The 141562-nt window shown below is 34.6% G+C and overlaps 17 protein-coding genes and 1 non-coding gene across 25 annotated transcripts in view; 10 read left to right on the top strand and 8 right to left on the bottom strand.

The window, feature by feature from the left end:
- The first annotated feature begins 21354 nt into the window (after window positions 1–21354).
- LOC110673394 (probable tetraacyldisaccharide 4'-kinase, mitochondrial) lies at window positions 21355–25118 on the top strand. 2 transcript variants are annotated; one of them, XM_021836522.2, is made up of 8 exons: window positions 21359–21605; window positions 22064–22187; window positions 22462–22686; window positions 23060–23209; window positions 23383–23592; window positions 23775–23834; window positions 24203–24283; window positions 24689–25118. In XM_021836522.2, the coding sequence occupies exons 1-8, from the start codon at window positions 21433–21435 to the stop codon at window positions 24851–24853; spliced, it is 1188 nt and encodes a 395-aa protein (XP_021692214.2). In that variant the 5' UTR covers window positions 21359–21432; the 3' UTR covers window positions 24854–25118. The 2 variants fall into 2 exon arrangements, with proteins under 2 accessions (XP_057992686.1, XP_021692214.2); XM_058136703.1 differs by lacking the exon at window positions 24203–24283 and having other exon boundaries at window positions 21355–21605.
- Window positions 25119–28327: 3209 nt separating this feature from the next.
- Window positions 28328–31269, top strand: LOC110673410 (GDSL esterase/lipase At5g55050). The gene is made up of 5 exons (XM_021836545.2): window positions 28328–28644; window positions 29578–29708; window positions 29951–30181; window positions 30279–30528; window positions 30688–31269. The coding sequence occupies exons 1-5, from the start codon at window positions 28392–28394 to the stop codon at window positions 30906–30908; spliced, it is 1086 nt and encodes a 361-aa protein (XP_021692237.2). The 5' UTR covers window positions 28328–28391; the 3' UTR covers window positions 30909–31269.
- On the bottom strand, window positions 29802–29874 carry TRNAF-GAA (transfer RNA phenylalanine (anticodon GAA)). The gene has a single exon. It is a non-coding gene; the product is annotated as a tRNA-Phe (tRNA).
- A 2085-nt stretch (window positions 31270–33354) lies between the features above and the next one.
- Window positions 33355–39240, top strand: LOC110673432 (uncharacterized). The gene is made up of 14 exons (XM_021836576.2): window positions 33355–33664; window positions 33800–33876; window positions 34284–34487; window positions 34671–34768; window positions 34979–35175; window positions 35306–35475; window positions 35947–36291; window positions 36376–36440; window positions 36833–36881; window positions 36980–37130; window positions 37541–37625; window positions 37743–37812; window positions 38149–38289; window positions 38759–39240. Exons 1-14 carry the CDS (start codon window positions 33553–33555, stop codon window positions 39089–39091), a joined length of 2097 nt encoding a protein of 698 aa, XP_021692268.2. The 5' UTR covers window positions 33355–33552; the 3' UTR covers window positions 39092–39240.
- Window positions 39241–40432: 1192 nt separating this feature from the next.
- Window positions 40433–42758, top strand: LOC110673407 (uncharacterized). Its single transcript, XM_021836542.2, has 3 exons — window positions 40433–40685; window positions 41918–42376; window positions 42509–42758. Exons 2-3 carry the CDS (start codon window positions 41933–41935, stop codon window positions 42662–42664), a joined length of 600 nt encoding a protein of 199 aa, XP_021692234.2. The 5' UTR covers window positions 40433–40685; window positions 41918–41932; the 3' UTR covers window positions 42665–42758.
- A 1985-nt stretch (window positions 42759–44743) lies between these two features.
- LOC110673413 (glycine-rich protein 5) lies at window positions 44744–47552 on the top strand. Of its 2 annotated transcripts, none has more exons than XM_058136959.1 (2): window positions 44744–45305; window positions 47047–47552. In XM_058136959.1, exons 1-2 carry the CDS (start codon window positions 44846–44848, stop codon window positions 47364–47366), a joined length of 780 nt encoding a protein of 259 aa, XP_057992942.1. In that variant the 5' UTR covers window positions 44744–44845; the 3' UTR covers window positions 47367–47552. The 2 variants fall into 2 exon arrangements, with proteins under 2 accessions (XP_057992942.1, XP_057992941.1); XM_058136958.1 differs by having other exon boundaries at window positions 44751–45239; window positions 47251–47552.
- Window positions 47553–49574: 2022 nt separating this feature from the next.
- LOC110673438 (dihydrolipoyllysine-residue succinyltransferase component of 2-oxoglutarate dehydrogenase complex 2, mitochondrial) lies at window positions 49575–56066 on the top strand. 4 transcript variants are annotated; one of them, XM_021836587.2, is made up of 15 exons: window positions 49575–49827; window positions 49936–50000; window positions 50104–50166; window positions 50807–50867; window positions 50963–50990; window positions 51713–51780; window positions 52923–52997; window positions 53131–53186; window positions 53280–53324; window positions 53455–53724; window positions 53850–53944; window positions 54387–54477; window positions 54582–54692; window positions 55173–55367; window positions 55619–56066. In XM_021836587.2, the coding sequence occupies exons 2-15, from the start codon at window positions 49947–49949 to the stop codon at window positions 55808–55810; spliced, it is 1404 nt and encodes a 467-aa protein (XP_021692279.2). In that variant the 5' UTR covers window positions 49575–49827; window positions 49936–49946; the 3' UTR covers window positions 55811–56066. The 4 variants fall into 4 exon arrangements, with proteins under 4 accessions (XP_021692279.2, XP_021692277.2, XP_021692280.2 ...); XM_021836585.2 differs by having other exon boundaries at window positions 49595–49827; window positions 50092–50166; XM_021836588.2 differs by having other exon boundaries at window positions 49595–49766.
- Window positions 56067–57263: 1197 nt separating this feature from the next.
- Window positions 57264–65555, bottom strand: LOC110673472 (imidazole glycerol phosphate synthase hisHF, chloroplastic). Its single transcript, XM_058136602.1, has 19 exons — window positions 65299–65555; window positions 65121–65203; window positions 64926–65020; window positions 64605–64708; window positions 63948–64117; window positions 63721–63835; window positions 63227–63282; window positions 63093–63131; window positions 62795–62893; window positions 61583–61645; window positions 61449–61511; window positions 61256–61338; window positions 60974–61082; window positions 60820–60873; window positions 59793–59880; window positions 59103–59140; window positions 58662–58767; window positions 57901–58067; window positions 57264–57553 (listed from the first exon to the last, which is right to left on the bottom strand). The coding sequence occupies exons 1-19, from the start codon at window positions 65483–65485 to the stop codon at window positions 57494–57496; spliced, it is 1779 nt and encodes a 592-aa protein (XP_057992585.1). The 5' UTR covers window positions 65486–65555; the 3' UTR covers window positions 57264–57493.
- A 674-nt stretch (window positions 65556–66229) lies between these two features.
- On the top strand, window positions 66230–67476 carry LOC110673473 (uncharacterized). The gene is made up of 2 exons (XM_021836621.2): window positions 66230–66611; window positions 67015–67476. The coding sequence occupies exons 1-2, from the start codon at window positions 66329–66331 to the stop codon at window positions 67227–67229; spliced, it is 498 nt and encodes a 165-aa protein (XP_021692313.2). The 5' UTR covers window positions 66230–66328; the 3' UTR covers window positions 67230–67476.
- Window positions 67477–68556: 1080 nt separating this feature from the next.
- Window positions 68557–70728, bottom strand: LOC110673412 (mitogen-activated protein kinase kinase kinase 18-like). The gene has a single exon (XM_021836548.2). It carries the CDS (start codon window positions 70530–70532, stop codon window positions 69177–69179), a length of 1356 nt encoding a protein of 451 aa, XP_021692240.2. The 5' UTR covers window positions 70533–70728; the 3' UTR covers window positions 68557–69176.
- Window positions 70729–83563: 12835 nt separating this feature from the next.
- LOC110673427 (aspartic proteinase) lies at window positions 83564–88769 on the bottom strand. The gene is given in 14 exon segments (XM_021836568.2): window positions 83564–83910; window positions 84034–84122; window positions 84383–84502; window positions 84577–84733; window positions 84840–84904; window positions 85009–85122; window positions 85800–85864; window positions 85978–86017; window positions 86110–86278; window positions 86401–86513; window positions 86610–86704; window positions 87535–87595; window positions 87785–88164; window positions 88422–88769. Coding segments are annotated over 13 exon segments (1545 nt in total). The 5' UTR covers window positions 88157–88164; window positions 88422–88769; the 3' UTR covers window positions 83564–83825.
- A 3155-nt stretch (window positions 88770–91924) lies between these two features.
- On the bottom strand, window positions 91925–94702 carry LOC110673409 (probable WRKY transcription factor 31). The gene is made up of 6 exons (XM_021836544.2): window positions 94251–94702; window positions 94008–94112; window positions 93759–93917; window positions 93212–93637; window positions 92707–92820; window positions 91925–92614 (listed from the first exon to the last, which is right to left on the bottom strand). The coding sequence occupies exons 1-6, from the start codon at window positions 94449–94451 to the stop codon at window positions 92012–92014; spliced, it is 1608 nt and encodes a 535-aa protein (XP_021692236.1). The 5' UTR covers window positions 94452–94702; the 3' UTR covers window positions 91925–92011.
- A 16522-nt stretch (window positions 94703–111224) lies between these two features.
- Window positions 111225–126446, bottom strand: LOC110673428 (uncharacterized). Of its 3 annotated transcripts, XM_021836569.2 has the most exons (23): window positions 126229–126446; window positions 125844–126077; window positions 125690–125720; window positions 124555–124739; window positions 123929–124088; window positions 123262–123358; window positions 122013–122182; window positions 121745–121911; window positions 121197–121385; window positions 120908–120997; window positions 120339–120419; window positions 119175–119318; window positions 118902–118984; window positions 117418–117559; window positions 117215–117298; window positions 115910–116071; window positions 115746–115833; window positions 114858–114935; window positions 114240–114306; window positions 114051–114156; window positions 113445–113561; window positions 113299–113355; window positions 111225–111719 (listed from the first exon to the last, which is right to left on the bottom strand). In XM_021836569.2, exons 1-23 carry the CDS (start codon window positions 126343–126345, stop codon window positions 111570–111572), a joined length of 2799 nt encoding a protein of 932 aa, XP_021692261.2. In that variant the 5' UTR covers window positions 126346–126446; the 3' UTR covers window positions 111225–111569. The 3 variants fall into 3 exon arrangements, with proteins under 3 accessions (XP_021692261.2, XP_021692263.2, XP_057991901.1); XM_021836571.2 differs by lacking the exon at window positions 113299–113355; XM_058135918.1 differs by lacking the exons at window positions 125690–125720; window positions 126229–126446 and having other exon boundaries at window positions 125844–125978.
- Window positions 126447–128758: 2312 nt separating this feature from the next.
- LOC110645850 (stigma-specific STIG1-like protein 1) lies at window positions 128759–129281 on the top strand. The gene has a single exon (XM_021799116.2). The coding sequence runs from the start codon at window positions 128759–128761 to the stop codon at window positions 129233–129235; it is 477 nt and encodes a 158-aa protein (XP_021654808.2). The 3' UTR covers window positions 129236–129281.
- A 1329-nt stretch (window positions 129282–130610) lies between these two features.
- Window positions 130611–131078, bottom strand: LOC110645851 (stigma-specific STIG1-like protein 3). The gene has a single exon (XM_021799117.2). The coding sequence runs from the start codon at window positions 131076–131078 to the stop codon at window positions 130611–130613; it is 468 nt and encodes a 155-aa protein (XP_021654809.2).
- Window positions 131079–133081: 2003 nt separating this feature from the next.
- LOC110645853 (stigma-specific STIG1-like protein 1) lies at window positions 133082–133552 on the bottom strand. Its single transcript, XM_021799120.2, has one exon. The coding sequence runs from the start codon at window positions 133550–133552 to the stop codon at window positions 133082–133084; it is 471 nt and encodes a 156-aa protein (XP_021654812.2).
- A 3091-nt stretch (window positions 133553–136643) lies between these two features.
- On the top strand, window positions 136644–138412 carry LOC110645865 (cytochrome b561 and DOMON domain-containing protein At3g25290-like). Its single transcript, XM_021799131.2, has 3 exons — window positions 136644–137319; window positions 137405–137662; window positions 137759–138412. Exons 1-3 carry the CDS (start codon window positions 136654–136656, stop codon window positions 138065–138067), a joined length of 1233 nt encoding a protein of 410 aa, XP_021654823.2. The 5' UTR covers window positions 136644–136653; the 3' UTR covers window positions 138068–138412.
- A 923-nt stretch (window positions 138413–139335) lies between these two features.
- LOC110645854 (uncharacterized) overlaps window positions 139336–141562 on the top strand; it is a 3870-nt gene continuing 1643 nt past the window's right edge. The window contains 4 exon segments of the mRNA XM_058136934.1: window positions 139336–139557; window positions 140202–140268; window positions 141024–141064; window positions 141387–141474. Coding sequence (XP_057992917.1) covers window positions 139336–139557; window positions 140202–140268; window positions 141024–141064; window positions 141387–141474 — 418 coding nt within the window.

The raw sequence follows: 141562 nt of genomic DNA on the forward strand, positions 1-141562 counted from the left end.
GAAAAAATTTATAAATTTTAAAACGAATTAAATTAATTTTGAGAATAATTATCATACTTACAAAATTTATATTTTTTAGCTCATTGAATCAAAGTTTGTGAGAGTGAGTTTCTTGATTAATTAATGGATGCAATTAGTAATGGGATTTTACGAGGAGATATTAATTATTGAAATAATAAATGTGTAGAATGCTAACGAATAGAAAAAGAGAAAGCTTCTAGATTTTTTGATTTCAAAGTTGACTCTAGAAGACGTTACACCCACGCATTAGGGGCAATGAGGCATGCAAGAGCAGTTGGAATGAAAAATAAATAAATAAGAAAGAAAAAGACTTGAAGATTTTTTTTTTTAACAATAAAAGAAATTAAGAAATCATATTATATAAGGAGATTGATTATATTTCATAATAAAATAATTAATTATTTATTGAATGAATTTATGCACTCTAAGATAGATAAAATGAGTGTGCAATTTCAATTTAAGGTTTGTTTAAAAATCAAAATAAAATTAAAATTTTTATATAATTTTAGTTCGATTCTTCTTTACTTTAATTTCAATTTGATTCTTAATTTTTTTATTTTAATTCAATTTTTAGTTTTTAAAATAATTTTATATAATTATTTTCTTAAAAAGTTATATTTAAATTCATATTTAAGTTTTAAATTAGATTATTAATATGTAATATATAATATAATATATTTTTTTTTATCATTTCTAAATATATAATATTTAATTATAAAGTACATATATAATTTATGATTAAATATATTATATATAATATATATTTTAATTATTAATAATTATGTAATATTTAACTATAAAATATCAATATAATTATGAATTAATATATATAGTATAATAGTATATTTATAGTTAAAAAGTATAAGGTAATTTAATGTATTTATAACTAAAATTATTTAAAAAATATAAAAAAATAAAATAAAATATTTTTTATATTTAGTTTATATATATATTAAAAATATATAATACATCTAAAAAATATAAAAAAATATATTTATAAATTCAGTTATCAGTTGGATATAGGTCTGATTCAGTTCTCAATGAATGACTATAATTGAACTAAAATATTAAAATAATTTCAGATTCATATAATTTTTATCGATTCAATACAGCTTTTTAATTCGATTCTGAACTCTAAGAACTGTGTATAGCCCTATAAAAAAGTATTCAAAACTAAAAATAAAAAATAATGCAATTAGAATTAAGAAAATGATGTTTATGTTTTAAATAGTGAAAAAAAAATATAATGAAATACATTAGAAATTATATAAAATAAATTAAATATATTTTTTCTTTTTTTTTTCATTTATTGGTGAGGATCGGAGTTCAATGGTCATTTTTAAAAAAAAATAAAAAAAAAAAAGAATTCTAATTGAAAAGTCTCAATTTTCAAAGGTTAAAATTAAGACAGATGGTGCCTGGTTCATCCTCAAGGCGATAAGTTTGCTTGCGATCTAATACATATCTAAAAATCATAATAATTAACAAAAAAATAATTTACAAAATAAGAGAACCTCTTATTTACTCCACCTATAACATATTTATTAAGTATTATTTATTTTGTCACTTCTTTTGATAACTAAAATCAGGAGACTCAAATCAACTAAACTAAACTTTTATTCAAAAAATTTGAGGTCGGTTATATGGATATCTTTTTCCACTCTAAATAATTTTGAATTAAATCATTGGAAATGTGTAATGCTTCTAGGTCATGTTGTGTTACTCTCCTCTAAGTCAATTTATGCTTATCCCTTATTTTCTTTCTATCCTCTAATCTAATGTATTCTATTTGTCTAATTGAAGCCTTTGTATGTGTATGCTTCACATACTAAACCACTTCAATCTTTCTTCTATCAACTTATCTTCAATTGGTACAATTTCTACATTTTTTCTAATACTCTCATTACGAGCTTTGTCTAATCTAGTATGGCCACTCATCCACTTTAACATTCTCATCTCCACAACTCTTATCTTAGACACATATAACTCATTTAGTGCCTAACACTCACTACCATATAACATGACCGGTCATATTGCTGTACGGTAAAATTTTCCTTTTAACTTTATTGGGAATCTTGAGATCACATCCTCCATCTACTTGAAGGAGTGAGCCGAGATATTTAAAGTAATTACTTTATAACAGTACCACTCCATCCAAGTCCGAATAAAGGAGGGGGTTGCGGTAGGTGACAATCAGCGTAAAAATTTCGTCACACCTTTTGATATGGGTTCAAATAATATAAACATCAAGAAAATCATTATAAAAAAAAATAAAATAAAATGATTGTTAACGAGAGAAACGTGGATGGCATATTGATTTATTATGAAGCAATTGAATCAAAAATTTTCAAAAATATAATTGAGAATTAGCCTTATAACTTATTATTAAGCATAATATAAAATTTAAATCGCGACATATTTACAATTTTAATCTTATTTATAAAGATACAATAATGTTATTTAGCCTTGATATAAATATTAATATATAATGATATTTTTCTTAATGTGTATATTTGAATAAGTAGGAATTTGAATAAAATGATATTATATGAAACGTCCACATGACCAATGTTGGGGAATTTTCCAAAAGGACCTAAAATACAAGGTTAAAAAAAAAAAAAAAATCAACAGGCGACCCCGAGATTGTGTCCGCTGTGCCGTCTTCATATATTTATTGCTTAACCATAAAATGTGTGGTGTTCAGGTTAGACACCAAAGCCCTGTTTTGTATGCGTTCCTAGAAAGCTAACGAGTAATTAATAATTAATTGATAAAATTAGTCGTAGCCCACCAGCCAACCTTGACCTTTTATTAATGGCTTGTGCCTGCAGCCTGCCATCTATAAATAAACCGGCATTTGGCAACAAGTTTAATCACAAGAGAATAGTTGGGATAATTGGGATGGCATTGCTCCGTAATATCTGGGGCTGCTTTGCAGAATCCAGTCCATCGTCAGCTCCATCCAAGAGGTATGTGTGTGAAGGGGATGTTTGTATTCTCAGAAACGACGGGAAATTTGGCAAGAAAGGATCAAGATCATCATCATCCAAGGCCAAGCGAAAGCATATCAATTGGATTTCTTCCTTTTCTCCTCTTTCTATGAGAAGGGTACAAGTTTCTCACTAGCTTTTAATTTCTTCAAGAACTTGGAAATCAAATTAAAAGCTATGGAGCTCTTGCTCTTTTTCTTCAAGAACTTATTAGATATATTTGATACATATGTAATACCTCTTAGGATCTATTCTCAATATGATAGATAGAGTTTTTTTTTTTTTTTGTAAAAGAAAAAGTATTACTTTCATACAAAAAATCTATTTTTATGTGAAAGAATATTATTATTTTCAGTATATCTAATAATTAATCTTTTTTCTTCTTCTCCCTTTTAGATTTGTAATTAATAGTCTATTGTGATGTATATATATATATGACTGATTAGATTTTTTCTTATCATTTTCTTTATTTTTACGAGATTAAATCATTATATCTGAAAGTTAACGAAAGTAGTTAAATGGGTAATATCCAAAATCAAATTATTTTTCTAGAATTTAAATTCCATTTTAATGAAATAATCGATTCTAACAGTTTAAATTTATTAGTTTAAATTTATTAGGTTTAAATTTTTTATTTAATTTTAAAATATTTAAAAAATCAAATTTGTTTGTCTACCCCTATTTAGTAAAAAATTTCGTGTGAATATAAATGAAGAGTGCCCTATAAATTGGGGACTATTCCTTAATTAAGGATTAACTATCCATATTTGGAAAATGCAATTTATATTTTACTCAATGCAAAATTTTGTAAGAAACGTGAATGTGTAAGGTATCATAGATTTTATTAATTCTATTCTTTGAAAAATAAATAGAACGAGTGTTTATGTTTTATTTTTAATAAATTTACATATTTAATTATTTTTTTAATTAAATATTATATATGCAAATAAAAATGAAACGAGCTTAGTCAATTTGATCGGCAATTTAATATTCCAATCAACTGATGTGACCAAATTTCTGAAAGAATGGCGTGAAAGCAAATTGGTCACCTGAGGTATGAACTTGGAAGTCAAACAAAAAAAAGGCCGCTTTCTCTTAACAATTTCTCATCGTTGAATCGGATAATCTACTTGTGCATTTCGATTGTTAGTCCACATTTCCCATCTACGATTACAATCTTCAAAGGTACGAATTTTGACAAAATTTTTTTACCACATTATAATTAAATTAAAAAAAATTACAAATACAAATAATTTAGGTTTCTATGGGAAGGGGAAAGAAAAGGGCCAAAATTAACCTAAAAATGGCAAAGAGAAAAAATATCTAACAATTTGTAACTATTTTTTTAATATAACTCTAGCCAATAAGAGTTCTTGATAGATCCCTTACCTTTAAAACATTTTCTGAGTCTAATTATACCATCATGTACTAATAATGTATGTTATTGAGAAAAAATATCAAATTCAAGTTTCACCGAAATCAATTAAAGTTTGTAAAGAGAAACAATGGAAAAATCAAATGGGATCAGCCATTATAATTATACACTTTCATAATAATTTCATTAAAAATTTTATTTATTTATTAGCACGTATCATAAAGGTCCCTGTCACGACGCAACCTATGAGCCGGATCGGCACTAGTACCTAGGCCAGCCTAAAGCCCCCGAGACTCGTAATAAGCCTAATTATTCCTCAACCCAACTCTAAAGCCCATTTGGGCTCAATTTCAAGAATTCAACCGGACAGAGTCCAACCATAAAATGGACCATTCAACGGGGAGTTTTTAACTCGTCCGATCTATAAACACAATATATAATAAATTTGTGAGCTCAGCTCACCCTCCACATAATCAAAATATCATAACTCAAATAGGAGCTTAGCTCCCTTATCCAATCCCATCATGCATACAGTTAATAATTTTACAGTTCCAATATAACTTTTATAATATAGGCCCAAAATAAAAATAAGTGCTTCTAACACATGCAAAGTCTAAAATTTAACTCAATTATACAAAATACATTAAATACTATTAATGGACCTGTGAAAAAGAAGAGCAGGTTAGCCACAACAAATAATCCTTCTGTAGCCTGGAAAAATAGATGAACAGGAGTGAGCGTTCAACTCAGAGAGTAAAATACCAATTTTAATCATAATCTCTATAACTATCTAAAGCTAATGCACCATGTGGAGTGAAATGCAACATCGTCATAATTTTCTTATCACAACAGCAAAAAGGCAATTTGGAGCACTTACACACCCAACACTATCAAGCAATACATATATGGGAGCTGATTCCCTATACAGCCCTCTTAATCCAACCTCTGCCAGTGAGTGTCTCTCAAGCCGGACTTTCGCTTAATAAATCAAATGCGGGGCCCAGTGAGTGTCTCTCAGGCCGTGTCTACCCGTCCTGTCCATATCCAATACTATACCACACGCACGCCACGCACACACACTGCTCTAAATTACCACAAACAACATCCATGGTACTTCAACAATTATGAATACAATATAAAACGTGCCTAGTATTTAACTGCATAGATACATATTTATAAGTGATGCATGGACATGCTTGAACATATAATAATATCAAAATTATAATTAAAATTAATATTTTACTCACAAACTTGAACCGACGTTACTGCGGCGGCTGGGTGGAGGAGGAAGGTTGTCCCGACTCACCTGACAATTTTATTACAATTATTTAATAGATTTGACTCAATACAAGTTTAGAAAAGACTAAAGACACCCTAAGTTGTGCTACAAATCTGGCAAAATCTCCCCTATACCTATGACCTACCCAACCTGTAAAATGGTTCAAATAACACTTATAAACTCAACCCATATCTCATCATCATTATATGGCCCCTCTTGGGCCCTCCAAACCAAGCAATAATCACAACATCAGACAACTCAATTATGAGACTTCAAAACTAATATTTTTCAAAAACTATCCAAACTAACTTTACAAATTCTATAAACTTGCCCCGCGGTCCTTAACAATATTATAAGGCTATTACAATAGGAATCATAATTTTCTTATCATCCACGAATATTTTATAAATTTTATTATAACTCAGTACAAGACAAAAATTGATTAATGTAGAGTTCGAGTTTACCTATGTCAAATATGACAACTAGAAAGCGTCCAGAACGTTTGAAAACGGTGAGGTAGCCCATAATCTTGACCCGGTTTTGAAATGATTCCAGCAGCTTATCTGCTCGGCCCGAAATTACAGATCCAGGCGATGATCGAATTTCTACGAAATGAAAGTATATATGCGAAGTCCACAATACTAGGATTAAAATAATATATATATATGTATATATATGTATATATATATATATATATATATACATGTATATATATATATATATATATACATATATATATATATATATATACATATATATATATATATATATACATATATATATATAAAATTATTTGAAAATTAGGGATGTTACATTCTTCCCCCTTATAGAAAATTCGTCCTCGAATTTTACACAAGGTGCAGAACAATGACACATAATTATATATCAAACTTATGAGTACTTGCTACGCATATCCCGCTTTAACTTCCAAGTGCATTCCTCCATAGATTAACTCTTCATCAGGACTAATCATAGGGATTTGCCTTAACTAAAGTTGTCTCATCTGATAGTCTACTATAGCTACTAGTTGTTCCTCAAAGATCAAATTCTCATTTAACTCCACTGTGTTTGGTCGCAGCACATGAGAAAGATCGGGAACATACTTTCTAAGCATGAAAATGTGGAATACTGGGTAGACATGAGAAAGGTTTGGTGGCAACTCTAATTGATAGCTCCCACTCTGTCCATAATCTTAAAGGTCCTATATAACGGAGTGCCAATTTGCTTTTTCTTTCCAAATCTCATAACCCTTTTCATAGGAGAAACCTTCAAGAACACGGTCACCAAATTTTACATCTTTCCGCCTTAGATCTGCATGGATGGTTAAAAATTTTATGTCTATCTGCCCCTGTCGTAGCATGCCAGCTACCATCCTCCTTCTGAGTCTAAACCATCACATCTGACTACTCGTTTACCCCTCTTTTTTTTTTGTCATCTCTAGTACTCATTATAACTCCACTACTCTCGACTTGATATCTGATAACTTTAATCAACTTTGGCGCTTACCTCACTTTTATTACGCCCTAACGTGTCTCTTTATGACTTCAGTCCTCATTTCTTTGTTTCAATAATCTCTATTCCCCAAACACATGACTTATGTTCCTTACCCTATAATATCCTATGCTGTAGCACCTATCATATACATCTCGTTCGAAACCTTTACTTGTCCTATGACCTCAATGGTCAATACCTATAAATCTTCTCACTCCCATGATACTTCGAATTTTCAATCTCTTTTATGTCATTACTAAGGTCCTTAGACCAGCTCCTGTCCATCTTATGTAACTAGTTATGTAGAGCTCCATCCAAGTGTCAAGCGTACCCTACACCACTTATCAATATTGGAAAGTGAACTGAGTCTCTTCTCTTATAGGACAAATGTATTTGTATTCCCTGATAACCCAGTTAATGCAACTTTATCGTTTCCCACTCCTTCTCTGGAATGGAAATATCTAGACTTCTTCCTAAAGCTTCTTAGTATGTGGCCTACTTCTGACACATTGGCACTTAGATTGAGGCTCTACTACTCCTTTAATCAATCATCTCATAATAACTTATTTCAAACATCTCTTAGTGTGTTCCTAGCATACCTATTCCTTCTTATCCTCATCATTATAACTAGCTCTACCGAGCTTTCTTCCTGTCATTTGGATCTTATCCACTTTCTTTTCCTATTTCTGCTATCGTTGATATCTTTTCAACATGTTGTACTTATTTCTTAATCTCAGTCCTATCTCACCCTTACACCTTTTCCTTCAAGGATATCCATCCCATCATCAACTTTAACTTTTTTTTTTCTTAGTCTTATCTTAATTACTAGTTCCATTACTTCGAGAATTCTAATTTTACGATTGACTCCTACCAGCACATTCTTCACATTACGTAACACTTGTAATTAATCATAGAAAATTATTTTTGTATCCCCTTTCCCAACTTATCTATCAGAATATTATTATTCCCTACCAGCCTTAGTAGGAAATTGCTCATCCTGGATGGATAGGAACCCCAGAAATTATAAGTTCCATATGAACTAACACGGCTGTGAAAAATATGTGCCATGCTTTAATTCTGAATAAGATACTTCACATGTTCATTCTCCTTAATATAATCACATATACTGCCCATAACTTTCCAAACTTCAACCTCAACTTTTCTCATTAGCAATAATTTCATTCGTTGTAACTCATTAGCACATAGCACTTCCTCCAGCTTATAGTTCAAAAGGGTTGTAAGCCCTAGTAACTAGCTCAATTTAACTCCTTTCACCTCTCTGATCATTCTTTCATACTTAACATTAGGTACACCATTATCGTCATTTTCCCCTCAAAATATTGGATATGTACTAACGCCCATCAAATTTTCAATTAATTGGGTCACTTTGTCACGACCTCTCTTCTTAACATAATCTCCTAGAATCGAAACACGAGCCAATTTGAAAAGAAGGAAAAATGTTCTCCCGCCATTTATAGTGTACCATTGTTTCATAAACAAGATTTAGCTCATACCCCTTAGTCTTCCTTTTTAGTTTCATTATTTCTTTGTAATTATTGTGCGTTATTACAAAATATGAGTTGTATCTACCATTTGTTATACTGTTGTCCTATCTGACATATTATCTTAGAATTTACTATTTCCTTTTTACTCTTCATTTATCTTCCATACTTATAATTATTTGTCCAATGCTCCTTATACTTAGTTATATTATAGAAGATAAAAGAACCACAGATTCTTTCAGATCTACTCCAATCTTACCAATAATCACTCCTTTAATCCATGTACTTCTCAATATCTTATAATTATACCTATACCTATCTTGTCCTATTCTGACCGTTATTAGCGTTCTGCTACATATTATCATACTATTATTTATTTATTTATTTATTATTACTCTTTTTTTTTACATAATTATTCTATCGATCACACTGAAAATATATGTCTAACTCTAATTTTTGACTCTAGGTCTCACTACTCTAAATTTTAATATCAAGCCTCTGTGATATTATCCCTCATCTTGCATATTTATATCCCTTATATTGACTTTTATCCAGCTTACTCCTACTGATCTTGCTTCTTTATTTGACAATACAATTCAAGTTACCACAGTGCGCTCAATAGTTACTACCTTCTTTGGTCACACACCTCACCTAATTTCCATTATACTGTCAACAACCAAAAGGATTCTTATGTCATTGCCCCATTATCCTACCTTGGGGGTAGAAAATAGATAAGGTATAATCCAGATCCTATAACTCTAAGCTTTAGGCTCAGGCTCCTAACACTATATTAATTATGACCTGCTCTAAGTCCTGTACTTCTGGGTTCCATAACTTAACAATGTTCTTCCTAATGCCATCCCTTTCTACGCTCTCTATCCTTTTTTTTTTTTGTTTATCTCGTTTACCCTTCTTAAAACCACATTCACCTCCTCGGTATTTTGGCTCTATTCTTCCTAATCTTATCCTAATATGTTTTTCAGTTTATTCTTTAGCCAACTCTTTTTATCTTACCCAAATTCGAACTTTCACTCTTCCATCCTTTAACTCTATTTTCTTTTTGAACCTGATTGTCATATCAGAAACTTATACCTTTTCACTATCCCTACCACGTCATCTATACCTCAATGTTACTCAGAATTGATCCTCTAACTACCCTAGCTAGACTTTTACTAGCATTCAGGCTATCTCTCCTACTGCATTTGAACCGCACTCCATCTCTCTCTCTCTCTCTCTCTCTCTCTCTCTCTCTCTCTCTCTCTCTCTCTCTCTCTCTCTCTATATATATATATATATATATATATATATATATATATATATATATATATATACATATTCTATGATTTATCGATGCTAACTTTTGTCATTTTTCTTTTACTTTATTTGGAGTATACTTTAGTCTTAAACATTAAGAAGCTAAGGATGAACTTAGGGAATAACAGTCATAATTCTCCTGCGTGATCTCTATTCTTACCCTTTGGGACTACATACTACCCCCTACTACTTTAGGGAGGGGATTTGTAGCAACTCTAATTTTTCATATCCATTTAATTAGCTGAAACTTAAAATACTAGGTATCCAAACCCATCATTCAATTTAAAAGGCTTACATACATCTTGATCTTACATCTTATAATTCCTACATAGAACTTGTACCCTCTCCAAAACACCTGAGCTAACAACTCTCTATCTCACGCTACAATCCCGTCTGGGACACTACTCCATAAGTCATCATTATTAGTAATAACTTTCGATCCCTTCTGAAAAGATAGGACTATACCCTAACTTACTGCAACAAAGGTATTACATTCACCACCTTGCCAAAACCATGTCAAATTAATGACTCTCTTATCATATCATAGCTCTGTAAATCATCAATTCATAGTTTCGACCTTCTCTAGGTAGTAGGGTTGTACTTTACACCTTGCTGATACACACAAGGTATACTATTCTCACTAAGCTCTAAGCAAAACGTCCGTTGTACTGCAAAAACCATTCAAAATTCCATACCGAAGACCAGATAGTCTCACTCTATAGATGTCACATTTACTTTGCAACTAATTCGCACCCTCTGGTCTGATGGCAACTCTTGATGTAACTCGAGCTTATGCTGGGTAACTGAGTTACTAACTCTAGTTACCACCCAACTGTGACCTTTCGATATTCTAGCTCTAGATCCCTAACCAGTAGTTCACAACTCCTCTACAGATATAGAACTCTGTTCTGGCATAATTGTACCAAAATAGAGGCCATCCGCAAACACCCTCATTATGGAGCACCACGGGGATGCACACAGCTCTACACAATAATCTCATGTCGGAACTGTAATCTATAGCTTATAGAGCAGACATCGAGAATATTGTATAGTTACTACGATACGTCCTGACAGACTAGGTCTCCTAGTCTCTTATCTCTCTTGAATCTACTATTATCATAAACTTACTCTGACTGGGTCATCCACTGACGACTGCCAGCAGTGGTATCCTCACCCTTATCTAGTGCAATTATACTATCAAAACTCACCTTTATGTACTCATGCCTAGCACCAAATAGGCACAACACTTAAACCCATACTGATAGGCATATAGTGTTTCTTGGAGAACGTATTTCCATGGCAGACCTCAATATGTCTGCCAACTCTATTTCACACTTTTATGTATTTCACAAAACTGAGGTGCTAAACTGAAGCACTCTTATATTAATTGAGGAATAACGTAAAATCTAGAAACGAAGAATTACAGAAAAAAGACGAAACAAAATCCTATACTCTGCATGTGACAACTCTAGGTGCACACTTTCCTATGAATCTAAAGCCTAAGCTCTGATACCACTTTTGTCACGACCCAACCTATGGGCCGCACCGACACTAGGACCTGGGCCAGCCTAAAGCCCCCGAGGCCCGTAGTAAGCCTAACTATTCCTCAACCCAACTCTAAGGCCCATTTGGGCCCAATTTCAAGAATTCAACCAGACATAGTCTGACTATAAAATAGACCATTCAACAGAGAGTTTTTGACTCGCCCGACCTGTAAACACAATATATAATAAATTAGGGAGCTTAGCTCACCCTCCACATAATCAAAATGTCATAACTCAAATAGGAGCTCAGCTTTCTCATCCAATCTCATCATGCATACTGTTAATAATTTTACAGGTCCAACATAACTTTTATAATACAGGCCCAAAATAAAAATAAGTGCTTCTAACACATGCAGAGTCTAAAATTTAACTCAATTGTACGAAATACATTAAATACTATTAATGGACTTGCGAAGAAGAATAGCAGGTTAGCCACAATAAATAATCCTCCTGTAGCATGGAAAAATAGATGAACAAGAGTAAGCGTTCAACTCAAAGAGTAAAATACCAATTTTAATCATAATCTCTATAACTATCTAAAGCTAATGCACCCTATGGAGTGAAATGCAATATCGTCATAATTTTCATATCATAACAGCAAAAAGGCAATTTGGAGTACTCACACACCCAACACTGTCAAGTAATACATATATGGGAGCTGATCCCCTATATAGCCCTCTTAATCCAACCTTTGCCAGCGAATGTCTCTCAAGCTATGTCTATCCCGAAGGACCGGGTCCCAGCAAGTGTCTCTCAAGCCGTGTTTACCCATCCTGTCCATATCTAATACTATACCACACGCACGCCACACACACACACACTGCTCCAAATTACCACAAACAACATCCATGGTACTTCAACAATTATGAATACAATATAAAACGTGCCTAGTATTTAACTACATAGATATATATTTATAAGTGATGCATGGATATGCTTGAACATATAATAATATCGAAATTATAATTAAAATTAATATTTTACTCACAAACTTGAACCGAGGTAACTGTGGCGGCTGGGTGGAGGAGGAAGGTTGTTTCGGCTCACCTGATAATTTTATTGCAATTATTTAATAGATTTGACTCAATACAAGTTTAGAAAAGACCGAAGACACCCTAAGTTGTGCTGAAAATCCGGCAGAGTCTCCCCTATACCTATGACCTTTCCAACCTGCAAAATGGTTCAAATAACACTTCTAAACTAAACCCATATCTCATCATAATTATATGGCTCCTTCTAAGCCCTCTAAACCAAGCAATAATCACAACATTAGACAACTCAATTATAAGACTTCAAAACTAGTATTTTTCAAAAACTATCTAAACTAACTTTAAAAATTCTATAAACTTGCCTCGCGGTCCTTAACAATATTATAAGGCTATTGCAATAGCAATCGTAATTTTTTTATAATTCACGAATATTTTATAAATTTTATTCTAATCCAGTACAAGGCAAAAATTGAGTAATGTAGAGTTCGAATTTACCTATGCCAAATCTGACAACTGGAACACCTCCAGAACGTATGAAAACGGTGGAGTAGCCTATAATCTTGACTCGGTTCTGAAATAATTCCAGCAATTTATCTGTTAGGCACGAAATTACGGATCCGAGCAACAATCGAATTTCCATGAAATGAAAGTACACATGCGAAGTCTACAATATCAGAATTAGAATAAAAAATATATATATATATATAATAATTATTTGAAAATTAAGGATGTTACAGTTCCGTTGATTGTTTATATAAATTTTAGAATTTTAATTTTTTTCTTTATTTTTTTTTTGTCTAAATTTAAACCTATCTTAAACCGCTAAAAATCATATCACAATGCTCATCAAAATGATCGAATGGCAGTCAACTAATCACGTAGCTAACTTGACGTTGATCCCAAATTGATTGGACAGTGATTATTGACAATTCTTTTATGAATTTGAATGGAAAATATCAGGGAGTGAAGCGAGTCATAAAATTAAAGCTAGCAAAATATTTTTTTTATTGCGTAAGTGTGACTTGTAAAATTCAGTTCTCACTTTTTCATTAGATCATAAATATAATGGTGAAATTCAATACGCATATATCTTCTTTTTAAATATGTAAATTACACCTTTTTAAAATTAGTTAAAAAAAACTAATTTTCTTGTATTTGAAAAAGCACTTTATAGTGCTATTAGTGTATACAATAATTTTCCCTACAAATATAGCATCCCATTCCCAATCTGGGACCCGAGATGTTGATATATTTGATTTAAAAGTCAGCATGAATCGTGTTTGAAAGGAATAGATATCATATCAGCCTTGTAATATTATTAAAATTGCTTAAAAATACAAAATTGCTTAAGAAATTGTTTGATGGATTAGGCTGTAGCAGCAAAAGTTGCTTGAAAATTTTTTTTCACTCATTTTTCTTATAATCAGGCCATTATTAAAAAATTTAAAATACAAATTTGCTATTATTCTATAATTTAGTTTAACATATATTTTTTAGTAACTTTTATAAAATAATTTGTTTAATCACTAAATTTGTAAAATATTTAATGTTTCAAATGAGAGAAAAAAAAATATATATTATTTTGGGCATTTGGAATATATAAAATACATTATAAGCTGGGAGCCCTTACCATACATATAATGTACTCATGCTATGCCTCTTCCTTCTCCATAGATACTCTCTGGCTGTGCCCTTTTGTACATTATACACATGATAATGGGATTGTCGCACCTAATATCAAAAACAAAGATATTTCTGTTACATAAGATTCTCTATTGAGGCAAGTGTAGAGCATACGTATCTCTGATCATGAAAGTATGATACACGTTCTAAGGTTTTCAGGAGAAGAAGGAAAAATTTAGAAAGCCATGGAAGGAAATCTCACAATATTATTTCAAAGGAAACTTGAGTCTGCTTACAATTGGATAGAACGTCACCTTATATAGGCATGGAGACTCTAGCTTTTACAAGCAACCGGCAAGAGACTAGTTACCGACACTCTAAAGTAAACAAAGGAATAAAGCAAAATAAAGCACACTTATTACATAATTGATCAACAGACTCTAACTTTTATCATGGCGTTGTTGACAGGTTAAATGTGTTATAATCAGTATTGTCTGAGTCATCAACTCCAAAAAAGTCCTTTGGCCACTATCGGTGCTCAGGTGATGGTGGGTCAGCATTCTCAATGGTTGCTTGTATTTCATTGTCTATTGGATCTTGAGAATCTTACCAGACCGAATGGGACCAATCTATGGGCTCATCAGTAAGGGACCGGATGGGTCCGAGAGATGTACAATTCACATGGGGAAGAGTCAGAGGTTGGTAACCATTGATTTCGCAGAGATGCTCTGCTAGTTGTCTCCTCAGTGGTCCCACAGTGTTCTTTTCCATGATAGAGCCTTCGTAAGTCCTCCATTCATACTCAGTGAGAGATCCTTATCTCAGCACAGCTCTAAAGTTCAAGTTCAACTCACAGGCGTAGCACAAGTGACATCATCCATGATGGCCGCCTTACATCATCATATTATTTACAGGCTGCAAGATCATGCAGTAGATCTATCACAACCATCCGTCTCCAATGATGCTTTACTTGTCTTAGCTGATACTGAGACTACCCCGACTATAGTCCAAATACTAGGCAACTGCCTAGGAGTGAGCTTGAGCAGCTCATTCCAAATGATTGATTAACTAATTATGAAAGGCTTCATTCAACCTCTCAGCCAATCCAGATCACAGAATCTTCTTTCATAAGAAATGCTGATGGCACAGTGCAGACTACCTTTTAGCCACCTTGACATTCCACAGGATCTTTATCTGTGTTCCAGACCATGAAGGTCCAGCCATTAGAAAAGGAGCAGAAAGATTTTCCCATCAAAACACTGACTCCAGACAACCATTATGTCTATCCTCAGAAGATAGATGGTCACTATCCCTGGGATCTCCCAGGATCTGGAATGTGTGATGAAGATTGTGATTGTTACGATAATTACTGGGAAAACGAGTATGATCATCCTTTGTCTGATAAGAACTAGAAGAAGTTTACCAAGAGAACTGAGAAGGCCTCTTGCAAACCTCAAGAAGTTCTCAGAAGAGATTATCCAGATAATAGCCCATGGATTGGCATCCATGAAGAAACCAAACAAAAGAAACCTCTTCCCATCTATGAACTTGCGCTGGAAATTATCAGGAAAGAATAAGGAAGGCAGCCTCCTCCTCCTGAACCAACATCTTCTCTTCCCCCTGCACTACCCTTGGTGCAGCCTTGCATGATATTCACCCCTGCCTCTTATGAAGCAGATTTTCCCCTTTTGGCTCAACAGACAGATCAGCAAACCAAAATCTCTACCAGACCTTTCATTCATTCAACTAAGGTTGACACAGAAGGTCAAATGACCCCAATCACCCAAGCTGAAGAAGTTCTGAATTGGCAGACAAAGAATGCAGCTGTCCAGAACAAGACACTACAGAGGATTGATTCTAAAATTGATCAAGTCCTTATGAGGACTCAGAATATTGATCAAAAGGTCGATTCTTTCATTGCATTCGCTCAGAACATGTACAGAGACTTACAAGGGAAGATTATACAGCTTGACAAGGATTTAAAATCCTTTATCCAACAATGGAGATTTGGCATGGAGTTCAACCAGAAGGAAGCTAAGATCAGAAGGCTAAAGAAACAATTAGCCCAGGTTGAAGCAGACCTACATAAACCAACAGAAGCCCCTGTTTCTTACAGCCCATTTTCCACACAAATGTCTCATAACCCTTTTCTTCCTACTCCTGAACCTGCTTACTCTCCTTTCGGCCCTTTTAACTATTCCTATGAACCACCTCCAGTAACTTATAACCCATCTCCCTTATTTAGACCAGCACCAGCACCTACCAGATGTGAACCAAGAAGTTCATCTTCTTCGAAAGAATCTCAACCTGCAAAAAGAAAGATTGACAAGGGCAAGGATAAGATGTATCCTGATCCTCCTCCTCGGCACATGATATCAATACATTCTGAGCCAGAAGATGACTCTTCATCAGAAGAATTGTCCAGTGATGATAGTGAAGCCGGACAGATGGACATTACGACGTTATTGATGGCTGATCCTCTGCCAACTTCATCACAAATCAGTCCTTCACCAACCATGGATTCTACCAGAGGCACTACAGGTCCTACTACTGGGCCTCCTCAAGCCCAAGACCCGCATGTAGAAATACCTGAGGATGATCCAATCCTGGACTTCAATTTTCAAGGGGCTCAACAACAACAATCCAGGCCCAACTCAGGCCCATGGTTCTCTTTAGATGATGTCCCCCCATCAAAGTGGAGAGATCGCCTTGCGGAATTCAAAGCTTAGCTCGATGTCCAAATGCTTCGAGATGGTGCTGATTCTCATGCTATTCTTAGAGAATTCATATCTCGAACTGTTGGTACATTGCAAGAATGGTTTGCCTCCATTGGAGAATATCCTAAAGCCTAGTTTTGTCATCTAAATACTGTACAAGCTGTCAACGCTATCTTTATTGAATTCCTTGGAGACGCTTCACTGTATAGCAAGCAGTTGCGCCAAGAGTATTTTGACATGCGTTGCTGTTCTTTGAAAAGAACAGATATTAAAAGACATTATCAGCGCCTGGTTAGCGCTACTATTTGCTGAATGGTTACAATGATGTCAATCTCAGGTATACATACATTGCCTCTCACATTGCCTCTCTCCCATAGGCATTGCAACCAGAACTCCACAGAAGCATTGCTTCTACCCGAAGAGCAATGAATGTCATCACCATCGGATAGATACACCAGATGACTTTGGCTTGCCTGGAGAAGATGTGTGAGCAGCAAAAGTTGTTCAAGGATATTATTGATAACAGTAAGGCCTTGAAGAACGTTTGCCAGAAGTCCCACCTTGCTATCAACTGTAAGGAGAAGAATTGTGAGTGCAGACCTAAAAAGAAGGGAAACTACAAGAAGTATTCTAGTTATTCAGGATCCAAACCTCCTTTCAAACAGATAAAAGGGAAGAAACCAGTTAGATACTTTCGAAAGAAGAGAACGGGCATAAGGAAGTCTGATTGATGCTACATTGGCGGCAATCGGGGCCACTATGCAAAGAATTGCCCTAGGAATCCTAACAAAACTGTCAAGCTCTTACAACATATTCAGCAGGCTTCTCACATTTCCCAGGAGCATGATGATGTTGAATCCTTATTTTTTGAGCAAGATGAACCAGATGAAGAGACTGTTTTCGCCCTTGGAGCGGATGCTGATCTCGACCAAGACTATTCCCTGTCTTCTGAGGAATCAGGATCAAAAACTGAGGCCCATTACCCTTCTTACCTAGCCCAACATATCAAATCCTCTCATCCAACTCACAGCCCAGACACTATTCCAATCCCACTAGTACCGCTTCACATCCTTCCTAGCAAGTATGATCAGCCCATCAGTGTTATTGGTTTCCTTGATACTGGAGCCCATAAAAGCATGATGAACCCAACCATTTTACCTCTGAAATACTGGGTCCCTCATACAGAATATTTCAAGGCAGCAAATGGGAATGTTTTCAAAACCAGCCTCATTACTAAACAACCCATTGAGATACAATTCTTTCCCACCTGTATTCTTTGGACCAAGGTCATCGGGTCGGACCTTCCTAATAAAGACTTGCTGATTAGTTTTGACTTATACCAGCAAGCGAAACATCTGAAGATCCTTCCAATAGGATTGAATTACAAGAGGAGTTTTCAGCCATTCACCTCTGTCCCAAGGCTGTACTCTTTGACTGATGCCTCAGTTGAATTTCAAGAACACAAGGAACTTCTTCTGAGATGTTGTGCTGACTCTCATGCACAGTTCCATCATCACCACCCTTTGTGGAAAAATCCAGAGTTCTTTGTCAGCCTCCCATTCAAGCTCAATGAGGATATAAATCCAATCAGAACATCACACCCAGGGATGAACCCCACAGACCTAGCTTTGGCCCAAGATGAGTGCAAACAATCACTCCAACAGGGTCTTATAGAACCCATATCCTCTTAGTGGGCTTGCCAGGCCTTTTATGTGGAAAAGAGATCTGAACGACTAAGGGGAAAAAAGAGACTTGTCATTGACTACAAACCTCTCAACCATTTCCTCAAGGATGATAAGTTCCCTTTACCAAAACCTGAAACCTTGTTCACCCAACTCCATGAGGCCCATATCTTCTCAAAGTTCGATCTCAAAGCCGGATTTTGGCAATTGGGTATCAACCCCTCTAACAGGCCCAAAACGCTTTCTGTATCCCTACAACCCAATACTAGTGGACTGTTCTCCCATTTGACCTCAAAACAGCCCCATCTGTTTTCTAAAAGGCCATGACAAAAATATTCGAGCCCATACTCCACAGTGCTCTCGTCTATAAAGATGACATCCTCCTATTTTCTAAAGATGTTGTGGCCCACAAGGAACTCTTATCCACTTTCCAAACCTTAGTGGATTCCCATGGGATCATGTTGTCCAAAAGGAAAAGCTCTTTGGCCCAGACTGATATCGACTTCCATGGAATGAAGTTCAAAGACGGGAAATACCAACCAGGACCTCATATTGCAGAAGAACTGTTAAAGTTTCCTGACAATAACTTATCAGTAAAACAGATACAACAGTTCCTTAGTATTGTTAATTACATCAGAAAATTTATTCCTCATGTTGCCACTCACACTAGCCAGCTGTCAAAGATGCTTAGAAAGACTGCACCACCTTGGAAGAAGGAACAAACAGAAGCAGTTAAGGCACCAAAAGAAGTGGCTTCAAATCTGCCACCTCTAAAGATTCCTAGCATGGGACACCGAACCCTCCAGACTGATGCTAGTGACACCCACTGGGGTGCTGTCCTTATTGAAAAAATATAAGGAGAAAAATATATCTGTGGACATACTAGTGGAGAATTCCCAGAGCCACAAAAGCACTACCATTCAGTGTATAAGGAGATATTGGCTGTCAAAAACGGGATAAAGAGATTTGAGTTCCACCTCATTGGCTATCACTTTACTGAGGTTATGGACAGCTCATCCTTCCCGAAGATCTTAGACTTTAGAAACAAGTCTGTCCCTAACCACAGCTACTGATACTAAAGGACTGGTTTGCCAAGTATAAATTCACAGTCCAGCACATAAAGGGGAAACATAACTTAGTTCCAGATCTACTATACAGACCTAAGGAACTACACCTCATAAAAAGTCATTTCACATTCCCCCTGATCTTCATGGCATCTTCATCTTCTCCATACACTCCTACTTTCCTTATTCCCCCACCAGACAGTTTTCCACCGGGCTGTTCTCCTAACCAGCCTATTCTAAAAATAGCTCAGTTTGCAAAGGACCACCTGTTTCACTACCTGAGCGCCAGGAATACCCTAAGGGGACTTCTCCCCTCCTTATCCATCTTTATTTTTGACAACCCCTTCCTCACATGTTTTAGTATTCATCCTGATAGAGATCTCATCCTTGAAGAGTTATGGCTCCTATGGTGCATGGTTACTCTATATTCCATAGGAATAGAGTTCCCACTGATGACTTTATACCAACACACTCTGGACAGAGCAAACAGGACTCTCCTGTTTAGATTCTTAGAATGGTTCAAAGCCATTTCAGCATGGCAATATGGTCTTAGGCGTCTCATAGGCACCCATGGGATCGAAGATAGGTCCATCAGAACTCAGCCCAACATCAGAACCATGTTCATCATGCATAGGCCTTTCTCAAGAAGGCCCGATGGACTTCTCTGGACCCAAAATACTGAGAATGAATGGAGGACCTACGAAGGCTTTATCACGGAAAAGAACACTATGGGACCACTGAGGAGACAACTAGCAGAGCATCTCTGCGAAATCAATAGTTACCAACCTCTGACTCTTCCCCATGTAATTGTATATCTCTCGGACCCATTCGGTCCCTTACTGATGAGCCCATAGATTAGTCCCATCCGATCTGGCAAGATTTTCAAGATCCAATGGATAGTGAAATACAAGCAACCATTGAGAATGTTGACCCACCATCACCTGAGCACTGACAGTGGCCAAAGGACTTTTTTGGAGTTGATGACTCAGACAATTCTGATTATGACACATTTAACCTGTCTGTCGCTATGTTAAAAGTTAGAGTATGTCGGTTAGTTATGTAATAAGTGTGCTTTATTTTGCTTTATTCCTTTGTTTACTTTAGAGTGTCTGTAACCAGTCTTTTGCCGGTTGCCTGTAAAAGCTAGAGTCTCCATGCCTATATAAGGAGACATTCTATCCAGTTGTAAGCAGACTCAAGTTTCCTTTGAAATAATATTGTGAGATTTCCTTCTATGGCTTTCTAAATTTCTCCTTCTTTCTCCTGGAAACCTTAGAACATATATTATACTTTCATGATCAGAGATACGTATGCTTTACACTTGCCTCAATAGAGGATCCTGTGTAACAGAAAGATCTTTGTTTTTGATATTAGGTGCGACGGTCCCGTTATCATGTGTATAATGTATAAAAGGACACAGCCAAAGAGTATCTATGGAGAGGGAAGATGCATAGCATGAGTACATTATATGTATGATAAGGGCTCTGACTTATCTTGGTATCACAAACTGAAATAAGAGGCATGAGAATTAATCATCATGCGGCTCTCACCATCTGCATATTTCTTTTTGTAATTTTATATTTTTTAATCAACTTATATTGATATTTAGATTTAAATTCTCATAAATAATTTTAGTAATTATTGTAATTTTATTTTATTCTATATAAAAAATAAAAAAATGCTCATGTAATTTTACTTTTTTTTTTAAATGAAATTACCAACTAGGCATCCACGTTGGAAAATCCTGCAATCAATGCAGTGGATCCAATCTTCTTTGTCTCTTGCATTTCCAATTTCCCCTCCTCCCTTTTTCGCTAGGTTCTTCTCCGTCAACTCCGATCATGGAGAAGCTGAGGAGAGTGGTGAATGAGATTGCCTACACGCAAGACTGCGCCAAGCTCTCTACCCTGAACCGCTCGTTACTTCCTGTACTCAAAGTCGTGTCCTCTCTCTACAGAGTCGCACTCTATCTGCGCCTGTATCTCTATCATTTTGGCCTCTTGTCTAAGCACCGGTACGTTCCGCACAGATTTCCCCTGTTTGGTAGCTGCGAAACTGCGAGAAAAGGAAAGAAACTGAAATTTCTTTTTGTCGGTTCTATATTTGTTTCTGGTTTCTCAAATGCGGAAGTTTACTGCTATATCGCGTAATCATGGAAAATGGCTATTTTTGGATTCTAAAATCTTAATTTTTGATATGTAGTTGGCTTCTGTTTTTTCTGCAACCAAACTGAATCTAGCTTTTTTTTTTTTTTCCTTAATTCAATTTTGTATTTGAACAAGAGTGTTAATGTCTTTGAATTTTGGTGCTTTATTTGTTTACATCCTAAGAAATCTTAATCTCACTGTAAATTGACCTAATTGAATGGACTTTAGCTTTTGTTTTTTAGTTTTTAAATATTTGGAGTATAATAGAAGCTTATGCAGGCTTTGAATGCTAGTTTAGTTACTTCGTTATAATTTTATTTTGAAGGTTGCCAGTGCCAGTGATAAGTGTTGGCAATTTAACGTGGGGAGGCAATGGGAAGACGCCAATGGTTGAGTTTATTGCCGAATGGTTAGCCGATTCTGAAATTTCACCTCTTATTCTTACCAGGGTAGTTACTTTTTCTCACAAAGTTGTTCTTTTTCTTTGATACTTTAATGTTCAATACAAATGGATGACTGGTATGGAAATGGCATCTATTTATTGTGTACAAATTGATGGAGCGAGAAATGGCAAGTCCATGTTCTTGATTTTGTTTCATCCACAAGTTAAAATGGGTGAGAGGAGAGCTATTATTATACTCTGTAGTCAATAGTGAATAGTTGCAATTGCCGATTATTTGTTCTAAGGGATGAATTAGGATATTAACATTGGTTATCTGGCAGGGTTATGCTGGAGGAGATGAAGCTAGGATGCTTACAAGGCATCTTCTTGGGACACCAGCAAAGATTGGTATGGGAGCAAATCGAGCTGCCACTGCTGCTTGTTTTCTCAAACAGTATGGATACATAGATCCTAAAAGTTATTTATTTGAGGGAGTAAATCAGAAAGTTCAAAGTCCACTTAACCTGGGACAAATTGGTGTCGTTGTTCTAGATGATGGAATGCAGGTATTGAATATGTAATCGCTCCATTCTTGTGATGGAGACTTCATTTTGTTGCATGTATAATAATATATGGGCAAATGGCTGGGCTACATATGGGATATCTCCCCCTGACTCTGGCAGCTGGTTCTTTTCTGGTGAACTACTGTCCTTTAATTTTTTAGAAGGAAGTGTATACCAACAAACTGACTTTGTTTTGTGGTAAGACCTACTGATAATATTATACTCACTGTTGGAAACAGAAGTCATTTACTGTCCATCAATCAAATTTTAGTTGTTTTTAGGGATAATTTTATGACTGAAGTACTGAAACCATGTCGCAAATATTATTTTGATATAAAGGTAACCTGATAATTATATTCTTTTGCATGGAAGATAGCATTGGAGCTTGCACCGTGACCTTGAGATTGTAATGGTTAATGGGCTATCACCATGGGGAAACCATCAATTAATCCCACTCGGACCTTTAAGGGAACCCTTGACAGCCCTTAGAAGAGCAGATGTTGCTGTAGTTCATCATGCAAACTTGGTATATGAAACCTTTTTTTTTTTCCTTTATGTGTTTCACTAGAAATTATGCAGTTCATGCATGCTTTTAATTATATAATTTTATCTTGTCATGCCATTTCTTTTCGTTGTTTGTGTATTTGGGAGTGATCAGACACATTAAGATGAATGCATTGATTTAAAAGTTTCACGCAGGTTCCAGAACAAAGCCTCAAAGATATTGAGCTAATGATGCAAGAACTTAAAGAATCTCTTTCTATTTTTTTCACTAGAATGTCTCCATTGCACTTCTTTGAAGTAGGAAATATCAACTTCAGAATACCACTGGATGTCATACAGGATGCCATTGTGCTATGTGTTTCTGCAATTGGTTCAGCAAATGCTTTTGTGCAAGGCATTGAGAAGGTACTTCCCCTTTTACCATCCTGATTTCTGATTTTATTTTTTGAATTTCTCAAATATTGTGAGAATCTTTGTGCACATTAGATAAGTCCATCAAAACATTAGGGCAGACATTGAACGGGTACCATATCATTCTCTCTTCCCTCCCTCTTTAAAGTGTTTAAATGATATGTATCTTGCTGCAGATGGGAGCATTTTATGTTGATCGAATTGATTTCACTGACCATCACTCATTTCAAACCAAGGTACAATCTTCTTACTGTAGTGTCTTAATTTTACTTTGCATTATATGAACAGTCCAATTTTGTATAAACTAAAGGTGCCAATGCTTCTCACTTAAGTATGGATTTGATTTTGAAGTTCACTCAGTGACTATCACTTATTCTCCTTTCTCTTACTAATTTTGCATATCATGAATTCAACTTTTATCTAATACAAAGATTCTCATGCTTGTCATTCAAGCATGGATATAATATGATGTTAGTTAGACTCAACTTGCACTATTTGGAGTTTGTGGCAGATAAGCTCGAGGGGAACATATTTGTTTATCCCTACCCACTTGATATTAAATCTGGCACTGATCTGATATGATGTCCTCTATCAATTAATCTAGGATATTGAGATGATTATGATGAAACTCAGAGATCTAGAGGGCAAGTTTGGTTTCAAGCCGGTAGTTGTTGTAACAGAGAAGGTTAGTACAAAATTTCATTATAATGCTGGCATATTTTATTTTTCTTTAGCTTATCTCAGTAGTCAGTACCATTAATGAGAAATCTCTGTTTGCATCTATTTTAGATGTGTAGCTTCTTTATGCATTATGGCATAGATTTAGTGGTTCATTTGGTTGACGTCTATATCTTCCTTTTTGTGACATGAGTATGTCAATGTAATTGGTTTCCTTTACCTAGGACAACACTTGCACAATTATATTGAAGCATGTTCTGAGAATTTAATAGACTATCAAATTCTGGACCATTGAAACCTTTGAATAAAATTTTTTACTTGTTTGCATGATTTCATCATCATCATCATCATCATAATTATTATCTTGACTTTTGGGAATTGAGTTCATTAGTTTCAAATATTGCAATCCCAGGATTATGACAGAGACCCAGAGATTCTTAATCATTTGAGTCCTTTCAAAGTTATGGCACTCCGCTCAGAATTACAAATCATTCCACGTAGACAGCACACTAAGGATGATTTCAGAGAGTTGTTGAAGGAGCTGCTGGAGGTAAAATGGTCAGGTGCAAAGCACTAAGCTTTCATTTACTAACCATATATGGTGCAATTTTGAAGTTATGGACCTGAGAATAGTTGCTGATCCACCAGCTCGAGTTATCCCATATTTTCTGTCCTTTTCCAGGCAAAGAAATGCATCGAGAAATTCATTTATGCATTTTTTAAGGCCACGACTTTTATTTGATAATGTTGCAACCTTATTCTTTTGCTTAATTTGTCAACAAACAGCAAAAAGAAAGATTTCTTTTTGGGAAAAATATAATTGTTTGGAATTAAAACACTAATCTTAATAGTTAGAACAAGCTGCAAAACGGTAAATAACTCTTGACTGCTTGTCCCTCCTTTCAAAATTAATAAAAGAGTGGTACCAACTACCACTGTCTACCTCAGCAGAAAGCCCAAGCGACTGATGAACATCCATAACAAAATCTTCCTCTCAAGCATTCTTTATTAACCCATTTTTACGTATTTGAAATGTGGGTCTTATGCCGAAGTCCACCACCTGTACAAAAATTAAATTGAAGAGTAATGTTGGTGTCTGTCAATCATATTTATGAAATTCAATAATGTTGCTGTACTTACATTAGTCATTGGAGCAGGGCATATGGCCTTTGATCGAATATGCCACACTAACTGGCAGGGAGTTAAGGTTATTAACTATTAAGCACTATGTTTCCTGACAATGAGGAGTCTTAATGACTGATAACGAGAAGGGGCTTTTCTCTTCCCATGAAGAGACCAAGAATGCTGCAGAGTCTAAAAGGTCAGTCCGTTAAGCAGGGCCCTGAAGGGTCTCTGAGCCTGAATCACTGGGCAAAGTAAAAGTCTGTCTCCGGGGACAATGTCTAAAGTTCCGAACTTCTGTTCTTCAGGTAGACTTCCTCCTTTGTGGAATGGAAGCGGAATCCTTGGCCAATGTCGAAGGACATTTGGAACTTCCTTATAACAATGAATACAGAAGTCAATTCCTTGCACGTTGCACTTGCAACGATAAATATCAATTGTTTATGAACCATGTATTTGCAATGCTTTGCATTATGGGGTCTATTAGATACTACATTTGAAATTACTCTTAGACCCTCAGAAGCTTGAGTTTTTAGATTGGATGGTTTTATGAGATCAAGTATTTTTATGAGAGGACGATGTGGCTTGGCTGATGGCTTTCCTGAGTGCTCTACAATGATGAATCGAATAGGTTCCATGTTTGGTTAGTGTTACTAAGTAGCTAGTGGGTGCCATCCTGGACACTGATACAGGGAATTATTGAATGGAGTAGATAAGATGGTAGTGCATGTATCTGGCATCAACCACCTTAATAGTATTTTCGCATAGTTTCAGGAAATCCTCTTGAAATTTCGATTTTCTATAGTTTGTAAAATTGGGATTCCTCTGAGGTATCTCTTAACTATTTTGCTGCGTAAAAGAGCATTATTGATTTGTTGTAGTCACATCTTTCTTGTTTCACTTCTTTTTTTCCCTAATTCATACAAAAGGAGAACTCCAAATCTTGATCCTTAGATCCTTGCCCTCACCTTTTTCTTTGAACTACTGAGCTATAGCCTAGTTTGTTTTTGGAAGAGAATTTACTCCAGGTGTTGGTGTCCATTCCTTGAAAGAAACTGGTGCATTTGTCAACTTTTGTTGCCAAATGAAATGGGCTGGACTGAACTTGAGCAGGTCGGTATATGACACCCTCCACAGGATTCTATTGCTCTCCAGTCAAAGTCGTCCAAGATTTGAAAATTTTTAGCGTCGCTATTGTTGAAGTTCGTGGATGAAGTAGAGGGACAAGCTGATCTTTTTCACACTTGAAGGGGACTCTGAAGAAGCAATGGAAATCATTTTCTGTCTAGGATACAAAACATGTCAATTTCTCGCAATGAGACAGGATGGGCCATTTCTTCATTGTCAAGAGCAAGGATACAAAACCAACATGTCATTATGAGCATGATTTGGGACATGAAATATCGTAATTAGAGAGAAAAATCGGACAACAGGCTGGTCCAATTACGAATTGGAATTGTCGAGTCAAATACAACATCAACTTCTGGAAAGTGACAATTTTCTTACCAGTAGGTACGTCTCAACCCGCAGGAAATTGCACTATATCGCTAATTATAATAGATTTGAATCATTTTCCTCATAGTTGAATTTCAAAGCACAAAAAGAATTAATAAAGCATAAATAAAAACAAGCCTAGCTATCAAATCAAGGCATACCCATAACAGGAAGGTTGATTTGCAGCCAAGATTGATCCTTTTCACACCAAAATGATAAGAAGTGATGGGCACCATTGGCTGTGCCAATCTGTCTTTGGTGCACCCTGTCCCTTCCCACCTGCTAGGCGAGGGTCAACCCCAGGATAAATTAATTAACCCAAAATTTGTGTTGAGACCAGAACGTGTTAGATGTGTTAGGCTAAAAATGAAAAATAGTCCGTAATCTTCAATTCAATGGGCAAGATACTGTTTCTTTCTCATTTGGACATTTACCAGAATCAGCGGTGAGTTTACTTTGACGAAGAAATACAAAACATTCAAAACCTGTCATCCATCATAGCACAAATTTAAATTAAAAATTTTGACATGCATGTTTGATTAGTCATTAATAATGGCGAGTAACCATTAATTTGTTTTGTTTAAGAATACTAATCTGATTTTCAAGAACATGGTTTCAAAGCAAAATTCCATGACCCAAGAAGCGAATCAAATGAATTGTTGCGTACTCCATCCAAGTATTTTATCCTTTTGGCCAATACTCCAATGATCCCAAAAAAAGCAAAGAAAAGTTGATAGCAATACTTGTAAATGAGAAAGACTGCAAAAACGGTCCATCATTCTGTTTCTGTACCAATTAAAAATGTGTTAGTGTTGCAAAAACTATTTCCATGGAAACCACGCTTCATATGTCATATGGAAGTGGGTTGAGAATGGGACGGTACCACTGATGATGCTGATCTCAAAACTCCAACTTCTTGGGCTAGGACTATGAGGTGGTGTTAGTGCGTCCAAATGTTGTTTTTGATATGATTTTATGCCTATCTAATTGATGAATTCATTTAGAATCAATTATTTAACTTTTAAAGAATCATAAATCCTATTAAAATTGGTGTAGTGGTAAGCTTTATCATGCTTTTTAAAAGAAAACTCAGGTTTAATATTTAAAAAAGATATTATTAAGAGAAACAATTACAAAACTTATAACAATAAATGTTCTGTAAATCAAATATTAATATTCATAAATGAAATATTGAACTTCATTCAAAGACTGCAAAATGAAAAAGCAAGAATCCAAACATTAAACATAAAAAATGAATTCCAAACCTAGTTTACAAAAGATTAAGGTTGTGTTCTTCTCTATTACCAAAATCCCACCCAATTATTCCTTTTTTTTTTTTTTAATTCTTTAATTTAATTTTATTTCTTTAAAAGAAAGTTCTTCCCTTTCACACTTATAAAAGCGTGGACTTTCATTCCATCGACTCATCAGCTTCCTCTATATAAGCACCTTCTCAGTTTCTACTTTCTAGCTAGGGAGCTTCTGTTACACTTCCATTAATGGCTTCCAAAACCTTTCTGCTGAGTTCCTTCTTCTTTGCCACTATTCTATTGACCTTGTGCTTCAAGCTCTCAACGGCTCAAATGGTGCCGGCGATGTTCATTTTCGGCGACTCACTTGTCGACGTCGGCAACAACAATCATCTTCCTGTTTCTATTGCCAAAGCAAACTTTCCTCACAATGGTATCGATTTTCCTACCAAGAAAGCCACCGGAAGGTTTAGCAATGGCAAGAACGCTGCAGATTTTCTCGGTCGGTAATATTATTAGCTACTATATAAGCTTCCTGCTTCTGTTTCTCTCTTACCTCTAAAGTCTCATAACGCTCCAAATCATTCCACCATTTCGGACCATTGATCTCATCATTTTTTCCCCATTAATTGTCTCATTATTTCTTCTTCTTCTTCTCCGGTACTACTAATATAAATAACATTTCCGCATTTTCTTTTATTTTGTTTGTTTATAAATAATTTTATGGCTAAAAATAATTCCATCTGCTACACCTTGAATCACATGGAAATTATATCATATTTATTATAAAAAAAATAAATATATAGATTCACTTACTTTACAGGTAAGTCTCATCATACGTGCATGACTCTTTTATAAAAGCTTGCTAACATGAAATTAAGTTGTACCTTTGAAGTCATGTGCATTGATTGAGTAAAAGTCTGGTTAATTAAGAGATTCTGATTTCCAGCTTTAATGCTACACAAGCAGACGTGATGGGCTCCCTTTCTAATTAATGTTAAAGTTACGTATATCACTTTCATTACCCTTTTCTTCATTTACAACACACTCCATAACCCTACCAGTTATAGCAATGCCCATGCCTATTTATATTATTTAATTTTACATATCCTCCACTTCTATCTTCTTGCCTTTTCTTTGCTAACAAACACAATAGATAAATGAAAAAGCCAATCCACTAGATCAATTTCTCTTTCTTTCTTTTTTTTTTTAATATTAAAGGTGGCGAATCGTTATTATTAACATTAAAATTCTAGCATTTGCTTTTGGTGTTTTAGATAATTGTACTTTATCAAAGGAGAGATTAATGAATTATAATATTATGGTTTCAGTTGTCAGTTTTAATTAGCAGATGTGCATCAGTGTCGTTGCATTTTCTTTCTTTGAGAATTAATAGCTTAATGTTTGCTTTAACGGTGGATTATTATTTGCGCAGCTGAGAAAGTGGGCTTGCCTAGTTCACCCCCATATCTATCCCTGTCATCGAAGAATGCCTCTGCCTTCATGACTGGCGTCAGCTTCGCATCCGGTGGTGCTGGAATCTTCAATGGCACAGATCAAACTCTGGTAAATGCAGCAAAAATTAAAAATCTTCTTAATTCCCACTTGTTTTTTGCAATCTGCTAAATCCATGAGCTCAAACATTGTAAAAAAATCACATGCGGTGAGCGTGGATCGAACACGCGACCTTCAGATCTTCAGTCTGACGCTCTCCCAACTGAGCTATCCCCGCTCGATGTTTGGTTTTCTTCCTCAATCAATAAAGATTTTGAGTTTTACAATTTTTTTTTTTTGGGTCTTTTCATCAGCGACAATCCATGCCCTTGACACAGCAAGTAGGTGACTATGAATCGGTGTATGGAGTGTTGGTGCAAAAGCTGGGATCCTCTCCTGCACAAAAATTGTTATCTAAATCCCTATTTGCTATAGTCATCGGTAGCAATGACATCTTTGGTTACTCAAACTCATCCGATCGCAACAAGAGCACCCCTCAAGAATATGTGGATTTGATGATTCTCACATTGAAACAACTAGTACAGGTAAGTTAGCCCATTCTAAACTTAATACACTGCTACTTTTTTTTTTTTTTTTTAACAATCAAATTATATTCATTTTTTTTTTTTTTTTTTTTTACAGAGAATATACGCTTATGGTGGACGCAAGTTTTTTATTTCTGGAGTTGCGCCAATTGGATGTACTCCGTCACGAAGGGTCAGGATCCAATCAGAAGCTTGCAATGAAGAAATTAATTCAATGGCTGTTACGTATAATGAAAGGCTAAAGTCAATGTTGCAAAAACTGAATTCAGAGCTCAAGGGTGTTTCTTACTCCTATTTTGATGCCTATGCCATGTTGGAAAACATCATTCAAAAACCAGCCACATATGGTATCCTAGCCAATTACCAAAACTAATTAGACATTAATCATCATTATTTGCTATAACAATTAATTGGGAAATTCTTCCTAAAGAAGTTGATTTTGAATTTAATCGATATCAGAGGTTCTTCAATCTAATTAATGGTGCTATATTTGGTTTTCGTTTCAGGGTTTACAGAGGTGAAAGCTGCCTGTTGTGGACTTGGGACCCTAAAAGCCAAGGTGCCGTGTTTACCCATAGCTAAGTATTGTTCCAACAGAAAAGATCATGTGTTCTGGGATCTTTTTCATCCAACAGAGGCAGCTGCTCGGATACTTGTGGATACTGTTTTCGATGGTCCATCACAGTATACATATCCCATGAATGTGAGGCAGCTGATTACAGTTTAATTAAGCTTTAGAAACACACACATAACAATATCACTTGTGGAAGAAGGTGTGAGTTAATTGCACCAAAAGAAACGACAAATAGGATGGATATATATATATATATATATATAGGAGGAAGGCATGCAGTGGTGTTGTAGCCATTTAGCTAGGTCGATTTATTCAATTATTCTCTTCCTCTGTCTTTATTTATTCAACAATATCAGTTATGGTCGATTTACGATAGTGTTCTAACACTGAAACAAAACAAGTGTAGCAATAAATTAAGATGCATATGATAAAAGAATTCATGCTGTTTAATTTCTTGAATGCAGAAATATAAATAGCTAAATATCATAAGCAATTTGGTTGCTTTTGCTTTTCATTAGCTTTCGGTATCATACTGCATTTTAAGTTTTATCATATTAAATAATAAAGATTATTTTTTGAATAAATTTTAATTACAATTCAATTAAAATAAATTATATGATTATAATTGATTTAAATTAAATACTAAGTGACTTATGTTTATATTAAAATAGGATTAGGAAACTGTTCCAAAACCAAATTGGAATTGATTGAGCCGGACACGTGGCGGTACTTGAGTAGGCCCTGATCGCCCTCTAACTGAAACTGATGGCGTGCCATTGGTTACCTCCGGTTTGGGCTTAATGTCTTGAAGCAATCAATTAAATTGGGCATGTTCCAGGTTAGATTAAGGAAAAGTTTTTTCTGGTCCCACAAAAAAAATTATTTTAAAATAAAAATTGAAAAATTTACTGCAACTTCAGTGATATTCCTTTTAAGGATTAGAAGAGTGGGATTCAAACTTGCATAGGGATGTGCCTTCAATCAAATTTTCGTTCACATTCTTGAGCTAGGATTCCCTCCCTGGTTTCACTTGCCTAGGGTTCTTTGGTTTTAGGCTAAGCCAATGTTGTTTCTTAATTGTTTAATTTTGGGCTGGGACTTAATATTTGGTTCTGGGCTGAGATCCTAATGGAAGTAGCCAGGTTTGTTTTTCTTTTAGTTATCTATTTTTTTAGTGAAAAAAAGGAGAGTATTCAAATGAGTTAGATACAGTAGATGAATTGTACAGTGAGAGGTAATCTCTTCTTTTCTCACTATAAAAGTGAAGATTTTCTAACACAAATCATTAATTAATTAATTTATTATTGTAAGATTTTCAATATATATGATGTACATATACTAAAAAATTACATTTATATCAGTTTTCTAAATTTTCAAACGATTGAAATTGTCATATTGATGGAGTCCACCTTGCAGATTGCGGATATTATTTGTAACAAATGGATGATGCGTGCAACTACGGCTATTAGACTAATATATTTTATGAAGATAGGTTTCGTTCAAGTAATTGCTATTAACATCATTCTCAGTAATAATAATAATAATAATAACCAATAATTCCAATTAATTGTCATCATTAATATAGAAATACATGATCGATATAGGAAATATAAGTTGTACACTTAATTTGTGTTCGCACTTCATAAGCCCTCCAGAAATGGGCGGCACCTCTGTATTGTAGATAAGTTGAAGCCGTCAAATGGTGATGATATTTGAAAAGATCTCAAGCCTTATCAGTGTTATAGATCGAGCGATGTGTGACTTCAATTTTATTTTATTATTTTAAATTATACTTGCATTTAAATATATATTTTTTATGGAGTATAACAAATTTACTGAATCAAATTACGACCTGATCTTATAGTAAAAAAAAAAAAAAGAGATTCATTCATATTGATCATAGGCACTAATATATTGTATTTGTTAATTTGGATATATTTGAACTTTTTTTTATCTGGTGATCTTGTTTGCCTTTTAATTTGCTCTGTCTTTGCATTCATATTTGTATAATTTATTTTCATTTATGTGCTTAATTTTAATTAATTTATCATTTCATCGGTGATTATTTTTCTTGAAATCATTATTAAATAATATAATTTCTCATATCATTGGAAGGAGAGATAAAAATAAGAATGGAGTTATAAACGAGGAGAGATAAAGATACATAAAAGAGAAATAATAAAAAAAATAAAAAAAATAAGTGTATTATAAAAAAAAATAAAAAATGGCTCTCATTAAATAATTCTGCACTCTTATTAATAATACTTCTCTTCCCTAAAAAAAATAAATATTAAGAAAAAACCATTTTATTAAGGGAATAGCTAATATTATTATCTCCCAAAAAATTATTATTATTATTATTATTATTATTATTATTATATACAATAACTCTCTAATAGATAATTTATAGTAATTCAACCTATTTTACATGAAAAATTATTAAATATTTTTAATATATTTAAAAAAAATATTTAAAAATATATGTAAAAAATCACTAAATCTTAATTTTTTTACACTCGTGAAAGCATTGATAGATAGAATATACAAAGGGCCTTAAAAGAGTAATCGGAAGGATTTAAAAGGTTTTTATTTATTTATTTATTTTTTATTTGAAGTCAAAAAAATTCAAAAAGTGGAGCAAGTTTATTCGAATCCCTCGATTCTCTTCTCCTGAGATGTCACCTTCCCAAATCTGCTATCTCCTTAAGACATGCCTGCATTTTCGTCTTTCATTTTCATTCATCTCTAGCAATCAGCAATTTCTTCAATCTTAACCTACTCACACTCTGTGAAGGATATGGAGGCGCCTTCTTTTGTCTCGAAAGCAAGGACCGCCTTCCATTCTGCTGCTGCTAAAGCGGAGCGAGTTTTCACTGATATCAAATCCGACTTTGTATCCGATCGAGCAGGTTCTTAGATTTTTGCTTTTTTTTATTTATTTATGTTTTCCCCTTTTATTTTTTCTCGCTATTTTATTTTATTTTTTTTACTATTTTCATTCATTTATTTGATTGGCCTTTTTTTTCCCTGCTCGATCGGAGAAGATTCGGATAAGCAACCGCCGAATGAAAAGAGGAAGCAATTAGAAGATGAGTCTCTTAAAAATGAAATTGAGTCAAAGGTATGCAGTTCTTTAGCTGGAAATTAGAATTTCATTGCTGAAATCGATTTTGATTCCGATTGGAAATGCAGGCTTATATACTGGAATTATAATTATTGAGGATGTTTTCCTCCTTTTTGTGTAAAAAGAAAATTTCCTTTTGGTTGTAAGGAAAGCTAAAGAGGAGTAGAAAGAATAGAAGAGTTTCATCTTTTGACTTTAAAAGTATGGATTAAGTTGAATTTAGCTAAGTTGTTTTTATCAGAGAGAGGTTTTATTTGATTTTCCTTTATTTTTCCTGGCAATCGTTAATCAAACTGATTAGTATCATATCAAATAAAGGGTACTTGTACTTTGCATACGAATTATTTTCTCCTTTTATTTATATTTATTCGGTTTTAACAAAATATAGTATTGTGACGGTGCAGAGTAATAATGAAGGGAAGCATTTGAGGTGGAGACCTGCACATATAGGGACAAAACAGGAGTGGCAAGATAGGTTCAAGAACATAAGAATTGGAAAGAAAGGAGCTGAAAATCATGCAGAGAAAGTTGAAAATCCAACCACAGCTGTTCCATTTTATGATGAAAATTCCTGCATACTGAACGTGAAAAATGATGTAGAGGTAAAGGTAATGAAATTCACATATATATTTTTATGTTTCTACATGCCAATTGTGATTGCCTTCTTATATCTTTGGTAGATGAACTAGAATTGTGTGGACGAATTAGTACTTATATTCTTATTTCTCTCATTTTTGGCTCAAACAAATGGTGGAATTCTCTTTGTTCTTGACGAGTTAAGAATTTTATAGGGTTTACAAGTGTCTGCGATAGTAGAAAGGCTATATTCTACCAACCCAGATACCATTCCTCCAACATCTGTCTTGAAACAGTTGGCTATAGCTATTGAGTAAGTATTTTTTTTTACTAACTTTTTCCTTAGCTTTTCTGTTCCATACTGTTTCCTTAAAAATGCTTAATTCTTTCATGGATGGATTCCTTCTGTGGAATATGCTTACTCTAATGGGATAGTTCTGTATGAGTTAATCATTTTCCAGTTTGTATATTGGGTTCTTAATTTCTTTTTTATTTTTTACCATTCTTGGGATCCTTTTTCCAGTGCTGGAAAGAAGTACAAGTCAATGAAAGATATTTTGGCATCGTCTGGAGGCTCTTCACCTATCATGGAGAGAGCAAGCTTGAGCCTTGCTGCAGTGAAGTCATTAGTGCTTCGTGAGAAGGAGGATAAGCTTGCATCTGAGTTTGGTGGTGATGATGAAAAGGTTTTGTCCTTGATACGTTCACTGTTTGATGTAGGTAGGTTAATGATTAGTTTTAGTTGATGTTAAGAGAGTGCTTCCTTGTAGCATAATTTTCATATTGAATACTGTGCACTATCCTGTGATGATCTTTCACTTCTGTTGTAATATTTGCAAGATATTCGCAGAGGGAGAGTTTCTCAGAAGAAACATCAGCTCTGGTTTGGAAGCATTATCTTTGCCCAAAGACATTCATGGTGCTCCTCCTGAGAGCTTGCTTGTCAAGCTATCCGAAGTAATTGGAAGCTTTAAAACCTTGCGGAAAATGGCATTCATATGGTGCAAAATTGTGGCTGAAGTAAGTAGGTTCTGTGGAACTTCTATAATCTGAACTAATGCAAAAATTTAGCATGATTGAAAAGGCTTGCTTATGATGTTGTGTTGCTTGTGCTAAATTTTGAATAGATGGTTATATCTCTTGTTGAAATTTGAAGTTCTTTTTGTGAAAAATTATTTGACAACAAACTGCAAGTAGTTTTTTTTTTCCTTCCTAAAATTAACATTGGCACCACATTATAGGCAACTTTCATGGTCAGTTACTTTACTAGTCACTGTATATTACAAATGATTCCCTTTTCTCAAATAATATTTCTCAGCACTTAGTTTTCCTTTTTGTTATTTTTTTTCTTTTTAAAGTTTTTGGGTAATGTAAAATAGAAAACTTTTGAATTTAATTCCTTTTTATGCATTGAAATTGAAGTATTAATGATACTTCGTGCATTTTATCTTTGCCTGACAAAGTATGTTTTGAATCCATTAACACGTGCAGATGAGAAGACTCTGGTCTGAAGAACTACATATGCCTGGAATCCCTTTGGATGATCTTCCAGATCTAAATTCCTGTCTTTTATACCAGAAATTTCAGGTTATCAATTGCTGTGTTTCCAGGAAAAGGCGTCACATTCTTGCCACTGAATCACTAGAATTGGTAATGAGGGATGCCAGTTTACCTGCTGAACAGTCATCTATTTCTAACGGGACAGTCAGCTCAAGCCATATCTTGTATGCTAGATTGAGCAATGGGGAAAATGTCCTTCGGTTGGGCACTGATCGGCCAGCTGACAATTTAACCATTTTGGAAACAGGTGAACCAGTATACTCTCCCATAACACAGGTATGATAGTGAATTTTGCTAGAAGATAACTATGCATTTAAACTTACTCCTGTTATTTTGATCTATGTGCATTTATATATGTAGGAAGGGCCTTTGCTTACTGAAGATCTTATTAGAGAAAATGAGGAGTTTGTGCTTCGAACTGGGAGGTTAGTTTATTTTGTATTTCATACTTGACTCAATTAATTATTTTTAGATTTTGACCTGTTTCCTTTAAAATATTTTATGAAGTTTCCTTCTTTTTGCACCTTTTCATGATGTCCTGACTCCGGATTCTAGACATCTTTATTATTATTTTTTTTGTTTTTAAGATTTGGTGCCTTTTCATATTCTTCAATAATCATGAAGTGGATTATTGTAATATTGCTGATTAAATTTCTTGGCCATGTATGCATGTGGTTGGCTATAGATCAAATAGTTTACGCAGAATCAGCCATATTATCATAAGTATCTTTTTTGCTCAATATGCTCTAAATTGTTGACACAGGAAAGTAATTAAGTTAGGGCATGCTTTGATAATTTGCTTATTTCTTTTCATCAGTGTTGGTGCTGGATGTTCACAACTCCTCTCTGACATGCAGGCCTTCAAGGTAGATTTTTTGAATTTGTCAGTTTGTCTACATTATGGATAATCATTAAGATTCTTAGGAATTTAACTGGATTTTGTGTGTTTTAATGAATGAATTAGGCTGCAAATCCTGGTTGTATCTTGGAAGATTTTGTAAGATGGCACTCTCCTCCAGACTGGACAGATATTCCTGATGAGGCTAATGAGTTTTCTGAGGGAGGTGATGCATCTTCTACAAGAGGTCAACTAAGTAGGCGAATGCAAAAGGAAGGTGTGGTCTTTTACTATTGTTTGTTTCTTAATAAATTGCTGAATTGCAATTAATCATCAGAATTCTATGAATTAAAGGGTTGCTATGATAGCAATTGTTGTGAAATTACTGACTGATTATATTTTTTGTGCACAAATCGCTTAATGAGATATCTACTAGTGACTGATTCAGTGTTTTTATTGCATGTTCCACATGGGAAATATTATACCTGGTGTGTGAGGCAAAAGATAAAATATTATCTTACAGAATCAGAGTTTTTTGTCATTTTACTTTTTATATTATATACGTATCTTTTATATAAATTTGTTTACAAAAAGTACTTAAAATATCATGAAGCCTTTAAATACTTGCTATTTTATCTGGAGGGTTATTATGGATTTGTGCTGATAAATGATGTTCTTTGATGGTAGGTAACTTGTGGCGTGAACTGTGGGAAACAGCCAAAGCAGTACCAGCTATTAAACAGGCTCCCCTGTTTGATGAGGATTTGGCAGCGTAAGATGGAGTTGTTATTTTGATTTGTTACATAATATTTTTTTTTTTCTCTTTTCCAAGTTACAATTAGTGAGCCTAGTATACCTGAATTAAAGAAGCAGTTCTTCGATTCTGCAGGGAGGATATTCTGCACGACTTAGAGGAACTCTCACCTTCTGAGCTGTTTGAACAATTGTTTATTTCTTTGGTAAGTTAGTAAGTTACCAAATTTTACTGTGCAGGTTTGTCATTCTATGGTATGATGAATATCTTATATTTCTTAAGATCCAGTATGGGTCATTTACTATTATTCTATCAAAAAAAGAGGGAAAATTTATGTCCAGAGAAACTTAGTTCTTTTCAGGTGTGTTTGTTTTGTTGGATCAGGTTGTTAAGCATGTTATTATGGCTTGCCATCATAATTTTTATCAGCTTGCCTTCAGTTTCCAGTGAAAATCATCATTTATTGATTCTTTGCAAATTCTCAATCAGTCAACTTACATGTTTATGGTGCTAATGACGTCCAACATTCTGAAAATTTCAGCTTGGATTAGGATTTGTAATGGCCGAGTCTAAACTCTCCAGCAACAATGATTTGTCAAAGCTATTTAACGGGTGCAAAGACTATATTATTTTCACTAAGCAAGGAAGCAGCTGGAGTGAAAAAGTGGATGATCTCTGCCAGGTAGGTTATCTTAATCTAGAGGTGATCAATAATTACATGCATATTTAGCTTTTATCTAGTCATTCGAGCAAAGCTGAGCCCTTCTTCAATGAAGCCAAAAGCGGAAGTCGAGAGCTAAGTGATTTATTGAATGAAAGGCAATTTCAAATGCTATTCAAAATGCAATGGCATTATTATCGACTCCTGAGGATATCTGCTTGCCATATGCAAGCAGCACATGTTGAGCATATATATGTGCATGCACAAAAACCATCTGCACCATTTTTCTGCTTTCTCTCATTAAATTTCTTATTTTAGTATACACACTGATATTAGCATTGCCAAGGTTTTCTTATTCATATTTTATTATACAAAATAGTTTGCAATTGTACTCTTTTTGTACTTGATCTTTACATATTCTGACAAGAAAATCATGCATGATGGTTTTCATAACTATAGCTTTTTCTAATATTATCATTTTCTTATTTAGGTGTATGAAACAGTGGAGAAAATACTACTCAATCCAGAGGAAGTCCTCAAGGCGGTAAAGCATACAGAAGAAACCACCAGCACCACTGCAGGTGAACTCAAAAGTAGGTTTAAGAGGCTTGGCCTGAACTTTGGCAGCAAGGATAGAAACCTAAGAAAACCATCAATAAAAGATGAGAAAAATTCAGAGATCTCAACTCGTCAACCATTCTCTACTTTCTTTGATGGCAAGTCATCCTTGTTTTCAAAGAAACCTCCAAAGCCTGAGAGTGCATCTGCAGGTGACAAATCGCATTGTCCAGATGAAAATGGATGGACAATTGTGAATCCGTAATGCATTTTGACCACCTCTTTTATTTTTTATTTTTTACTTTTGCCTTTTATGGGTTAAGCTGTATGTTGGGAAATTGTAAATTATTTTAGAATCTCTTTTCCCAGTCCAAAGGAAATGGAGAAATGAAATATAAATTTTCTTTTTGTTCATGAATTGGACTTCATGAATCATGGTGTTGCATATTGCTTTTATCGTTGGTCAGAACCCTGAAGTCATAACTCTTTTTCTTTTTTTTTTTTTTTTTTTTTTAAATCTCTTTTTCTAGTGTTGCAAGTAAATTAAAAATAATAATCAGTTAATTGTAAACCGTTTGCTACGAAATGTTTATAGTGGCAAATCAATCAATCAATAATAATAATACAATGAAGAAAATAGTGATCTCCAATACGTGTAATCATGCTCTAGTGCCTTGCAAGTATGCCTGGCCGCAGGATGGATCAACGGGACGGTTATAAGACCTACAGTCTTGTAATTATGATTTGCGCGAGGCTTAGTTGGGAGCCTCGTTTTATTATTAGTGATTTTGGCCCGGGGGTGCCTGCCTCCATCTTTGGAACCATCATCATCAGGCACTGAATCTTCTTCAGTTTCCTCATCAAATTCATGTTGTTTAGATTTTAGACATGAAAACCGGCACCACTAAAGTTGGCTAACCCATATACAAACATAAGCAAGCCGCTGCGAAATAATAATAATAATAAAAAAAAATGAGTCCAATTCCATTGAGAAATTGGAGAGATTTTTATCTACAAAATTGAGTCGCCCATTTTGAAGGAAGACGGATATATCTCCTTTAGGTGGGGAAGTGTCAGCAAGAATGAGAGGGTTAATCATAGCCCTTGTCCTTGCTGGTATTCTTTGGCTATATAAGAGCATAGCAATTTCTGTGTCTTCAGTCGCTGCTGCATAGGCTTGGGATGTGGATGTAAGGAAGGAAATGAAGAGTGAAATTGGACGCACTTCATGCTACAAGTTGTTTCAGTTCAGATTAGTGAAGCAGAGTGCTTTCTTTGTTTCAATTCCTTGGCATTTCATTGTCATTGTGGACGAGGGTTTTTTTTTTTTTGTCTTGGGTATCTAATTTTTGTGCCTCGTGAGTATGGGCTCCGACGGAATCTATTTTAGAGCTTGGGCTGGATCGACCCACGATTTGAAGTTTTGATTCAATTCCGAGGATGGCGGGACGGGGCATTCTAAACAAATTTTTTTTTTTATAATTTAAAATTTATATTATATTATTATAGTAAAAAATAATATAATATTTTTATTCAATATTCATTTTATAACATCGGAAAACTGATTCTTGAAATAAATCCAAATTGCTTTTTTGTTTAATAAAAAATAACCTAGCATGTGAATTTATTATTATTATTATTTTCCTCTCAAATTGGCCGTCGACGAGACAGAAAAAAGAAATAGAGCCCTGTTTTTTCCCATTCCGCTGATTTTGCCCATATACGTCACGTCTGTTTGGCTACCCAGTTACGTTACGCCTGTTTGGCTACCGAGAACCAGAGTTTACCAATTCCTTTTCTCTCTATAAGCCGTTTCATTTCAGTCGCGCAACAGAGGTTTTCTCTTCGTCGCAGAGAATGTATGACTCCTAATCCTTTCTTTTCTTTTCTTTTCTTTTCTTTTCTTTTTTGAGCAATCTTTTCTTTTCTTTTCCACTGTGTTATTTCGCTCCATCATTCCAATTTTATTTCTGGACTAGTTAGATTGTTTGTTGTTAATGATTGTTATGCATTCCCTATAGTGTTGCAAGGTTCTGCATCTGATCTGTGCACTCTTGCTGTTTGTAAGATCATTAACAAATTCTCAATTTCTCTCCTCTCCTATATCTTTCTCTCATTCTTCACTGATTCTCCACATTCCTAGTAAATCCCCTTATATCAATTGATAATTGATTGAGCTTTTTTTTTTATTATTATTATCTATTTGTGAGGTGTATTCGTGGTTTTGGATGTTCGATTTTTATTTGATGTCCAAACTTTTCTTTGGATTGAGGAAATGGAGAGAGAAGAAAAAAAAAAGAAATGTCTTAAATTTTCTTTGTTTGCATAAAAGAGTAAGGGGAAAGAATTAGATATTTTTTGATATTAAAATTACTTATATACCCTTGGCATCATATAATAATAACATCATAACTCATGTCAATGGATTAAATTAATTGCATTGTAGGAGTGATGGCTTTCTATGACTGTGCACAATCTTTTCAAACTTGATAATTAATGCTACAAAAACACATTGGCTTTTGGGTAGTGATTACTTGTGAGTAACTATATTTAGGCTTTTGTTTTCTAGTATCACTGCAATGCCCGTTTGAATTCCTGCAACTATTATGCGCCCTTTCAGATTTTTTTAACCAGTTTTTTCTTTCTTGGTTTTGGTTTATGGGTTTGAAATTTGGGAAAAAAATTGGTCCACTTAATGAAAATGTTAGTATATCTGTGCATATAGCAGCATCTAGATATTTTTGAAGTTCACTTGTTTAATATAGTGGAATTGCATTTGTTTGTTTAAACGTTAATCAAGGGATAGGTCTAAATCATGGCAAGATAGCCTGCAGTGATGTGGTTCTTGGTTTGCTTATGGTCTACTTTAAGATCTTGAAGCTGGGTTAATATTGATATTGGTAAATCCATTTAGCTTTATCATAAAATATTTTTAAATATGCAAGTTTTTGGTTTCGATGCCACCTGGTTATTAATTTGACATAGTGGATATGATGTGTAATGATTGGCTAGACGTAATGATAAAATATAATTATGGATTAAAAAACCTATAATTGATACTTTGTCTTTCTATGTTTTTGGCTTTACTTAGAGTGTGCACTATAACATGGAGTCTACAGCTGAAGCAAAGTATGCTGCTTTTGAAGAGAAAGTGAAGCGGACAATTTTTGTTGACAACCTCTCACCACAAGTAACCGAAACTGTCTTAGCAAAAGCTCTAAATCAGTTTGGAACTGTCGTGAGCGCGAGTTTAATTCCAAACTATTTGGAAACTGGGAACATCCTTTGTGCTTTGGTAGAGATGGAAGACTCTGAGAAAGCCAACAAAGTCATCTCATCCATAACTGAATTTCCTTTCTTGATTGCTGGGATGCCAAGGCCTGTAAGGGCTCGTTTTGCTGAAGTTGAAATGTTCGATGATCGCCCAGTGAAGCCTGGTAGAAGGGTACGTTGCAGTTGGTTAGACCCAAGTGACCCTGATTTTGAGGTAGCAAAGAAACTGAAGCGCCTCACTCGAAAGCATGCCGCTGAAGCTTCTTTCTTGCTCAAGGTAAGTTTTTGCATTCTGATAATATCTGTTGAATTTTCTGGCTAATTCTTGTATACTTTTCCCCACACGAATCCAGTTTTCTGTAATGTTGCTGACTAGTTATGTTGTTCTAAATGGTGATTCACCCTCCAGCAACAACTGGACAGAGAAGAGAAGCTACATAAGCAACAGGTGGAGAACCTAAAAGCTAATTTTAAGAAGTATGAGATGATAGTTGGTGTCTTGAGTGACAAAACTGTTCAAAGTTTGGCAGGCCATTATGGCATGAGAGTTTCAGATGATTTGTAGGTTCTGTTTTCTCCTTGCCTGTTTAAGTGACATCTTAACAACATATTTCAGTATTTTGAAAGGTGAATTTGGATAGTCTAAATATTTTTGTTAACATTGCATCCATTTTAATCGGTTGGATCAATGAGTTTGGCGCATAAATGTGAAATTTAATAGAATTAAATCTGCATAATTTGATGACCCTAGCTATGCATGTGGCTGTTAAGTTGTTGAGGTCTACCAAAATTATGTATGGATGTAGGGATATGATATGGCTTTGGGTTTGAGAGGATTAAATGCGAACAGAAATTAATGGTTGTTTATTATACTACTTTATTTGCGATTGCAAATTATTCTTTTTATCTCATTTAATTACTTATTATATAAATATTGATTTTATTTAATAAAAATAAAGAATAAAATTAAAAAAATAATTAATATTTCTTATTTTTTAAATACGACAAATAATTTTTAACAAAACAAAAATTAAAATGCAGACAGGGTAATAGTCTTTATCATTAGGCTTGCTGTGAACTTTATAGTAGGTTTAATTAGATTTAATTACTTGTCATAAGCTACATTTTTATTTCTTTTATTTTTACTAAATATAATAAATATTTATATAAAGAGTGATTAGATGAGATAAAGGAGATTGAGAGAATAATAAAAATTTTATATTATCTTTCTTAAAAATAGACAGAGAGAGTAATTATTTTGGAGCATTTATAAAGAAGAAGTTAATTAAAAAGCTTATCTAAACAAAATTATAAGTGCAAATAATATAAGTTTGACTTTATATGAGAACTGATTTAATAACCACGTATAATTAATTAAAGTGTATATAATAAATATATAAATCTCGATATAAATATTTAATTTAATAATTATTAAACTCTTATATAATTTATAAAATTGCAAAAAAATAGACTATAATAACAAATAGAGTCAAATAAGGTTTGATTTTTTCCCCCGCATCAACCCTTTATTTATTGACCTAACGAGCTATGAATTATGTATACTATAAATATTGTCTAGATTCTATTAGAATATGGTTGTATTTTTTTTTATTTATCGTTTTTTTTTTAAATTTATTAATATTTAATGCATTTAATAACCGTTACTTTTAGTATTGTTAAATAAGAATTATTTAAAGATTAATCATGTTATGCCTAATCAATGAGCTTTTAACTCAATGCTAATGGTACTAAAATTATTTTTAATTGGAATAGATTATGAAAAAACAAATGTATGGTCCCGTCATTAAATATCAAGTAATGTATAATAACAATAGTAAGGCTTTTGCTGCTGGGCTAAATTGTTGGGGTTAACTAGTTGCGCTCACAATCTTAAATTCTGCATATTAACATATTTTCAACAATTTTATGGAATATTGTATCATTAGCCTCACAATGATACACTTCAGCCTTGACGTCCGCAGGAGCCTAAAAACAAAAACAAAGCAGGTTAATTTGCAGTAGTTTTGTTAATATTTATCAGTTCTTGTGGCTACAGATCCCATGGGCCATGCCCCTCACCATTGCAGCGACTTAATGGGCGTATTGTGTGCGTGGCGCAGTGTACCCTTTGTCGGTGGTCGCAGAGAATGCCAGCCTAAAGCAGGACGCATGACTAATTAATTCCCCATCTACTAATGGACATCAAGCACTACAAACAAAAGCATGCATCTCACCTCAGTTTAATTACCAGTTATGATCAGGTCTAATATTAGACGTTCTATCAAAATGTTCAAAATGGAATTCCATAAATAAGATCTGTTTTAATAGTGATATTTATGTGCTATTTCATGCACGCAGTGTGGAAAGTGGACATCAATAACCCTAAAAAGATTATCAAGATGCAACTCAAAAGTACATGCAGAAGTAGAACTAAAGCACTCCATGCAAATAATTATCAGGAAAAAATAAAGAAAATAATTATTCCATATATAAAGCAAACTAAAGCTTTACTTGAATTGATCATGCGGTGTAGGGCATGGTTAGGGTTTTCTTTTTCAACAGCGATAGTTATGTGCATTAACTGATCTGTACGGTTTTTAGATGAGAAGATAAACAAAATTTAAGAGGCTCAACTGTGTCTTTCTAACCTCTCCATCTTAGCTTCCGCATCTCTCTATATAACCCTCTTCTTCGATCCTCCATTTCTTACCAAATCCATCTTAGTCATCATAAAAACTTAGAAAAGATGACTCGTAATAACTTGTTTCTTGTTTTGCTTTTTGGTGCTCTAGTTTGCACTAGTAGTGCTAGGAAGCTTGTGACCGAAAAGAGTTCTTTTGAGGATGAGAAGAATTTGTTTCACCATGGGGGCGGCCTAGGTGGTGGTGCTGGAGGTGGTGGTGGTGCTGGAGGTGGTGGCGGCTTAGGCGGTGGAGGTGGACTTGGTGGTGGTGCTGGATTTGGAGGAGGAGCTGGAGGTGGTCTAGGTGGAGGCGCTGGTGGTGGTGGAGGATTTGGAGGTGGTGGTGGTGGAGGATTGGGTGGAGGAGCCGGTTTTGGTGGTGGATTTGGAGGAGGTGCTGGAGGTGGGCTTGGTGGTGGAGCTGGAGGTGGAGGAGGATTAGGAGGTGGTGGTGGGGGTGGACTTGGCGGTGGAGCTGGAGGAGGGTTTGGTGCAGGTGGAGGCGCTGGCGGTGGACTTGGAGGTGGATTGCCTTGAAGACACAATTATCTCAGATCATTATTAATTATTCTCAGAATGTAGTTGAAACTCCATGTTAAGTGTTGGTTTTAAAGCGTTGTTTTTCATATTTAGTGTTTGATCTTTGATTGTTGGTATCATGGTTGATCAATGAAGAAAAGAAAATAACTTTCTACTTCACCTTGAATGAAGCTTCTTCTCTATCTCTTTCTCTCTCCATCCAACGTCCCATGCATCATGCAATTATAAAAATGTATAAGCGTCAGAATAAATGCAAGAGGCGTTCTATTCCCAAATTTTGTTGTAAAAAAAAAAAAAAAAGGAGATTAAATACAAGGAGATATATATATTTATATATCATTTTTAAAACTTGCATCTACGGCTAGGACAAATTCTTGTTTCCTAGCTATTACCTGATCTACACGGCAACCCCATGTTTCAACTAAATTCTTTTATGTCAATTCCAGTTTCAACAGATTTAATTTTTCACATGTAGATGGTACTGGGAACTAAATTGAAATTGTTTTAAAAATGCCAGTTAATTAGGTTTATTCCACCAGCTTTGATCATCACAACTTATAAAGTGAGATATTATTATGAAGTACATTCGGTGTATATATATTTTTTTTCTTTAAAAATATATAATTTTTATGTTTTTAAAATTAAAAATTAAATTAAATTTTTTATATATAAAACATTATTTTTTATTGATCTCAGTATATAAAATTAATTTTCATTAATTAATTATTGGCAGGAATTCAAAAAACATGTTTTTACCTATCCTTTTTTTTTTTCTAAAAAGGAAAACCATAGTAGAACTAGAAATTCATATATCTTGCAAATTTCAAGTTTTAATCAGCAAGAACAAGCACTAAAGTGAAATTTCGAATGTGTTGTTACTTTTCTTTGTACTTACCACAGAATTATATATCTAACAATAGAATGGTTACAAACTTTACATAATAGTAATTAAAATAGTACTTTTATTACTTTTTTTATTATTTTTTTTATATTGGCTGTACAATTGAAGGTAATTAATCCCAACTGTTTCCGAATCTTAAACCTACAGAGAGATTTAAAAAACCAAACAAGTAATAACATCAATTCGAAAATATAAAAATAAATTATACACAAGTCATTAATTATCTGACACATACAGTGATGCACATAAATTGGACGTTTGATTATTGCGGTCAAACGCCGAAAAGCAACATGCAAGCTCAACAAAGATGAAGTATTTTCCTACTTTAATTAATACACACATCTAATCCTTCAACTAAAAAGCAATCTCAACTAGCTACATCAGCAAAGTCTGAAGTCCTTTCTTCTTAATTTACATGCATAAATCAAAGCAAAAGCTCTCGATCCTTCTCTTTCAATGGATACAGCTGGGTGCATTAAATGCCTCAACACGGTTTTGGACAGAAGATGAGCCAAATTATGCAAACTTCTCAACTGTGCTCTCTTTATGTCGTAATCTTGACCTTCCCATTCTCTATATATTCCCTCTCTCGAATCCTCACTTCTTCACCAAAGTCATCTCAGCTATATTTAAAACGATTAGCTACAGCATCAGATGACTTCGAAATTGTTCCTTGTTTTGCTTCTTGGTGCTCTTGTTTGCACTGCTACTGTTGCTAGGAAGCTTGTGGACGAGAAGGGTAATTCTTTTCAAGATGAAAAGAACTTATTTCACCACCGCCCTAGACTTGGTGGTGGAGGTGGTGGCGGGTTTGGAGGTGGAGGTGGTGGTGGGTTAGGTGGTGGTGCTGGAGGTGGAGCAGGATTTGGTGGTGGTGCTGGGGGTGGAGTTGGTGGTGGACTTGGAGGAGGTGCTGGTGGTGGTGGAGGGTTTGGAGGTGGGGGTGGTGGAGTGGGTGGTGGAGGTGCTGGTTTTGGAGGGGGAGCTGGGTTTGGTGGCGGAGCTGGTGCTGGTGGTGGTGCTGGAGGTGGAGGTGGAGGTGGCTTTGGAGGAGGTGGTGGCGGTGGACTTGGTGGTGGGGCTGGAGGTGGGTTTGGTGCCGGTGGTGGCGCTGGTGGTGGGCTGGGAGGTGGATTGCCTTGAAGTAACAAAGAGCGCAATTGTCTGTTTATTTCCATACGAACTAGAGTTCAATCATTTGATGTTTATTTGATCTTTTTTTTCCCATGAATTGATTATGAAATGAATAATTAAGCTCTTTACAGTAAGATTATGTAATTAGCGGCACTTTTGAAAGCTATTGGCTCCCCATGATGAGCATCGTGTTTCTATTGCTTTCACTGACAACATGTTAACTTATCAATAATAATAATAATAATAATTATTATTATTATTATTATTATTATTGCATTTGAAATAATTCTAGCTTTAGCATTTTCTTTGATTAAAGTCCGGATATATATGTATTTCACCTCATATTTTCTTTCCACTAAATAAATAGAGATGCATGGAATGATAAATTATTTCACTCATTTATTATATTAACTACACGATTGAGGTGGTTTGGTTAAATGAAGCGTAGACATATAGATATTTCAGTTAGACAAGTAGAACACATTAGGTTAGAGGATATAAAGAAAAAAGGGAGTAGACCTAAATTGACTTTGAGGATAGTAGTACAATATGACCTAGAAATAATACACATTTTTTAAGATTTAATAAAAAATCATTTAAAGTAGAGAAAATGAATCCATATAGCTTACCTTAAATTTTTGGGATAAAGGCTTCGTTGAGTTGAATTGAGTTTATGTATATATAGAAAGTATTATTTTTTAATACTTCAGTGCATGATATAACTTTCTCAAATTCACCAATATATATTGAAGGAAAATAATTTAAGCTATTATAAAATGTCAGTTGGTCTCCAATTATGATAAATAGGCCTAAATTCTCGATATTTAGTAGAAGATTTTTTAAGTTGTTTAAATACTATAGTGATATATGACCAACCTATTAATTGTTGCAACTCTCTCTCTATGTATATATTCTCTCTAATGCATAATTATGCATGTCATCCATAATTAGTTAATTAGCATTCTCGTCTCTATATATAGTTAGTTTCGCTTTCAAGCCCTTAACTAATTTTAAACCAATAACTTCTCTTAGCTATCAAAACTTAGAGCAAAGACTATGAGTTCCAAGTTGTTCTTATTTCACTTAGCTATCAGGAGATGATAGTCTAATAGTTACCGTTCATTGTTATTCCACATTAGTTTGAGATAAAAAATTTGAACAATATATATAATTTGGGCAAATCTCCTAACTAACTTTTATGATAGAGGTAGGTCCGTCTATTTTCTCTACATGATATTAGAGTCAACCCTACTTCAATGTTAAGCCACCCACATATATATTTATCTGTAAACTTCATGTTTCAAATTTTTATGTTTAAGCCAAATATTTGGTCCATTTTCTGAAACATGATCATAGACGTTTTATATGATATACTTTGTCTTTGATAAGCCATATTGCAAGCAACAATCTGGAAATTTGCCATACTATAGTTCGAATTTAACAAGAATTTGTGGGGATAATTTAGATGCTGCCGAATATCATTGCTGTTGGTGCCATTTTTTATCACTGCATTCTTTCTTGTCCTTTATTTTTCTTGGCTCTCAGCATCTCCTAAGTTCCATGAAGGTAAAAAATAAAATACAGGTAAAAGGAACATTATGAAATCTTTATGGAAAATTATATTTCATTTTCTTTCAAGTATTAAAAGATAATAAAGAAATAGAAAATCTAAAAACAATGAGTCCATAATGCACCGAGGTTACTCTTACCCAGCCAGCCAAGCAAATGGCTTTTATTATTATTATTATTATTATTATTATTATTATTTAATCAAAAGCCAAGCACATGGTCAACGTATGGCTGCGCAGAATTTTCTCCCATTATTGGAGAAGTCGCTACATTGCAATTTTTAGCCCATTTCAATTCCCAATCTGAACGATCTTTTTGTTTGCTAACTGATTTTGTTATTTGTTTTTTTTTTCAAATAATTAAAAGAAAAATTTAGAAGTGTAGTTATTGTCTATTTAAATTTATAAAATATTATTAAAGTTAAATTTCAATTAAAATTCACAATCTTTAGAGATGATTTTAACCCTAACCATTTTTCTTTAAATAGTCCATTTATCAAGTAAGGGCAAGCTCTGTCCAAAAAATAAAAAAAAAAATTAATGGAAAACGACAGCGTTTTATTCAGGGCTACCATGCTGCTGCTTTCCTCTTTCCTTCGAAGTATAATTTAAAAAAAAAATGGAAAACGAACGCATGCGGAGCAATTTTTGTTTTAGAACCAATCAAACTGCGCCACGCAACCAAATCGTAAATTTGCTACAGCGAGATCGCACAACTTGCTCAAAATCCAGCTTCGCAGCCTCTCTCTCTCTTCTCACAAAGGGGAAACCCTACTACTTCTTCTTCTTCTGCTTGTTCTATTGATTCGCTGAGTTCAAACTCTCCGTTAGCTCCAATCAGGTTAAACCTAAACTCTGCATTTCCAAATCTCTCATTCATTTGCATCACACAGACGACGCTTGTATGTATTGTATAATACATGGATTGATCGCTTGATGTTCCTTGTTTTACTGATTGTTCTGAGTATTTGTTGAGTAATTTTGTTCTTTTGTTTTGATCATCGAAGCAGAGATCCAAGCGATGATGTTGGGGGTTTTAAGAAGAAGTGTTGCCAGTGGAGGCTCGTCTTCTTCTGTCAGAATTTTTCTTCCTTCTTTATTTTTTAATGGTTATATATACATATACTATGTAGATTGGCATGCTTACTAGAATCTGTGGGTATTAGATTTTGAGGCAGTCCTTGCTGAGCATTCGACCTGCGGCATCTACTCCTAGAGTTTCCTCTCTTCCTGAGAAGGAGGTACTTCGTTAGTTCCCTCTCCTTCCCCAACCCCACACCCCACCCCCCCCCCCCCCCCCCCCCCCAAAACATTTTTATATAAATTCAAATTTCTTTACAGAAGAAGTTTAGCGATATTGATGGAAGAAATTTTTTTTTGTCTTTTTCATTTATAGTTTTGCGTCACATTTTTGGCACGTTTGTTAAATTTAGACAGAAAGTGTTGTTTAAATTACATTTTAATTCATTATTAATTCGAGTTTATATAAATGATTAACTTCCTTCACACATCAATCTTGCAACCCAATCACTTGTATTTATCCTCAATCTTATATTTTTCCAATGGAATAAGCAATCGGCCTGAAATGCACGCACCCAAATAGGGTTCTCATACCATATTAATATGAAGGAAGGATTGCTAGTTAAATTATATGAGTTTATTAAATGACTAGCCATCTCAATATTGCAACCCAGCCATTTGTATCTGCCCTTTCAATCTTATATTTTCCACTTTGGTATAACATTCCCAACAATGTTAACCCTTTTTTTACTGGTAGACAAAGTGGATATGCTTTGTCTTGATTGGTTTGTATTGAAAGATTATATTACGAGCAAGCTTTTTTTTTTTCTTTAAAAAAAACCTTAATTACCGTATGAACAGATTTTGCTCCATCCAAGAGGTTTTGGGCATGTCCGCAACTTCAGCCACTTCATTTCACCAGGTAATTATGACTAATTTTTATTGTTTTGTGGATAATGATTATTTTGTTTGCTGTGATGAGTCTTGACTTTGAGCAAATCTATTTTTTAATTGTAGGTTGTTCTGTTAGTTCAGTGCCCAGGAGGTTAGTGACACCATTCTATTTCTATGATTTTGATGGAATTTCTTTTAATTAGTGCTTTTAGAATCATGATTTAGGATGCAAATTGGTGGGACTGGGACTAGAATAATGCTTTTAGAGCGAACGAGTAAAGAAACTACTACATATTAAGCCTTGCTGCCACAGAGGTCACCAAGGTTTTGGTGAATTTTCTACGCTGGTCATTTAAGTTTACTGGTTTTGTAAGTCTATAATCAATCCACTGTATCATAAGGAGTGGACCAGAAGATGTCTCTGTCAAAAGAGTCTCCTGGCTAAAGCTGGCTGATTGAAGGAGAGATAATGTAGACAAAGGAGGCCTTTTTGGTATTTATTGAAGCTTGGATATGATGTTGACAGATTGAAAAGCTGTTTTGAACAGATTGTTTTCTCCCACTTAAAGTATTGTAACAAGTTTACTTTGTTTTTCCTTTTCTGCTTCCAGCCTAAACAGTTTCAGCAACCTTTTTTTACCCTAGTCATTTTACCTTTCTTAACGGGGTGAGGGCTAAATTAGATGCAATGCATTAACTAATTAAGCTGCTCAGTATTTTTTTAGCCATACAATATCTAGCTTTTATCTCTAAGTGAACTATTAAATTAGTGATTTCTATTTAATTTTTAGTTATCCAGAAAGGAAATGAATCAGATAGCTGAAAAAAGTTTTATGCAAATAGAGTTATTGACTTGGCCTTATTTTCGTGCAGGGATTTTGCCAGTTTTGAGCTTATGGCTCCCAAGCAAATGTGGAGCAGGCCATTTTCTTCAGATAGTGGTATGGCATTGGCTAGTTGTAGTGAATTTTCTTTGTGTATTCACACATATGTATGCGAGTTGTTGTATTTGTCTTAGTACCTCACTCCTGTGTATGCGTGTGGGGAGGATGCTGGCATGAACCTTGGCTGTTGTTTTTGTTTTTGAATCCTTATGTACTTTGTGATTCTCCAGTTAGACAAGTAGAGCACATTAGGTTAGAGGATAGAAAGAAAAAAAGGGGTAGACCTAAATTGACTTGGAGGAGAGTATTACAACATGACCTAGAAGCATTACACATTTCCGAGGATTTAACCCAAAATCGTTCAGAGTGGAGAAAGCGAATCCATATAGCCGACCCCAAATTTTTGGGATAAAGGCTTAGTTGAGTTGAGTTGAGTTTTGTACTTTGTGATTGTAAATCCATTACTTTTATATGATATCAACTCTATAGTACTTGTTGGGCCACTTCTATGTAGTGTAGTACTTCCTTGATGAAGCTAGTTCCATCTAGTTCCAACATAAGCTATTCTTTATGCAGCTTTTGGGAAGTTTGATCACAGGGTGTTGCATCTATTATGGTTTGAGTCAAGAGGATCAATTGTAGTACTGAGTTTTCATTGTATCTTGTAGTGTTCCATTGACAATTTACTTCATGATTCATAAATTCTTTACTTCGTTATCTAGGATATGATTGTAGCACTTCACTGAGTCGTTGCAAAGTAGCCTACTAGAACTTCCTTGGTGAGGCTATTTCGTATTAATTCTAACATGTGCAATTCTTTAAGAAGCTTTTTTGGGAAGAGTATTTTAACAATAAGGGCATTGTTTATGGTAAGGTTTCAATCAAGTGGATGAATCATCTTTTGGTATTGATTTTTACCATTATTATGGTTGAATACTTGGTTAACTGCACTCTTACAAGTTGCAACATCCTGGATATGGTTGGGGTGGATGGTTTACTGCCACTTTGTCAATACATCATTGAAGAAGCAATTAGCTTTTTTAGTTCTTTGAGGGAATAGTCTGGGTGTTGAACCTAATGACTTCCAGTTGCTTGAAAAGGAAGCTATTGGCTTTCGAAGGACCCTGCTACTATTTCATCTTGCGGTTTTATTTTATTTCAAAATTTGATGATGTTTTCATATTGTGTATCTGGTGCAGGGGATGCGGTTGATGTTGTTGTCCCTTTTATGGGTGAATCCATCACTGATGGCACTTTGGCAAAATTCTTGAAGAGTATGCTTTACCAGTTGTTTCTCTCTCTCTCTCTCTCTCTCTCTCTCTCTCTCTCTCTCTCTCCCCTATTGCTGGCTAGCGTGTTTGTTAATTCCAAGTTATTGACCGTGTGAATATGATATCTTGAGAGCAGATCCTGGTGATAGGGTAGAAGTTGATGAGCCAATTGCCCAAATTGAGACAGATAAGGTGTTTTTCTCTTACCATTCCCTCTTTTTTCCCTCATTGGATTGAAATCAGCTGTATGTATTGAATGCTTATGATGAATAATTTTTCTTTCAGGTGACAATTGATGTGGCTAGTCCAGAAGCAGGTGTGATAAAAGAGGTAATACTTCTCTTGACATTTTGTGTTATTTGTCTTATTACTTGTTTGTTTTGGGTTGGGTATGGGTTTCTGGGGTTTAATGATTTGAATTTTAAATGTTGATTCTAGGTTCTGTGTGTATTGTTGGCAGTTTGTAGCCAAGGAAGGGGAGACTGTTGAACCGGGAACTAAGGTTGCTGTTGTTTCAAAGTCTGGTGAAGGTGTAGCTCATGTTGCTCCCTCTGAGAAAATAACAGAGAAACCTCCCCCTAAGAAGGAATCTGCTCCTCAAGGAAAGAAAGAGGAAAAGCCTAAAGTTGAAACTGCTCCTGAAACAGAGAAGCCTAAAGCATCAGCACCAGCACCACCTAAACTCTCTGCAAGAGAACCTCAGCTTCCTCCTAAGGAAAGGGAAAGACGAGTAAGTCTCGTGGCTTATTGTTATATATACAATGTTCCTGGAAAGATGTTCATTTATTTGAAGCAAGTACAATCAGGTCTGTAAACAGCATTGATGGTGTGGCCTCAATACTTTCATGACCACAGGTTCCTATGACAAGGCTCCGGAAAAGGGTTGCAACCCGATTGAAGGACTCTCAAAACACATTTGCAATGTTAACTACATTCAATGAAGTTGACATGTGAGTTCAGTTCAATTTTAGTGCATCTGGTTACTTGTATCACTTTCCTCATACTTGTTTTGATAATAGATGTTAAGCCATTTATAGTTTTATACTGTTCTGGATGCACATAACACAAGGCCACAAAAGCATTGATTCGGCCTCTTTCTGTGGAAATAAATATCATCCTCTCTACTTGCCTTATATATGCATGTGTTTAAATGATCAGTTCCCCCAGGGTTTGTGATGCTCTATATTTTAAATGTCAATGTCATTTCCATTATTTTTGGATGCCTGGGGAACACCTTCTCTCTCTCTCTCTCTCTCTCTCTCTCTCTCTCTCTCTCTCTAGTGGGGAGTTATGTTGTTGCTTCAAACCAGATTTTGTTATGTTAATGGCATTTATGCAGTTCTCATGATGATTTTCCTATGTGTGTCTCACTATTGGTTTGCTGATTTGCAGGACTAACTTGATGAAGCTCCGTTCTGACTATAAGGATGCTTTTGTTGAAAAGCATGGAGTTAAGTTGGGCCTTATGTCAGGATTTGTAAAGGTATGCAACATGTCATTAAGGATGTAGAAAAACAGTTTGCTAATAAAATTTGTATTCTAACATATATAATTCCTTATCTTTTTCCTTGTTTGTAAAATGCTCAGGCTGCTGTAAGTGGGCTCCAGAATCAACCTATTATAAATGCAGTTATTGATGGGGATGATATAATATATAGAGATTATGTAGACATCAGTATTGCTGTTGGCACTCCGAAGGTTTGCCTTCATCTTTCTCAACTCATTAGCTTCTTATGCTTATAAACACGGACAGAATTTGCTGCATTTGGTACTTGAGTGTCTGGAAATTTAATTTCTATTTTTTAAAATAATAACTTAATGGTTTAAAATGCCCTTTTTTTGTTTTCATTTTGAGTCATGAAAATTCTGAATTCAAAAAAAAAAAGAAAGAAAAAAGAGAAAATAACTACTATGATTGTATTAAAGGTTCTCTGGCCCCACATATGAAAAAGGGAAAACAACTACTGTTCTTCACTGCTTCTTTCTATTTAGCTGAAGTTGCATGTGAAATTTTGAGAAAAAGATTCCCTATTTAATCATAAAGCATGAGGAATGAAAATATTTGTATGAATCGGATTCTATTCATATGGTACTTGATGTTTTCATCTTATTCATATGGTACTTGATGTTTTCATCTTATTCATATGATACTTGATGTTTTCAACCTATTCAATCCAGGGCCTTGTTGTCCCAGTTATTCGTAATGCGGATAAGATGAATTTTGCTGAGATAGAGAAGGAGATCAACACCCTTGCAAAGAAAGCGAATGATGGAACTATATCAATTGATGAGATGGCTGGAGGTTCATTTACAATATCTAATGGAGGAGTTTATGGAAGTCTTTTGAGTACACCTATCATTAACCCTCCTCAGGTTTGATTCTGCTGGGATAAATATAATTTGCTTTTCTGTTTAGGGCTTTAAGCTTAATTCCATAAATCTACTACTGCACTGAAATGTTTGTCAAATCTTTTTGAAAAATGTGTGCATGATTCCTGAGACTCTGTCCAGCTTTGTGTAATTGAGTTATTATCTTTTGAAAACCATATGTTGCTCATTTGATGTTCATATTACGGCTTTGATGATGAGATCAAGAGTCTTATAATCAAATATTTTATTTGCAGTCCGCTATTTTGGGCATGCATTCAATAGTGACCCGTCCAATGGTGGTTGGAGGCAATATTGTCCCTAGGCCAATGATGTATATTGCTCTAACATATGACCATAGGCTGATTGATGGAAGAGAGGCAGTTTTCTTCTTGCGTCGTATCAAAGATGTGGTGGAGGACCCACGCAGGCTGCTTCTTGACATTTGAAGATCAAGCTAGTTATTGGTGGTCAATTTCATGAAATTTTTGCTACACCTGGGATAATACTTTGTCGGACAGCAATATTACTTTGGTATCAAAGTTTTGTAGGGCGTTGTTATTGATTCACTGCCGTAATGAGTTCTTCAATTGCGGCTTGCCTCATTTAATTGAAATCGAGATGGTATATGCTCTTATTTTATACTGAGAAGAAATTTTCTGTCTCTGTACGCTTTATTTATTTAAAAATTTTACATTTTGGTCATGGGCATGTATCATTACGTATTTTTTTTAATTACATTTTCTTTTTGATGTCTGGCAGGATGTATTGATTTGATTATGAAGGTTTTAAATTTCAAATGTTACTAGGATTAAAGTTAGACAAGAGGAACTTTGCATCGTCTTATTGTGTTAATTCTCTTGAAGCTTCTCTTTGCTATTAAAAAAAAAAAAAAAAAACTCTCAAAGCTTCTCTCTCTGGGGGAGCCAATCAGTCTGGCTGATTTAAGGGGTATTTGCATAAGAGGATATTTGGTAGAGGTTGGTTTTATACTCTAATTACTTCAAACCCATTTAGTAAAAGTAGTGAATAATTGTTGTTCAATTGATTTCAAAAAGTTACGAAATTGAAGTTGTTCTTCATTAATTATTTCAGGAAAAAAAAATCTTTTAATTTGTACATATTTTTATATTATTTAAATAATAAAATAAATATAATATAATAAATAAAAATTATATATTTGTTTTAATAGTAAAATAAATTATATAATATATATTTTTATTAGTTATTTTATCTCTATTAGCCACTAAAAATTTAACATAAATTAATTATCATTAGCGAATACTTATAATTATCAATTATAACTACACTAAATTAACAGGTTATTGAAGATCCCGGGTTCTTTTCCCACAAGAGGTCCTTGGTTCAAAAAGTTCCACCGTTTTCTAATCAATTCATGTTAAATTTATTATCTTATGTAGTCAATTCATGTTGAATTTATAGGGGCCTCGCTCGCATCTTACTCATTTGCAATGTTCGAGCCTTTTGTCAACAGGTAAGGGTAAATTGCACCCCCTTCTTAGGTCACAATGGTGTAACACTAGTAAACTAGATATATTCACATTAGATTCAGGTCTTCATGTTTTTAAGTGCCTGCCGATGGATTCCATCTCTCTTTCTTCGCACAACAAATAAAAGTGTTGATAACAATTTTCTTCAATCGGTTATGATGTTTGGTGCTTCAGCCACTGTGGTCGGTGCCAAGAAGCATAGCGGGCAAGATGGGATGACGTTTGAGAAGTGTGAAGCTCTGCCGCATTCTTTAAGCTGATTGAAGATACTATAGAATCACAGGTGAACGGTTGAGATGGCAGAAAAAATGGGTAAATTGTTTGAACTTTGAAGTGAACCTTCGTATAAAACAAAGTTACCGCAGCTTGGAAGGAATTTATCAGGATATGATAATCACATAATGGCTTGATATTCTATTAACTGACAAGCTCCAGATAGTTGTAACTAAAATAATATCATACAAAACCATTTCAAAATGAAACACAGCTCCAAAAATGATTCAAAGCTATATCAAATTTTTAATAAAAATAGTAAAAAATAAAGAAAAAAAATTTAAGTTTACCGGTAGCTAAGTAAGGACTCTAGTGGCAACATTTCTATATTTCTGCAGCAAAATCCATTTAGATTCTGACTTCTATTCCTTCCTTCAACAAGTGCTCTTTTACAGACTGAATGGGTACCTGCAAGCCACAAAATTTAGAATACATAAGCAAAACACTGAAAATCACATGATAAAAGAATAATCATGCCGAAGCTATTTTTGATCAGTGCAAAGAGTAATAATAGAAACTCTGCGACAAAGTGGATGTGGCAATTTTAAGTTTTAAGCAAACGGATGAGCTGAGTTTGTTGGATAACCATTAATTCAGTATTATCAGTGAAAGTCAGAATGGCTCTTACATACGAAAATTTTAATGTATTCAGTAAAATCATGAGAAACAACATGATAATAAGTTAAATGATAATTGTAATTAACTCCATCAGCAAATAGATAATAATAGTGAACTCAAAAGATACATGGCTATACCTCCTTCCTATGGAAAATGCCAGCAGCAAGAGCAGCAGATGCATTTGTTTTTGTGAACACCTCGGAGAAGTGTTCAACAGCACCTGCACCACTACTTGCAATCACAGGGATACTCACAGCATCAGAGATCAACTTTATTAAATCTATATCAAATCCTTTCCCTTGACCTGAAAAGGTATTAATCATGAGAAATGACAATACAAACAACAAAACAGTTTAATGCATGAATGAATCAAAAGATTTGGAGGACACCCCTATTTTGCAGATAAAACAGACAAACTACAGATTTTGCAGTTTCAAAGAAGCAATGTTGGAAACATGCATCAGTAATCACACATCAATTTTAAGGCTATCCATTTTAGTGAGATAGAACCATTATAATCATTATGTTAAAATCAGCATGTTTTTGCTACCTATTTATTAAAAATGACTTAAAAGTTTCCTAGGATGCACTTCAAAGTTGCAATCAATATATGATTTGCACTTCATAGCTTCAAAGAAGCAGTCTTCAAAACACACATTTGTAGATAGTTGAAGACCATCCATTTTTGGAAAACAAAGAACCAGTCAGGCTAATCAATATGTTTTTGCTTCTATTTTCTAAAGAAATACATCAAAGTTTCTTGAGATGCACTTGAATCAATATGTTTTTGCTACTATTTTCTAAAGAAATACATCAAAGTTTCTTAAGATGCACCTGAAAGTCAAATGAACAAAAGACAATCACTAATTAAATAATACTGGAAAAGAAAAGTCCTCACCATCACAATCAATGCAGTTCAGCAATATTTCTCCCGCTCCCAGCTCTTCAACTGCTTTTGCCAGTTCATAGGCTCCAATTAGTCGACCTTCTCGGCCACCACTAACCTTCAGAAACAGGAAAAACAAAGTGCAAACAGTGTTTTAGTGTACAATGATGAGGTGAAAGATTTTTTTTCTAGGTTGATCAGGCTTGAGGTTTCAAAAAAATAAATGGGCTTGAGCTTGCACAAAGTGTTTTGGATGCACAAGCTCAGCCAGGCTGGCGTTGAGGCCAGTCAAATGAAAATCAGCCTGAATTGGGCCCAAACTAACCCTCATGTGAACAGATATCACTTGACAAGAAACAAATCCAAACAAAATAAAATTAGCACATCTCTTTGCTGCAGAATATGGCTTAGACTAAACTGCATGGAGAACAATAGAAGGAAAATAAGGCTTACCGTGCACTGATACCATGCATATTCTTCTCCATTTGGACCTGAAACCAATAATGAAAGCCTTATAAACATTGAAACCAATAATGAAATCCTTAAAAACATGCCTTTCACCATCTGAGCAGATAAGATAATTTCTCCTCCTCCTCCTCCTCCTCCTCCTCTCTCTCTCTCTCTCTCTCTCTCTCTCTCTCTCTCTCTCTCTCTCTCTCTCTCTCTCTCTCTCTCTCTCTCTCTCTCTCTCTCTCTCTCTCTCTCTCTCTCTCTCTCTCTCTCTCTCTCTCTCTCTCTCTCTCTCTCAGAGAAGTGCATGTATGGCAAATGAAACTCATTGGTACTTGATGAAAACGAGAAAAGACTAAATGAAAGAAAACAAAATAATGATTGCAAACTTCAGTTTAGAAAAACCCAATGAATAACAAGTAAACTTAGCATGTTGCCATTATTAGCATTGATGTTACTTATGCTTTCTATGGTTCAGGCATACTCCATCTCATATGTATCTAACCATATGAATAACAAGTAAGCTTAGGATATTGCCATTATTAGCATTGGTGTTAATTATGCTTGCTAAGGTTCAGGCATAGTCCATCTCATATGTATCTAAACATAGGTTATGGCATGAAGTGAAAAGGGTGGAAAAAAAGCAGATTCCACAAGTACATAAAAAAGCTAGCATAACTAAATTATGTTTACCTGGGTCGGTAACCCTTACAGCTTTGAGCTCCACATCACTAGGATTCTTGAGGTAGACTCTCCGAGGATCAATACTTACAACCACTGCCTGCAATCCAAGTATTAATTGAAGTTACCAAACACATTGATCTTTGTTTTCTAACAGCAATCACTACTGACAACATTATCTAAGCACATTTTTCAATAATATGTGATCCTGCTGAGGGAGCATAAACTTCACATCAGTTAAATCATTATGACTATTATTGCAATGAAAACAAATGAAGTGAAAAACCAGCTGGAAAGTTATTAATGGTACCATCTCTCCTTGGTTAGAAGAATGGTGAGAAAACAGTCCACTTGAATACCTAGGTTACAGTTGCATATTGTACAGTGAAAAATTGCAACCAATTCTTGAAGGGCAGCTGGAAAGTTATTAATGGTACCATCTCTCCTTGGCTAGAAGAATGGTGAGAAAACAGTCATGGTGAGAAAACGGTCCACGTGAATACCTAGGTTACAGTTGCATATTTTACAGTGAAAAATTACAACCAATTCTTGAAGGGGACAACACATAACAGTTAAAATTTCTTGTTTTGATACTATTTTTTGATTATTCAGAGAAAACACAATATGAGGGGCTTTTTTAGAAAGTTGACTTAGAACCTTTGGTTATAGGTAAACATTACAGGTTTTTTACATGCCTACTGCTGTAGATTTTATGCATTTTCCATATCGTAGATTATTTTTTTCGTTGATATATTTGGGTTGCACTTGCACCTGCCTGCTGCCTCTACTATCCTATACAGTTATCTGTTTTCTCAGCCTAAAAAGGGACGAAGAAAGAGAGAGAGAAACCAAACTGAAAAGTCAATTTTACATTATTAGGTATAGTGCAGAAACTACGTCAATTTGGCAGGATTCAGACAAATCAAATGCACTGACATTTATCATTGAAAAAAACAACAGAACATCTTCTTTCAAAAATAAAAAATATAGAAATGAGTATGGGAATGCATATATTTCAAACTAGCTAGCAAGAAATTACCTGATTTCCATAAACTCTAGATATCTGTTCTATGCTGCTCTTTCCAGTCTTTACCTACACGGCCAAAAGCCATTAGAGGTATACAAAAGAAAGAGCATGAGCATAGCCATTAACAAAAATGTTTAAGTAAATTGATGATGACTACAGTGGATACTTTTGTTCTTATGTATTCTTCTGCAGCATAGACAGCATCACTTCCAATGGAAATTTTGTCTGCACCTGACCTAAAATATTCTGAAGCAACTTCCAAACTAGAATAGTACCTGAGAACAAAATAGACTTATGATAATATAACTACATAACTTACTAATCCTTAAAGAAATCTAAAGATTGATCAAACAATATAGAATAGGGGAATTTATGGAGATCAATTGCAGAAATTGTTGTAAATTAAAGAAACAAAACATATATCTATCACATAAACACTAATTCATACCTGCCATTAGCATCTGTAAAATCTCTAATTCCACCTCCAACAGTCAGTGGTACAAAAACATTTTCTGAAGTGCACCTCAAAACCTTCATAGGATTACAAGCAGAAGAAGATTTAGAGAAAAAAATGAGACATCTCAGCCGAAGTTGAAAAGATATTTAAAAAAAAAAAATTATTTGGCATCTACAAAACCAACCTGCAACATTGGTAAATCACCTAAAGGGAAGTCTCGGAAACCAGTAATATTCAGAAAACTAACCTGAAATTCAACGTTAAGATGTTAAGACATAATGTTGTTGCTCCGTAACAGATAAGTATTAAAATATATACCTCATCAGCCCCATCTTTGTAATATTGTCCAGCAAGCTCCACTGGCTTACCAAGATTTCTAACCTGCAAAAATTTTCACCAATGTGAACAATTGCCAGATGCAAATTCAGACCATCTGCCATCAGTAGTTACAAATCAGATACTCTGACTCTTCATTTTTCACCGCTGTACCCGTGTCTACACGACATGACACGGGACACAACATGGAATATGTGTCTGACACATATTCATGCAGTTGGACACTCGACTCGAGTGACAGAGATCTCTCAAGATGAAAAGCATATTGAATTAAATGATAAGTAAACACAAGTTAAAAAGAGAAAGCACCTTGGAATTAAAGGATAGGTACAAAACAAGTTAAAAAAGTATTAAATATTTCGAGAATCCAATGGTTGCATATCACAATTTTAAAGTGGCTGGCCCCTTTTGGATAGATTACTTCAACCCTTTCAGCCTACATAACGCATCCGAGCACCCGTGTCTAAATTTAGATTCATATCCTCGTATTTTCTATTTAGAAAGTTCACAAGTCTTACAATCAGGGATAACAATTAGACAAATTGGCAGCAATATCATTAAGAAAGAATCCAACTAGAGTAGCTAAATTCAACTTTTACTCTCAAGCAAAGATGCTAGTCCATCAGCATAAAGAAATGTCACCACAAGGAAAGTAGTTCTCACATCACAACAAATAAATTATTCCAACTATTACAGCTCTCATTTTTGTGCAAGAACAACAATCCATCAAAGTTGAGTCAAGGCTACCTTAAGCAATGAAGTTGCGTTCCTTGTCCAAGAAGGAAAATCTCACATAGAAGCAGTTAAAGCATTTAACAAGGTGAACAGAAAGGCACAAGGAGCATTCAGTATAGCACATCATGTGTGTGCACCTCCACCACCTTCTTTTATTTAGTTTTTGGTGGTGTGGGGGGTATCATGAACAAATTTGGTGTTTTTTCCAGTTATGAAGATTCATAATGTTTATGGCCACTATTTTTTCCACCTAACCAAACCATAAGATCTGCAATAGATCAAACACTACTCAACTCAACTCAACTAAGCCTTTATCCCAAATATGTGGAGTCCGCTATGTGGATTCGCTTTCTCCACTTTAAACAATTTTGGGTTAAACCCTCAGAAATGTGCAATAGATCAAACACTAAAACCACAAAATTCTGTAACAACTCAAACTAATAATTTTTTTAGCCATACCTCATTTTCTTTTGTGTGTTCTCTTACATCATACTGGTCTCCTTTGGTTACAACAAGATCTCCTTTATCATTTGTCCTCACATCAAGACAAGCAATTACCTGAACAGAAGCAATATCACTAAGTGTAGAACCTCTTTAACAAGCATATCAAATTCAATGATAATAGTTAAAATTTAAAACCACAAAAAGACACTTCAGCTCAATTGAATGTATGTGACGAAGAAAACTTTAAAAAAATTATCAAAAAGGAAAGATATTTAAAACAACTTATATAAAATTTAAATTTAACAAGTATTACCCTCTTTGCAAGTTTTGATGCCTTTCCAGCTGTAGGCTTCTGTCTTCAAATGAAGTTTTCATTTCATTAGATGGTCTAATAAAGAAGTCAAAGAGACATATAAAGAACAAAGATTTCAATGCTGCACAGGCTACCTTTGTCAGAGATGACTTTGGAAGCAAAAACCTTCTCAGTACTGAAAGACCAACATCTGTAATATTCATTTCAGGCACTCACAATGTCAGGAATAGGTTAATCTTAACAACAACATAATGCAGTGCACTCCCATTTGAATAACTTTCCCGCTAACCCTCACAGAAAGCAAAAGAAGAGGGGGTGGGGGGCAGGGGTTGTAGGTGGGTGGGTTATATAGAGATAGGGAGGGGAAAAGCAAAACTTTAGAAATCTTGCACACCTTTTCTGTATTCACATATGTTGCACATTAACAAAAGATTCAAACATTATAAAGGAAGAAAGTTTCTGGCAGTAAAGACTCAAGGAGAAGAAATTTTCCCTTATACAACCTCCCCAAAGAAAAAGGAGGACAAATACAATTTTCCTGATTATCTATAGTGCATCAATGAAAAATTTTAACATTTTGGAAAACTTTATGAGAACAGAAAAAAGAAAAAAAAAAGCATCTACTTGCCTCCACTCTTCTCTGGATGGAACTGAACTGCATTTACATTCCCCCTTCTAACTGATGCTATGAAGTCCTCACCATAATTGCAGGTAGAAGAAATCCACTCTTTATTTTCATGAGACTGCAAAAGAATATAGAAGGCTTTAGATCTCCAGATCTGTGCAAATTCAATGTGCGCATATGTAATAGCCTCATTCACAAAAATTGGAAGGATAAGGAAAGGAAGAACACACTGGCATGGCACGGTAAGAGTGAACAAAGTAAACATGGCGATTTCCAATATCATCCAAAATTTCAGTTTCTTTTGCAATTTGCAAAGCGTTCCAGCCGATATGGGGTACTCTGAAACCCTTAGATGAGTCAAAACGCCCCACCACACCAGGTATCAAGCCAAGACCATTCACTGAGACACATATACAACTAAAATTTCAGACATCAAAAAACTAAAAGGAAAAGTAGAGAAAAGAATGGACTCTTATCAACATATGATTTTTGACAGTCTGCTGTACCAATTCAGTGACAATTTGACGTTAGACCCTCTATATATTTAGCAAAAACTATTTGATTAATTTTTCTTCACCAAATCTCCATCCCTTAACCTTTGAACAGGCATCTTTCTAAAATATCTTATCTATTCTAATAAGATGCAGAAGAAGATGATTATGATGATGACATACCAGCATTGTGACTAAGTATGATAACAAAATAAGAGATCAACCTTAACTTAAAAAGATGAAAGCACTAAATTAATTCCTATCTTTTCATGACAAATTGAAGATAATTTGGTCATCTGAGTGACAAAAGAATATACAACAAGAGAAGTGTTAGCATCATCCTACACTTCCGCAACAACATCATGCAGGTTAATTAAGGAGACATGAAACACTTGCCTGGACCATTCTCCTCACTAGACTCGAAAAGTAGTTGAAGTCCTAGACAAATGCCTAAAAATGGGCGATCCTTCTCAATATAGGTACAAAGTGCTTCGGCCATCCTGCAAGAATCAAGGGCAAAACAACAAAAGTAACCGAAAAGTTTCTTCAACACGTCAAAATCTAATTTTATATTGCCATATGGAAAAATAATGAAGATACATTCTCCAATAATTACCCCTGGAGAAAGTGCAAAGTTTAGAATCGCCACCAAAAATTGACTTAAACTCAAAAGTTTAATGCACAACAATTGTACAGAGAACATCATCTAGCACATACCCGGTCTTGTTAAGGACATCCATGGCAGCCGCAAAAGCCCCTACACCAGGAAAAATAAGACAGTTTGCATTCAGAATGTCCGCCGGAGTTTGCACCTGCGTCGAGTTACTCATTGAAATGACACTATCAAGATGCATAATTGAAGAGCTGAAACTTATGGTTAAATAGCTATTCAAACAATTGAAGAAAGCGTACGTCTTTGATTTCAAAGCCGAGATGGCGAATGGCATTTCTCACGCTACGGACATTTCCGGCGCCATAGTCGAGCAGAGTCACTGCTGCAAAAAGAGAAAACAAGCAATGATCGTAATCACATGTAAAAAGAAAAGAGTATACGAAGATGAATGTGTAGATAGCTATAAAGAAATGGGACCAGAATCGGCGGTAGAAGAGGCCTGGACTGAGAGATTTCTTGGAGGCTTGAACTTTGATCGGCGGAAGTCAATATTATAGAAACTTTTGGACAGTGAAATGAGAGAAGACGAGGACAAAGATGAAATTCTGGAAGGTTTCCAAGAAGAACAAGGAGGAGGCAGAGAAGCAAATGACGCCGCCTCCATTGCAGCTAAACTGCCGTCTCTGTTCCAACTGGTGTACAGTATCAAACTAGCAATTTAGCACTAGTATTTCAAAGAATCGAGCTGAAACCAAAACGACATCGTTTAGGTGTAACGAGTACCTCGCGAGAAAGAGATATATATATATATATATATATATATATATATATTATTTTTTTTTAATTTAAAAAGAAATAAAGATTTGTCAAACTTTTTTTTTTCTTTTAATCAGAAGGATTTGTCGCCTTTTCTCTTACTTTCTTCCTTCCTTTTTTTCTTTCCTCTTACTTTATTTGGTTAATCATAGAGCATATTTTCTGAAGTTTGGAGAAGTTACGGAGAGTGTGCATTAAGATGGAAGTTTCACTGTTATAATTTCCTCTTCCTATCCTTTATAAAATTAAAAATATTATAAACTTAAAATATAAATATATGAGTTATTTTATATGGGTGTTTCATATTGTATCTTAAACAGATTGAATTTTCAAACAGTCAGGGAAAAGCCAAAAAAGTCTGGTTCCCTTGTGCGGGCTTTCGTATGCAAATCTAAGTTCTTCAACACTGAACTAAACATTTGAAACTGAACTTGCAGGTTATTCGAATTGTCAATTCTTAGTAAACGTGCACCAGTTGATTTCCCACAGTTGAAGATATTCTTTGCTACCTTAGGTCATGGAAAGTATAATATTCTTTAACTAAATTTTAAGTATTGAAAACTACATACCACGGAACCATCCTCTACTTTAGGCTTACTTTTTTTATCTCCTTTTTCATTCCATTAAGATCTCTGTAAATTCTCTGAAAGGGAAAATTAAAAAAAAAGAAAATTGTTGGCAGGTTTCAGACATGATTAGTGTTTTGTTTTCGCTTTTGTTTGTTGAAATGGCACTGATTCTAGCCCTTTTGTTTAGAACCCCTCTAAGAAATCTATTGGTAGTAGGGATAGATAAGTTGAAGCGAGGAAGAGGTCCATTGGTGGCAAAAACTGTCGCAGCGACCTTGCTTGTGGTGTTTAGTGCTATCTTGTATAGTGTAATGGAAATTCGGAAACGTGCTCTGGAGGCTGGTGTGGTTAATTCAACTGATGAGGTTCTCATGGCAGAAAGACTTTTAGAAGCATCTCTAATGGGTAATTAACATTTCTAATCAATAGTACATCTTAATGAGGATTGGTGCTTAATGTATTTGTTTTGAGTTTCTAAATTTACCGATAAAAAAAACTTCAAGCTTGAGAATAGCTTTTTAGAATATGAGTCAATCCTGTACTGTTTTATTGCTCAGTGGTCATGTGTGAAAAGAATTGCTAATTGCACATTTCTTTAGCTGTTGTTTACAAATAATGTTCTGGAATATTGAAGGCTATAACATTTTAAGGAATTTTCTTTTATCCAACAGGTGATTTTTTCTTGTAAATATCTTATGTTGAGCAAACTCTCTCTCAACATTTTTAATGCAGAGATCAAATCTTTTCTTTTCTTTGTTTTCCCCCCATTAAGAAGTTACAACAACTGATATTCTTGATTACTTGGCAGGGTTCTCTCTATTTCTTGCAATGATGGCAGATAGATTGCACTACCATATGAAAGAACTTTATCGCTTAAGGGAGGAGCTGGAACAGGTGAAAAAATCAAAACAGGAATATGGAAGTAAGGAAAGTTGGAGAATGGGGGAGAATGAAGGGGGAAAAGTGAAAGAGCCAGAAACTGTCTCCAAAAGAAAGGCAAGGACACCATTGAATGCTGGATGAGAAATCATAGTGGCTTAAAAGAATCAAGAAATGAGGCCTCTGTGTGTGTGTGTGTGTGTGTGTGTGACTGTCCTAATTGCAGGAAATATGTATATTTACATTTGATGCATAGAAATTGTACCTAAGAACGTGACAATGCCAGATATCATAATAACACGAATAATTCCCAATCGTATAAATCTACTTTCTTTCTAATTCGTGATTGGAATCCTACTGCATTTATGTGTTGGTGAAATTGCACCATTGTCTGAATTTAAGTATAGAAGTTGGTAGACAATGTTTTCACCATTTAAATGATCTTTTTCTATACACTCAATCATTTTATTACGAGTCCAATATTGACTTCATTTTATTGACAAATCGTTTAATAGTCCAAGAGGGCAGCACAAACTGAAAGGAGAACGACCCATGCACGGGTCAAATTAAGAAAAATTTGACAGTCATGGAAGTTTACATGAATGGAACCTGTCAAAAGTTGCAAAACAACAATTCTTTTAACTAGAAAACTTGATGCGTTTGAAGTAACTTGTGTAATTGCAAGAAATGGTAGAAAATCAAGCTCCATCATAGAACAAGTTGAGCATAAAATATAATCACAGTCAACCAGAGATAATTGTTTCAAGGGATAGATTCCGTTCTCATGTTCTGGATTTGCAGAGCACATTCCAAATTTGTTCTTCTCATTTGCCTTTCAGATATAGTCAACTAGAAGTAATCTTTCTGATCATTAAAGGCTACTAGTTCTTGGTCGTAATTCATTGATGTCTCCTCCACTTGCCTCAACTAAAGTAGTTGACTTTCCCTCTTGCCTAAACAAAGTCTCTTCTTTTCACATTGGATGTTTTATCATCTTAATAGCCATCGGCTTATTAAATAACTTAAGACTTTATTTAAAGTCAAAGCCTGCTAGATCAGAACATTAAAGAGGCTTTTTTTTAATCCTTCCATCCAAAGATTAGGAAATTCTTGCAACTCATGCCAAAAGAGCAGTAGTTGAGACGAAATGATTTATAAAAAAGAACGTTCAATAGCCTCGTAAGGTCGAGATTTCTTGATAGGGAAACACAGTTGCCTTTTATCAGTAAGCCAGTGAGAAAGAATTCCTTATGTGAAGATGAAACCTTCTTCAGAGTTCCAATATTATTTATAGTAATTAGGATTTTGAGCCCATCTACTAATGCCACTCAATTTTTATCCCAATATAAATGTGAATGAAGTTATTCAAGATCTATGTAAAGCGATGAGTGCAATAATTATTGCCAAAAATGATGAATAGTATATCTCTCTTATATTTTTCAAAATAAATAATGTGGGATTTAATCCATTTTGGGTGATAAATAGGACCAACATATATTGATTCTTTCACATTACATGCATATAATTATGTACCCATCTTTTTAAAAGTGGCGAGTCCTATCTAATAGGGATCATATCCTATGAGGAGACAAGCCAACCTTTCTTTTTTTGTTGCACTGGAAAGAAGGGAGACAAACCAACTAATCGCCTTTCTTATAGTTCTCCAGTGGGAAACCAAGTCCTACATCTTCACCTGACAAAGAAAAAGTTAGGGCCACTAGAACACCCGATAAGTGGAGCCACCAATGGTGGATTTTGATGTTCAAAACTTTCATTATGAAACACCAAATCAAGGTCCACACTGGGTGGTTCAAGGCGAGCTGTGGAACAGACAGGTACTCTTGCCTTATCAGGTCCCATACGGGCGAACTCAAGTTGGACCTGGTACCAGTGGAAGGACTTGGATGCCTACTTGGTCTCAATTGACCCTCGAAAGGGCAGCAAGCCGACGTTGACTATGTAACATCTACCTAAAGTCTTCTCTGTTTGCACTACAGGCTTCTGAACCAAACCCAAGATTGACCAATTAGAGGACTTCAAAGTTCAAAATCATCAACCCTTTATCCAAAACAGAGGAATCGGCATCTGTATCTACCGGTCATCTCTGCTCAACCGGAAAAAACAAAGGGAGCTTAATTTTAGCTCGTCAATGAAAATTTTTGCCAAGAACAGATAGCTAAAACAAAGGACAAGTATGAAATGAGATGGGAGAAAACAAGATTTATCATTATCTGTCTCAAAATTGTGATTTTCTAATACAAAATCATATCCTTCACTAATACTAACATTACTATTACTACTGATGTTTTCATTTTCAAGAAAGAATTCCATTAGCAAATCTTCATAAAAAAGCAAGCTTTCAAGCTCTTGTTCATAAATAATTGAATCTGAGGCCAAGAATGCAGTTGGAACTGAAGGTGTATCCACCGAGATCACATCCCTCCCCTCGAAATTACTTCTAACTCTAATCCACTCATCCTCTTCCCAAGTCCAATTGGGTATATCCACAGGGCAAGTACATTCAACCAACTTCTTGATTCTCTCTGCCGGAGAATTCGAATTCGAAAAACCTCCAAGTGTTGCTTCCATTGAATTCCAGAAATCTTGATCCAGTACACAACTTGGAGAAGTCATTGTAAACTCCTCCACTTCCTTTAACTCCACGTCCAAATCATCAAGAAATGGATGATCGAGTAATTCTTTAGCCGTCCATCGCTCTTTTGGATCTCTCCTTAAACACTTGCTCAAGAAATCCTGACCCTTCTCTGTTAACCAGCTGGGAAACTTAGGCACCTCACTGGAGAACCCAATCTGATACAGAGCCGATACTGGGTCATTTTGATGCTCTGTCCATGGGATATTCCCAGTTGCCATCTCTATGATTGTGCACCCCAAAGCCCACAAATCAGCTGGGAACCCCTGCTCTTCTCCACGAGCCACCTCGGGAGCCATGAAAGCCGGTGTACCAGAAAATTCTGACATGGCACCAGCAACCTTCTCAACAAATTTAGCACAGCCGAAATCGGCAATTTTCGCTCCTTCTTTACTTACCAGAACATTCTTGCTCTTGATGTCACAATGGGCCAAACCATTTGTATGCAAGTACTCCAAGCCTCGTAAGATATCGCGTGTGTATAATCTTATCATAAGCTCATCTAGCTGACCTCCATGCCTCTGAATCGCATCGTGGAGGGAGCCGCCGGGGACGTACTCCATGCAAATATTGTACATAGGCTTACTTTCTTCGTCTGTAATATCAAAGCCCAAGTACTTGACTACATAAGGGCAACTTAGTTTAGATAGGTAGTATTGTTCTTTTTGCAGGAACATAGACTTAGATGGCTCTGTAGACTTAACCGCAAAGAGCTCACCGGAGGAAACCGAGGTGGCTAGCGAGACAGTGGCGGTGGAGCCACGGCCGATGACAGGCCCTCTAGTCCACTCCATATCGGAGAGAAGAGAGCACACAAGAAAAGAGGAGTGAAAAAGTGCAAGGAGTTTGCGTTTTAGTCGGGGGGATTTGGCTATTTAATATGTGCGCATAACATATATGCGACTTGTCGTTTAGATTTGGGGTCTACTACATCGTACTCAAAATGGGAATTAACTATTTTTGTCGCCCAAATCTGAAGTGTATTTCTTGTTCATTTGGCCAAAGTTAAGTTGGCATTGTTCCTTGGTGAGAGTGAACCACGTGGCAAAAGGAGGGAAGACTTTGACAGCTTGGCCGCTTATGGGCGGTCGTTTATTAGGCCAAGATTTGGATAAAGCCATCCGCATGGAGGTTGAAGACATGTGAACATGTGGCAAGGGAGCGTGATTAGTGGGTAATTATGAGGAATACTCACAAATTAGAGGAGTGGTTTTTGCGGCGGCAAAGCCAAATTACGTGGACCGCGTTTGCAAACTTAACTTTTTGTTGGCATTTGCCAAAGCTGTTTACCATAACAGCTCTTTCGCAATCACGTTATCTAAACATACTAATTAAAGGTTAAATCAAACTATAAAGTATAATCAATCTTAGACGTTTTCCATATCTTTTATTATCATATAACAAAAACTGAATAAACTTAGCATCATCAATAACATATAATTTGTCGATTAAGTATGATTAACGCTCTAAATGAGAATTTAATTTCCTAAACACGCACTGGAACCTAACTTTTCAACGTGAATTTGGGAGCTGATTAAAATTCCATTAACAGACAAAAAAATGTAGTATGACTCTTGTGGAAAAGCCCGCAGGCAAAGGCTGAGGCTGCAGGCGTTTCGATTTTTGATTTGGGGAATCATTATCAAACAAAAGTAGTAGGGGGACATCTGCCACAAGAAAGCATAAATTATCAAGGAAGAAAAGACTCACGCAAGTTTGTCTCTGAGATAACACAACACTAAAACACAAGTTAAAAAAGTTTGTTCTAATTTGAACATAGTGGCGGAAACAGGGATTAAAATTTCAGGCATAGTTTTGAGTGATCATCAAGCAAATCCCATTAGTGGAAGGTGATATGTCCTGCAATTCCCCAAATTCTCATTTTCTTTCCATTTTTTTGCCTGCTTTTGATCAAGACAGTGGGGCCATCAATTGCCCTTTGCAGCTAGTCGGTGCCAAACACACCACCTGCTCCCCCCTCCCCGCACTCCCCTTTATTATGGATGCAAATTTCAATCCCACCCCTCTTCCATCTGTACAATATAACAGGCAAAACGTGTCTGTTAGAGTCTTCCATTTTGTCTAATCTTGAATAGAGATAGTAACAGGGTACCTGCGAAAATTACACTATTTGAACCCGATTGATATTATCAAAATCTAAATTTGTCATAAATCCGTTTAAAATTTATTCATAACTATTCGAACCGATCCCAAACCCAATTATTATTAAAAAAAAACTCGAATATGTTTTATTTTATATATTTTAATTAATATTTTGTATAAAAAATTATTTTAATTAATAATTTATATTTTAAAATTTTAATAATTTCATAAAATGTTTAAATTTTATTTTATATAAAATAAAATAGAATTTAATTTATAAATATTATTATAAAATATATATTTTATATTTAATTAAGTATTTATGTAAACGGGTTCGTATAACGGATATTAAATATAAAAAATTTGAACCCGACCCGATCGAACCCGTCACGGATATTATTTTTCAAACCGAACCCGATTATATAATACCCAAACTCATCCTATTAGAATTCAGTTGAATCGAGTACCCACAAAAATTCAACCCGTTGCCATCCATAACCTTGAACAAAGTGTCCGTGATACGCTTCTTTCATAATGGGATTGGCTTAGTTCAGATATCAGTTAGAAAATCTGCCCACCGAAGATGTCACGACCCAACCTATGGGCCGGACCGGCACTAGGACCTGGGCCAGTCTAAAGCCCCCGAGGCCCGTAGTAAGCCTAACTGTTCATTAACCCAACTCTAAGGCCCATTTGGGCCCAATATCAAGAAAACAAACGGACAGAGTCCGGCCATAAAATGGACTTTCCAACGGGGAGTTTTCGACTCACCCGACCTGTAAACATAATAAATACTCAATTAGGGAGCTCAGCTCACCCTCCACATACTCATATCCTCATAAAAATAAATGGGAGCTCAGCTCCCTCATCCAATCCATCAAATATGCATATCATTATACGTTTACAGGTCCAACATGATAATAATATTACAGACCATAATCAAATAAATACTTCTAACACATGCGGAAATTCTAGGAGTAAATAAAATTACATAAATATTGATAAACAACCTGCGAAGGAGAAAAGCAGGTTAACCAAAATAAAATCCTCCCAGAGTCTAAAAAAATATTGAACAGGAGTGAGCGTTCGACTCAGAGAGTAAAATATCAATTTTAACCATAATCTCTATAACTATTTAAAACTAATGCAACCTGTGGAATGAAATGCAACATCAGCAATAATTTCACATCATAGCATCAAAAAGGTAATTTGGAGCACTCACGCACCCTGTAGCATCAATCATAATATATGGGAGCTGATCCCCTATACAGCTCTCTTAAATCCAACTCCGTGCCAAGAACTCACTCGAACTTCCACTTAATAACCAAATCGAGGGTCCCAAATGAAGAACTCAAGCCGTGACTACCCCTCGAAGGATCGGGTCCCAGCGAAGAACTCAAGCCGTGACTACCCGTCCTATCCATAGTCCACACCACATCACACGCACGCCAACGCACGCACACTGCTCCAAATTACCGCAACAACATTCATGGCACTTTAACAGTTATCAATGCAACATAAATCGTGCCTAGAGTTTATCTACATAATTATATGCATATAAGTGATGCATGGGCATGCTGAATATATAATAATATCGAAATTACAATTAAAATTAATATTTTACTCACAGACTTGACGACAATCACTGTGGCGGCTGGGCGGAGGAAGAAGGCTGTCCCGGCTCACCTGACAAATTTTATTACAATCATTTAATAAATTTGACTCAATACAAACAAAGAAAAAGACCAATACGTCCTAAGTCGTACCGAAAATCCGGCAGAGTCTCCCCTATACCTAGGACCTACCCAACCTGCAAAAGGGCTCAAAACACACTTCTATATTCACAATCCATATATCCACAACTCAATCACATCACACAGCCCCTCCTGGGCCCATCAAATCAATCATCCATCACAATATGTAAAATTTCAATTTAGTCCCTATAATTGACTATTTTTGCAAAAACTGCCCAAATCAGCTCTAAAAATTCTAAAACTTTGCCCCGCGGTCCTTAGCAATATTACTAAGCTATTGCAAAAAGAATCATAATTTTCTAAGTTACCACGAATATTTTACGGATTTTTAATCATATTTAAGCACTAGAAAATTACGTAAAAATAAGGTTCGGGTTTACCTTTGCCGATTCCGACTTCGGGAACGCGCTCGGGACATCTGACAATGGGGGGGCTAGCCAAAACCTCGGTCCAATTCGGAGACTTTTCCAGAACGGTCCGTCTGCCTCGAATTTCACTGCATCTTGGCCAATCGCCGAATTTCCGCGAATTGAGGATACCTACACGAAGCCCATAACACGGGGGTTAGTACATAAATTTTTCAGAATTTTCTAAGCTCATTAAATGCTCGAAAAAATACTGCGAAGTTCCGTGGGACCCACCGAAAAACGGTGTCGGAAATATTTGAAATTTATGTCGCCGCGAAGCTCTCGACGAGTGGAGCGTGCTGGTACCCTCGATTTTCTCGTGGGATTCACGGTTTTCGAGAAATCTAGCCCAAAAGTCCAAATGGGCTAAAATCTTCCCGAGTAAAAATCGGACAAACCGCTCGATGGATTTCGGCGTTCTTGGTGTCTATGGAAAGCTCTCGCCGAGTAGATGATTTTAGACACAAGACCCGGTCCAATTGGTGGCCGGATCGGCCAGATTTTGGCCGGAGAAGCCGCCAGCGAGGGAGGATTCGCGCGGCTTCCGGCCGTTCTAGCGGGCAAATACCGGCCGGGTGGCAGGTGGCGGCCGGCCTACTGGGTGGCAGGGGAAGGTGGCTGGCCGGCGGCAGGGGAGGGAGGAGAGAGAAAAGAGAGAGAGAAGGAAGAGGGAACGTCGCGCGCGGGAGGAAGAAAAAGAGAAGAAGACCGGTCCGATTCGACCGGTCCGATCCGGTCCGGTTAGATTCGGTCGGTTCGATTCAGAATACAAAATTTTGAATTTTTACTCTGCCTCGGGACCGAAAACGAGGTCCAAAAATTCCGAAAAAATTCCAGAAAACTCAGAAAAATACGTAGACTTCAAATATATTTTTAGTTTTGCCACGTGGTCTTTAAATAAAATTTTAAAATTCATCAAAATTTATATTTTCGGAAAATCGAACCCGATTTTTAAAATCCAAAAAATCTCAAAAAAAATTCCTAAAATTTAAATAAAATTAAAATACTAAAAATGCTCATAAAATTTAAAATTTTGGGGTGTTACATTCTTCCCCCCTTACAGAAAATTCGTCCTCGAATTTTACACAAGGCAGAATAAAAGCACATGATTATACATTGAACAGATAAGGGTACTTGCTACGCATGTCCCGTTCTGACTCCCAGGTGCACTCTTCCACTGACTGACTCCTCCACAAAACCTTATCCATAGGGATCTGTTTGGATCTCAGCCGTCTCACTTGGTAGTCCACTATGGCTACAGGCTGCTCCTTAAATGTCAAATTCTCTTTTAGCTCTATCACATCCGGCTGTAGTACATGAGAAGGATCTGGAATGTATTTCCTGAGCATGGAGATGTGAAACACGGGATGAACGTGAGAAAGGTTGCATTCTTTCCCCCTTACAGAAAATTCGTCCTCGAATTTTACACAAGGCAGAATAAAAGCACATGATTATACATTGAACAGATAAGGGTACTTGCTACGCATGTCCCGTTCTGACTCCCAGGTGCACTCTTCCACTGACTGACTCCTCCACAAAACCTTAACCATAGGGATCTATTTGGATCTCAGCTGTCTCACTTGGTAGTCCACTATGGCTACAGGCTGCTCCTCAAATGTCAAATTCTCTTTTAGCTCTATCACATCCGGCTATAGTACATGAGAAGGATCTGGAATGTATTTCCTGAGCATGGAGATGTGAAACACGGGATGAACGTGAGAAATGTTGGGTGGTAGCTCCAACCGATAGGCAACTGCTCCAACTCTATCAGTAACCTCAAAAGGTCCAATATACCGAGGTGCCAACTTGCCCTTCTTTCCAAATCTCATGACTCCCTTCATTGGAGAAACCTTCAGGAATACATAGTCGTCCACTGCAAACTCCACATCCCTCCGTCTGGGGTCTGCATAACTCTTCTGCCTCGAAAAGTTTTGATCGTTCCCTGATTAAAGGAACTACCTCTGAGGTGTACTGCACTAGGTCTACATCATGCACCTTCGCTTCCCCCATTTCTGTCCAACACAGAGGAGACCTACATTTTCTTCCATATAATGCCTCATAGGGTGCCATCCCTATGCTGGAGTGATAACTGTTGTTGTAGGCAAACTCCACCAAAGCTAGCTGCTCATCCCATTGACCTCCAAAATCCAAGACACTCATGCGAAGCATGTCTTCCAGTGTTTGCATTGTCCTTTCGGACTGTCCGTCTGTCTGAGGGTGGAAAGCCGCATCAAGTTCAATCAGGTGCCAAGTGCCTCCTGCAACTTTCTTCAAAACCGAGAAGTGAACTGGGGCCCTCTGTCAGATATTATGGAAGCTGGAACTCCATGCAATCTGACGATTTCTCGAATGTAGAGTCGGGCGTACTATGCCACAGAATATGTAGTCTTCACAGGCAAAAAGTGAGCTAATTTGGTTAGACGGTCCACAATTACCCATATCGAATCATATCCTCGCGTGGTACGAGGCAACCCAGTCACAAAATCCATGGTGATCATTTCCCACTTCCATTCTGGGATAGGGAGCTCTTGCAGCTTCACTGACGGTCTCTGGTGTTCAAACTTCACCTTCTGACAAATCAAGCACTTGGACACAAAGTCTGCTATGTCTCTCTTCATGCCATTCCACCAATAGCTATCTTTCACATCATGGTACATCTTGGTGGAACCTGGGTGGACACTGTACAGTGTGTAGTGTGCCTCTCGCATGATTTCATTCCTGAGGTTGTCCACATCGGGCACACATATCCTAGAACCTTGCACTAGGGCGCCATCATTGGCAAATCCAAACTCAGGAATGAAATCATGCGTACTCTTTCTATAATCTTCATCAGTTGTTGGTCTCTGTGCTGAGAAACTCTAACTCTGTCCCTCAAGTCTGGCCTCACTGAAAAGTGAGCCAACAATACCCCCTCATCTGAAAGATCTAGGATTAAACCTTGATCCATCAACTCATGTACCTCCTGAATCAATGGTCTCTTCTCTACTGAAATGTGCGCCAAACTGCCAGAAGATTTTCTGCTCAAGGCATCTACCACAACATTGGCCTTTCCAGGGTGGTACTGGATGGTGCAATCATAGTCTTTCAGAAGCTCCATCCATCTCCTCTGTCTCAAGTTTAAATCCCTCTGTTGGAAGATGTACTTCAAGCTCTTGTGGTCGGTGTATATCTCGCACACTTCACCATACAGATAGTGTCTCCAGATCTTTAGTGCAAAGATTACAGCCGCCATTTCCAAATCATGGGTGGGGTGGTTCTGCTCATGCCTCTTCAGCTGCCTTGAAGCATAAGCCACTACCTTTCCATTCTGCATCAAAACACACCCTAGGCCAACTCTGGAGGCGTCATAATACACGGTGTATCCTTCACCACTCACAGGTAGTGTCAACACAGGGGCAGTGGTTAGACACTCCTTAAGCTTCTGGAAACTTACCTCACATTCATATGTCCAAATGAATGGAACATTCTTCCTGGTCAACTTAGTTAGGGGAGCTGCTATCCTGGAGAAATCTTGTACAAAACGCCTATAGTAGCCAGCTAAACCCAGAAAACTTCGCACCTCGGATCGTTGTAGGCCTAAGCCAATCGATTCTGACTTCAATTTTCTTGGGATCCACTTGAATGCCATCACTAGAAACCACGTGTCCCAAGAATGAGATGCTTTCTAGCCAAAATTCACATTTTGAAAATTTGGCATATAGCTGGTGCTCCCTCAACGTCTGCAACACCATCCTCAAGTGCCACACGTGTTCTTCCTCGGTCCGAGAGTATACCAGAATGTCATCTATGAATACGATGACAAAACGGTCCAAAAATGGCTTGAACACCCTGCTCATCAAGTCCATGAAGGCTGCTGGTGCATTAGTGAGTCCAAAAGACATCACCAAGAACTCATAATGACCATATCTTGTCCTGAAAGCCATTTTGGACACGTCCTCATTCTTGATTCTCAACTGATGGTAGCCTGATCGCAGGTCTATCTTGGAAAAGAATCTAGCTCCTTGGAGCTGATCAAACAAATCGTCGATCCGAGGAAGTGGATACTTGTTCTTCACAGTCACCTTGTTCAGCTGTCTGTAGTCAATACACAACCTCAATGACCCATCTTTCTTTCTTACAAATAGCACAGGAGCGCCCCAGGGTGAAGTGCTCGGGCGTATGAAACCCTTGTCCAAAAGCTCCTGTAGTTGCTCCTTCAGCTCTTTCAATTCTGCTGGTGCCATCCTGTAAGGTGGCATTGATATGGGGTTTGTACCCGGCACAACATCAATGCAAAACTCTATTTCCCTTCCTGGTGGCAACCCTGGAAACTCCTCTGGGAAGACATCCATAAATTCTCTGACAACAGGAACATTTTTCATGCTGACACCTTCTACAGATGTATCTCTCACCAATGCCAAATACCCTTGGCATCCACGCCTCAACATTTTTCTGGCACTAATTGCTGACACCAAATTATATGGAGCCACGCTCCTGTCACCATCAAAGCTAAACTCTTTCACACCAGGTATGTGGAAATACACCTTTTTGTTCCTGCAGTCTAAAGTGGCGTAGTGAGTTGACAACCAATCCATCCCCAGGATTACATCAAAATCCATTACTGGTAGAGGAACCAAGTCTGCTGGGAGGATCTTTCCATCCACTACCACTGGGCTACCCGAAAAAACCATATCTACATCTATGTTGTCACTAAGTGGGGTAGCTACTGACAAAGGGTACTCTAAAGTTGTAGGGTTTCTACCCAACCTCATGGCAAACACAGGGGAGACAAATGAGTGCGTAGCACCCGTATCTATCAAAACACGAGCCTCATTAGAAGGACTGTAAGAATACCGCCACAATCGCATTGGAAGCTCGAGCATCCTGGTGGGTCGTGGTGAAAACCCGAGCTTGACCCCTACCCCGAGTGGCGTAACCTTGATACGACTTCTACCTCTGACCGCCTCCAAATCCACGTCCCCCTTGTCCTCGGCCTGTTGGCCATCGAATCGATCGCCGCCATGTTGGAAGTACCGGATACAATCTGGCGAGGAACATTTGCATGAGAACCTCGTGACCCCATCTGTGGCTCGCTGAACATGGGGCATTCCCTAGCAAAGTGACCTGGTTGGCCACACCTGAAGCATACTCCTGACCCCATCAAACAAGGTCCTGAATGTCCTCTTCCACACTGTGCACACGGTGCCAAAGAGGATCCTGAACCAGACCCAGAACTGCTGTACCTCGAACTGTGACCACTGCTAGATCCGTACCCTGGTCTGAATCCTCGTGGTTTGTGTCTAAAACCACTTCTCTTGTTCTTACTCTTTCCTCTGTAATTACTCTGGCCACCACTATCCGGAGTACCCATTTGGGAAACACCGGTAGAACCCTCTGCTCTGTTTTTTCTTGCTCTTCCACTGTCATCCACAGCATAGCTAATCTCTATCTGTCTGGCTCGATCAACTACCACGTCAAAAGACTGATCAGACATCATGGCCAGGTTTGCATACCTCCTGTCAAGCCCCTTTAAAAATCTCTTCACCTTCATAGTTTCTGTAGCTACTGCTGCAGGGGCATATCTGCTCAATTCCAAAAATTCTGTAGCATATTCATCTACAAACCTGCCATTCTGTCTTAAGGCCTCAAAGGCCCACTGCTTCTGATCTCTGAAGCTTTCTGGCACAAACCGATTGATAAAAAGTTCTACAAACTGAGCCCATGTCAAACCCTCCATTCGGGGTAACACGTAGTCATTCATCCATTGTCTAGGCATAGGCCCCATGACATGCTGCATACACTCTATCAATCTTCTATCAGTCAATTGTAATTTCTGCGCCGTCATAGAATCCAAAAACCGATATGCATCGTCTGACACATCATAAGTACCAGGCACCAACTTCTTGAAATTTATGATCTGTTTGTAAGATTCCTCTCTTGGTGCGGTGGACTGCTGCTGCTGTGAAGGGCGGACCATATACTGCGCCATCATATCGATGGTTCTCTGTAACCCAGCTAGAGTAGCTGCCATGGGGTCCATAGGACCCTGTGCCATAAAGGACTGATCCTGTACTAGGGGTGGCTGCTCCTCTACTTGAGCAGCTCTAGGCCTCCTACCCCGCCTCCTCGGGGCAGGCGCCTCATCTTGTGCTGACATCTCGTCAGGCACATCTGGTTCTGGTGCAGTGGCAGCTCTCCTACTTCTGCGCATTTTCCTGAAATTCAGCAGCATTAGCCCACAAAATTCAAAACTGCACATTACACAGCTCTATAGACTCATATTTATACACAATATATAGAGCAAAAACTAGAAGCAAAGAGGACAATGCAAGACGAATATGGACCCTATTTTTCCGCATGTGACTCCTAGTAGACTCTTCCCAACACTTAGACAATTTTTCCCTAAGAATCTGGAGCCTAAGCTCTGATACCACATTTGTCACGACCTAACCTATGGGCTGGACCGGCACTAGGACCTGGGCCAGCCTAAAGCCCCCGAGGCCCGTAGTAAGCCTAATTGTTCATTAACCCAACTCTAAGGCCCATTTGGGCCCAATATCAAGAAAACAAACGGACAGAGTCCGGCCATAAAATGGACTTTCCAACGGGGAGTTTTCGACTCACCCGACCTGTAAACATAATAAATACTCAATTGGGGAGCTCAGCTCACCCTCCACATACTCATATCCTCATAAAAATAAATGGGAGCTCAGCTCCCTCATCCAATCCATCAAACATGCATATCATTATACGTTTACAGGTCCAACATGATAATAATATTACAGACCATAATCAAATAAATACTTTTAACACATGCGGAAATTCTAGGAGTAAATAAAATTACATAAATATTGATAAACAACCTGCGAAGGAGAAAAGCAGGTTAACCAAAATAAAATCCTCCTGTAGCCTGAAAAAAAATATTGAACAGGAGTGAGCGTTCGACTCAGAGAGTAAAATATCAATTTTAACCATAATCTCTATAACTATCTAAAACTAATGCAACCTGTGGAATGAAATGCAACATCAGCAATAAATTCACATCATAGCATCAAAAAGGTAATTTGGAGCACTCACGCACCCTGTAGCATCAATCATAATATATGGGAGCTGATCCCCTATACAGCTCTCTTAAATCCAACCTCAGTGCCAAGAACTCATTTCGGACTTCCACTTAATAACCAAATCGAGGGTCCCAGCGAAGAACTCAAGCCGTGACTACCCCTCGAAGGATCGGGTCCCAGCGAAGAACTCAAGCCGTGACTACCCGTCCTATCCATAGTCCACACCACATCACACGCACGCCAACGCACGCACACTGCTCCAAATTACCGCAACAACATTCATGGCACTTTAACAGTTATCAATGCAACATAAATCGTGCCTAGAGTTTATCTACATAATTATATGCATATAAGTGATGCATGGGCATGCTGAATATATAATAATATCGAAATTACAATTAAAATTAATATTTTACTCACAGACTTGACGACAATCACTGTGGAGGTTGGGCCGAGGAAGAAGGCTGTCCCGGCTCACCTGACAAATTTTATTACAATCATTTAATAAATTTGACTCAATACAAATAAAGAAAAAGACCAATACGTCCTAAGTCGTGCCGAAAATCCGGCAGAGTCTCCCCTATACCTAGGACTTACCCAACCTGCAAAAGGGCTCAAAACACATTCTATATTCACAATCCATATATCCACAACTCAATCACATCACACAGCCCCTCCTGGGCCCATCAAATCAATCATCCATCACAATATGTAAAATTTCAATTTAGTCCCTATAATTGACCATTTTTGCAAAAACTGCCCAAATCAGCTCTAAAAATTCTAAAACTTTGCCCCACGGTCCTTAGCAATATTACTAAGCTATTGCAAAAAGAATCATAATTTTCTAAGCTACCTCGAATATTTTACGGATTTTTAATCCTATTTAAGCACTAGAAAATTACGTAAAAACAAGGTTCGGGTTTACCTTTGCCGATTCCGACTTCGGGAACGCGCTCGGGACGTCTGACAATGGGGGGCTAGCCAAAACCTCGGTCCAATTCGGAGACTTTTCCGGTAACGGGTCTGTCTAGCCGGAATTTCACAGACCCGGTCAACTGTCGAATTTCCGTGAATTGAGGATACCTACACGAAGCCCATAACACGGGGGTTAGTACATAAATTTTTCAGAATTTTCTAAGCTCATTAAATACTCGGAAAAACACTGCGAAGTTCCGTGGGACCCACCGAAAAACAGTGTCGAAAAAATTTAAAATTTATGTCGCCGCGAAGCTCTTGACGAGTGGAGCGTGCTGGTACCCTCGGTTTTCTCGTGGGATTCACGGTTTTCGAGAAATCTAGCCCAAAAGTCCAAATGGGCTAAAATCTTCCCGAGCAAAAATCGGACAAACCGCTCGATGGATTTCGGCGTTCTTAGTGTCTATGGAAAGCTCTCGCCGAGTAGATGATTTTAGACACAAGACCCGGTCTAATTGGTGGCCGGATCGGCCGGATTTTGACCGGAGAAGCCAAAACACCGCGCGCGCGAGGGAGGGGATTCGCGCGCGGTTTTCGGCCGTTCTGGGCGGCGGCCGGCTGGCTGGGGTGGCAGGGTGGCGGCGCCGGTCGGCTGGGGTGGCAGGGGGAGGTGGCTGGCCGGCGGCAGGGGAGGGAGGAGAGAGAAAAGAGAGAGAGAAGGAAGAGGGAACGTCGTGCTCGGGAGGAAGAAAAAGAGAAGAAGACCTGTCCGATTCGACTAGTCCGATCCGGTCTGGTTCGATTCGGCCGGTTCGATTCAGAATACAAAATTTTAAATTTTTACTCTGTCTCGAGACCGAAAACGAGGTCCAAAAATTCCGAAAAAAATCCAAAAAACTCAGAAAAATACGTAGACTCCAAATATATTTTTAGTTTTGACACGTGATCTTTAAATAAAATTTTAAAATTCATCAAAGTTTATATTTTCGAAAAATCGAATCCGATTTTTAAAATCTGAAAAATCTCAAAAAAAATTTCTAAAATTTAAATAAAATTAAAATACAAAAAATGCTTATAAAATTTAAAATTTTGAGGTGTTACAGAAGAAGCAAAGGCATCCAAAAGGGTTCAATTATTATAATTTTTAAGATGCACTTGACATGACTAGGCCACATAAATTGAATGGATTATACAAGTCACGCAAGCTGAAACTTTTTTCGCCTCGCAAGGAATTATTAGCTTGTCAGACCAATCAACTTTCTGCCGTTTCAACATTCAGGTGGCCATCCAATTTCTCATGCTACACATAGATAAGACTCTGCAATAAGATAAGGACCTCTCATTTCTATAAGATTATCGAGTCCATTGCTTGGATAGGGAAGCCGTAGAACGAACAACTCACCAAGCTAGGCAGCGCGTAAAATTCACAAAAACATGGCATTTTGGATTAGTTTTTTACTTTTCTTTCCTCCATCCTTTCTCCCCCGAAATAGATTTTGGATTAGCTTCAGCTACCAATCAATAACAAAGATAAACTATTAGAATAGAAGGCATTCACGCCTGCACTCACAATACGTTGGGTATTTACTTATAAGCCTCATGATTATAAAATTTATAATATATTATATAAGGCAATCTTTTCCAAGACCCAACATTTATAGTCAAACTTAAAAACTCCGAGACGTTAAAGTACAGTACTAGTTTGACAACATAACAAGGCACATTCCTGTTCTGATATTTACATGAGTTTTAATTCCGACACTTCAAAGTCAACCACACGACACTTTTATGTAAAAAGCATACAAACGGAGGAAGATCAAGGGTGTACAGCACAGAACAGAACCAAAGTATTAAAGCTAATTCACTTATGCAGCTTCCGCAAATCCAACTCTCAAATTACCATAGTCGAATACTGTATGGAAGCGACCCATGAAAACATCTCCCAATATCCTGTAAAGTAGTGAATATTAGAGTCAATGTTTCACTATCCAACAAACCAACGAGATTTTAATATATATATATATATATATATGAAGAATGTTGCATCTATATGATAAAAAGAGTGGGAAATACCAGAGGGGACCACGAGGTGGTGGCACATCTATAGCTGTAAATCCACTAATGCATTGAGCAACTTCTCCCTCACCCACTTTGAGGACATACTGATCACCATCACCAAAAATATACAAGTCAACAGGACACTTCAACAAATGCACATATATGCTTTGATTAAGGAAAATTATTTTACTCCATGAAGCCAGATGATTTTTTGTTGGGGGTGTTGATGGGATAGGGGTTTTCAATCCATAGGTTACTTTTCATTTCTCAACTCAAAATCCAACTAACAGAAGCAAACATGACAAGTAGTGAGGTACACAGGGGATGGCAGAAAAACCTATCAAAAGCAAATGATCAATCGTACCTGCTCAGGGGAGAGGTCAAAAACCTTCCCACCAATTGTAAACGAAACATTAGGCATGGTAGACAAGCTACCGCAATCCACTGCTGACTCTCCCATTGGACTTGGCAATCGTTCACATAGCTGCAATTAAAAAATTAATGCATCAGCAAACGTGAAGTGGAATTTAATTAAATGCTAAGGTGTAATTACTTTACCTCATTGGCATAGTTAAGTATGCGCTCCTTAGTTACATTCTGCTTGAGTTGATTCTGCATCCATACCACTGCCATCTCACAAGTAGAGCACATCGCATCATGCAAACCACCAGCCACTTCCTGAATATTCTCGTTCACAACACTCTCAATGCCCATACTGATCACATACAAAATGATTTGTGGTTTAATTAACATTGATAGATGGGCAAATAGAAAAAGAAATATATTAATAGATGCAATGACAAGAAACATGCGAATCCAACCTTACACCTCGAGAACCATCAAATGTGCACAAACCAATTTGAGAGCAAATTTTTCGTGGTTGGTCCTGTCAATGCCATATATAATAAAAAGTTAGAAAATCAACAAGAAAAGGCAAACATCAGAAAATATGAACAATTTCTTCATGCTATGCAGCAACTTAACAGATACCTTTGCTAATAGCATATCAATTATGGTTTCTCCATATTGAGCAACAACAGCTTTGCATTCCTGACTAACAACTCCAGTTGCTCCAATGGCATGGTTCACTTCAGCAATGATACCCTGTATATTAAATGCAAAAACAGAATAAGTCAAACACCAGTGGACACTAACAGTGCTCATCAATCACTAATCAACATCACCATCAACTACCCAGATGATAATGCTACCAAATATGGTTCAACACAGCAGAAAACCCAAAAGCCAAAAAGGAATAGGTCCTTGCAAAAGAGGGAACATCATTTACCACAGAACATCAAATCAAATGGACAACTACCAGATCAAAGACAAAAGACCTCTCATGTTGCCATCAAGTAGAGAACAAATAAAATATACCCTCCGTAAAATACCCAATTGGAAGGAAACAGAAGCAAATATCCAATTGGAGAAAGTACAAACATAATTCATTATGTCCTTGGAACAATAATTGGTCTATATAGAAGCTTGTTAGTTCCTTCAGCAAATGGCCTCCCCTTTGTCATTCAGAAGCAAGCACGGGCATAGGATTACATTAAATTCTGCTGGGAACTGCTACCTCCCTACTTTTTTCCCATTAAGAAGAAGAAGTGCAGGATCATCTATATATTAGAAATTCTAAAAGAATTGGTCATATGAGAGTACTCTCAGGTAAATGGACCCAACACATCAAGCACTATGCAGAGTTATAATGTAAAAGAAACATAATTGACAACACACCTTGGGACTGTTATAATGTAAAAGAAACATAATTGACAACACACCGTGGGACCAGCCAACAAAGATGTTCCAGAATCAGCAATTGCAGCACAGCCACTGCCGCAAATTCCTGAAACAGATTAAAAAATAAGGACGATGAACAATAAAAGAAATAACACTTCTCCACACCCCCCACCAAAAAAAATAAAAATAAAAATAAAAAATGATTACTGCTTTGCTTACCAGTTGTTTTACCATCAATCAAAACATCACCCATGTCAAACTACCAACAAAAGAAAAGAAGGTATATTCAGAATATTGAGATAACAGATATCCAAAAATTACAGATGGTGATGAGACACTTAGAGAACCAACCTGCCAATACCCTTTCTGTGTTACAGGGACATATGTATGCTCACCCTTGTAATGTTTGGGGTCCACCCCACCAAAAACAATCTCACCCCCTTCATCTTCATCAGCATTGCGGTTAAACCAAAATGAGAAAACTGGTTCTTTAACAAGACCCTGATTGACCATGCTGTACCTGTGAAGGTTCTAAAGTCAGCTACATAATCATTAATGTCCGCAACATTATTTCTCAGGTATGATCAATATGACAAAAATGAATAATCTACCATTAGTACAGAGCTATGTCTAATTATATACCACACAGGTACAGCCTTTCCAACTGATATCTCTTGAAATCCGAGTCCAAGTATGCCATCAAACTTTGCTACTAAGAATGTAATGCTGGGCTCCTTGGTTGCCTCGATAAATTCCTAAAATAAACCACCTGATTAGTAAATGCAAACCACCAGCTAATGCTTTTGCATTAATGCTCTTATTATTGTATGAAGTAAACAGCTTCAAATTACCTGATCCTTGACCACAAGACCACCAACATTTACATGGTCTTGACTAAAGAAGCCAGAAATAGCACCAGTTCCATAATGGATATCTGCTGATTTTCCTGTGTAGGCATGAAAATATGTCACATGAGTCTCCTTTTGGAAAGTTTCTCTCACCAAATCACAAACATATCAATGTACAATGAAAATGCACTCAGAACCCTATGCAAATAAATAATTTAAGATGCAGTATGCCCTATCACTACTATTGCAATAGAATCTCAATGCTTTTGTCTGCACACACTGAGAAAGCTTATGTAAAAACAACCTCAGGTAAGATCTAATGCACATTGATCATCTAAAGATGCAACATAAAGAATGTAAATCTGTGTGAACAAATATTCATAAGATTCATCACCATGTAGGAAACAATTTTCCTCAAACTTGCACAGAAGAATGTACAAGTGGCCAAAACAAATATTTGGTTAACAAAAATCCATGCCAGAAGCCATGCAACAAAAGACAATATCATGAGAACATCTTATGTCATGCAGGGAAGGGGGGAAAGTGTATATATATATATTCAATTCACTCAGCTTTATTATTCCCTTTCTTTTGTCTTTGTAGAAAAAGAATCTTACAGGAACCGTATTACTAATGAATTTGAATATACAAAAGAAAAACTGGCTTGGAATAATGCTTACCCAAAAGACTCCCAGTTTTAAACTTTACCCTTCATCTGACAAAGCTTAATGCTATTGCTATACAAACATTTTTGTACACATATAAAACCATGATCATAACATGCAAAAATGAATGCCACCCATTCTGATAAGTCTACATTATGCTAAAAGCTATGCAATTCCAATTAATGCAACAAAAATTCAAAAGAATCTTGCCGAGAATTCAGAATTCCACAAACATTAAAATGAATTGAGATGCAGTAACAAACCATTCTTCTTGTAGGTGCTTGAATGGCCAGACTTTTACTTGGAATGGAAATAGCAGGCAACCTGAAAAAAGAAATTAGACATGACATTACACCACGCAATATAAAAAGGCTTCCTCTCCAGAGAATTTTATACATGAGTATCTGAGACAAAAATCTTCTGAAACCAACAACAGGCCTACTACATAATATATCTCAATCCGATCTTCCAAGTGACCAAATATCCTCTACCTAACTAAGGCAAAGAACTTACAGAGAAATAGCACTTGGAAGAGGGCACCCACAGATTAGAACTACCAGTGTCAAATATCACAGTGAACTTTTGTGGAGGAGTACCAATTCCAATCTCACCAAAATACTGAGCATCCATGTAGTTCTTTAGTGATACTATATCAATATCTTCTGCATCACCTAAATTCCCACGAAGATGATACTTTTTAATAGAAGCTCGTAATGACTCTCCTTCCTGGGACTCAAACTGAGCAGCCACACGGTTGTTTTGATCAAACTTCCTCTTCTTGAGTCCAATTCTGACCAATCCATCATTAGGTGCAGCAAATACCAAAGGCAACAAAAAGAGGCAAAGGAAAAGAGCAGCTGTAATGGGTTTGAGCATTGTTCCCATGTTGATAACTGAGCAATTCAAAAACAAAATACACAATGTAAATCATAATTAATCAAAACGTAAACTGGATTATGGCAAAACTTTTTAATATGTTATGCTCTCAACCAACTTATACACCTAAGCTTGACTGGCATACAACACATATGCACATTCGCACAGTCCAGTTATAAGTCGAAGATTTGTCACCACAAAAACAGTATTCAATTAGTATTCACAACTACAGATTACACATCAAAATAAAATAACTCTTGTATTTTACGATTACCATTTTCCCCCCAAATGAGAGACCATTACTGTCTAAAATATCCTCCATTTCTTTTCTGGCCAAGTATTTCTAATTCGCATTCGGCGATCCGTGCTGAAATCCATTCTAGAATTTAAACTACTAAAGTAATTTTGAGGCCTTTCCTTTATTTCCTACATGGAATAATAAACAAAAATTTGTGAATAAATTTCCTAGATGAAGCATATCCCACGCTTATTCAATTCACAAACCATTTCGTGAATTTTAATTTAAATCATTACTAGCTTTGCCGGGTCCCATAAAAATGAAAAACCAGAGACAAAAACAAAACCATTTCCTTTTCCCACAGATTCTAAGCAAACAAACAAAAATAGAAAGTCAAACTCATACATCAAATCGAAAATCCAACCCCCGCCCCCCCCAAAAAAATAAAAAATAAAAAAATAAAAAAATAATAGCGAGATTAAAATTACAAAAATTCATATTCATAAAAACGACACAAAATCAGAGAGCAAACATGCGATTAAGATCAAATCACTCACGGTTTTGACGATCGATTGAGGAAGGAAAGGAGAGACGACGAGAAGGAAAATTTTCTACCCCACTAACGGAGAGCAGATATTTACGTGGATAAAACGGTCCGGTTCATCCGGTTCGATTTTTTTAAAGATAGAAATTGACTTTGGCGGGCAACTTGTGACCCTAGAGCCGGACACGTGTGTCTGATGGGATATTCCTTTCTTCTATGCCTGGAGTATGCTAGAGTTTGATTACGTGCTGCGGAAGACTATGAGGATTTATTGCTTTCTCCAACCACAACTAACCAGAGACTTCAGTGGGAAAAAAGAAGGAAGAAACAATACCATTATTTGCAAAAATTTAGAAAAATATTTTATTTAAAAGATATAATTATTTTATTTTTAAATTTAAATTATTTTATTTAAATATAAAGGAATAAAATATATTTTGAATTTTATTCTCCCAGAGAATAGTTATAAAATTAAAAATATATATTTATGTACATATAGAGCTAGATTTTCAAATTGTTCATATATACTAAAAATGAACTTTGATATTAATAATGTTATAAGTAAATTGCATATTTCAACCACACAGTTAAAATATTTATACTTAACCCAAATGAGATGAAAAATGATTAGTCCAACTAATAAAATTTAGTTTAACAATATGATATTTTGAATTTAAGTCTTAAGTTTGCTATATTAAAAAATTAAATGAAAGAAAATATAACAAAAAAAAAAGAACAGAAAGATATGAATTTAAATTATTTTTAATAACTGACCCTAACATATATATATGTAAAAAAATCAAGGTTATTTAATTAATTATTAAGCTCTCCCTAATTGATGATGCTGAATTTGAGTTTGCCTTGTGATTAAGCAGATCAATTTGGGCATAGACTTCACGTCATTAGTATAAATTTTCATTTGCTTAAAAGCTGGGCTTCGATAGGTTTGGACTAAACTCAGATGTTTGCAATATCTTAATGAATGAATTGAATGTCGAGAACTAATTGTTTGCTTAAGATTCATCATTTGCATAACAATGTTCTAAAGGTAATAAAACATTTATTTTTATTTTACAATAAAACTAGCTAGCTAACAGGGACAATTAATTCGATATCATTTCGTGCAGCAGCTTGAGACTGCAGTTGTTGTAATCATCATCCCCAACAGTTTATTTTTCACAACCAATTTCTTCGCAGTTACTTGATCTTTAGGTTTCGTGCATGAATAATTAGATTGTGTACAGGTTGCTTATTCAATTCCTTAAGCATGCTCAAGTTATGTAAATTCACAAGCAAAATATGATCAAAGAGCTAAGATTGCGTTATTGTTTTTCTTATGCAACTAGGGCAACTATCGGGATTTGAATCCATCCTTAATTAATCTCTTGGGCTACAACAAAAGTACTCGAAAAGTTTGCGAATGGTCCATTGTCTAGGTGTTCTGCTGCTGTTTTGATCAGTTGATTACTGTGTTTTTGCTTTGCTTATACATGTCATAAGCAAATACAAAAGGATCATCATACTTGGATAAGTACGCAAGGTCTTAAAAGCTATAATTAGGTATGTATAGATTAGATTAAGTTGAGACATTAATAATCTGCTTAACCCTAGATAGAAATACAGCAGCAGGCCGGCTGGCTAGCACCACCAAACCTGACCTAACTTCCTAAAATTGGACCAAGTTGTTTGAGCATCAATAGTCAATTGCGGAATAGAACTACCACCCTATATATCTCACATTGCAAAAAGAAAATCAGAAGTGAAAAATCTTGATTAATTAGTAACCCTAATTCTGCAGGATTTGAAACTCACAATCAATCCCTGCAACAAAAAATGTAAATATATTATAAAATATTATTTAGTTTTTGTAGATCTACTGTAAATTATCATATAATTTTATATGTTCCTTGCTAGTTTTGAGTGCTTTCTTTAACTAAAATGACTGAAATTGTTAATAAATAATAAATTAATTGGATTTGCATTTTGGGGTATTTCGTGTTAGGGTTTCAAAATCAACTAAACTAAAACTTTATCCTTAACTACCATTTCAAGGTCAATACCTTGAACTAGGGTTCTTCTTTTTCAACAAAGTTTTAACTCACAGGTCATTTACTTGTTTGGTTCCAAAAGAAACCGAAGGTCTTGTCATATTCTTGAGAGAAGTGTAAGCCTAACCTTGGTCCATGCGCTAATCCTGTTCTTTAAGCAAACATCTATATAAATATCCCAATATGTAAGAACAGATTCCAGGAGCATTTCATCAATATATTAGACCTAGTGAGATCAAGTGTGCTCACGCCAATGGCATCCATGGAATCATTGCATATAGCTTTAATATTCTTAATCCCAATATTTTTACGAATTACCCATATCATGCTGTCTGCGTATGAAATAATGATTAAACAAGCAAATCTATAAAAATTAAAATAACGATGTGATTCATCCCAAAGAACAACATTGGCATGTTAGCTTGTGAAATATAACATTTTTCATCATTATTTTTTCTAAACTTATTAATTAATAGTTTTTTTCATTAGGGGCATTAATTAATAGCTTTTAATAGAAGCATGGAATTTTTTTTAGGTCCAAAACAAGTGAAAAGAAAAAAAAAATTGTTAATTTTGCAAGTAAAATCCTTTAGTGTCTTAAAATTAATTAATACATTAGTAGCTAATTAAATATACTTACAAACGAAATTGTAGAACACTAATCATTGCTCATCACAATCAACTCAAGACAAATAAAAATGTCGATCATTCTTTCCTGATGATATCTCACAAGCCAAGTATATAGTTAATTATTAGAAACTTAGATGATAGTACTTGCACTAATTTCAGTGCTTGGACAAACTTGCACTAATTTTAGAGCTTGGACAACATCTCACCAGCAAAAATTGCTCACCAGTTGATCACGCGAGAATGCTAATTGACAAGTAAAATTGGATCCCATTAGACTCTTATTTTAGGCCAAAAAAAAAAAATAGAGGAGAAGAAAATTGAGACTAAACACCTTTCATATTGACGAAGAAATTTCTCAATGCACTTTACACTGTCGATATCAATACAAATATTTTACTCTCATTTCATGTGCTGTTGTCAATACTGTTCCTTATAGTGGAGCCGTTATTAGCACTACTACTTGCTTGAACATTGCCAATGATGGAACTGATCGCTGCAACTAGAGCTGCAGTGAAGTCAGGGTCTGCTGTGATAGCAGCCGCTGCTACACTAACACTACTGTCCGCCGATGGAGGTATTTGAGGCAGCTCCATTCCCTGATGAGGGCTTAAAAGACCAGAAACTTTATATTGGTTGCATAGGGCTCGCGAAGAAACATTTGGCACAGACGCAAAATTGTGGGGGAAGTTCAGATCAGAAGGGAGAAGGAAATGGCCTTGAATTCTCTGTGAGGAATTGGAAATGGGAGGGTAGGTGAAGTCCAGTGTTACAGTAGGAAATGGAGCTGAAGCTGAAAGTGTTGCGAAGCCTGGCGGGCAAGGTAAAGTTTTTGCTAATAAATTTGTGGTCATTAGCCCGTCAGGACTAGGCATAGACCCCGAAAGTAGCATTGAAGCTGCTGCTGATGTAGTAGATGCCATGCCCGTTGCTGCTGGAGGGAGTGGATGGTTGTGATGACCTTCATAAGTTGTTATAAGGACTGCATGGTCCTCCGCACACCTTTGTACCTAAATATTGTTTACCAAGAACCTTTGAGTACTAATTAACTTTAAATTATGAAGGAAAAAATTAATTATTATGAAGGAATGAAGTAGTTTACCTGTTTCCGGACTGGGCATCCAGATGACATAGTGCATCGATAATAAGCTCGGGGGCATGGGTTACCCTTAGCCAATTTTTGTCCATACTTTCTCCATTGGCATCCATCAGAGATCTGCCACATATTGATCAAAGATTGATCAGTACAGTTTTGGACTAGGCAGTTATTTCCTAACTATAGTACTGCCTTATTAAAAAGCAAGTAACTAATAAAATAACTCATATAAGGTATAATGGCCAGCAAAATGATTTCTGTTGGCCTTTTGAATTGTCTTTCTCTTTCGGCTGTCTGAAAGTAGTTGAGAGGAAACTTTGTGCCTATTGAGCGGTGCATATATGTCTTATAGATAGCATGCGTGTGTACGCCTGCGCTATATATAACTTACTTTCTTTTGTTGCTAATAAACTTTTTATGTAAATTTTATCACAGAAGGAATTGCGCTAAGCCATCCTAGAAAATATGCATTAGATGTCTAAGCGTATATGCTTGGCTAATCATCACTTACCATGGATGCCTCTGATCGTGCTCGAACTGCGACACGGGTTTTTCTAATCATGGACATGGTTCCTGCTTGCTGTTCATCTTCAACATCCCTTGAAGTATTAAACTTGGGGACTTTGTTTGGAACCGATCCATGAAATGCTTCTTCTGAAGTCTTATAAGCTCTTATTCCACCATCATCACTCCTTTTCAGATGATCAAGTACAGGAGCAACTTCAGTAATAGAGCTACTACCGATCATCTGTGACTTATTATACTCCATTGACTCAACTATATTGGGAGATATTAAGCAATCCCCAGATCTTTCTTCAGACATTGACTGTGAACGACCTTCACCTATTTCAGCCATCTCAGCTTTACCTAAATCCAGAAACTGTCTTGTAATGATCGATCCCTCAAGCTGCTTCTCTTCTAGCCTTCTATTTATCACCTGAGAAATTGATAGCAAAAAATCTTAATTAAGCACTTGACTACATAGTATATATCATTATATGCTGATCTGATAATTGCTACATATGGGTGCATGTATATACATAGAGATATTAAATTACCTCCTCCTTTTTCACAGGTGTAGCCTTCTGAATCTGGTGCTTGAGTGCAACAACGTGCATCTGTAGGGTATAATAGTTGTTGTTCACCTGATTAATTATGACTTTCAAACGCTGATTCTCTGCGTTCATGTGGTTTATTTCAGCCCGCAAAAGTTCGAGCTGCACCAAGAAAAAACAAAATAATATTAAAATTCATATCCCATATGAAAATTAAGTTCTTGTATTGTACATCATGGTTCTATCTAATACCTCTTTCTTTCTTTGATTGTAAACTTCCTTGTTTTGAGATGTTCCATCTTCCACAATTGATTTATGATCAGTACCAGTGTTTCGCGTTAGAAGATTCAAACCAGTCTGTATGCAATTATAATAAAGAGGGCGAAGAAAAGATAAAAACACAGAGAAATAACAATCAAAATCTCCTTATAAAGAACCGATATTATTCTGGAAGAAAGAGAGAGAAAGAGATGGGGCGAGACAGTTTTTACTTACATTTACATCATCTTCATTCTGTTGCTCTACCCCATCACCTATAGCCTCGTTCTTGACAATAGCGGCCGGCGCAGGTCTTTGCTTGGGACGATTCCCATCAGCAAAGAAATCCATCTCAGTAATCACTCTTTTTCCGTTGGAAATGGAACGATATTCATCGCCACAGTAGTGGTTTTGAGGGCGATCACTAGATGGGTCCATGATTATACTATCGTGCTTCCACGTGGTGTTTAATATTCCAGGCGGCTAGGAAATGATCAAGGATCTTGTAAAATCACTGCCAAAGGAGAGTCCTATTGGTTTGTCCATTAAAAAGGGGAAGGAAAGGGTTGAAAGAGAGAAGGGGAAGGGAAGGGGGCTAGAAAGAGAGAAGGGGAAGGGAAGGGGGCTAGACAATTAAGGGGAGGAGGACTGAAGACCAAATGTGAAATGTGTGATCCATCTTAGAGCATGAATATGCAGAAAATACTTAGCCAATTGAGGTAAGGTCGTGCGTCAATTGGACAGGTGGCTTTGTTTACATTCTTGACTCTCATATATAAGAAGAGAGAATTTTTTTTTTCCTATTTAGAAAGTAAATAAAAACACATCCATAAAGAGCCGCATTCTGTCTGCTCTCATTGACAATATAAGAGTTAAAACAGGAAATTGTTACCCTTTTATATATATCAGTCAATCATGCGCAGCTCACAAACTTGAACAAATATTCTATGCTTAGAACAATCATCGATTTATTTTTACTGCCTGAAATTGTAAAAATTTTAAGTGAATCACGTATTTATGAGTGAGCGTTTGCATTATTTTCTGGTATAGGAGGTTTCAAAATTCGAATTAATTCTTAAAGGGTCTGAATCTTTTAGGCCCGAGTTGGATCTAATTCATTATTTAAGGTAATTGAACATAAGAAGTTCAAACAAGATATAAAGAGTTCGGACAAGATAAAGACTGCAGATAAGATATAAAGAGTTCAGATAAGACTAAGGGTGAGATTGTTGGAAAGACTTTGAATGTTTGGCTCATATCAGGTTCGAATAAAAAGGGTTATCTTAAAGATTGGACACGAGCTGTTGAGATGCATTATATTTCTGCCAAGAATGTCACTAAATAATATATTGCGTTTCTATAATATACATAAGGGAATAATTAGATATGAACCGATGAGATCCCGAGTGTTGCAGAAAGACGCTATCTTTTGCCACATAAGTATGACCTATGACACCTACCAAGGTACACAATTTATTTCTCTAATTATTTTTTGGCATTTAGTTTTCACTTTCTGACATTTATTAACTTGAACATTAGAGTGACCTCTACTCAAATCACCAATCGCAATCTCTTTCTATTTGTAAATTCTTGAGAATTCATTCACCAATCCAATAATCACAGTCAACGTCACTTTCTATAGCTCAAAAGTAGCATTATTGAACATCTTTCCACATCCTGGGGGCTCTTCCCTGTAAATTTGTATGAATCCTGGTAAATATATAAGCATCTTTTATAGATCTAGCGATAGATATTTTAGTTCATTAATATGCCCCTACATCAGTTTTTATATCAGCCTAAAGAATTTGCCTCTAACCCCACATCAAATTAAATTCCAAGCAAAATATACCAATGTTACAATGGAGCTTGAAAATGAAATTCGCTTACCTACTTCTCTTAGGAATGGATGCGATATGATCTAGCTAGAGATGAAATGTTCAAGGATGGTGATGGTATGGTTGCAGTTGATTTTGCTTAATTTTTTCTATTATTAGGAAACGATGCACAACAATTAATAAAATAATCATGATCATCTTATCTTTATTACGATTTGTAATTTTTTTATTTATTAAAATATTTTTTATAATTCATAGAAAAATAATTTTTTTAAAATTTATGATTGTTATTTCTAATAATGAATTCTTCAAAAAGGAAACTTAATTTTTCTTACAATAAATCTTATCACTACACCAATCATTAGTTGGTATCTTTACAATTCATAATAAAAATGATAGGATGTGTCAAAATCCTTTATTAATTTATCATTAATGTCATAAACTTGTACTTAATTAAGGAAGAGTGTGTCACAAGTCTGACGAAAATGAACTGTAATTAGTCTGCCCATAAATTTGAGTGACTGAATGATCAAGATGAAAGCCATTATTGCTCTTTAAAAATTTACCCAAAAACCCTTATCGCTGTGGATCTGGCGAAAAAATCATAAATTGCGGCTGTTATATCTGTTCTAATCATCTAATGGAATATTAGTTATTATTAATACTAAAATTAAATATTTTAATTTCAAAATTTAAAATAGTCTAATTGGCAAGTAAATTTTTATATCTCTATGGTATGTGTTGATAAAATTTCAAAACTTTTCTATGAATTTCTCAAACCATTTCAACCAGAATTTATCTATAAAACAAAAAAAAATATTATTAAAGTAGATGCCAAATATGACTTGATCTTTTAACTTGAATCTCTATAACGAAATAAATATTATTGCAATAAAAAAATATTTAATTAATAATTTTAATTTAATAATATTAAAATAATTTTAACACACAACTCGACTTAGAAAATATATTTATTATATGTAAAATAATTTTATTATAATGATTGATTATAATAAATTTTACATCTATTTATTTTAATTAATAATTAAAATCTAATAGATATAAAAAATAATTTCTTTGTATTTTGGTGCTGATTTTAATTTTAAGTATAGAGCGAGTAGGTGTATAGGGTTTGTAGCGTATGGAAGCGAAGGAAAACGAGGTTTGACCGGTTCAACGAGATGCACCGTCCCGATTGGTTCGGCGGATTACACGTGAGGGGTAAAAGACACACACAGTCAATGACACAGACGGCTGATGATCACTCATGACTGCATTGGGCCCCACTTTTCATTTGACACCGCACGTTTTAGATCATATACAGGTATCGTGTTAGACTTTACTGCACCCTCATATGCATTACTATGCGTACCGCTTAATGTGCAGTCATATCAAACCATCATTTTCTATTGAGAAAAAAAAAATTCTTCTCCTCTTAAAAAAATAATAATAAAATTAATTTAAAATTCAATTTTATCCTTATATTTATAAAAAAATAATTTAATACATTTAAAATATATAAAATTAAACATTTTCAATAAATGGGGTTCATCATAAATTTAAATAAAAATAAACAAAATTCATAAAAAAAAAATAAAATTGAGTTCACATTATAAATCATGCCTAATCACAAGAATTTCATTTGGTTTGCCCATAATATTGGTGCTACTCACGTAAATGTTAAAAAAAAAAAAAAATCCATAATTGAGAGCCTTTCGTATCATCATAGATATTCACTACGTGGCGCTAAATTGGACCGCTGAAACAAATTAAGGTGGATGACTTGGACTGAATTTATACCCTAAAGATGATGGCTTATTTTACCAATCACCAAAAATTAGACTTCTCAAGCAGGAACTTCAATATTCAAACTTAGGGTTTCCCAAGTCCATGACGATACAGAATAAAGTGTTGTGCATGTGGAACTACAAATTGACCATTTAATAGAAGTTCTTTTTCATATTCCTCCAAGAAAAAAGACATCAATTCAATTGTCAAGTTAATATACATGATTATTATCAATGAAATTTTGAGGAAAAAAATACCGTTTATGTTTATCATAATACTATTTTAATTAAAATTTTGAATTAATTATAATAATATGATGAGTACTCCTAGGATGTCAAGCAACACAACATCTAAAGATTGGAACCAAGATCTTTAATCATCCAAACAAGGTAGAATTTCAAATTGAAAATCCAAGTGTCAATACACAAATAGTAACAAGCTAAAGCATATTGATAATCAAAATAAGACTAGTAAGGGATTCATGTTGCTAGAATCCAAGTTCTTTCAAGAAACATGGAAGAAATATAGAAGAAACTCAAGCTCCAGCAATGGAGTTCTCTCCCTAATGCTCACACTAAAACTAGAAAAATGAAGGCTGCCAAATACAATCTGAATATCTTGGGTTATATATAGTATCTCTAAAACCCTAAAAATGTGCCAACATGGCTAAAAAGACAAAAATACAAGGCTCCTCAAGTAGATGGGGCGTCTCCATAGGGGGTGGGGGGTGGGGAACCATTTGAGATCACTTGCTTTGTGGCAGCTCTTTATGTAGTGGGGACCATAAGGTGGCAGCAACACTGTCGGTGGTAGCAGCTTTTTTTTAATGTAGTGGGGACCAATAAAAAGTGTCAGCACATGACAAATCCAAATAAGCATAAGAAGCTTCTCCAATCCACTTGGCCGAATGGTCTTGTACCAAGTCATGCTGATGTGGCGAAGTCACGCTGATGTGGCACCACTTGTTAAGTCTCCCATGCCAACTTGTGTGAGAATGATCCACCTAGATTCCAACAATATGCAAGAAAGTCCAACATGGCAATTTTGATCCCCCTTGTGTTCACAATGCTCCAACACCAATGCTTGCAGCTCTCTAGCTCTGGCTCTGGTGATGGGTCCTCTAAATAATGGCATACGCACTGGTGCTTCTTCATCATCCCCTCCTCCTTTGAAAGAATTCGTCCTCGAATTTGGTCTTGCATCAATGCAAGGGGAAAGATCAGTAATGTTAAAAGAATTGCTAACACCATACTCACCAGGTAAATCAATCTTGTATGCATTGTTGTTGATCCTTTCTAGCACTTTGAATGGACCATCACACCTTGGCTGTAATTTCGACTTCCTTAGGTTTGGAAACCACTCTTTGCTTAAATGCACCCAAACAAAGTCACCTGGTTTAAACACAAGAGGCTTTCGGCCTTTATTAACATGAGTAGCATATTGTGCATTTTTCTTTTCAATTTGTAACCTAGCTTGCTTATGCAATTTCCTAACCAAATCTGCTTTCTTTTTGCCATCAAGACTATTAATATGATCAACAGGTAAAGGCAACAAGTCTAATGGTGTCGATGGATTAAATCCATACACAATCTGAAATGGTGAAAATCTGGTAGAAGAATGCACTACTCTGTTATAAGCAAACTCAACAAAAGGAATGCAATGTTCCCAAGATTTCAAGTTTTGTTTAACCATCACACGCAATAAAGTAAAGTTTCTATTCACTACTTCTGTTTGTCCATCAGTCTGGGGATGACAAGTAGTTGAGAACAACAGTTTAGTACCTAACTTACCCCACAATACCTTCCAAAAGTGACTTAGGAACTTAACATCTCTATCACTTACTATAGTCCTAGGTATACCATGTAACCTGACTATCTCTTTAAAGAACAAATTGGCTATGTATGTGGCATCATCTGTTTTGTGACACGATATGAAGTGTACCATCTTAGAAAATTTATCAACAACCACAAATATAAAATCATGACCTCTCCTAGACCTAGGCAAACCCAAAATAAAATCCATAGAAATATCAGTCTAAGATTCCTTAGGAACAGGCAAGGGTGTGTAAAGACCATTTGGCATTACTCTAGATTTTGCTTTCTTACATTCAACACACCTAAAACACATTCGATCAACATCTTTCCTCATATGTGGCCAAAAGAAGTGTTCTTGCAATATGTTTAAAGTCTTAGCAACACCAAAATGTCCCATCAAACCACCACTATGTGACTCTAAAACAAGCAAGTCTCGCATAGAGCATTTAGGCACACATAATTTATTCTCCTTAAACAAGTATCCATCATGCCTATAAAATTTCTGAAATGCACTTTTCTCACAAGCAGCATATACATTACAAAAATCTGCATCATCAACATACAATTCTTTCATGAACTCAAAACCAAGCAATTTAACATCAAGTGTAGACAAAAGTGCATGTCTCCTGGAAAGTGCATCAGCTAAAACATTCTCTTTTCCTTGCTTGTATTTAATCATATATGGAAATGACTCCAAAAATTCAATCCATTTAGCATGCCTTCTACTCAACTTATTTTGACTCTTAATATGCTTCAATGATTCATGATCTGAATGTATGATAAACTCTTTAGGCCACAAATAATGTTGCCAAGTTTCCAAGGTCCTAACTAATGCATACATCTCCTTATCATAAGTAGAGTAATTCAAGGCAGCTCCATGCAATTTCTCACTAAAATATGCTATTGGTCATTTCTCTTGCATGAGAACCGCACCAATTCCTACACCACTTACGTCACATTCAATCTTAAAAGTCTTATCAAAATCTGGCAAACTCAACAAGGGTGTAGAAACACAATCTATCTTTAAGTTCAGAAAATGCATGTTCATGTTTCTTTTTCCACTCAAATGCAATATTCTTTTTCACCAATTCATTCAAAGGAGTAGCAATTGTACTAAAATTAGGCACAAATCACCTATTTCTAGCCAATCCATGGAAACTCCTAGCCTCAGACACATTCTTAGGAATTGGCCAATCTCTAATGGCTTTCATTTTCTCTTCATCAATCTGTACACCTTTACTACTTACAACAAAACTAAGAAAAACAACCTTATCCAAGCAAAATGAACACTTTTTCGCATTCGCATACAATTTTTCATTTCTCAACACATCAAAAACAAGTCTCAAGTGATGCAAATGCTCGTTTATGTTACTGTTGTAAATCAAAATGTCATTAAAATACACAACAACAAATTTTCCAATGAAATTCCTCAACACATGATTCATCAAACGCATAAAAGTGCTAGGAGCATTTGTGAGCCCAAATGGCATCACCATCCATTCATACAACCCATATTTAGTTTTGAAAGCAGTTTTTCACTCATCACCAATTTTCATTCTTATTTGGTGGTAACCACTTTTCAAATCTATCTTAGAAAACACACTTACACCATGCAACTCATCAAGCATATCATCAAGGCGAGGGATTGGGTGTCTATACTTTACAGTGATTTTATTGATGGCCCTGCAATCCACACACATGCGATAACTCCCATCCTTCTTAGGCACTAGTAACACAGGTACAGCGCATGGGCTCATGCTCTCCCTAACATAGCCCTTCTCCATAAGCTCCTCCACTTGTCTTTGTAACTCCTTTGTTTCTTTAGGATTTGTTATGTATGCTGGTCTATTCGGTATTTGTGCTCTATGTACTAAGTCAATCTGGTGCTTAATCCCTTTGATAGGTGGCAATCCTGGTGGCAACTCATTTGGGAAGACATCTTTATATTCCTGTATAAGAGACAAAGTATCACTAGGCAAATGTGAATCAAGGTCAGTAACACATAAATTAACCTCCTTGTACATAAGTAAAAAACTCAGCCTCTCTAAGTTTTTCTCTCCAAGTTTCTTTCTTTCTTCAATGGATCTAAGAATCCTCATTTGATCTTCATGCACTTGAGCTGGTGTCATAGGAAGCAATGAGTATGTTCGACCTTCCTTAGTGATCATGTACCTGTTCTTCCTACCATCATGCACAACACTTCTGTCATACTGCCATGGACGGCCCAACAAAAGATGCATAGCAACCATAGGCAGAACATCACAAAGTACCTCATCATGATACTTACCAATAGTGAATGGCACCACCACTTATTTTGTAACCCTCAACTTCCCACAATCATTCAATCATTGCAAGCCACATGGTTTTGGATGTGTAGTAGTAGGAAAACCCAACTTGTTCACCAAAAGTGAACTAGCCACATTACAATAGCTCCCACCATCTACAATCACACTACACAACTTGTCATTCACCAAGCACCTATATGGAAGATGTTCTCCCTTTGCATTTCATCACCACACTCCATACTCACTTGTGCACTAAGTGTGCGCATGGTAACAAGGATATTGCCATCCATAGGTGGCTGATCTCCCTCATTGTAGCAATCATCCTCATGCTCGTCAACATTATGGATTCTTCCTCCCTTTCCTTTTCACTTTCTAACTCTCTATTTTCCCTAACAAACATTACTCTTTTATTTGGACATTGTGAGGCATAATGTCTATTTCCCAAACACTTAAAACACTTCAATTCTCTAGTCCTAGTAGGAGCTCCCTTGTTCTTTTCCTCTACTTTCTCCTTTCCTTTCCATTCTTCTTTCTTGAATTTGGGAACTTCTTTCTCCACCCTTGAAGGACTAGACCAATTCGACTTCCAATTACTCCTAGGAGCCGAATGGTTAGCTGGTGCATATCTAGCCACATTCTTCTTTTTTAGTTGCTTCTCCACTTTAAGTGCCATTTGTAGCATATCCTCCACCTCCACACAAGGTTACAGCTTTACAATATTAGCAATTTCAGGATTTAACCCATTCAAAAAGTGAACCATTGTAGCTTCCCGATCCTCCTTAACATCAGCTCTAATCAAAGCTATCTCCATGGCCTTGTAGTATTCTTCGACACTTTTAGTACCTTGAGTGAGTTTTTGTAACCTTTGAAGCAGCTCTCTGTGGTAGTAAGGTGAAACAAACCTGTTTCTCAAGATTCCTTTCATTTTGTCCCATGTCTCCATGGTTCTTTGCCCATTTCTCCTCCTCCTACTCAACAACTGATCCCACCATACAATTGCATACTCTTTGAATTCTACAGCGGCTAATTTCACTTTCTTCTCTTTAGAATAATGGTGGCACTCAAAAATAAACTCCACATGTCTCTCCCACTCTAAATAAACATCTGGATTATCCTTCCCATGAAAGGGTGGAATTTGCATTTTTATACTAGCTAAATTCCCAACTCTCTCCTCATTCCCATCTCTATCCCAATGATCACCAAACCTAAAATTTCTGCCACCCCTTCTTCCCCTAGGCCCTCTACCCCTAGGTGGTCTATACCCTCTTCCACCATAATGGTAGTTGCCATAGTCATAAGCTTCATCATACTCATCATCATTCCATTCAGCTTCTTCATACCCTTCATTCCTATGTTCTGCCCGAAATCTACCTTCATGTTTATCTGATTTCCCACATTTGCTCCCCCATCATTCCTCCTATTTCTATCTTCTTTGTCCCTTCTCATCTCTTCCATAAACCTGGTCATTTCATTTCTCATTCCCCTCAATGCATCCAATTTATCTCTGAAGTCATTCATTTGCAAATTCATCCTTTCAAAGCTTTGTGCTACGGATTCTTTAAAAACTCGATCATCAGGAAACTCTCTTTTTTCTTCATTACCTCCACTACTACCACTTGTCTCTTGGAATTGAGACATGATTTGGCTATAAGAAAAGGAAGTTAATAGAAATGGCTCACCCTCTCAAGTGTTTAGCTCAAGTGTTTTCGCACAAATTTTAGGCTCTTACCCTCTTTTGGCACTCACACACTCTTGCCTTTTACCACTCAAGAATTTGCTTCCCTTGTTCCTTTGGGAACTAAAATTCACAAACAAGCACAAATACTTGCTAATTTTATAAAAAATAATTAACAAACGAAACTGGAAGAAAAGAAATTGCAATAACCAGAGAGTGTGACACTAGAGGCAAAGAAATGAAAGACACCAAAAGTAGAAGCAAATGTAAACTAAATGATATGATTTTTGAAAAATGTATGAGAGACAACCCAATAGAATGATATGAAGCTCAAACTTCCAATTTCATAGCCAACTTTGCACAAATACCAGCAGTTCACACAATTAACCAAAAATATGCACCAATTTTGGTTCACCACACAAACGAATATATTTTGATCTGAAATTTGGTAGACATAGGCAGCCCAATACTGACTAACTATTGGTAAAATTTCAGGAGTTTCTGGATGGGTTTACTAGGTGAACTAAATTTGATCAGGTCAGCCATAAAATTTTGGTTTGGTAGGCAAACAATGTCACAAAACCCCAAAAATTGACACAAAAACTACTGAAATAGAGTATAATCAGCCTGTAAAGTTTCAGAGTTTTCTGGGTTGGTTTGGTGTGTTAACTAAATTTGATCAGGTCTGCCGCAAAATTTGGTTCGATATGCAAACAGTGGAATTTTCACATCAAATTTGGCATGTGAGGTGTCTAGTAATACCCAAAGATGTTGGTAGATTATCAGGCTCAAATTCAATGTTTAACTTCATAATTTCATCACTTATGTCAGCTTGCTAATTTTTTTCAGCACAACACAACTAAGCAATATATGCAGTAGCTAATTCAAGGATTTTCATTTACAATCCAATCTCATTCAATGCGATTCAATCTCAATTAAAATTCAATCAACTCAATCCAATCTCTTTTTTTTTTTTTCCTTTTATACTGATGCAAAGGATAAAAATTGCAGAATCAACTACTGATGCCACTCAAGTAATTTGGCAATCCAAATCAAGCTCTACCCACTAGCACACAAGCACATCCCAAGCTTTAATTACCCAATTTAACATATTCAGACTTGATATCATATAACTCAAGAGGCAAATAGCTAGTGTCAAAGATAGGTTTCAGCTTGATTAACTCTAATCCTACAGACAAAATCAAGGAAAACAAGATGAACAAGAGATTTAATCTAAGATTAAGGAAAATCCTACTCTAAAATTAACACTGCCGAGTTTCAGCCAGCAAGAGTTCAAACAAAATAAGAAGAAAAATCAGTACCCTAAGATGCAAATTTGATTTGGCTACAAAGAACAAGGTACCAGATGAAGAAACTAATAGATATCTAAAGGTCCTACAATGGCTGACTATTATAGTTAACCAAACAGAAAAGAAAAAGTAGTTTTAATAGATAAATACCTTATTAGATGCCAAGGCTCTAATACCAAAATGATGAGCACTCCTAGGATGCCAAGAAACACAACATCTAAATATTGGAACCAAGATCTTTAATCATCCAAACAAGGCAAAATTTCATATTGAAAACCCAAGTGTCAATACACAAATAGTAACAAGGTAAAGCATATTGATCATAAAAATAAGACTAGCAAGGGGTTCATGTTGCTAGAATTCAAGTTCTTTCAAGAAACATGGAAGAAACATAGAAGAAACTCAAGCTCTAGCAATGGAGTTCTCTCCCTAATGCTCACACTAAAACTAGAAAAATGAAGACTGCCAAATACAATCTGAATATCTTGGGTTATATATAGTATCTCTAAAACCCTAAAAGTGTGCCAACATGGCTAAAAAGATAAAAATACAAGGCTCCTCAATCAGATGGGCATCTCCATAGGGGGGGGGGGGGGAGACCATTTGGGACCACTTGCTTTGTGGCAGCCCTTTTTGTAGTGGGGATCATAAGGTGGCAGCAACACTTTAGGTGGTAGCAACCTTTTTTTAATGTAGTGGGGACCAATAAAAAGTGTCAACACATGGCAAATCCAAATAAGCATAAGAAGCTCCTTCAATCCACTTGGCTGAATGGTCTTATGCCAAGTCATGCTGATGTGGCGAAGTCACGCTGATGTGGCGCCACTTGTCAAGTCTCCCATGCCAACTTGTGTGAGAATGATCTACCTAGATTTCAACAATATGCAAGAAAGTCCAACATGGCAATTTTGATCCCCCTTGTGTTCACAATGCTCCAACACCAATGCTTGCAGTTCTCTAGCACTGGCTCTGGTGATGGGTTCTCTAAATAATGGCATAGGCACTGGTGCTTCTTCATCATAATATATAGTTGATAATATCTCCTTAAAAACAAAGCATTTTAAACATACTAATTATGACAGTAGATTTTTTTTTTCTTTTTTTATAAAATTTGATATAATTCATCAGATTCCTTAATCTACTCAAAAAATGAAAGATGGATGACTCAAAACTTAAAATCCCATTACAGCTAATTAGATAAATTTGTGAAATATAAAACCATAATTAATTAATTAATTAATTAGACATTCCCTTATGTGGGCATTTATAGTAAACTTGATTTATATGTCAAACTTGGCCTAATTGCTTACCTATGCTTGCTAGATTTCTGGGTAAATAATTTTATTTTATTTTTTAATTATTTTTTTTATCAGATGGGTAAGTAACAAGTTTGCCTACAAGTTACACTAATACAACACATAAGGACAAAGAAATCATTTATTTATATATAATCAGAAAGTAACTTGTGTAAAGTCAATTAACATTAGGCATAAGATAAGTTATTAAAAAAAATTAATAATTTGGGGAAAAAAAAAAAAAAAAAAAGAAATTGCACGCCCTGACGTATACATGCAAGCATTTTCTTGATCTTGGACGAGAGATTACATGCCCAAGATATTAATATTGACTTCGTTTTCATTTGGAGTAAGTAGTAATTAATTAACAGTAAATCACCACTCTAAGAACTTAATAAAATATTTATGTAATTAGTTAAAAGAAAAGGTTACATGCATGGTCATGAAATGATGATTTTGTTACCGTTAACGTACTGTCAATTTTAGTATCTACCATATTGCACTGAGATTTATTTTTTTTGTTTTTTTAATTTTTTTAAATATATAGCATAGTTATTAAATCTGGCACAGTTCTTGATTTGATTGTAAGACCAAGTCTTTGAGTTATTAATTCAATTAATGAATTGGTGATTCAATTAATAATTTATAAAAAATAATTAAATATTATATCTATTAATATAAATAAATAAATTTAATTAATATTTTTATTTTTTTAAAATTATAATTTTAATCTTATTAAATTATTTTATAAATAAAATTAAAATTTAATAAAATATACATATTTTCATAAATTAATTAAATTATTAATATTTTATAATATGAGAAATAATTAATTTTATTTATTATAAAAAAAATAATAATGATTTCAATGCATCTTACATATGATTAATTAATTCACATAAAATATTTTTCTTATAAATTTTGTAATAAAATAATTATTATAAAATAAGAAATATATTTTTGAGAATAAAAAATATATAACTATTAAATTAGCGCAATTAATTATAATTTTAAAGACTTTTCAAAAAATTATTGGTTTAAATATTATAGGTAATGCTAAAAATTATTGATCACACCAATCAATAAAATTTTCATTGGATTCAATTATAATCTCAAACCAATTTAGTATTCAAAATTATCAATTCATTCAACCCAACAGTTCAGTGTGAATTTAATATTCAATCTAAATCACTCAAATTAATGACGAATTGATTGAATCACTTAACTTTTTATAAATCAATTATTCCTTCAAATTTTTCGTTCATTTCAATTATAAATTCAAAGTAATTCCAAATTTGATATATATATTTCTTATTTCTGTGGTTTATTTGATTTACAAATATTAATCAAAATCATCATCGATCCATTCAACCCAACAATTTTAATATTCAACCTTAAATTACCATAAGAGTGGGTATTTTTCATCCTTACAATAATGAGACCTCTATAAGTCTATAACTATAGTAAAACATATGAGAATAGCTGCTGAGGAACTGCCCAGCAAATACAGAAGACTGAGTTGAAGAAGGAAAATATGAATAGGAATTTGGCAAAGTTGGACAAACTTAATTATATAATTTCAAAATTCAAAAAAGATGGGTTGACATTAATTTATTATTGGTACGTAGTAGGCGTGCCATCTTATTTATTTTATTTATTTACTTTGTACACGTTTTTATTTTTGTAAGAAGAAATCACTTTTATATTACTATTAAAAATAATTAATATATATATATATATATATATATATATTTATTTATTTATGTTGAATTGAAGATAATATATATCGATGTAGTTAGCTTAATTTTCAACAGACTTGTAGATATGTAATTAATTAGTATTTGTTTGGTATTAAGATTGAATGATTAAAATTATTTTTTAAATAAAAGTATTATTTTATATATTATGAAAAAAACTGTTTTATTATTTTAATATTTTTATAATAAAAATTATTTAATATAATTTCAAATTATTTGTTAATGTTCTCTAACTAATATATTTAAAAAAATAATTTTTTGAATAATAATTTTAACAAAATATTTTTCTAAGTTAGAGGTATTAAAAATTAATTTAAAATTAAATTTAATATATTTTAATTATAAGAACTTCAAAATAATAAAATTAATTTTTTCAAATTATATTTTTTTAACAATATTTAAAATAATAATTTTTTTCTGAAAATCAATTTTTTTTTTATCTTGGACAAGGTCATCACCATAGGTGTATTTGTTCTGTTGTTTTCATACACCAATAACTAATTAAGTTGGGCAACCTCCTCATCAAGTTTCTTTTAATTAATATTTGTAAATCAATAAACCACAGAAATAAGAAATATATATATGTGAAAGCAATAATTTAATGATACTTGCACACATAGATTAATGAGATTGTGTTGACAAAACATAATTGAATGTGGCCATGCTTGTGCCAACTCAAAATGTGGAAAATGGGTACCATATAGATGTGGGTAGGTTGAATTAATGTTAGGAAAGGAAGAATGTACAAATGGGTTCCAAATCTAAGACTTTTGGAAATTAAAAACTAGTTGAAATTGGATAAGGCAAACCTTGTTTTAGAAGAAAGAAAGAATCATCAAGAAAAGTAAAGACAATACCTTTGAAAGTGAAGTGGGATAGGGCAATTCCATCAACCTTTTTATTGGCTGCCAATTATTACACATGCATATGCTCATCATATATAGGACAACATGTAAAATAGATCAGCCTATTCATGCACTAATAAATTTTAATTTTATAATTCTGAATTTATTTTTAAAATTATAAAGTTTTATATTAAAATTCTCATATGTATATCATAAAAAAATTCACATATATTAAAAAAATTTCTATAAACAATAAAATAAATCTAAATTTTAACATAATTTTCTATATGATGTTAAAGTAATAAATAATATCGAGATAATAAATTTAAATATCAATAAAAAATATAAAGTAATAAATAATATGCATAATATTATGTATAATAGCATGATAAATTAATGTAAAAATATTATTAAAAATTTTAAATTATTGAATTTAGACACTTCATTAAGTATTGATAATTATCATTAACATTATATTTTAACTTTTTAATAGTATATAAGCATTATTTTAAACTAAATTTATTGTAATGATTAATTTATTTTAGCAAAGTTTTCAAAATCATTCCATTCGATTTGACAGCTACTAATTAATAATTCCAGAGGAAAATTCCCCCATATTTACTGAGCAATTGTAATTAAAATTAAGTCGGCAGTAACGTGGCCATATGTGATTATTGAGCTTAAGCAATTATATATATATTTTTACAAATATAATTCACTAATTTTTAATTTTTTTTATAGATTTTATCGGTTAAAATATTAGTTTAAATTTAAATTCTATTTTGATTTTGTAAATTAATTAAAAACTATAATCGAGTTCATCGATTAATTAATTAATTTGTTTTCAATCTCTATTCGATTTTTTATTTTCAATTTTTCGAAAATTGTTCCCTAACTTGCAATTAATTCGATCGCTCTACATCTTTCAATTCATTTCCCACGTTTCTTTCTCATTTTTCATATTTCCTTCACATAATTACTGTAGACCCATACCGTCAGTACATTCATTTATTCACATGAAAAAGTTGAAATCAAAGCACTCATTTGCTAGGACGAGAAGTTATTCAAATTTAGTACGAGAAATTGGATCGCAATTCATATGTATGTAACATGAAATTATTGCGTTTGATATAGTTGGAAAATCTGTCCCATTTGTGCATTCAATTTTGAATTTGATATTGTTTCAACTTCGTTTTCTCCAAATCCCTTTAACCTTAAGAAACATCAAAAGTTAATGTCAAATTAAATGTTGTATTTATAAATTTAAAATTACTTTTCTGAAAAAAAAAACATAATTTTAGATGTTATTTATTTTAGAGTTTTTATGATAAAAATTTATTAATTTTAATTTTAAATTATTTTTTAATACTCTTTAACTAGCATATATAAAAAAGTGATTTTATCGACAACAGTTTCAATATCAATGCTAAATAGAGCTTTAATCTGTTAGGATATAAAATTTGACTCAACAATAAATTTTTTTTTATAATAACAAAAATAATATTTTATTAATTAGAAAAAGTACAAAAAGAGAAATATAAATTAATGTATTATATTTTTACATGAATGAAACTAATCTCTTATACATAAAATAATATAAAGAATTTGAAAATTTTAATAGTATTAATAGAGCATATAAATTAATTAATAGGTGAACTCCGTGCTTCACTTTTTGATTCTATAATTTTTTATAATTTTATTATAAAAAAAATTTACGTCTCGTAAAATATTCTTTTAAAAAATAAAATAAAAATCTTTATGCTAAATTTTGCAATGGTCAATAATCGTGGAAAAAAGTAAATTAAAATGTCAATACCTAATCGATGAACTAGACATATAAAGCAATGATTATAGTCTAAGAGATTAGAATTATAGTCGAAGAGATTAGAAACAAAAATTTCCCCTTTTTTTTTCAATAAAAAAAATGCGATGTTCTATTTTTTTTTTTACAATTTAAAAATCTCATTTGAATTTAATACACTTATTTTGAGTAAATCAATATTTAAATGTTATTTAACTTATTTCAATAATTTTAGGAGCTAATTATTTGCAAATGTATTAAAATTATATTTTTAATTAACTTATTTATAATATAATTAATAAAAAAATTAAACTTCAAAAAAAATGATGTAGAAACAATAATGAGAATGATGTTATGAATGAGGAACCCATATCCCTCTTATTGATTAGTGTAGCTCGATATTGTTGCTTAATTAAGATGTAATGAATTATATTATTTACCCATTTGTTGTGCCCCAAAATATTTTGGGTGAATGGCTACTACTGGCTCTATGTCATTGCCAAACGTCACAACCTTTTTGGTGGCAATTGAGGAGTCGATGGAGAGAAGTAGAATGATCCTCTGCATGTTGGTGGGATTCCACATGGGTTGCCTGGGTTTGGCCATGTTGAACGTCCCACCTAAGTGATAAAACTCAACTTGAATTGACGTCGATGATATTAATGAAGATTGATAGAGTGGGGTAGATGAGGGGCTACGAAGGGAGAAAAACCGAGTAGAGTGAAGACTAAAAAGGCTTTGAGAGCAGTTAGATAATTTATTATTATTTTTTTGTTCAAGGTGATACCAAGTCTAACAAGCTAATCTAAAAAACTGTGATATCAAATCACATGGACCTTAAGTATAGCTCAAAGCTCACATTGAATTTGAGAAATGGCACTGATACAACCCCCTAAGTCGAGGGGCAGAGAGTGAAAATTAACTTCCTCTCATTAAAGAGAAATGACCAATACAAAGCTACAATGTAAAACATGCTTATCCTGACCTCCCTAAAAAAATAAAAGAATATGCTACCTATAATTTGTAGAACAAGTTTATTTTGAATATCTTGTTGATGTCAGTCATGAGCAAGAGAGAAAACTTGATTGAATGCAAATGAATATTTCCTAAGATTTTTCCTATTTAACGTGTCAATTGATCTCATGCGTAAATCAGATAGCCACAGATGGAATTGCTTGAGAATTAGATAGCTGCTCATCCACATATTTGATGGTAGACTGCAGATATTTGTCATTTGCGCTCAAACAAAACTTGGCAGCTTCAATCAATTTCCAGCAAACTTGCAACATATCATGACTTAACTGTCCAAAACAAGAAGGAAAGAGTAAATGTCATGATGAATGATGCAGACAGCCAGAGAAAAGATTTTGAGCAGCAAAATCATGGTAACTGGTAAGGAGACCACTTTTCAGCCTCGTGCTCACAAGCTATTAGGATATAATCAACGTTTGTTAGGCTCCCACCGCGGGGAAGCCTTCATATAAAACAACTATATCATCTTGCTTAATGAATTAGCTGATTACTGATTATCAACAATGCCGGACACTGATATGGGCCCATAAGTTACCACTTCAATTTAGGGCGGATAATGGTCATTTCGAGAATGATGCCCTGAAAATTTTGCCCAGGGCATATAGCATATATTTATTCTGCAAAGGAACTTGGGGCTAGCCTAACCCCTATGCATAGAGGTCACACGGTAACATGGTTTTAAATCATGGTTGTGACCGCGTTTGTGGTCAGCAACAGCCGTAACATAACGGTAATGACCTGACACCACGTAAAATTTTTTGAAAAATTTGCAAAATTCATAAAATGAATAAATATTCAAAGATACAATTAAAACTATGACATACAACTAAAAAATAAGTACAAATATATCAAGTAAAGACATTAAATCCAATATTTTATACATTATTAGTATTAATCAATTTAAAACCAAAATAACTAAAAAGATAGTAAATAACTAACCTTATTACTAACAAAATGAGCGTCTAGGAGATTCTTGATTATCTTGACTTTGATGCTAAGGCTAGGATTGAAAGCTTTATCATTAGCTTAGGTTGTAAACTTACTTACTATGTAATTAGGTTGCAAATTTACTATTTAATCTATAAAAATTAATTTCAAGAGTTAATTTCATGATTATTTATTTTTTTTAAATTTTATCTTGCCAAAGCCTAAATTTATACCTAGCAAATATTATTAAAGCCTAAAATTTTCTTTGATATTATTTTCTAATTATTTATTTACCTAAAAATGATTCAAAAATAGCTAAAAATTTAAAAAAAAAAACACACCCTTTAATTTCCTTCACTTCAAAATTACCTTGTCTATTTGATGATCTACGCTTTTTACCTCAAAGATTTATAGAGAAATGAAAGATTTCACTTGAGTTTGTTGCGGAGAAAATTAAGAAAAGTTGAGAAAATGGCTTAGTTACCTAGAGAGAAAATGAAAAGGTGCGAAAATGAATGAGACAAGATAGTTTTTTGCCCAAAAAAGGTTCCCTCTACTACATTGCACATGAAAGAGGTAAAAAAAGCCAACAATTCTTAGCTGGCATTACGATCATTACTTAGCTGTTGGTAATGGTCATTAGCTTTAAATAATGGCTTTTACAGTTACAAATTTAAACTTTGTTAAATAATGGTGGTAATGGTAACGGTAAGCCAAAAAAGCTTTAAGCAATGGCCGTTATGTAACGTAACGGTTGTTATTTAAAACCATGCACAGTAAGAGTTATCTATGGAGAGAAGATGGCATTGCCCTATATCTCCCATGTCTTTCATAGATATGGAAGTAAGGAAATTCATTTTTGAAGATGTAGCTATACAGTAAAATCAAGTAAATCATGTTACAAAATTTCATAGAACTTACTTTGAAGGAAAATGCTATGCAGTTGCATGCTTCGAGTGCAATGCTTCCACGAGCAGCCTTAATTCCATCATATCATGTGATCAGATAAAAAAAATGGCTGATAATTACAAGTTGCAACATAAAACATGATTCAAAGCCATAGTTACCTTGGATGGCTCTTGTTCTATAGCATTAAGTAGATTCTGAAGGACATGCTCAGATAAGGAAACAAGTTCGTGTACATAGGATGAATCACCAAAGAATAACGAGTCGTTGCCGAGAATCTGAATGAAACAAATGTCAAAAAATATTAGAAGCCATGAGATATTAAATCTGAACAAGCTTGCATGGAATGTATGCAGCATTTTGACATGGATTGCAGCTGTATATCCAGGTACATGCCGACAGTAGCTGTCAAAGGCAGAATAAGCAGTGATATATAAGCAATATATTCTAATTAAATTGACAATCATGAACGACTTCATCAATGTCTGATCCATGCAAAAATAAACAACATAAAATAAGGGAAAATGTATCTGCCTGAATGAACACAAGTGTGTATTTGTGCTCCCCAAATTGGATCACATGGTATTTAACTGGTTACTAATTACTATAAACTAGTCAGTTGAAAAAGGACATGTAATTGTATGAAATAATATACCAATAATAATAATAATAACAATAATAATAATAAAAGGGGGGGGGGGTGTGGTGAAGGAAATACATTTCAAAATTTCTGCTTACTGAAACCTTGATTAGCAAAAGATAAGTACCTGCACCCCTGAATGACACAAATGGTATGGGAGCTTATTCTGAGAAAGTGTTGCCAACAACAGGATGATTGCGCAAAATATCCTTGCTGTGATTCTTGGTGTCATCCTTAACAACATTTGAAAAAAAAATGTAATGATAAAATTGAAAACTGATGAATTTCAACGTTAAGAGCAATTGAAAAGGCTTACCATGATCTGGAATGAATGAGAGAGAGAATGCTACTTGGGATTTTTGTTAAAACTTGGTCAGAATTACCTTCATATCAGAAAAAAAAAAAAAAAATTATATATATATATATATATATATATATATATATATATGGACAAAAAAATGAATGTAAAATACATGATTGTTCAAAACATAATTCTTAGATATAATCAGTCAATATAATGCCATAACAAAGATTAATAAGTGAATATGCAATATAAGAAATTGTTTTAAGATTTGAAATTTTTTTTTTCTTTTGAATTCTCATTCAAACTCCTACTACAAGCTTGTGAATTTTCAGCCACATACTATGAGATCTAATAAAATAATATCAAGAGAAGAAAAAATTATGAAATAAGTAGATAATAGATTCTTCACTATAAAGTCATGATCAATTGACCTAAATAAAAAATGAACTGATTTAAACAGCCATTATCACATTGCATTTTTTTTTTTAAAGAAGTCATTTTATTGTCTGAATAAAAGAATAATTATAACAATTGCAAGACACCACTTTCAAACAACAGTAATAACATAACCACATGATTTTAGTAATGACAAAGATTAGACACAATTTAATGCAAACAGATTTCAAAGACCTGGCACCATAACCAAAAGGCTACATAATTTTTGAATAGAGGAGAGTATTCCATCAACATCAGTTGGAGTCCGGGATCCTACAAGGAATCAATTCAACAAAAAATGAAATCAGAAAATCAGACCACACTTAAAGCAAAATATACATATACCCCAAAATGTGAGGAAAATCTTCTTAAAATCAGGAAGGCAGAATGTAACCTAATGCATAAATCTACATTCCATTTCCAAGTGTTATTTTTCATGCCATAATAATACACCTTTTTAAGCACCATTAGTTAGGCATCAGGAAGGACAATAAAAAAAGTAAAGCAGATCTTTAAATTCAGAAAAGAAAAATGAAATTTAATACCAGAAATATCAGCATATACTCCATATTTCAGGAGTTTCTCATAGTTGGCAGATGCTATTTTGCCAAAAGAAAATTGTCTCGACAAGATTTAGAACAGTTCATGTGCTACAAATGCTCCACTAGGAATTTGCAACTTGGGAGCTCATAACAAGTAGGGGTAGGTCCAGTACATATGCATTAGTGTCAGTTGGCTTCCATAATACCTACTACTACAAATTAAATTTCCTTAAAAGAAAATTTTGCCTGTATTATGTATGAATTTGCTTTAAGCGAGCAGAACTAGAGTAACAACACAGTTAAAGCAAATTCAAAACAAATAGCAGTTCCTATAGAAAACTAGGAGTTAGTGTGACACTAAGAAGCATCTCTACATGTTCCTATGTCTGAGTTAGTGTGACACTAAGAAGCATCTCTACATGTTCCTATGTCTCTGACTATGGCAAGCCAGCTACTGAATTGTTACTAACGGGCTTGTTGTCACATCTATAATTCTACATCCAATAAATATTTCAAGGCTGACAAGAAGAAATGAACCAACCATCTGTGTAGTCCACATTTTCTAAACAACTTATCGCAGAAAAAATCAGTCCATCAGAGTGAGAAATTAACCCACCCAACAAGGCAACCTGAAATATGAATGTATGAGTTTAGACATGGTTCACTTGATGTATCAGTCAATCAAGTCAAAAGGAAGAACATTACCTCAGTAGTCTCCAGATAAAGATTTAACTGCCTCACTTGAGATGAAATAGAAGGTATAGTGACCTCACTAAATGCTACGCAAGATTTGACAAAACTGAGATTTGTTTCTCTATCTTTCAGAGCTTTAGTTGCCAAATAATTGCTCGAGTGAACAAGAGTTTCCTGCAAGTGAATTTTAAGTGCTGGATAAATAGCACAGAGAACGATGGACCACAGGCTGGCCTTGTTACAGAACAAGGCCTTCTTGTCATCTTTTAACCAATACAACACTGAGGTTTACTCGTAGTAAAAATTTTATCTATAGTTTATGAGCCAAAAATAATGCTCCAAATAGTATAGAATATCTCATGCATCAAACTCTTACGTTAAACCCACACAAAGGGGCATGCCACAATCTCAACTCAACTCAACTCAACTCAACTCAACTCAACTTTTATCCCAAGAATTTGGGGTCAGCTATATGGGTTCTCTTTCTCCATTCTAAACGATTTTGGGTTAAGTCCTCGGAAATGTGCAATGCTTCTAGGTCATGGTGAACTATTCTTCTCCAAGTCAATTTAGGTCTACCCCTTCTTTTCTTTCTATCCTCTATTTCTTTCTATCCTCTAACCTAATGTGCTCTACTTGTCTAACTAGAGCCTCCGTATGTCTACGCTTCACATGGCCAGACCACCTCAAAATTTTGCTTCCTCTTTCCCTAGGCTACTTATTAATGACCTTGGAATTCATTGACTGATGGTTTATGAACAGTTGTCAAATTCACGGTCATCATGATAAGGATCCATAACATGGGCAAGAAACAATTTTAACATCTATGCATAATACTGTCTATAATAACGCCCACACCATATAACATCTCTCTAGCCCTACCCATATTCTTGCCAGCACCATGGCTGGTCAATGCAAAATTCTATCGTCATGGTGTGATATTTTGTTCTCACAGGTACCAAAAACTATAGGCTATAGCAAAACCCAGGATCTTCTTTCCCCTAAAACTTTTACTAAATATGCAAGAATAACAAGAGTGAATTGTTGTCTACACAGAAAAAACAATATATATATATATATATATAGAATTGCCAGATTTTCAACAGAACCGCTATCTATTAAAAGCATTATCCTAAAAATAACACAGTACACAGATGAATTCATTATCCATAATGCTAACCAAAAATGAGATGCACTAACAGCTGACAGTTAGAAAATAACAAGAATTTAAATTGCCGCACTCATGCGCTTCTTGATGTGGCAGTTTTGGAGAATGGGCTGAATTTTCATGTTTCAATGAAGAAAGAAGAGACTGACCTTAAGTTCATTTACGCTACCAAAGGCTCTACGGCATTCAACTAAAAATGTTAAATGCTGTTCCATCTCTGCCCCATAGTCAACCTAACAGCCAAGAGCAACAACAACTGTAAACCAATCTAATTCATAGACAGAAGACAGTCACCATTAACATGGACTTAAAACACAAGGAACAATGTATTTAGCTAGCTGAAATGAATCACCATCTGAACAAAACGACAAATCAGGTGTGCTGACTTTTGATTGTCATCATCTTTCACATTTGCAAAATCCATAACATCATGAAGAGACTGAGAAATTTCAAAAAGGAACTGTATGGTTGTTGGATCATGTATACGATCATTCCTGCCCAAGATGTAACCAGTACTGTTACTAAAGTGTTCACAAATTACATATGCATAATATTCAACAAGAAAGACCTTATATTGACAAACAAGGAACTAAAGAAGCCTAAACATAGATGGTAAAAATGGATTACAAAAATATTTTTTTATACCTGAATAAACTAATATATCTGTGAAGAATGTGACTACAATATAAGTAATTAAAAGACTAGAACACTAATGTATATGTAAATTATGTGACAACAATATAAGTAGTTAAAAGGCTGGAACACATTGCGCCTTGCTGGTGACATAGTGTGATTTTCATATTGCATAGTCTAGGATTGAGTATTTGTTGATATACTCACGTTTGGTTATTTTATGGTTGACTTGTCTGTTCTTTCCCTACTATAGCCTACTTGAAAAATCAAGGTTTTTATGTTTCAATTAGTTGTTGTATTTACTGGTTGATCCTTGATAAAAGTTTCACTCAGTAACCAAAAGGGAATCATGTAGCTTTAAAAATTTGTCAACATTAATCTGTAAACTAATGTGTTGACAAACTAATGGATAAAATTCAGATCCAGAAAAACAATTAGACAGTAGGCACATTCTGAAAGTGATGCTTCCATAATTTGAGAGAACATGAATGTTGTCCCAACAGCTCGCCTCCTAGTTTTGAATAAGTTTTAACAGTTCGAAACTAGCTTGTTTTTCTCTTTATTTAGAGAAAGGAAATTGATTATCAAAATGTATGCTATGATTGGTCTCACAATATCAAGTTAAGTAAACTACAGGCCTGTTTGGCATTGTTGTTGAAAATGTTGTTGAGAAAATTACTTTTTTAAATATACTAGTTAGAGAGTATTAAAAAATAATTAAAAATTAAATTTGATCAGTTTTAGTCATAAAAACACTAAAGTAACAAAATAGTTTTTTTCCAAACTGCTTTTTTCAACAGCATCTAAAATGGTACTTTTATTCACAAAAGCAGTTTCAGGTTCTGAAACTCAATGCCAAACAGGGCTTACTTGATAAATAACACCAAGTAGAAATAGATATGATGCACAGCTTAGCAAAAACTAGTTCAAACTATCCCTAAATGCAATGCCTTGCAAGTTCAGAATGTCCAATGCGAACATTATAACACGTTAATTTGTGACTGAAAGATTTCTCTTATGGCCATGAGCACATTAATGTAGCTGTCCAGAATTTACCTGTTTTGTTGGTTAAGCATTTGCTAAGCACTTCTGAGTTCCAAGAAAACACCAAGTCACCAACCCACTAGGCTCCTAATAACAACTTTGAGCCCAAGCAGGTGGTGGCTGGTTGATATGAGATAAAAAGCTGCTAAGAAGAGGTACCTTGTTGCCATATTAAGAATATGCATATCAATGACACTCCGAGAGCTCCCATGCATAACATCCAAGATTTCAAGAAAATGTTTCTGCAGAAATTTATCGCAACCAAATTGCCTATTAGTACTACAATACTAAATTTCTTTATGGTCACCATGAAACTTAAACCAATCAAGTATTCCTATATAATTTCTCAGCACCCAGCGGCACAAATAATGCATCAATGAAGAAAGTTGGGAAAGGGGGGGGAGGGAGGAGATGGAGAGTTCAGTATCATACCAGAGCAAATACGCTGTCTAAGTCCTTAAAATGATAAAGAAGCTTCAACAAAATGGACTGCAAGCTTCCCTGTTCATCTTCAACTATCTCTTTATTGCATGCTCGTGTATAAAGACCCTCTAAAAGGTTGTTCAAATAGTTATCCTAGCATAATCATTAGATTCAGTGAAAAGAAATCTATAATTGCAAATATTTGTAATGGGACAAGTATCCAGCTGTTCACATTTACAATACTCCATGAATCTTGATAGATAAAATATAACAAAGCCAAATCAATCGTTTCAATGTGCAAAAGGCTAATCAAAGTTCTAGAGGAGAAAAGAAAATACCCAAAATAACACAGAAAAGACATACCCTAGACCTTCCCAAGCCATTTCTTAATATTCTTGGTTGAAAGATTTTCCTTTTTTGGGGGGTGTCTGGGTGTCTTATAAACGCATGCCATCTAAACGCATGCCAAATAACTAATCCCAGTTGGTTAGTTTGGAACAGCTTCTCAAAAATAACCTTTTTGGAGGCATTCACATGCAGAGCACAAATGAAGCATCTGAATTTTTTACTTTGCTTACGCCAACAATGCAGAACCAACTTTTGAATACTGTACATTTGCAACTATAACAAAACAAAAGGAAGAGGAATGAAAAAGATTGATTGCCCTAGACATAAACTGGGAATCAACTCCTCATAAGTTGTGCTCTAAATCCCCAGCCTGCATACATAAGAATTTATTTGCATTTATTTCATTATGCCCGTTCCTTTAGTACTAACAAGAGAATAAAAGTGTCATGGTAAGAGGAGCATTCAATCTGTTCATCACTAAGTGCTTACAGAAGTCACAGAGAAAGCACCATATTTTAAGGATACAGAAAGAAGTTGCTAGGGTCAAGAAATGCAATCAAGCAAGCCATAAAATAGAATTAGAAATATAAGGGGAAAAAGGATAACACAAATCACCAAAAAGAGAGTTAATTCATAAGAATTTAGGATAAAAAAGAACCAAAAGATGCCACAGTGTTGCAAACCATTAAACCTAATTCATAAGAATTTAGGAGAAAAAAGAACCAAAAGATGCCACAGTGTTGCAAGCCATTAAACCTAATTCATAAGAATTTAGGAGAAAAAAGAACCAAAAGATGCCACAGTGTTGCAAACCATTAAACCTACCATTTGATTTTGCAGAACAATGTCCATGTAAGCATCCACAACCTTCAAGTATTCATCCAGTTTATCATATTGAGTAACAACCTGATATTAATTCATGTTTTGAAATAGTCACATGTTTAGAGAATAGATTGGGTAAGAACGAATTAAAAGAGATAAAGTGCAAATCTAAGGAACCATATATTGAAGTAATAGCAATACAAGAATAATGTTAGAAATCACTTATTGAACACAATGGATTGATAAAATCAATGCCTAATCTCTTATGATATACCATCAACTTCACAGGGATTCTAAATCAAGCTACTAGCCAAATTTACATAAAAAAAAAAAAAATCAATGAAAATGCATGACTACAAAAAAAACCATGGAAATAAAACATAAAAGAATGAGTTTCAAGGTAAAAGCAAGAAAGAAATTCTACCGAAATATGAATGTGTGTGAGTGGGTGTATGTGCAAGTTAGAAAAACAGAAAAATTAAACATTATATTACAAAACTTTAAATTACAAAGTAAAAAATCATGAATGAAATTTTCAGATCAAGCAAACAGGAACAAAGATCTCAAAGCACCTGAATAACTTCATCCACTACTGAGGTGATGATGTCCACTTGAGATCCGCTTTCACCTAGTCTAATTCCAAGTAACCTATAATTCAAACACTAGGCCAACCAAAAATAAAATTAATAATTCAGATATGGAATATAAATGTTGAAATAGAAAAAGGAATAGAAAGTATGCATAAATGCAGAATGCTTTGTGTGCTCTAGAAATTCAAATGGGTCATAAATGCAGAATGCTTTGTATGTTCTAGAAGTATGAAAATGCCTACAGTACGGGTGTCTATCATATGAACAGTACCTGATCAAAAGAATTGTCATTATTGCACTTAATCAGGTGCAGGATATCCACAGAATTGGAGTGGATTACTTCGGTTGGAAGTTCCTTCAGCAGATGGTGAAGAACAATTGAGACACATGGGAAACTCTCAGATAAATTTGCTTGATTCCTTCCTAGTCCAAGTTCCAAAAATACAGAGTATGCTTGCCTCTTTTCAAAAGAAATTAGAAATATTATTCAGTATATAACAAATAATAGTTATTCAGTTACAAGTATTTAGGATGAGATCACCAGCACACCACAATGTTACAAAGAAGACAATATGAACATCAGTGACTTGTCACAACTCACAAAAATAAAGAAAAAGAATCAACCAAGTTCTACATTGGCCTAATGATTTAGTAAATCTCCTTGTATTCTGGTCAAAACAATATAAGAACTAAAGTAGAACGCACACAACTAACACAGTACATGGATTTGTAGCCATATTACACATGGGAATTCTCAGGGCAATGACAGCTACAAGTTTGACCATAAGCATAATTACCAAAGACAATTATATTACTGACCTGAGATGCATCCTCAAATATGAATTTCATAATATATTCAATAGTTGGTTCGATCAGACTGACAAGCAACCTCATTTTGCCTGAAAAATGTCCATGCAGGGTTTCCTTTGCAGATAAAAGATGAATTAATAGGAATTTGATGTCATTAACACATGTAACCAGGTATCCTGTCACAGCAAAACTAAACATATCGGAATCTAAGTTTCCATAAACTGTGCAATGCATGGAGGTCTATGCGTCATTTATGAAAAGTAACAGTGATATATACCCTTATCGGATGCAGGCAACTTTCGTGAACAGTGAACCATATATAAACGGCAATATGTAGATGCCAATGGATCTGCTAACCCTCTTGTCATCATCACCAGTCTCTGGAGATTATCCGCAGGTGGATCAAGCAGAAAACGCCAACAAGGCAATATTGCCAACTCCAAATATCTGAAATACAATATAGCAGCAAAATAATTCACACACTCACATATACAGAGAGTTTCACAAACCCATGCATTAAGAAAAATGTGAATGAGTACAAAAGGAAAGTTAGTAAACAAACTGAGAATTGAGCCATTATTTAGAACTTGGAAATCAGTAGAATAAAATGCAGATGAGCTATAAAACCCCAATCCAGCCTGTGGTTTTCTAAATTACTACTTGGCTTCCCTTGTACTACAATACAAATATGAAGCAGGTGCCAAGAAATGCTTGGGTATCAGAGATAAGCAGGACTTTTGTGTTTGTTCCATAAGAAATTCAATATTCAAGTGCATCAAGAATACTGGTCAAGATATGATGTGTAAATCGTATTACATCAAATTCTAGCAAAAATGATCATTTGTTTAACATTCAAACAACATAAGTAAAGCCCAAAACGCATATTTTCTTCAACTTTTTTTCTTGATAGAAAACTTATTTGGCAATGTGCTATGCTAATTGCTAACAATCATTCTGTACCAATGGATTAAGATTTAAGAGAAACACTAGAATCCTCAAGTACCAATATTATCATCATAGTTACTTTAAGATACCATATTAGTTTCTGCTTGCATATGGTGTTCTGTTCTGTATCTAGAGTTTTTATAGGTGTTAAAAAAGCACGTAGTAAAAGATTGGAGAGCTATTTTAGTTGGAGAATTTGCTGCATCAGTGGGGTTCATTCATTCAATTTTTTTCTATCAGAAAAAAGGTCACCTCCTTGAATTAATCCACTCTCTGATAAAATTCCCTTCTTATAGAAGGAATTTCTATCATACAGGGGAGACCACTTCTTTAAGATGCCACCATCTTTGCACTAAAATAGACATGTGATAATTTGTACACAGAGCACTCAGGAAAATTGCAAATTCTGAAATAAAGGCCCAAAGCTCCTGGATTGATGAACAAACAAGGAAAAAAGAAAATAACACCTTCAAGTAACTATCATCACTAAAAAAAATAAAAAAAAAAAAAGAAAAAAACTATCATCACACAAAACATGTAGAAGGTAAAAAGAAAATTAACGTAAAAAATAAGGACCTCACATGCGTGGAAGAAGCTCTCGAACGGAACCAACTTTGAAAAACCAATTATTGCATGTTTCCTTAGCATCAGAGCAAATATCACTTGCCTTAAAATTCTCTGCCAAATAATTCCAACAAAGGTTTCAGGAAAAACAATCTAGCTGACACAAAATAATGACTAAGAATTTTTAAATCCCAGATTTCAGAAGGGTTAGATTAGTTGATCTAAAAACTAGATTGCAAGTTCTCAAAAGCAGTGATGAATTCATTGCTTTATTCTGTACACCGCAACCACATAACAATGCTACAACATTGGATCCTATTAAGTCAGTACCATACGACATCGACACAATTTTTTGTGACCATGTCAATAAGCATTAACAAATAAATGCACTGGACATATCAAAAAACAGACAAATAGCAATTAGCTAATGTGTTTTGCACATATTGATATTCACAAATTTATACACAACCACAGGAAGCTTGTTATTAATATGAGAAACCGACATGCATCAATTATCTCTACACAAGCACTCTAACAGTCAGTAACTCAAGTTTCATCTGCAAATTACAAATGGAACCCCCAGTAGTTTATATAAATTAAATCCACTTGCATCACTACTAAAGTGAGGTAAGTCTGATAGAAACAAACGAACGAACAAAAAGACTTGACTAAAAAGATACAGACCTGGTAATTTGCCAAGAAAGGTTCCATCTTCAGCAAATTCAGCTTTCTGCCTGATGCGTTTCCATACCATATCTCCAAGCATGTCCATTACATCTGTTGCAAGAGCAAATAATGTAGGATAAAACTGTAGAACTGATGTATCCATTAGAAGCTTAGCAACCTGCACACAACAGAACAGGTGATATCCATGTCAAGAGAGAGGCCAGAATCAGGATACTCTCATAGACCTAAAATTCTTAGAACAGGTGGATTTTGTGATCACTAAGTAGCTACCATACTCAAAATCTCACCCTGCATGTTTCATCATATGTACATGAATGTGTTTATAATGTTGACTTCACATAAAATGTGAACGAAAGTCTGTATGCCTGCTATGTTCAAATCTTTAAGCTATATCCCTTCAAGCATCATGTGTTGCGAAATTAGCTTTACAAACTATTCAATATTTACAAATCATAAACAATGCAACTGTTGTCTTCACCGATCAGTTAAGCAACAAAATCTAATGAATGGCACAGAAATTTTGCTTCTCCTTTCCTACTTTACAACACTAAGTGGATTTAAGATCAAAGTAGAAGCATAATAAAAAGAAAGCAAGAACAAACATAAAAACAGCTAAAACTAACCTTTATAGACAACTTCAAAGCTGTTACACGGTCTTCAGCATGCCAAGCATGCATAATTTCATGTTTGAGCTCATGCATTCGTGAGACATACTCGTGCCGAGTGATGACCTTGGCATCATCTTCATTATTTCTTTGTGAATCATTCAATTCCTCTATATATGTACTTTTTTTAGATTTGTCAAATGCTGCAAAAAAGTGTCTTCTGTCAAGTACAGTAAGAAAATATTATAGTAAATTATCAAAAAGGGCAAAAAGAAAAGTATATCAAACAATCTTAATGGTAGGCAAGCTTACTATGCATTTTCAGGACAATATGCCTATTTGCAAATGATAGAGCATTAATAGATGAAACCAAACTGGAGGTTAATCATAAAGGTTGAATACATAAATTAATACCTGAACTTTACTTGAAAAACCCAGTGGCAATCTCAACCTTTACTATGACCTATTTGACCCTCATAGTTTTATTTTTATAACCAATATATTGATTGAATAAATTATTGGTGCATTTGTCACACACATTTTAACAAAGCAAAAATATTGATATCACTTTCTCTTGTTTTTATTTTTTATTCATTTTCTGTCATTGTTTCTATTATTTCTCTCTCAAATGAGAGATTCTTAATCATAACAACTTCATATTAAAATGTCATATCAATAATATTATAACAGTTTTACTTGATCTTATCCATCTGAGTACACACAACCCATTTATCATATAAATTAGTGTTTGATAGATACAAAAATATAAGTTGAGGTACCTGATAGATTGAATTAAAAATTTAGGATGCCACCATACTTTTCCATGAAAGTACAAGGGGCAATTTATGTATTTGGCCTAATAATGAATAAGAATATAAAGCAACACTGTAAAGTTGAAGGGTTCTCAATCCTGATCAAGTGTAAGACTAAGAAAATATACATGGCATTCAAATTTAGAGCATCTAGGTGAGAGAAAAACAATAGAAAATTAATCAAAGATTACAGAGTTTAAGATTTGCAATAATTTGAATATATGCTCTTAATAAGAATTATTTTAGTTACAATTTATTTTCAACGATCTTCTGTTGGTTTCAACTAAAATAACTAGAGTTCAATTATTAAAAAAACACATAAAACACGAAGTATACCATACCCTTTCCACCTTTTATTATCATATCGGGCATCTGTGTAGAAAAAAATAAGTCTCTTTATCAGATTCAGAACTTCAAGGCAAAAAAAAAAAAAAAAATCCAATGAAAAGTTTATGTTTAAATGCAAATTCAGAACATAAGGATGAAAAAGCTTACAGAAGAAACAGAAATCATTTTGGACACAGGAAATTTTTGCATTAAGAATCTCTTAAAAGAGGTCCACTCCTTAGATGGAATTTGAGTAACAGTTTCACTAGAGAGACTGGCACTGGCACAGGAAGGAGAAGCATAACCAACATCAGGCGAATCCTCATTAGAAACCGCTGCATTAGCATACCCTCCTCTCAGTGGATCAAAGAAATCATTATCTTCATGATTTGCAACAATCACCTATGATAGAAGGTCAAGAGCATAGACACTTGATAGGTGTAGACATAGCCAAAATCGACAAGCAACAATTTTAAATTGCAGGCATGCTCTAATTTGAAGAGGTAATGAGTAAGAATTTTAATTTAACTTTTATGAGGAAATTGAATTGAACCTGGTTTCGGGGAGACGTCGGTGGAGATGGAGTGGAAAGAGGATTGTGATCGGCGCGTGAGCGAGGGAGCGCGTGGGCTTCCTGCTCAGCACTGTAATTTCGAGGCCTGAACTCCATTAAGACAGTATTTGCTTAGCTCAGTACTCCTCTTTTCTTGGCCTCTTCACCCGTAGGTTAAATTCTACATGCCATCAAGGTGGTCTGTCCTATCCAAAGGGAAAAAAAATAAATAAACGACCAAAATAGCACTTTCATTTTTCAAAATTTTGCAAGAAAATTACCATTCAACTCTAAACTTTTAATCTTCATCAACGCCATACGTGATTAAATAAGTTATTTAAATAACCTAAAATATAATAAAATATTTTTTAATTTAATTAAATTATCTTTTACTTAAAAATTCTATTTAATAAACATAAAGATAAAATTAAAAAAATAATTAATGTAATTTTTTAAAATAATAAATAATTATGAGTAAAATAATTTTTAAAAAATAATAAATAAAAGCCAATAGAGATGATATAATATTTTATAATATTATATTATTTTTTTAATATTTATTTTGAAAAATTAATAGATTTGTCATTATTAAAAGTAAAGTTTTTTTAAAAATAAATAAACCTTTTTTACAAATTTCAAAACCTTAATTTATTTACTTAAAAAAAAAAATCTTTTTACACTTCTTCAAAGAGAGATTTAAATTTTATTGAAAAAAAAAAAGAAGAGAGATTTATAAGTATCCCTAGCTTGATTTGGTTTTCCGTCTACCTTGATAATAATATGGCCCAGTATGTATCTACATCTTCAATATGGGCTTATATCCTGCTTAACCAACCATTATTCTCGGCCTACTTTAATTGGCCCAGTCATTGTTGAGCCTGCACGTCTTCTAATTTTATTTTATTTAATATCACGAGAAATTCATCTATAATAGTATTTAGCACAAATTCACACCACAAGAAACGTCTTATAAACACTGTATATGAGTGATTCAAGGTGCTAAAATCTTGAATTCACATAATTAATAGACATAAATTAGAGCAATTAAGCCAAGCCTAAACACTAAAAATTAAATATTTTGTGATATATTTTGTTAATTTGTGCGATTGTCAGCATACATGCACGTTGCATGGTTGACCACAATATGTTACTTTCTAATGAAAATCGCTCAAAATTTAGTTATTAGTAATGGCTGAATTATAGTGGTTTCAAATTTAAGTCTTAATTAAGAGAAGGAATCATTCTTAAAGCAACTACTTTATTTATTAATTTTCTCAGTCTTTTTTTTTTAAATTGATATATAATTAATTTCATATAGTAAGTATTGGGATTTGAATAATTAATATTTAATTAAATTAAATATATATACACTCATGAAAATTGTGAAACAATAAAAAACTGTTTTTCTTATAAATATAATGATTATAAAATTAAAATTTTATTCAATAAATAAAGAATAAAGTGTGAAAATATATTTTTTTTTTATCACGCGGTACCGTGTGATGTTAATTCTTGAAAGACTTGCATTTATTTTTGAGCAATAAAATTTAGGGATGAAATGTACAAAGACCCAGCTTTGAGCTGAAGTAATGATACATAAATCAGGCAGCTTATCAAGATGTTGACGGAGTCTTTTTTGGGTCTATATGTGAGGCTGGATTTCTTAATTGCCAATTGCCACCCCTACTTTGCTTCCCCTAACAGCATGGGCATGGCGATATTTCTTCAGGCCAGCCGCTTTGGACATCTTGGACTTGCGTGGTGCCCTACAAATTATTCTCTAATGTAAAGTCGTACTTGCCCTTTGTTTTTAGTCTTAGGATTTAATATGATATACAAATCACCATTGGTATAATTACACGAGATTATTATAATTTTCATATCCACATACATATAGAAGCATTTTATTGTAAGAAAATTCTTACTTAAATTGAGTCTATCATAAATTTAAAATATAATTATATAGAATTTATATATTTAATAAATAGATTTTATTATACATCTTATATTTTGAGTTCATGATAAATCAAATTTAAATAAGAAAAATTTTTTATCGTATAAATAAAAATTAATAAAAAACATTATCAATATGTTAATATATATATATATATATATATATATATTCGATCATATTTATGTAATTTCAAATAACTTGATCAACTAAAAGAATTAATTGTTCATTAATTCCTTTGGGACTGTAGGCAGGAATTTGCTTTCGTGAGCAAGGGCAGGCCAAATGTGAATGAGAAAGTATAGGAAACGAGTGCAAAAGCAAAATGTTTAACGGCTAAACTACAAAATTAAACCACACTCTTCTTAGCACAGCGCAAAAGAAAAAAGCAGCAACCTTCACCACTTTTCCCGCGTCAACCCTTCGCTATATTCTCACTATAAACCCAAACTGCTACCACCTCATCCCCCAATACCCTCTCCTAAGCATCCAACCCCACCAACACCTCCTCCTCCTCCTCTCTCTCTCTCTCCCCACCCCTCTTTCTCTCTCTTCCAGAGATTTTATACTCATATACTCATGGAGCTAACGAAGATAATCTTCTTCATAGCCATAACAATGGCTATAACCATCACTCTAAACGTCAGAAGCATTGGCGAATTCGAAGAGAAACCACTTCTTCCTCGCAGCATCGATGAAGCTTCAACCACATTGTCAAAAGGGCCTGAAGAACTGAAGCTAATAATGCCTTCCAAAAGGCTAAGCCGCTTTCTTTCCGAAGAGAAAAACCCTCGAGCAGCTGACCACTGCCACAAGGACAACGAAATATGTAACGTTTTGGGAGATAAAAACCAGACTTGCTGCAACAACAAGTGCATAGACTTGTCCACAGATGACAATAACTGTGGTGCCTGCAAGAACAAGTGTCATTTCTCAACAAGCTGTTGCAGAGGGCAGTGTGTATACCTATCTTACGACAAGAGACATTGCGGGAGATGCAACCACCGTTGCGAGAAAGGAGAATATTGCCTCTATGGCATGTGTCAATATGCATGATGATTAAGATATGATCGACGGTCCATTTAGCTGATCATATCTTATGAGAGGTTCGCGTCATCTATTAATCTTAATTACGTACAATAAGAAAACCACACTTGAATAGTGGTTCTCAAATGATTTTAATTACACAATTACAATTTATGACTCATACACAGTTAATCCTCAAGGATTTTATCTGATATGTAATGTTACTACAGAGAAATTTAAGTAAAGTATATGTGTTGATACCAATTGTTAAGTTTTGCTGTGCACAATTTTTTGTTAGAAATACTATAAAACGGTGTGCAAGAAAAGAAATTTAGCATTGCAATTTGCAAAATTTAAATCGGAGAACATGCATAGATGGTGCCCTTTTCGACGTAAATGCATGTGGTGAATCGATCTCACATGCTGAGTTCTATAAAGCCAACAATTCTTTCTCGTAAGCTTTAATTAGTTTAATTGAAATTCAATGAAACTGCTACTTCAAGACTTGAAGTGTTCGACTGTGTTACAAATCTCCCGATTGAATATTTGACTCAAATAATTTTAATTATTAATCAGTCAAATTATTTTTTATTTATCATTTTTAAATAAATATTCAAACTTATTAATACTTCATGCAATTAAAAATAGTGTAACTTAATTTATTTATATGCCTTTAGTGAGGTTATTTAAAATAATATTCATAATACTTAATTTATAAATAATTCAACTACTTCTAACTCAGAGAAAGGGGGGAACAATAAAATTCAATGAATGAGGATGTTAAGATTTAGGAGTATAGGTTAATTATAACGTAAAATGTTAGCAAATTATGTCATTATATGTTGTGATTAGGAGGTAAGCATGGGTTGACCTAAAAAATCAAAGGCTACTGTCTACCTTTTAGCTAGGTCATAAGTGTTGGGATGGGCTTATATTTTCTGGCCCGCTTAATTTTCAAATAGGGCTCGAATTTGGATGAATTAATGCAACCTTGAATTTTCATTTTATAGCAAAACCAATCTCTCAGGTTCGTCGAGGGCGTGAGGCATAACCTTCGGGTAGAATTAAATCTGCCATGAAAAACTAAAAAAAAAAAAAATGAAATATATAAAAATATCATAAATATATATATATATATATATATGTACTATAGGAATTATTGATAATTATCTATCTATATATTATAAAAGTGAAATTATTGCTTCAAATGAGATATCCCCAAATACAAGGATCCCACACCAAATTATGTGGAATATTGATAGCATACTCTAATACTAAGCAATAATTCATAAAGTGAGAAATGTGGGTTCAAATGCCTTCATTATTTTGTTGTTATAGAAACTCAAATCTGAATAAAGAATAGACAAATTACTTGATTTTTTTCTTCTTTTTTACTGGTAAAATTCTACGCATAATTGCAAAGGCCAAAAGCACAAAAGCCTCGATTTTTGCACCTATTGTTGCAAACTCCACAGTGTCTCCTATTGAAGGAAGGGTTTACACATTTGCCATTGCAGCATATCTGATTGTATTTGCATTTCTTCCCACAGGCTCCACAGTTAAAGCGATCAGTCAAAACATTTACACACTTCTTCTTGCAGCAGTAAGGCCCTGGACTTCCCTTGGCATGGCAAATCCGAGGGAACTTGTTGCACGTCATTTGACGAGCTTTTCTTTTCTTTTGAGTAAGAATGCGACCAAATCCATGTTCAGAACTAAACTTGGTTGTTTCATCAGACTGTTCGTTCAATTCCATATCAATGATATCATCATCTTCTTGGTGTTCTATCTCTTCTTTGAGTGGTAATGCAGCAATACTAAGGACTAGAGTCATGACAACAACAAGAATCAAGAAAACCCTAAAGTACTTCATTTTCCGAGTGTGAGAGAGTCAGAGAAAGCTTGGATCTTGGTTCTTCGATGGAAATGAGCGAACGAAAGAAATAAAAGCTGAGATTTTGAACTTGTGGGTGGAGAAGACAGGGAAGAGGGGTGAAGTCTTTAAAGAGAATTTCGGATATTGCTTTGCATATGTGTTCTTCCACTTAGTTGGGTAGTCCATATTCAACAGCAAACGAACAATTAAAAATGCAAAAGCAGAAACATTCATTCATTCTTCAATAAAATAGTGATCGAGATGGAATAATGGTGGGCAAAAAGAGAGAAATTATAAAACCATGTATATTAAAATAAGAGGTCAAAAAGTGTCAATGAACTAATTAAAATATCTCCACATTGTGAAAATATTAGTGGATGGAACAGTCCTGCTAGTTAATTTTAACATCCTGCGTCTTCTCTTCAAGTGAAAACTTTAATAATAATGGACGCGTTAACATTATAGTTTAAGAACACGTTTCTAAAATTAGAGAATGTGAATAAAATGACAGTCTCTTCACAATTTTTTAATAGCAACAATAATAATTATGCTATTATATTAGTCCATGCGATGAAATAATTCCTTACTTTAATGTATTATTTTATTACTCGTTAACTATAATATAGAATGTGATGGAATTCTTTTTTTTTTTTTTTTCTCCATGGTTTGCATGTGACCAATTAGAGGGCACCACTCCAACATTTGTCTAATGAACTTGGATTATTTGCCAATTGGGTTGAGCATTATGGGAGATTTGCTGAATTTTAAGTTGTGATGGAACTAACTAATAGTTATATTTATTACACATGTTCATTTGTCATTTAAGGTTTTTTATGATAATTTTAAAAAATAATTAAATCACTCAAATTATAATAATATTGTTAATAATTTGATTAAATTACTTTTCTCACCTAATTAATGGATGGAGAGAAATTAAAAGTAATAAGATGGGTTATAGAAAATTATAGAAATAATTATTGTTCTTAGTAGAGATAATTGCAAAATTGGAAAAAATTAATTAATGCTATTTAATCTTCTTATAAATTTTAGACAAAACAACTTCTAAAAAGTGACAGATAAAAGTGAGTGGGTAATTTTTTTATTATTTTCTCTTGAAATATAAATACATATAATTTGTTTTATAAAGGTGAAATTATTATTTAGGGAAGGTGCTATATCATTAAATATAAAACAGTGAGATTGACATATGAAGTTCACACTAAATTGTGCCTATATTGGACGGTTTGATTTTGTGCCAGAATTTTAATTGAATCGATGGTTTTAATTCAAAGGTTTGCAAATTTGGAATTGAATCGAAGGGTATCACTTAATTTTAATATCATTTTTAATTCAATTTCAGTTTGGTTTATTCAATTTATTCAAATCAAAGTTTTTTTTATTTGAAAATTATAGTTTTGATTTTGAATCAGACTGAATTGTTATCATCAATCAAGTCCGATTTCAATATGATTTAACAAATTTGAGCCTAATTTCAGTCTAATTTTAATCAATTCGGAAACCCGAACTAGGCTATGTATGGCCTATATTTCATGAAAGAGCTTTTATAGGCAAAATATATATATATATTGGAACTAGGCAATAATTTCTTATAGTAAGAAAGATTCAGTATTGTTTTTTCTTTAGTACACTTGAAAGTGAAAGTTTCATATTGTAAATACCGATTATGGATGGCAGAAATTGTGCAAGTTTGCAACAAAATTTATACAAAAATGTTAATTTATTGTATTCTCAATTGATCCTCTATCTTCATAAAAGAATAATCAGCTTAGGTGATGACATTAAAAAATGGAAGAACTCATGTTAATACTGATGCCATAAATCAATAGAGTTTTGAAAAAAAGGATATTGTCAGAAGCAGGCCTAACATTAGAAAATGAAATTAATGGAAGAAATCTTGATTATTTTGTTCTTTTACAAATTCAAATCTGAATAAAAAAACAGACAAATCTCTTAATTTCTTCTTTTTTATTTGAAAATTTCTATGCGTAGTTGCAAAGACCAAAAGCACAGAAGCCTCCATTTTTACACCTATTGTTGCAACTCCCACAGTGTCTCCTATTGAAGGAAGGGTTTACACATTTGCCATTGCAGCATATCTGATTGTATTTGCATTTCTTCCCACAGGCTCCACAATTAAAGCGATCAGTCAAAACATTTACACACTTCCTCTTGCAGCAGTAGGGCCCTGGACTTCCCTTGGCATGGCAAATCGTAGGGAGCTTGTTACATGTCATACGACGAGCTTCTCTTATTTTCTTTTGAGAAAGAATGCGACCGAATCCATATTCAGAACTAAATTCAGTTGTTTCATCAGATTGTTCGGTCAATTCATAATCCATATCATCATCTTCTCGGTGTTCTTTCTCTTCTTTGAATAATGGTAGAGCAGCAACGCTGAGGACTAGAGCCATGACAAATACAAGAATCAAGAAAACCTTTGGTAACTTCATTTCCCGTGTGTGAAAGAGGCAGAGAGAACTTGGATAATGGTTCTTGGTTCTTGGATGGAAATGAGTGAATGAGTGAATTAATGAAATAAGAGCTGAGCTTGTGAACTTGTGGGTGGAGAAGACAGGCAGGAGGGGTGAAGCCTTTATAGAGAATTTTGGATATTGCTTTGGCATGTGTTTTTCCACTTAGTTGGGTAGTCCATATTCAACAGCATATGGATCAATTAAAAATGCAATCGTATAGAAATATTCAATTCTTTCTTCAATAAAATAGTACACAAAAGATAAATAATAAAACCACGTATAAATTAAGGATTGATAGTGCAGATGAAACATCTGTGCTTCTTCCTCCACATATATGCTTAGTCTAATGCAGACATTGGCAGTTTCCCTCTTCTGAGACCACTACTGATTATTATGTTTGTTTTATAATAGAATTGGACAATGTGATAAAAATTTTAGAGCAATTACATAATATTAAATTAAGAACACAAGTCAAACTCTCCCCTCCCCCTTCCCCTTGACACTGGGAAAGCCATCTTGCATTGGGCCATTTTTCAAGAGTTGCTATTGACTCTGACCCAGTGGACATGGGTGTAGGATTCACCATGTTTAGGAGTAAAACCAAAACTTTGATTTATATTTGATAATTATAATTTAAAATATTAAAAAAATTAAAATTAAATTCAACATATTTTAATTATAAAAAAATTATAATAAAAAATAATTTTTTTCAATCGCATCTATTTAAAAAAAAAAATTTGAATCTCCTATCAAAATGAAAAAAAAATATATATAATATATATCTATATTATTAAAATAAAGTGCTCATAATATATATACATATAATTACAGTTATTTTTTAAAACTAAGAAATGGTGAATTCCATAAGTGAGAGGGAGCTTGCACTTCGAAAGCACATAATATCTCTAAATAAAGCTATAAATACTCTCAGAATTATTAGTTTAACACTTAAATTTTCATCAAATGATCCCAAATTAAAACTAATTAAACTGTACTAAAAACTAACTTCAACTCCAAAATTTCATATTGAATCAAGCCTTCACATAATGTACTTAAAACATTGAAAAATTAGTTTTTCTATTTTAAAAAAAATTATCAATGAAGAATGTAATCTCATTATTTTGAAATTAATACAAAACTTGATACTTATCATTTTATTTTATTTTTTGTATAGGATAGCAAATTTGTATACTTACTATCAAGTTTATATTTAAAATTTTGACTTTATCTTTCCCCTCAGCCTCGATACATATCAAAGCTGAGGAGAATAAAAGAAAGGGTAAATTCAAAAACACAAACCAAAGAAAAGAAATAATAGAATCTCTTTTTCTTTCTTTTTCTTAGTATATGCATTTTTAAATGTTATTAAAGCAAATATTAAAGAGCATTTCTTAGCTGGTTGAGTAAAGAGGAGAAAAAAAAGGGGGAAATCACGCTAAACACGACTTATCTTGAACAACACTTATAATTTTATAGAGTGATTTGATGTTGTGCAGTGTTGTTTGATTTATGGTATTTGGAATTAATTAAACTATATTAAACCAAAGTAGACTAGGCTTTCTTTATGTCTTAATTAAGAATCTTCTACTTGATTGAAACCTTTTTTTTTTTTTAAATAACGAATTATTAAAAAAATAAAAATAAAATAACTATTAAGGCAGATCCAGCATAAATACTGCATTCCTGTACATAAATACCTCATAAAAATAATTATGTGCATCAATAAATTTTAGCTTAGAGTTATCTTGAAAATTATGAAATTTCAGGTTTAATCCAATTATAATTAATTATTAAAATAATAATTGCTTGTAATCCCTATCCTTGTTGGTCTATATTATCAGAAAAATAAAAATTGTAAAGTAATTTATTATTTGATCCTTAAATTTTTATTGATATTATGATTCGATCTTTATATTTAGAAATTAAACTATTTAGTCTCCTATTTATACTTCCGTCAAAATTAATTAGAGATTCTTCCGTTTAATATTGCTGTTAGTTTAAGTAAAAAGATAAATATATCCTTTATTTAATTAAAAAAATTTAGTATTTGGTCTCAAAATTTGATTGATACTACAACTCTCTGTATTTTGGAAATTGAACTATTTGATCTCTATATTTGATAATTATTGAAATTATTAGAATTTATTTTTTTCTTATTAACTTTATTCTTATAAAAAAATTTTCTTGAATTCTTTTTATAAAACAAAAAGAATTAATTTATTTGATAATAATTAATTTTAATTGAAGAGAAATATAAGTGAAAGGCAAAATCGTTAAATTTCTAAAATATAGAGACTAAATTATAATATCCATCAAATCTTAGAGACCAAAAAGTAAATTTTCCTTAATTGATTATAGGTTATATTTATTTTTTGACTTAAACTACCGTGAATATTAGATAAAAGGACTTCAAATTTTGATTGAAGTATAAGTGAGAGATTAAATCGTTTAATTTTTAAAATATATGTACTAAATTATAATATCAGTCAAAATTAAAAAACCAAATAATAAATTTTCCAAAATTGAATCCCATAGTTTTCAAATTTGCAAAAACTAATCTATTACTTGCGCACGTCTAATTACACATCTCTGTACTTAAATTGTACATTGAAGAATTATCTCATGAATACTGACAAAGAAAATCAAATTCAAGATGTTAAATTAATCAATCAACAATGTTCATTAATTGGCGATCAAATTAGCTTAATTGCCGAGTTTAAGAGTATTGGAAAAGCCATCAAAATAAGAGCAAGACCATGTGTAAGCATTTTCCTTTTCCTCCTCGTGCTTCTTCCACCATCATACCTCTTAAAAAGTGATGTAAGTTTCTATTCTTACACTTGAAGAAAGTGGCTCAAGATATAGCTGCTGAGAGAGAGAGAGAGAGAGAAGTGAATAGGATTTTATCCATTATTTAAGTCTGGATAATTCTTTTTAAGCAGTTACTACAGAATAAAGTCATTACATCTTAAAGTTGCTAACCTTCTGTAGCCCAAACAAAAGCTGTAAGCTACTACCATATATATATATATATAGCATACATTGATTAATTCAGCAAGCAATTGCACACCCAAAAAATGTCTTCCCCCACCATGTTTGTGATGTTCATGATCTTAGCCTCATTCTTCCTTCTCTCAATCAGTGCCCATTTCACTCCTTGTAGTGAGCCTTTCTTAAATGTAAGCCAGAGAAAGAACTTTACATACTGCAAGAAATTAACCACTCTTGAGGCTGAATTTGCCTGGCGAATCAACAATGAGCAGCAGATAGAAATTCTCTTCGGCACGAGACTACATACAGGATTTGGATGGCTAGCCTGGGGGGTCAATCCAGGCGAGATGCCACAGATGGTTGGAACCAGGGCAATGATAGGTATTTGGAACTCAGATGGATCAACATTCATCACTACCTACAATATCACAAGCGATACCAAGATGGGTTGCAAGCTGAAACCTGAAAAAATGGATGAAAAAGTGCAGAATGAAGTGGGGTTTCATAACATGTCAATGGAAATTATAAATGAATTAGACTACTTCGCAATACAGGCTAGAGTGATTCTTCCACCTGCTGCATACAATATTTCAAAGTTGAACCATGTCTGGCAAATTGGAGATGAGGCAGAAGGCACGGAGCCTAAGATGCATGCCAAAACCCTGCAGAACGTTGATAGTACAGAGACTATAAATTTGTGGGCTAGAGATGAGGCTCATCATGTTGGCGAGCATGAAAATTACTTGCGAACAGTAAGAAGCTATATGGCTCTATAATTTGGTTAATTTATTTTTATTTTAAAAAAAATTATTTTTTTATATTTCTTGTTTGGCGCAGGTGCATGGCATCTTAAACATTGTGGGATGGGGAACATTGCTTCCATCTGGTGTGATTATAGCGAGATATTTCAAATATCCATTGGAAAATTTTCATGACTGGCGGATTCCTCTTCATGTCTCCTGTCAAATTATTGGCTACATTCTTGGAACTTCTGGGTGGATACTTGGATTGGTTCTTGGAAATCTTTCCAAATTCTATATCTTTAAAACCCACCGCCTTTATTCCATTTTCATTTTCACATTTACAACGTTACAAGTAAGCTACTCTCTCATCATCGTCTCCAATACCTGGAGATCTGAAATAAGCATCTGCCCCCAATAAAAATTAAAATCATGTCGATTGATATTGCAGATGTTGGCGTTACGTTTAAAACCGGAGGAGGATGACGAGTACAGGAAATTCTGGAATATGTACCATCATTTTCTGGGTTATGCACTGCTTGCTGTGATCTCAATAAACATATTTCATGGAATTAATATCTTGAAGCCAAACGATACTTGGAGACAGGCTTACATTGGAATCCTTATATCTCTTGGGGCCATTGTCACAGTTCTTGAGATCTACACTTGGACTAAATTTAAACGCAGCCCTAAACCAACTGCTTCTGCACAGGCTGGAATTAGTGCTACCGGTCTAGAAGTTCCACAACCACGTCCATGATAGAGAGAGAATGCTGCAATATTCGCCTGTCCTGAAGTCTGGATTAGTTTACTTTTTTTTTGTTCCCTCTGTTTTTGGAAAAGAATATTTTTATTCCTTTCTTCTTTTTCTTTCTTTCCTGGGCTTGGATTTACAGTTGTAGGATCAATTGCTTTATTTCGTTTTCTTTTTGCCCTTTTTAAGTTATGATTAATGTTGTACTTTCGGAAGAACCTCTCCTCAATGACGATTGATTCAAATATGGATGAACGTCATTTTTACGAAAGGAAATCGTAACTTTTTGTTGAAAAAGTTGCATCATCATTTTCCTGGTTCATAGACATGCTCCAAGAAAACAAGCATATCGCTCGCGGAATAATATCAAACATCTGTTTTCGGAGATATCAGCTGTCAGATCCGATCCAATTTCAACCCAAATTAGTAATTTCTTAGATATATATAAATTTTTGATAAATTATAAAAATAAATTGTATATTTATATGAGTGAAGTGACGTTATCTCTAATAATTTTTCATAATAATAAGGTGAGTAAAAAAATTTGTCAGAACTCAATTATATACTCACATTTTTTCTCAACTCACCTCATGTCAAAGGGCAAAATACCTGTAAAAATTATCTTACTCAAATCTGAACTAGATTTATATTATTAAAATTTAAATCCGTCCTAAACCAGATTAAAATTTATTCTCAACTACTCGAATTCATCTCAAACCCAATTATTATTATTTAAAAAAAATTAAACCTGTTTAATTTTATATATTTTAATTAATATTTTACATAAAAAAATTATTTAATTAATAATTTATATTTTAAAAATTTAATAATTTTACAAAATATTTAAATTTCATTTTATATAAAATATAACATATAAAAATTTATAAATACCATTATAAAAAAATATATATTTTATATTTAATTAAGTAATTATATAAATTAATTCAGGTAATGATACTAAACATATACAATTCAAATTAAATTCAATCCAAAACTCTCAATTATGGGAAATTATTAGGTGCATCCGGTGCACATGTACCATCTCTCACAATCATATAAGATAAACTTACAGGGAGAGTTCACTTTTTTGTGATAGAGAATACTATTTTTTAGTACTCTTAATATATCTAATAATTAATTCTCAATTATATAAATTCCTTGTAAAATCAATTACATAGTATCTAAACTCATAATTTATTATGATTAGATCGAATTTGGTACCCATAAACCCGCTGCCATTCTAATCACTTTTTACAAAAAAAAGTGAAGAAATAATGGCTACTCCAGCCATTGACGGCGCAGCTGTCACGGCTCTCTGGTCGGTCATGTTCCGGAACAGCCAAGCTGCGGAACGGGCAGGAACACAACCCGAAATGGTAAGGGTTGTGGCCGTGTCTAAAACCAAACTCGTTTCCCTAATCCGCCAAGTCTACGATGCTGGCCATCGTTGCTTCAGCGAAAACTAGGATCAAGAGATCGTCGATTAAGCGCCCCAGGTCTCTCTATACATTCCCCTATATAAATGTAGATATTTCGTATTTATCTCATATTGTATTTGTATGATTGTATTGTGTATTTACAACTAGGGCCGAGCAGAATTCGGTTCAAATCGAAAAATAGAATCGAATCGAGTCAATTCGATTCAATCGGTTTGATTTTAAAATTCAATCGGTTCGATTCGATTTTATATTATAAAAATTTTAGTTATTTTGGTTTGGTTCGGTTTTGAAGAGAAAAAATCGATTAAACCGAACCAAATCGAATAGTAATTTATATATTCAAATCGAATCAAATCGAACTAAATCGATTTTTGAATTGATTTATTTTTATGAAAAATTTATGAATTATATTTAATTATATATATATTAATTGTTTAATTTCATTGATTAATAATTATTAGGTTCAAATCAAAGTCAAAATTAAACCAAATAACTTAAAAATCAAGTCTAAATTAAAAAATCAATAAAAAATAAAACCGATCGATTTAAATCGAACCAAACTGAAATAAAGTGATTCTATTCGATTCGATTTTTCATCCATTTCAATTCGATTCGATTTCTAAAATTTAAAATTTAATTTTTATAATTTAATTCAGTTCGGTTCGATTCGGTTCAAACCGAATGCTCGCCCCTGTCTGCAGCTGCCAGAGGATATAGATTGGCATTTTATTGGGCATTTGCAGAGCAACAAAGTTAAAACTCTACTGGGTAACTTTTTTTCTTCTCGGTTATTTTTGCTTTATTTTCTTTTTCTCTTTTTTTTTTTAATCCTAATTTGTTAAAGAAGAGAAATTGAATAGGCGATCTTGTGTATGTATGTTTTTTGTTTTTTTTTCAAAGCTCGTATGTGAAATATAATTCTCCTGGAAGCTGGAACTAGTTTGAATTCCATTATTGGTTGCTGAATTTTAGATTTTCCCCGCTTCTTCTTTGGGGTTATGAATGAGTTGATAATCCATGTTTTGTCACTGGGGCAGCTGCTTTGTCTTGGCAAAGTTAATTCATAATTTCAGATCAACTTTCCATAAGCTTCAAAATTTGACTGATGAAAGGCTAATGCCATTTGACGGTGTTCATGGTTTCATGCACCACTTTCTTTATATTCTTTCCCCATTTGTTTTTTCTTGATTTGGTATTTTCCTACATGAACTTTAAAACATCTCTTATAGTTGATTCCATTGGCCGACTAAGATATGTGCAAATTGAATTGACACTTTGTCTTCTGTTTTCTTTGCGCTTTGAATTTACTAGAAATTCTTTCAGCCATAGGTTGGGATTAAGGGAAGAGAGGATGTGCATGTTTGATTAGATTCATCTGTCATTGCTGTGGGAGATTTAGATCTGTTTGGTGCTCATGTGAATGATGATGATGTTACAGATGCATTGTCTCGTTCTAAGGTTTCTTCTTTTCCGGTACATGTGCTGCACTATTTTAAAGGTTTTATTTCTGTGTGCGGCTGGAGTCCCAAATCTTGCCATGGTTGAGGGTGTAGACAATGAGAAGGTAAAACACTTTATTTGATATAATCATGGGATGCAATACAAGAGCCTTTTACTTAAATTTCTTAATATAAAGGAAGCTTAAATAATAGGTTATTGGCTGAGGTTAGCTGAAAACTTGTTGAAGTGTTGCTGAAACATATATTTGAGACCTTTATTTTGTTTCAGGTCATTATTCATTGTACTTGTGTAACACTTTTTAGGACATTCTTCTTTGATTTGGTTGTATGGTCATTTATATTCTCTTTGAGACAGCTTAAGCTGCAATTTGTAGTTTCAATAAATTCACTCAAGAAAATATGTTAACATGTCTTTGTATTCTACAGGTCGCAAATGTTCTTGACCGAGTAGTTTCAAGCCTTGGGAGAAACCCCTTGAAGGTCTTTGTTCAAGTGAATACCAGTGAAGAAGCATGTGGGTAAACTAATTAATCGTTATCTACTCCTGATAATTCCGTTAATGGTTTAGATACCTATGATGTCAGTAGCATTTTAGTTGCTCA

Source organism: Hevea brasiliensis, chromosome 15, assembly GCF_030052815.1.
Source record: "Hevea brasiliensis isolate MT/VB/25A 57/8 chromosome 15, ASM3005281v1, whole genome shotgun sequence".
Classification (NCBI taxonomy): domain Eukaryota; kingdom Viridiplantae; phylum Streptophyta; class Magnoliopsida; order Malpighiales; family Euphorbiaceae; genus Hevea; species Hevea brasiliensis.

What these genes read in the sequence shown, in the direction of transcription:
- LOC110673412 (XM_021836548.2), bottom strand. Translation starts at nt 70,532, where the DNA reads ATGGAGTGGACTAGAGGGCCTGTCATCGGCCGTGGCTCCACCGCCACT.
- LOC110673438 (XM_021836585.2), top strand. Translation starts at nt 49,947, where the DNA reads ATGATGTTGGGGGTTTTAAGAAGAAGTGTTGCCAGTGGAGGCTCGTCT. An exon ending in GTGGAGGCTCGTCTTCTTCT is followed by an intron (nt 50,001 to 50,091) that starts GTCAGAATTTTT and finishes TGTGGGTATTAG; the next exon opens with ATTTTGAGGCAGTCCTTGCT. An exon ending in CCCAAATTGAGACAGATAAG is followed by an intron (nt 53,187 to 53,279) that starts GTGTTTTTCTCT and finishes TTTTTCTTTCAG; the next exon opens with GTGACAATTGATGTGGCTAG.
- LOC110673394 (XM_021836522.2), top strand. Translation starts at nt 21,433, where the DNA reads ATGGAGAAGCTGAGGAGAGTGGTGAATGAGATTGCCTACACGCAAGAC. An exon ending in ATCACTCATTTCAAACCAAG is followed by an intron (nt 23,835 to 24,202) that starts GTACAATCTTCT and finishes CAATTAATCTAG; the next exon opens with GATATTGAGATGATTATGAT. An exon ending in TAGTTGTTGTAACAGAGAAG is followed by an intron (nt 24,284 to 24,688) that starts GTTAGTACAAAA and finishes TTGCAATCCCAG; the next exon opens with GATTATGACAGAGACCCAGA.
- LOC110645851 (XM_021799117.2), bottom strand. Translation starts at nt 131,078, where the DNA reads ATGAAGTACTTTAGGGTTTTCTTGATTCTTGTTGTTGTCATGACTCTA.
- LOC110673473 (XM_021836621.2), top strand. Translation starts at nt 66,329, where the DNA reads ATGATTAGTGTTTTGTTTTCGCTTTTGTTTGTTGAAATGGCACTGATT. An exon ending in TTTAGAAGCATCTCTAATGG is followed by an intron (nt 66,612 to 67,014) that starts GTAATTAACATT and finishes ATTACTTGGCAG; the next exon opens with GGTTCTCTCTATTTCTTGCA.
- LOC110645850 (XM_021799116.2), top strand. Translation starts at nt 128,759, where the DNA reads ATGGAGCTAACGAAGATAATCTTCTTCATAGCCATAACAATGGCTATA.
- LOC110673410 (XM_021836545.2), top strand. Translation starts at nt 28,392, where the DNA reads ATGGCTTCCAAAACCTTTCTGCTGAGTTCCTTCTTCTTTGCCACTATT. An exon ending in GAACGCTGCAGATTTTCTCG is followed by an intron (nt 28,645 to 29,577) that starts GTCGGTAATATT and finishes TTATTTGCGCAG; the next exon opens with CTGAGAAAGTGGGCTTGCCT. An exon ending in CATTGAAACAACTAGTACAG is followed by an intron (nt 30,182 to 30,278) that starts GTAAGTTAGCCC and finishes TTTTTTTTACAG; the next exon opens with AGAATATACGCTTATGGTGG.
- LOC110645853 (XM_021799120.2), bottom strand. Translation starts at nt 133,552, where the DNA reads ATGAAGTTACCAAAGGTTTTCTTGATTCTTGTATTTGTCATGGCTCTA.
- LOC110673472 (XM_058136602.1), bottom strand. Translation starts at nt 65,485, where the DNA reads ATGGAGGCGGCGTCATTTGCTTCTCTGCCTCCTCCTTGTTCTTCTTGG. An exon ending in CCATCCAGAGAAGAGTGGAG is followed by an intron (nt 63,283 to 63,720) that starts GCAAGTAGATGC and finishes TGAATATTACAG; the next exon opens with ATGTTGGTCTTTCAGTACTG. An exon ending in AACACACAAAAGAAAATGAG is followed by an intron (nt 61,646 to 62,794) that starts GTATGGCTAAAA and finishes AAATTTTTGCAG; the next exon opens with GTTAGAAATCTTGGTAAGCC.
- LOC110673428 (XM_021836569.2), bottom strand. Translation starts at nt 126,345, where the DNA reads ATGGAGTTCAGGCCTCGAAATTACAGTGCTGAGCAGGAAGCCCACGCG. An exon ending in TATTTGAGGATGCATCTCAG is followed by an intron (nt 121,386 to 121,744) that starts GTCAGTAATATA and finishes TCTTTTGAAAAG; the next exon opens with AGGCAAGCATACTCTGTATT. An exon ending in TTGTTCTGCAAAATCAAATG is followed by an intron (nt 119,319 to 120,338) that starts GTAGGTTTAATG and finishes TGATTATGCTAG; the next exon opens with GATAACTATTTGAACAACCT.
- LOC110645865 (XM_021799131.2), top strand. Translation starts at nt 136,654, where the DNA reads ATGTCTTCCCCCACCATGTTTGTGATGTTCATGATCTTAGCCTCATTC. An exon ending in ATGAAAATTACTTGCGAACA is followed by an intron (nt 137,320 to 137,404) that starts GTAAGAAGCTAT and finishes TGTTTGGCGCAG; the next exon opens with GTGCATGGCATCTTAAACAT. An exon ending in TCACATTTACAACGTTACAA is followed by an intron (nt 137,663 to 137,758) that starts GTAAGCTACTCT and finishes TTGATATTGCAG; the next exon opens with ATGTTGGCGTTACGTTTAAA.
- LOC110673432 (XM_021836576.2), top strand. Translation starts at nt 33,553, where the DNA reads ATGGAGGCGCCTTCTTTTGTCTCGAAAGCAAGGACCGCCTTCCATTCT. An exon ending in CAGTTGGCTATAGCTATTGA is followed by an intron (nt 34,769 to 34,978) that starts GTAAGTATTTTT and finishes TCCTTTTTCCAG; the next exon opens with TGCTGGAAAGAAGTACAAGT. An exon ending in GGTGCAAAATTGTGGCTGAA is followed by an intron (nt 35,476 to 35,946) that starts GTAAGTAGGTTC and finishes TAACACGTGCAG; the next exon opens with ATGAGAAGACTCTGGTCTGA.
- LOC110673413 (XM_058136959.1), top strand. Translation starts at nt 44,846, where the DNA reads ATGACTCGTAATAACTTGTTTCTTGTTTTGCTTTTTGGTGCTCTAGTT. An exon ending in CGCTGGCGGTGGACTTGGAG is followed by an intron (nt 45,306 to 47,046) that starts GTGGATTGCCTT and finishes TTGGAGGTGGAG; the next exon opens with GTGGTGGTGGGTTAGGTGGT.
- LOC110673409 (XM_021836544.2), bottom strand. Translation starts at nt 94,451, where the DNA reads ATGGACCCATCTAGTGATCGCCCTCAAAACCACTACTGTGGCGATGAA. An exon ending in AGAATGAAGATGATGTAAAT is followed by an intron (nt 94,113 to 94,250) that starts GTAAGTAAAAAC and finishes AATTGCATACAG; the next exon opens with ACTGGTTTGAATCTTCTAAC. An exon ending in CACGATCAGAGGCATCCATG is followed by an intron (nt 92,821 to 93,211) that starts GTAAGTGATGAT and finishes AATATGTGGCAG; the next exon opens with ATCTCTGATGGATGCCAATG.
- LOC110673407 (XM_021836542.2), top strand. Translation starts at nt 41,933, where the DNA reads ATGGAGTCTACAGCTGAAGCAAAGTATGCTGCTTTTGAAGAGAAAGTG. An exon ending in AAGCTTCTTTCTTGCTCAAG is followed by an intron (nt 42,377 to 42,508) that starts GTAAGTTTTTGC and finishes TTCACCCTCCAG; the next exon opens with CAACAACTGGACAGAGAAGA.